The 144179-nt window shown below is 31.6% G+C and overlaps 15 protein-coding genes and 1 non-coding gene across 20 annotated transcripts in view; 7 read left to right on the plus strand and 9 right to left on the minus strand.

Moving 5' to 3' along the window:
• Positions 1–13559: 13559 nt before the first annotated feature.
• On the plus strand, positions 13560–15233 carry LOC123202872 (putative UPF0481 protein At3g02645). The gene has a single exon (XM_044619024.1). The coding sequence runs from the start codon at positions 13560–13562 to the stop codon at positions 15231–15233; it is 1674 nt and encodes a 557-aa protein (XP_044474959.1).
• Positions 15234–17644: 2411 nt separating this feature from the next.
• Positions 17645–21504, plus strand: LOC123202665 (probable protein phosphatase 2C 11). Its single transcript, XM_044618665.1, has 8 exons — positions 17645–17861; positions 19002–19144; positions 19335–19433; positions 19544–19702; positions 20091–20177; positions 20453–20544; positions 20884–20955; positions 21085–21504. Exons 1-8 carry the CDS (start codon positions 17812–17814, stop codon positions 21211–21213), a joined length of 831 nt encoding a protein of 276 aa, XP_044474600.1. The 5' UTR covers positions 17645–17811; the 3' UTR covers positions 21214–21504.
• Positions 21505–23378: 1874 nt separating this feature from the next.
• On the plus strand, positions 23379–29185 carry LOC123203498 (putative DEAD-box ATP-dependent RNA helicase 29). Its single transcript, XM_044619851.1, has 11 exons — positions 23379–23847; positions 24166–25327; positions 25434–25491; positions 25636–25740; positions 26574–26619; positions 27008–27084; positions 27235–27287; positions 27828–27909; positions 27999–28055; positions 28257–28395; positions 28666–29185. The coding sequence occupies exons 1-11, from the start codon at positions 23472–23474 to the stop codon at positions 28878–28880; spliced, it is 2370 nt and encodes a 789-aa protein (XP_044475786.1). The 5' UTR covers positions 23379–23471; the 3' UTR covers positions 28881–29185.
• A 293-nt stretch (positions 29186–29478) lies between these two features.
• Positions 29479–29550, plus strand: TRNAQ-UUG. Its single transcript has one exon. It is a non-coding gene; the product is annotated as a tRNA-Gln (tRNA).
• A 510-nt stretch (positions 29551–30060) lies between these two features.
• LOC123203240 (chaperone protein dnaJ 10) lies at positions 30061–33853 on the plus strand. Its single transcript, XM_044619520.1, has 10 exons — positions 30061–30336; positions 30623–30682; positions 30998–31080; positions 31373–31526; positions 32005–32134; positions 32284–32442; positions 32532–32710; positions 32845–32925; positions 33144–33287; positions 33476–33853. The coding sequence occupies exons 1-10, from the start codon at positions 30250–30252 to the stop codon at positions 33554–33556; spliced, it is 1158 nt and encodes a 385-aa protein (XP_044475455.1). The 5' UTR covers positions 30061–30249; the 3' UTR covers positions 33557–33853.
• Positions 33854–33921: 68 nt separating this feature from the next.
• On the minus strand, positions 33922–37758 carry LOC123203241 (F-box protein SKP2A-like). Its single transcript, XM_044619521.1, has 5 exons — positions 37603–37758; positions 36690–37004; positions 35286–35634; positions 35060–35201; positions 33922–34516 (listed from the first exon to the last, which is right to left on the minus strand). Exons 2-5 carry the CDS (start codon positions 36944–36946, stop codon positions 34143–34145), a joined length of 1122 nt encoding a protein of 373 aa, XP_044475456.1. The 5' UTR covers positions 36947–37004; positions 37603–37758; the 3' UTR covers positions 33922–34142.
• Positions 37759–47210: 9452 nt separating this feature from the next.
• Positions 47211–53364, minus strand: LOC123202766. 4 transcript variants are annotated; one of them, XR_006499055.1, is made up of 8 exons: positions 53208–53364; positions 52996–53060; positions 51130–51218; positions 49625–50374; positions 49404–49544; positions 48571–49329; positions 48142–48487; positions 47211–47774 (listed from the first exon to the last, which is right to left on the minus strand). XR_006499055.1 is itself a non-coding variant. In XM_044618884.1 (8 exons), exons 3-7 carry the CDS (start codon positions 51142–51144, stop codon positions 48398–48400), a joined length of 1755 nt encoding a protein of 584 aa, XP_044474819.1. In that variant the 5' UTR covers positions 51145–51218; positions 52996–53060; positions 53208–53364; the 3' UTR covers positions 47994–48251; positions 48379–48397. The 4 variants fall into 4 exon arrangements, 2 of the variants coding, with proteins under 2 accessions (XP_044474819.1, XP_044474818.1); XR_006499056.1 differs by lacking the exon at positions 47211–47774 and adding an exon at positions 47793–47993; XM_044618884.1 differs by lacking the exon at positions 47211–47774 and having other exon boundaries at positions 47994–48251; positions 48379–48487.
• Positions 53365–75402: 22038 nt separating this feature from the next.
• On the minus strand, positions 75403–78621 carry LOC123203595 (probable serine/threonine-protein kinase PBL18). Its single transcript, XM_044620031.1, has 9 exons — positions 78271–78621; positions 77763–77896; positions 77551–77648; positions 76700–77475; positions 76445–76602; positions 76256–76329; positions 76009–76156; positions 75768–75917; positions 75403–75688 (listed from the first exon to the last, which is right to left on the minus strand). Exons 1-9 carry the CDS (start codon positions 78440–78442, stop codon positions 75611–75613), a joined length of 1788 nt encoding a protein of 595 aa, XP_044475966.1. The 5' UTR covers positions 78443–78621; the 3' UTR covers positions 75403–75610.
• A 1159-nt stretch (positions 78622–79780) lies between these two features.
• LOC123202873 lies at positions 79781–82494 on the minus strand. Its single transcript, XM_044619025.1, has 5 exons — positions 82323–82494; positions 81718–81851; positions 81493–81590; positions 80691–80986; positions 79781–80052 (listed from the first exon to the last, which is right to left on the minus strand). The coding sequence occupies exons 1-5, from the start codon at positions 82492–82494 to the stop codon at positions 79781–79783; spliced, it is 972 nt and encodes a 323-aa protein (XP_044474960.1).
• Positions 82495–83452: 958 nt separating this feature from the next.
• Positions 83453–88482, minus strand: LOC123202602 (2-oxoisovalerate dehydrogenase subunit alpha 1, mitochondrial-like). 2 transcript variants are annotated; one of them, XM_044618557.1, is made up of 9 exons: positions 88142–88482; positions 85976–86113; positions 85717–85899; positions 85480–85637; positions 84620–84719; positions 84427–84538; positions 84180–84319; positions 83837–84022; positions 83453–83742 (listed from the first exon to the last, which is right to left on the minus strand). In XM_044618557.1, exons 1-9 carry the CDS (start codon positions 88415–88417, stop codon positions 83575–83577), a joined length of 1461 nt encoding a protein of 486 aa, XP_044474492.1. In that variant the 5' UTR covers positions 88418–88482; the 3' UTR covers positions 83453–83574. The 2 variants fall into 2 exon arrangements, with proteins under 2 accessions (XP_044474492.1, XP_044474493.1); XM_044618558.1 differs by lacking the exon at positions 88142–88482 and adding an exon at positions 86200–86587.
• Positions 88483–89345: 863 nt separating this feature from the next.
• LOC123202601 (pentatricopeptide repeat-containing protein At1g43980, mitochondrial) lies at positions 89346–92488 on the minus strand. The gene is given in 4 exon segments (XM_044618556.1): positions 89346–89661; positions 90349–91770; positions 91773–92184; positions 92186–92488. Coding segments are annotated over 3 exon segments (1899 nt in total). The 5' UTR covers positions 92381–92488; the 3' UTR covers positions 89346–89661; positions 90349–90478.
• A 1581-nt stretch (positions 92489–94069) lies between these two features.
• LOC123202980 (putative pentatricopeptide repeat-containing protein At1g77010, mitochondrial) lies at positions 94070–98424 on the minus strand. Its single transcript, XM_044619129.1, has 2 exons — positions 96025–98424; positions 94070–95925 (listed from the first exon to the last, which is right to left on the minus strand). The coding sequence occupies exon 1, from the start codon at positions 98337–98339 to the stop codon at positions 96294–96296; it is 2046 nt and encodes a 681-aa protein (XP_044475064.1). The 5' UTR covers positions 98340–98424; the 3' UTR covers positions 94070–95925; positions 96025–96293.
• Positions 98425–100166: 1742 nt separating this feature from the next.
• Positions 100167–103171, minus strand: LOC123202964 (pentatricopeptide repeat-containing protein At3g26540). Its single transcript, XM_044619113.1, has one exon. The coding sequence runs from the start codon at positions 102999–103001 to the stop codon at positions 100923–100925; it is 2079 nt and encodes a 692-aa protein (XP_044475048.1). The 5' UTR covers positions 103002–103171; the 3' UTR covers positions 100167–100922.
• A 7237-nt stretch (positions 103172–110408) lies between these two features.
• Positions 110409–116094, plus strand: LOC123203736 (TOM1-like protein 3). The gene is made up of 10 exons (XM_044620195.1): positions 110409–110558; positions 110895–111033; positions 111955–112033; positions 112308–112406; positions 112506–112619; positions 113088–113230; positions 114154–114235; positions 114434–114519; positions 114600–114782; positions 115389–116094. The coding sequence occupies exons 2-10, from the start codon at positions 110924–110926 to the stop codon at positions 116002–116004; spliced, it is 1512 nt and encodes a 503-aa protein (XP_044476130.1). The 5' UTR covers positions 110409–110558; positions 110895–110923; the 3' UTR covers positions 116005–116094.
• Positions 116095–121490: 5396 nt separating this feature from the next.
• Positions 121491–124458, minus strand: LOC123203048 (magnesium dechelatase SGRL, chloroplastic-like). Its single transcript, XM_044619209.1, has 5 exons — positions 124129–124458; positions 122969–123145; positions 122633–122791; positions 122087–122233; positions 121491–121944 (listed from the first exon to the last, which is right to left on the minus strand). The coding sequence occupies exons 1-5, from the start codon at positions 124381–124383 to the stop codon at positions 121828–121830; spliced, it is 855 nt and encodes a 284-aa protein (XP_044475144.1). The 5' UTR covers positions 124384–124458; the 3' UTR covers positions 121491–121827.
• Positions 124459–142568: 18110 nt separating this feature from the next.
• The window catches only part of LOC123203105 (putative wall-associated receptor kinase-like 16), a 2845-nt gene continuing 1234 nt past the window's right edge, over positions 142569–144179 (plus strand). The window contains exons 1-3 of the mRNA XM_044619283.1: positions 142569–143585; positions 143670–143834; positions 144104–144179. The exon at positions 144104–144179 is cut by the window's right edge and continues 1234 nt beyond it. Of these exons, the coding sequence (XP_044475218.1) occupies positions 142706–143585; positions 143670–143834; positions 144104–144179 (1121 nt within the window). The 5' untranslated portion in view covers positions 142569–142705. The remainder of the gene's footprint in view (positions 143586–143669; positions 143835–144103) is intronic.

Below are 144179 nucleotides of genomic sequence, written 5' to 3' on the forward strand. Positions count from 1 at the left end.
GGTTTATGAACCGACGGTTTACTGTGCTGAACCAAAAAAAGTTTGAATTTTTTTTGAATTTTTTTAATTTTATTTAAACAGCCAACGGTCTTGAACCGTTGGCTTGCTGAAGTTTGAAGAAAAACTGCAGGGGACCGGTCCCCTGCAATTTTTTAAATTATATTTACCCCTATTTTTTAAATTTTTTCAAAAATTTATTTTTTATATATATACTAATTCAAATTTCATTCTCTCAAATTTCAATCGTACTATTACTCTCACTCTCAATCTTTCAAACTCTAATTCTCATTCTTTCAACTCTTAATACTTTCTCAATCTTTTAATTCAATCAAATTCTCTTAAATTTAATTAAATTTTTTCTTAATTTTTTATTAATTTTAATTTCTATTTTTATTATATAATTCATAATTAATTATAAAATTTATTTCTATAATTAATTTTATTTATTATTTTTGTATTATCTTTCCTAATTAATTATATAATTTATTTATATAATTAATTTTATTTACTTTTTTATTATCTTTTATAATTAATCAAATAATTTATTTATATAATTAATTTTATTTATTATCAAAAAATGACAAGTAGTTAAAATTCTTCCAGTAATAAGAGATTTAGTCAATATTTACATATATCAAATGTGAATAAAAATCAACTTATAGACTCTAAGAAGATACGTAAAAAGCTTAATTGAAAATTTAAGTCTAAGTCTTTCTTTTAATTTTCAATTATTGTAATTAATAATTTAAAAATTAAATCAAGATCATGTATTAGAATTGACAGTTCAATATTGGTTTCAAACCGAAACCGTCGGTTCTGAATCAGGGCCATGAACCGGAACCATCGGTTCTGAACCGTGGACGAACCATCTTATTATGGTTTTAGTTCAGGATCCTTATATTTTCGAACCGTGAACCAACGGTTTCAAACCAAAACCGACGATTCACGAACTGTGGCTAGGTCTACACATAACGGTCAGCCTAAATATAAACTCATAAATTTTAAGTTTTAAAAATCCAAATAATCAATTTTCTATTATAATTATCTATTAAGATTAAAGGTAAATAGATTATACAGAAAAAATATATAAAAAAATTAAAATTTTATTTTATCTCAAGCATAACATTTTTCCTCGGTCTCAGTTTTTTTAGTTTTAAAAAATTATATTTTTTTCTTTTAAGGTTTATTTTTCGTTTTTTACTTTTTCAACCACAGTCTTCAGCCCAACCACTCTCATGTGAATCGTTCGACGTTGTTAGAAATGATTATATCTGGAATTAAATCAGCGCTCTTTATTCTTGGATTTTGTTTGATACCAAATGATGATGATTGGAAGATGATGAACCTGAGAGAGAACGAAGCTGGACAACCGAATTTCAAATGACGGACAAATTGGGAATGAGAACAGCTGTTAGCTATCATTCAAGTTGGAAAAATTTTTATTTGCCTTTTGCTATATCAAGGCATGGAACACATGTAATGGTTGAAATCATGAACATTAAGAAACCAACCCAGCCAGCAGGCCACAGCACAGCTTGCATTTATTTACACAATAACATCACTACACAGAGATGTGCATGGAAAGTGGAATAATGCAATAATATTATATCAAAGTCTCCCTCAGCTTTCCAAGTTCATGAAAAGCTTGCAATTTGTGATTCGATAATTAAGCCCAAAATATGTGAGGAATCTGAACCTGGATAATAAGACAATCCCCCTTCTGTCAGAAACTCAGACAATGACAGTTTGTAAAGAAGAACTCCTGTACATATTCTTGGAAATTTCAACCAATCTCCTCTCTCCTTTTTCCACACGGTTGGCAAAACCATTACGTGAAACTTTTTTTATAAAAAAATATATTAGATAAGATCGCATAAAGTGAAGAAATAAAGATAAATGAGATGAGATGCATCAGTCAACAGTGAGGAAAAGGCCATGGCCAGAAGATCAAATCAGTTTTCTTCTGTTGTATATATATAGCTAGCTTACTTTCATGGGGGGATGATTTAGCTAGAGAACAACTTCTGGTTAAGTGTAGATATAACTTCTGGTTAAGTGCTGACAGGAGGGAGAGAGGTTGGCCTAAAGACAGTAGCCAGAGATGGTGGTTGAAAAAGTAAAAAAAAAAAATAATTTTTAAGAGAAAAAATATAGTTTTTCGAAACTGAAAAAATTAAGGCTAAGAAAAATATTAATTTTTTAAAATAAGAGGAAAGAATTAGATAGAATTTTATTTTATTTATATATTTTGTCTAAATAACGTTTTTACCCTTAACTTTAACCGAGAATTTTAATTAAAGAGTGGGTATTTATATTTTCAAAATTTAGTTGGTGTGAGTTTGGGTTTAGACCAAACCTTGGGTGGGAATAAGTCTTTTGGCCATGATTAAATAAACAATAAAACTATATATATTCACTTTTGAGTATACAAATGAGTACATATTTGATATATGTCATTATGTAATTGAGTGTTATATTGTTTGAATATTGTGATATTGGTTAACCCATATTTAAAAAAAAAATTCAAATATTGTTTATTTAAACTCTAAATGAACCCTATGGTAACTGGGTAAATCCATGTTTCGACAAGCTATTGCATGTTCCATTTAAGGTTTTTGGTTTGCTATATTTGACTATTTTGCATGAATATTGTGGTGTCAAATAATATGCATTAAAACAGATGTCAAATATAGTCGGTACAGATAAACCCTAAGTGAAGGATGTTATAGTAGCTCGTTGATCTACTATGGCTTCGTTTAAGGATTCTAGTTTGATAATATTTGACTTTACTTCAATATTATGTTGTGTGAAAGTTGTGTAAATAAATATTAAATATTATGTCTATAAAACTCAAGGGGTGTATGAGTATGAAAATATTCAATAAGTGACCTATCAAGGAAACCACAATATATAATAACAAAATTTATTGTGACATTCCTCTACTATAATTATATTATTAACGTTTCTAATGTTTATTCATGGAAATTTTTTAGTATCTTTTCTGTCTATTTGAATTGAATTATGACGTTTCTTATGTCTTTCGTTAGAGGATACTTTATCATTCTAGATGACAGGTCTTCAGCCTATCAATCGAATACTCAACTCATGATTTGGACATCCCTAATATCTTGTTAAAACATAATTGATTCAACATCCCAAGTGTCTAACTTCTACTAGTGCATAAAAACTTAGTCTTAACCCAATTGTTTTGTATCATATTGGTTTAATGAGTTGTATTTATGATGGTCAAATTGTATATTGTATTGTATATCATGTATTGTGTCATACTATAAAATATGTGTTTTTAAAAATAATATTAAAATTTTTAATTGTCATGTCATCGTCTTTAAAAAATATCACAAATGTCTTTTAAAATTTTTAAATTTGTTTATATACACTTTCACCGTTTTGTGAAATATCATATACATTTTCACTCTATTATATAATTTCAATATATTTTAAAATATGTATTATTTTTTATCTATATCGTATCATATAATATAATATATATGATATATCATAAGATACTAATAATTATGCTCTTAGTGAAATTGTAAGCTCAACTTCAAACCGTAACTATTTTTGTAAAAACATTATGTGCTCAAGCAATTTATTTTGGAAAAATTATTTTATTTGGCTTGAAATCTTCCTGATAGATTATTTTCAGTTAGATTTAAAAAATTGCTTAAGTGAGACCAAAACGGCGGCCCTAGTGTCTGACACTATGAGCGACCATCACCATTTTAACAAATTAAACTAACATTATTCCGCAAAAATATATAATTTTATACCATATAATATGAATAGATTCCGCCACCACCTCCGCCACCATTCATTCATTCAACGGCCAACTTGACAGACTCATCCCCGAACGGGATGCCCCATCATCAGCGCTTATGATTTCGCGTCTGGATCTAGATGCCCTCTTCAGTGGTGGCGGCATGAGGTTTTTTAACTTCTTCTTCTTTTCATTTCCCCTTTTTTTTAGGCTTTTTAAAGTTGTTTACTAAATCTAATGTTGTATGTTGATTTAGATTTGTACCGTTTTGACTTTGTGAGGATTTGATTGATTGATTGATCAGTTATATGGCTGTTAATGAATCAAATCAATGTATTAAGCAGATGTTTAATGTGAAAAATATGCAGTTTTTGGGATGTGAGTATGCCTTTGAAAAAAAAGAAATTCTGCTTTTCGTGTTCTAGCTTCTAAGCTAGCCGCTTTTGGGATGTGAATTGATTGAAGATAAGCAAGACAACAAGAATAACAGAATGGTCTATTGATGATTGAAGATAAGCAAGACAACCAGAATATACCATTCCGTTATTCTGATTGTTGTGCTTATCTTCAATCAATTCATCCCATATGTGGGTATCTCCGGCATACAATTCCCAACATTCCTCGCCCACTGCCCAAACAAACAATATCAATATATCAGGAATCAAAAGAATCAAGAATCTTTGTTGAAATGATGAACTGGCTGGTTGATACAGCGGAGGATGTGAAGAGATTGAAGGAGGCGGGGATAATATTGAATCTACTGAAGAGTGATGAAGAGGTGGCGAATCTTCGGAATGGAATGACTTTGAGCGTGGAGATGACCAAGGTTCCGGTTCTCGACAAGGCAATCAACAGTGTTAAAATTATTTAATTATATAGTGATTATGTGTATGTTCGTTTATGCATTGATTTATTATTTATGATTAAAGTTTTGGCTTAGCTAATTATAAATCATGTTTTTAAGTTGATATTAAATGTTGCATGCATGGACATGATTTTCGTTTCCTTAATGATAATAATTAAATAAATATATATTTTATTTGTATTATTATATGATTAAGTATTATTTTGTTTGAATATTGTGTTATTGGCTAACTCATTTTAAAAATAATTCTAAATATGGTTGGTATAAACCCTAAATCAACCCTATGATAGCTTGCTCAATCCATGCTCCATTTAAGATTTTTGGTTTGCCATATTTGACTATTTGCGTGAATATTGTGGTGTTAAGTAATATTTGTTAAAATAGATATCAAATGTGAACCCTATTTGGTTACTTTACTTCAATGTTGTATTGTGTGAAGTTTGTTAAAATAGATATCAAATGTTGTCTATATAAAACCTAAGGGTGTGCAAGTATGAAAACATTCAATAAGTAATTAATTCATTGGGGAAACCACAATATATATTAATAAAACTCATCTTGACATTCTTATGCTATAATTGTATAATTAATATTTCTAATGTTTATTTACAAATATTGTTCAATATATTTATGTCTATTTGAATTGAACTACGACATTCTTTATGTCTTTTCTTAGAGGATATTATACTATTTTGGATGACTGGCCTTCAGCGTACAATATCAATTGAATGCCCAACTCAATTTGTGATTTGGACATCCCTAATGTCTCGTTCAAGTATAATTAATTCGACATTCTAAGTATTTAACTTCTATTGGTGTATGAAAACTCAGTCCTACCTTGATTTTTTTGTATCATGTTAGTTTAATGAGTCGTGTTAATAGTAGTCAACTTACATATTATATTGTATATCAAAAATATAATATTTTATATCATGTATTGTATATTGTATCATATTATAAGATACATCTTTTGAAAACAAATAATGTTTTTAAAATTGGATCGGCTATCTTCCTAGTTCATGATTATTATCAAGTTATAATAAATTTCTTAAATAATGTCAGTCATCTAACACGTGTTTTAAACACAAACCATATAAAGTTCTTTAAAAGCAAATTTGTACAATTATTAACAACAATAAAGTATATTTGCTTTTTTAATCATAAATTTCAATTCATTGAAACAAAAGAACTCAATGCAATTGAAACTAGTAATTTTTTGGATATATAAATATATATATATATAAGGAGAGAGAGAGAGAGATAGAGCGAGAGAGTTATATTTTTTGTATTATCTTTAACATTCAATAAAATAAATTATTTAGTTTCTATTTCATTTTCACTCATTTTCTTTGCAACCAAACGCGGCTTCAAGTTTTAAGATTTTAAATCTTCGTATTATCTCTTTAGTTTCTCAACAGTTGAATTTTTGACTTTGTCCCAACGACATACATTATAAAATATAAAATTATAATTAACCAATAAATCAAATTAGAATACAACATACAAGTGAAAGAGAAAATTGCAAAAACGGCTACAACTATTTGATTGAATTAAAACTAAAGCTTACCAAGAAAACCCAAGAGAGATTGTGTGAGTTGTGTAAGCTTTTTAGGTGAAAGAGAAAGCTTCAACGCTAGCTATTTTGAGAATAAGGTTTTTAACTTTTAATTTAACCTAGTTAACCCTATTCTTTTAGTTTTCGCCGGTTCATCGGTCTTGATTGGATTTGACCGAGTCAGTAAACAAACCATATTCTAGTATTAACAAGATCACATTTGAAGTTAGTTTTTAGTTCAATTGATTGAAACGGTCGATTTAGTCTCATTGTAAAAACCTTAAAAAATAATAATAAAAATATAAAAAATTGTAATTGTCATGTCATCATCCCTAAAAATATCACAATTGTTTCTTAAAATTTTTAAATTTTTTCATATACACCTTTACGATTTGTGAAATATTGGATACACCTTCATTGTATTGTATAATTTCAATATATTTTGGAATATATATCATTTTTTACCTATATCACATCATATAGTATAATATGTATCATGTATCGTAAAATATTAATAATTATGGTCGTAGTAAAAATTGTCTACTCAACTTCAAACTATAACCACATTGGTAAAAGCATTATTTGCTCAAACACTTTTGTTTGAAAAAATTATTTCATTTGGTTTGAAATTTTCCTGATAGATTCTTTTTGGTGAGATTTAAAAAACTGTCTAAATGAGACCAAAACGAGCTGAAATCAAGCCAAGATATCGAGCTATGCTCGCGAATGCTTAACGAGCCGAGCTTTGCGTCGAGCTTATATGACAAAGGTAACCAACTTTGGATTAGTTTGTTGCAAACACACAATGACCTTATCAACATCTTCACTGATCTCACATAGGGCCACAACAGATAGCAAACACCCACAAAGCCTATCATCCGGTTTAACTCCACATCCCACAGAGATATCAAACACTCTCACCAAATCATCAATCCTTATGCATCTCTTCAAACAAATCCATTGCCTTGTCAACTTTCCTTCCACTCCTATATATGTTCAGCATTGTCGTGTAACTATAACTATCAGACACGATTGCATCATAGGAGCCTGCATGAAGAGGTACTGCAAAAAAATTAAAAACCCCCAATTCAGAAACCCTAATTCCAAAGTTAGGGTTCAATCAATTTAAGGCAAAAATTAAAAAATTGAAAGTGAAAAAATGGAAAAACACAAACCTGAAATATATTTGTGTCGTCCACGTCGCCGCCATCGTCAAACTTCTCGCTGTCAGAAAAACACAAACCCTAACTCTCGATCGTTGGAATTTTCTATTGGCATGCCAGAAAACTTGAACAGAAACGCTTGAGAAACCCCTATCGACGGAACTGGAGAGCAGCTGCAGGCTAAAACTTAAAATTGTGGGGGGTTATACTCTGGTCTGGAATTGGAACTGGAGCTTGGAGTTTGAAGGAGGAGAGTTTTACGCGACTGGATTTGGAAAACATAAACAAGGTTACAAGGGAATGAACTTATTTAATAAAAAACGACACTGTTTTTGGTTAAATAAGAATCGGCTCGTGAGCCAATCAGAGCTGCTCGGCTCGCGAGCCAGAACGAGCTCTGGCTCGTGAGCCAAACGAGTTACTCGACTTCCAGCTCGTATTTAGGCTCGAGCTCAGTTTCTCTAAAACTTGAAACTCGAGCTCGGGATCGGGCTCATTAATACCTGGCTTGTTTCGGGCTCGATCGAGCTGAGCTTGATTTCGAGCTCAAGCTAGCTCGACTCGAATCCACCCCTAACCATTACCCTTTTAACAAATTAAACTAACAGGACCAAAGACTATTTCCCTTCAAAGTTTTAATGCAAAAACAAATGCACACTTATGAGATTTTAAAAATCAAAACATCAACCCATAAACAAACTGCTGTTAAAATTTTTTATTAAGACTAAGGGTAAAATTATCATTTTATCAATAATATTAAAAAACATATAATTTTATCTCATTTCCCCCTAAATTTTGAAAACTCGCTTTTCACCATTAACCTCAACTTTGAAAAGTAACTTTTACCCCCTAAATCTCTAGGGTTTGTTGCAAACTCGGATGATGGCAATATTGATAGCAAATCGATTCTAACATCGATTGGCCTTTTGTGTGTCTCCCTTTGCTGCTGCTAATGATGCCAGAGGAAGCTCTGACGGCGAAGCCCGAAGACAAAAAGGTTTTATTAAATTGACTTTAGACAGTGGGAATCTATCACATATAAGGTCTAGATGAGTGTTGGCAAAGACTCATTCTCTGGCTACAAACATGATGACGAAGCAACCATGAACACATTTGTCATGCATCAGACCTGGATGACACACGATGATCCATCGTGTTTGTGGCCAGAGAACAATGGCAACGTCTTCATCCATGATGCAGGAGGGAGCATCGATAGATAAGAAGTTGACCGAAGAAGGAAGGGAATGAATGAAACCCTAAGAGTGAAAGAGTAGCTTTTTAAAATTTTTGAATGAGAGAAAATGTTAGTTTTTTAAATTAAAAGAGATGAATGAGATAAAATTTTAGTTTTTTTTAATATTATTATGTAATGACAATTTTGCCTTTATAATTAATAATAAGTTTTAATAGAAATTTTATGACGAATGATTATCTGAGTTTTTGAAACCTTATATATGTGAGTTTGTCTTTATACTAACCTTTGGTGGGAATAAGTCTTTTTGTCTAAACTAACATTATTCCATAAAAATGTATAATTTTACATCATATAGTATAAATAGATTCCGCCACCACTCCTCCACCATGTATTCATTCAACGGCCAACCCTGCAAACCCACCATGTTCGAACTTTTAAGCTAGTGGCAATTTTTTTTTTTTTTTCAAAACGCTTTATGTCTTGAGGCGATAGCTGAATTTGATTTGTGAAGATCAAGTTATGACGTGTTATGGAAGCAAAAATAATAAAATTATATCCTATAAAATAATCATTGTAAGACAAACTTAAAATTGTTTTTAAAATTGAGTGTTAAATTTTGATTAGTAAAATTAAAATTTTACCCCCTAAAATGATATTTGTTTTTTACTTTTCATGCTACTCAGTGGCTTTTAATATAAATATCATAACAAAAATTCCACTAAATATTTTTATAGCATTAATTATAATAAATGTCATAATAACCTTTTATTATTTGTAGGCTTCCACAAGTTTTTATTATAAGGGTATTCCAATAATTATAGTGATTGTTGAATGTACAAGAATAGACTGTTAAGTGAATGTATATTCAATACTTTAAGTTACTAATGTTTTCCTCTTAAGGGTAATATTTCTAGAGAAGATGTTATATTGCCAATATAAATAAATAGCTTGTAGTAGACTTCCTATAATTCATATCTCCCTCATAGTTTGTATACACATTACTTACTATAAAGACTAAAGAATTACTTGTACCAAAAACATATCTCATAATTTGTTATACCCTTTAAATATGTGAGAACCCATCTGATTACATGTCAATGTTCCTTATCCATAAACTACTAATTTGTAACATCTATAGGTACGTCATAAGGTTATTTTGGTTATTTCATTATATGTATTGATATTAAGTATTGAGAAATGGCTCAATGTTGAGAAAATGTGATATTTTATCTGTTAAACAATTATGCATGGAGGGTGAATGCTCATTCGTATATATACCATAGGATCAATATGAATATTGTGTCACATTAGAAAATCTAATTAAGTAAACAACGGGTGCACTAGTGTACTATCACATATCAAGCCTTAGACAACACTTAACTTGGTTGTGGTTTTTAACGTTACCTAAAATAACATAAGCTATTATTTTAATAGTGTTGCATAAGAAAATTAACAATAAGTAAAAATTGCAAAAAATTTGTTGCGTTATAGAATATAAAACAATGGTTTTAATAGTGTTGCATTAAAAAATTAATAATAAGCTGCAGTTGCAAAAAAAAAAACCCATAGCTTTATGGGATATAAAGTGGCGAATTTAATAACCATTCTAGTATATCAGAATTTTAGGTACAATTTAATTATATATGAAATGTTATAGTATATCGAATTAAATTATAATGTTTTTTGAAGGCGCTAAACACTTTTTTTTGTTTTTGATCAATTTGTTGCGTCAATTCTGCAAAACATTCAATTTCCTTTTTCACACCAATGCCTAATCAAGTTGACTTAGTCTAAAAAACTAGTTCAATTCAGTTCAACTCGGTTCAACTTGAGAATGATGTTATTTTTTTTAAAAGTTAACGTCATCTATTTTATAGAATAATTATGATAAACTTGTCTGATGATTATTTAGACATTTTAATATAAATTTTTTTCTAATTGCAATTTGACTTATATTTATTAATGGAAAGTTGTAATGTAATTGTTTTTTCTTCAATTTTGTTGGTTATTACAATAAAATTTGACTATGATAGATCATATGTAGGAGTTGTTAGTTCAGATTTAAGGTGGGTGGTAGTTTTTGTGAAATGTGAGTACATGCTGGTTTTTTAATTTATATTTTAATATTTGGTTAAATAATTATTTAATTGACTTTTTTTTTTTTTTATTTAAGGATGGTGACTAATGATGGTAGGAAAAGAGTGGATATTTTATAATGATTGAGGAGGCTTATGGTTTAGGAGTCATTTGAGGATGTCTTTCATCCAAGGACATAAATTTTCCTTTTGGATTATAATGAGATATGTTAAAATTGTTTATATTAACTACTTATTATACAAATTTGGTTTACTTGACTTTAAATTGTAAATTCTTTTATTACAACACATGACTCTATTTTTTATTCTTCTATTTCTTATTTGATTATCTATTTTAACATCTTTAATCCATAAATTTTCTATTTAAAAAAGGGCAAAACAAAATAAAACCGTTACATCATGTACACAAACTGTTGTATTAAATAAAGGGCAAAACAAAAAACAAAACAAAATAAAACCGTTACATCATGTACACAAACTGTTGTATTAAATACATATAACTAATGCAACAACAAATATATAATTGTTGGTTTAACTATTAAAATTGTTGCCTTCACAATATTACGAACCACTACTATAGCTAAATAATCATTGCTTAACAATGACACAATCTGCTACTTAAAATATTTAAAACTGTTATCAAATGTTTTTAATAATCATGGTCTTAGCTAAATGATCGTTGCTTAAAAATGAAATAATTTGTTATTTAAAATAGTTTATAACCGTCGTCTAATGTCTTTGATAATCGTTGTCTTAGCTAAATAAAAATTGCTTTAAAATGACATAATCTGCTGCTTAAAATAACTTATAATCGTTGTCTAAAGTTCCTAACAATTGTTGTCTTTAGTAACCGAAACCGTTATACAAGGGACTAAACAAACCCTTAGCTTTGATCACACTAAAACTATTGCACTTGGGTTACTAATGTTGCAGTTATTTCTACTGTTGACTAATCGAATATAAACTATTGTCTATTACCTAATGCAGCTGAGACATTTGCGGTGGCTATGATTTCATTGCCTAAAGTCTAAAGCTATAGTTTTATGGGCCTTTAGCAGTGAAATTCAAGGTATTGTGTTAAACCTTTGTGACACTTCTATCTGTATATTTCGTGATATCTTGAGTAAGATTAAAACATACAGATTTTATTAAAAGTCATTAGTTTTATTAGAAACAAAATGATTTCTCTTATTTTTTTTTAAATATAAAGGTTAAAGAGAAATCATAAAAATAACTAAGTGATATAATATTGTTTGTGATAACTTGATAGTGTTATTCTTACCATACTCCCAAATAGCTTACCTATGTTAATTTGGTTATTAGCAATTATGTTCATGAATAATCTTATGTTGATTAAAAACATTAGTGATGTCTTGGTTTGTTGTTGAAAATCATATTAATTAGATCGATGATTGTGGTGTTATTTATCTCTTTGAACTATTTTGTGTTTTTTTAAAACAGTAAAATTATGGTTAATCAAACTAAAAAATTGTTTTATTTTCTTAAGAATAAAGTAAAAACATAATTAATATTATCGAAGTGGAAGAATTTTAAAAAATTTTCTTACATGAACTTACATTAATTATAACTTTTGTTTTAGTAAAACCAAATAATTGAAAGTTCAATAGTAGCTTACAAATATACTTAAGTGTTGAATAAGTTTAATATAGCTAAAAGTTATGATTTAAAGAGACATATCAATGTAAATTTTAAAATTTATTAGATTTTTAAAGTGATTCAATAACCTACTGCATATTGGTTAGATTTCCTCTTTGCAACCATGATAAAAAAACTCTACCATTTCAAAATTGTCATTTAAAAGGTTTCAAAAATGAAAAACTAGTCACTCCAATGCAAGTAATTTAGTGAACTCTATGAATTTATATTATATGATGTATTAAGTACCTTTATTACTTTAAATTTTTAATTCAATAGATCTTATCCAATGATCAGCACGCAAAGTAGGATTAATTGAATGAATATATTTTTATTATGTAAAATTAAATCTTTCATGCAACACTCTTGTTGTCACGAAACTAGAACCCAAAACGAACTTGAAAAAACGCAAAAACTATGGATTTATAGAAAACAGAGTCCTGCTGGTTTTGGCTTCTTCAGGACAAAATTATAGTGTCGACAAATCTCAGCATGCTCAGATTGTTTTCATGTCCTATGTTTTTCACATGCTCAGTTGAGGGTCACCTACGCTATGGTCCCATCCAAAATTCAGGATTCTTCCAGGAAAAAGAGTTAAAAAACAATGTTCTCTAAGGTCACTTAACGTTTTGTCTTCCTTGTTATCTTTGAAAACATTTCTTGACTACTCATAGTGCAAATTCTGAAAGCATGTAAAAAATGTGCCCCAAATTGTCTTCTATAGTCAATATTTTTCCGTTGGAATTCTTAACAAAATCAATTTTCTTCCTGTCCATTGTATACAGCATCCGCTGGGGCAGCAACATTTTACTTTTTTTTATAAAGGGGAATATCGTCTGAATCGGTCCTTTTTGTTTAAACGTTTGACTTCACCAAATAGCTAAGACTCTAGTGATATATCAAAAGTTTCATCTTAGTCCGAAACCAACAAATGTAAACCTAAACCCTATCCAGAAATTCCACGTCTTCACCGGCCAAGCTACCCACAGGGTGACATTTTGTTTTGCATTGGGAGAAATTGAATTTTCTGTCATGGAATGACACTTACGGTGTGAAGAGTCTGCCTTGATTTATGATAGAGACAAGGCAACGACAACTTACATGTGTAAAAAATGGTGAGCCGCTAATTTTTACTACTATTCCATCCCTTATCTCCCACACATTAATTATAAAGGGAACTCTTGAGTGGCAGTTCTTGTGCGTTCAAGAACTTAACACATTTTTAGTTCGTACTAAATTGATTCAACTGTGATGGCTTCAGTGCAGAGTCCACGAAAATTCCCACAACATCAGGATTGGGTTATAGACATAATTCGAAGCCTTGAAGAAGAATTCGAGAGTAACGTTGATGAAACTAGCGTTGCTGTGAGCATCTTCAACGTGCCAAAAACCATTGTTTTGTCCAAACCGGAAGCCTACGTTCCCCACATGGTTGCCATCGGTCCTTACCATCACGGCCGCTTAGAGCTTTTCGAGATGGAGCGTTACAAGCTCATATCAGTGAAAAGAACGCAGAAAAAACTCCAGAGCGCCTGCGCCAAGTTCCACGATTTGGTAAACCAATTCGCCGAACAAGACACCATAATCCGTGCTTGTTTTCACAGGTTCTTGGATTTTGACCGCCGAACACTGTCATGGATGTTGGCAATCGATGCCGCGTTTTTATTGGAGTATCTTCAACCTTATGCACGCAGAAAGGGAGGAGGTCCGCAGGTCACTCGAGTGTCATCTTTGACGACTCATTTAATCGATTACACTCGAAGAAAATCGGCGCACCAAGCAATACTTAGGGACATTATTATGATGGAGAACCAGATTCCTCTCTTTTTGATTAAAAAGGTGCATGTCTTCAACAAACATGAAAGTGATGACAGGGATTCTGACGAAGAATTTGTCATGATGTTGATGGGGTTTTGTAAAGATTTATCTCCGTTGAAAATCAGAGATAACCAACGTCTCAGAGACGAATGTTTGAGCCAATCTCACCTTCTGGAGCTTCTCTACATCGCGGTTACGCCGGAGGTAGTTCAAACTGGAGCCGGTATTGAAGAAATTGGTCACCAGAAGGGAAAAGGTGAAAATCATGATGATCTTCACAACGCAAAGAGCTGCTTAATCAAATGTTTTAAGGCAATATTAGCCTTTATGTTTTTGATTTATTCATCCATTATCAACTTTCTAGGACGAATTTCCAAGTCAAAATTATATGACATAATCTGTACCATATTGAAAAGGTTGTTTCATGACAAAACGAATGCCATTCAAGCATTCATGGAATCAACTCAAGACGCCACCGAAGAAGCCGAAAATGTTTCCAGCATAAAAAACGAAACTCCATCGATCGAAGAAATCGAAATTCCAAGTGTCACAGAACTTTCCAAAATCGGTGTCAAGTTTTCTCCATCAGAAGGCGGGTTAGAGAGCATCAAGTTCGACAAAAATAATGGCAAATTCTATCTTCCTGTAGTGGATTTGGACGATAACTCCGACGTCGTTTTAAGGAATCTGGTGGCATACGAGGCATCAGTTGCACCAGAAACAATGATATTTACGCGTTACGTTGAACTGATGAACGGTCTGGTTGATACGGCGGAGGATGTGAAGAGATTGAGGGAGGCAGGGATAATATTGAATCGACTGAAGAGTGATGAAGAGGTGGCGAACCTTTGGAATGGAATGACTTCGAGCGTTACGATGACCAGGGTTCCGGTTATTGATAAGGCAATTGACAGTGTACAAAAATATTATTCAGGATTGTGGAAAGTGAAGATGAAAATGACGATGAAGAAATACGTGTTTAGTTCATTGCCGGTGTTTACTTTTCTTGGAGCTTACCTTCTGGTATTGCTGTCCGCTGTGGAGGTTTTTTGTTCGGTTTATGGCTGTTCCAATTGGATTAATCATTTATCACCACACGTGACATGATAAAGTGTTATTTTATGAATAATTTAATTATATGATGATTATGTGGGTATCTGTATATGCATTGCTTTATTATTTATGATTTATCTTGTAATGTAATTAATATTAAAATTTTAGCTTAGCTAATTATCGGCCCCGTTTTTAAGCTGATATTAAATGTTGCATGCGTGGGTATGGTTTTCCTTTATCCAATGCTAATAATTAAAGGCAAAAAGACTTATTCCCATCCAAGGTTCGACCTAAACCAAATTCACGTCTATTAAATTTTAAAAATTTAAATATCCACTTTTCTGTTAAAATTATCCAATTGAATTAAAAGCAAAAACATGAAAACAAATATATAAATAAATTAACATTTTATTTCATTTTCCTATCTTAGTTTAAAAATCTAATATTTTATTTAAGTTTCAGACTTTTTTAGTTATAAAAAGTTATATTTCCCTTTTAGGGTTTATTTTTCTTTCTTACTTTTTCAACCATTGTCTTCAGCCCAACCGCTCTCCCTCTGGTCGATGCTTTCTCTTAGTCCTAATTCATTTGTTGTTTGAAATCCGTTCATCTCTCATTGTCGATGTTTGGTCGTCTAGTTTCATTCATCAAGAGTAAACCAAATCGTTTGGTTTTGTCTTTCTTTGTTCATGCGAATCGTTTGACGCAATTTGAAATCGTTGTATCTTGAACGAAATCGGCAACAAACGATTGGAAGATGAGAGTGAGTGAGAGAGCGAAACCAGATGAAAGTGAGAGAATGAAGCTAGACGATTGGATTTCAAATGACAAACAAATTGAGAGTGAGAGAGAGTGCCAATGAGAGGGAGAAAGGCTTGAGCTTAAGATGGCGACGAGAGACAATGGATGGAAAAGTAAGAAAAAAATAAATCTTAAAGGAGAAAATATAACTTTTTAAAAATTAGAAAAGTTGAAGTAAAGGGAATAGAATTAGATAAAATTTTATTTTCTTTATATGTTTTTTTCTAAATGGCGTTCTTTCCCTTAACCTAACAGAAAATTTTAATAGAATGATAGATATTTAGATTTTTGAAACTTAACAGGGGTGAGTTTGAGTTTAGACCATACCTTAGGTGGGAATAAGTCTTTTGGCCATAATTAAATAAACAATAAAACAATATATACCTATTTTTGAGTATACAAATAGATACATATTTAATGTATATTATTATATGATTGAGTATTATTTTGTTTGAATATTGTGATATTGGGTAACCCACATTAATGATAGAGTTTTTAACCCAAACCTTCACCTTAGAAATTCTAATATTTAATCAGTTTTATTAACTCTTAAAGTCTCATTTAAGATTTTTAGTATGCTATATTTGACTATTTTGTGTGAATATTGTAGTATCAAATAATGTGTTAAAATAGAAGTCAAATATGGTCGGTATAGATAAACCCTAAATGAAGGACATTATAATAGCTTGTTAATCTACTATAGGCTTCATTTAAAGATTCTAGTTAGATAATATTTTATTACTTTGCTTCAATGTTGTATTGTGTGAAAATTGTTTAAATAAATGTCAAATATTGTGTGTATAAAACCTGAGGAGCTTATGAGTATAAAAACATTCCATAAGCGACGTAGCAAGAAAACCACAATATATAATAACAACATTCATCCTGACGTTCCTCTACTATAATTGCATCATCAACATTTCTAATGTTTATTCATAGATATATTTAGTATTTTTTATATCTATTTAAATTGAACTAGGACATTCTTCATGTTTTTTCTTAGAGGATATTATATCATCCCGGATGACTGGCCGTCAGCCTACAGTGTCAATTGTATACTCAACCCATGATTTGAGCATCCTTAATGTCTCGTTAAAGTATAATTGATTCAACATTTCAAGTGTCTAACTTCTACTAGTGCATAAAAACTTAGTTTTCACCCAATTTTTTTTATATCATATTGGTTTAATGAGTTGTGTTTATGATAGTCGAATTGTGTATTATGTATTGTATCATATAATAGGATACTTGTTTTTAAAAATAATATTAAAAATTTGAATTATCCATCCCTAAAAAAATCATAAATGTCTCTTAAAATTCTTAAATTTTTTTGATACACCTCTACCATTTTGCGAAATATCAAATATACCTCAACTATATTATATAATTTTAATATATTTTAAAATATATATTATTTTTTAATGTATATCATATCATATAATATTATACGTATAATGTATAATAAAATATTAATAATTATGGTCGAATTAAAAAATTATCAGCTCAACTTCAAACTATAACCCTTTTTGTAAAAATATTATGTGCTCAAACACTTTAGTTGGAAAAATTATTTCATTTGTTTTGAAATTTTCTTGATGGATTCTTCTTGGTTAGAATAAAAAAATTGCTTAAATGAGGCCAAAACGGTGGCGCATAGTGTCTGACACTACGAGCCAACATCACCCTTTTAACAAATTAAACTAACATTATTCCACAAAAGTATATAATTTTATATCATATAGATTCCGCCACCGCCTCCTCCACCATTTATTCATTCGACGGCCAACCTGACAGACCCATCCCCGACGGGGATGCCCCATCATCAGCGCTTATGATTTCGCCTCCGGATCCAGATGCCCTCTTCAGTGGTGGCGGCATGAGGTTTTTTTTCACCTTCTTTTTTCTATTTCCCCTTGTTTGGGGTTTTGTTAAGTTGTTTACTAAATCTAATGTTGTATGTTGATTCGGATTTGTTCCGTTTTGACTTTGTGAAGGATTTGATTGATTGATTAGTTATTTGGCTGTTAATGAATCAAATCTATGTATAAAGCAGATGTTTAATGTGAAAAATATGCAGCTTTTGGGATGTGAGTATGCCTACTTTGAAAAAAGTCTACTTTTCGTGTTCTAGCTTCTAAGCTAACAACATTTTTTTTTTTTGGGTCAAAACGCTTTATGTCTAAAGGCAGTAGTTGAATTTGATTTTTGAATATGAAGTTATGACACGTTTTTCAAGCTACATTATAAATTTGGGCATTTGTTGGAGTCTTGCATAAATCCCGTGGAAATAGGTTATGTAAGAGTCAAGTTTTATAGCTGTGCTTGTGTGATTTTTAGAATTACAAGAATCGGTTAATATTCAGTTAAGTGATTTGTGGTTGAAGAATGGATTCCCTACAGTTATAAAGCAGTGTTCCTTCCTCTAATTTGAAGTTGCTGCATGTGGCTCACTGTTTACATTACTTTTATGTTCCTATCTTGCATCATTTACAGCAACTATTTAGTTCATAAATTCTCATAGTTTTTTTTGCAAATAAATTTCTGTTGGAACCCTGATAAAATCTCAAAATTTAACCAATTAATATACATGTCTTTTAGCTTTATGCATAAATAACTTATAAACATCTTTTGTTGAAGTAACAGGAATTATGAAAACTACTAGGTTGGAAAAGCTCATGGGTTATATTTGTTGGATTCATGTCACCTACTGGAGATCTTTAGCAGAACTTAGCGCTATCGGGTTTAGGTTGTATGACTATGTGGTATTCTTGTTGAACCTTGACTTGAAACAAACCTACTGTATTACTTAAAATAGTTTTGGGTTGTTCTGGACTGCTAAACTGAAATTAAAATGAAATTTTGAGATAATGGGATTCATTGCTCTAGCTGGCCATCAAGTTTGCGGAACTCTGTTATGTGAATTGTTCTCTGGCAATTTGTGTACACTTTTCTGACCCTGCTATAGAGAATTGATATATATTACATGGATGAATAATTATCAGTTGCATTATATTTTCTTAGCTTTCTCACTGGAGGGCAATCTGCAAAGTTCAGCTATGGATATTCCAGTTTTAAAGGTAAAAGAGCTTCAATGGAGGATTTCTATGAGACAAGGATATCTGAAGTTGATGGTCAGATGGTTGCCTTTTTTGGAGTTTTTGATGGTATGTCGTTGCCATTTTAGTGATTTCTTTTTTACTTGTTACAGCAAACAACAGTTGACAGTCCTTCATTCCTTTCTGATTTACATGTTATCATTTTTTAAATCAGTGCTTATAACAGTTGTAGTGGTTCTGTGGATTTACTACCTTTCTATTTGGTGGGTTTTACAAAGAATTCCTTTTTCCATTTCAGGTCATGGTGGTGCCAGAACTGCAGAGTATCTAAAAAACAACCTATTCAAGAATTTAAGTAGTCATCCAGATTTTATCAAAGACACAAAGGCAGCTATTGGTATAAATAATTTTCAGTTTTTCTTAATTCAGCATTTGGATAACATATTTTATTTCATTTTGGATATTTTTTGTGTGGATAGTCAAATGGGCATAAATCTTTTATTGCAGTTGAAGTTTTCAGACAGACGGATTTGGATTACCTTAATGAAGAGAATGGCCAGCAAAAAGATGCTGGGTCAACTGCATCAACTGCTATGCTTTTAGGGAATCGGCTGCTTGTTGCAAATGTTGGTGATTCCAGAGTGGTTGCTTCTAAAGCTGGTTCAGGTAGCTGTCTTCTCTACTGTGGACGAAACTTACTGTTCGGTAGTCTGGAATCACATTAATTGGATTAGAAAGTAGTGAACCTGTACATAGCATGCATTAAATTCAAAATAAGCAATCACCATTTCCATCCAATTATAATTTTAGGACAAATAATGGGCTACCAAATTCAGTCTAATTCTGTTGCAAAGTCAACTTGAAAAGAAAATGAAGATGGTCAGCAAAAATCTTCTTTCATATATATTGATAGATGCCTTTTTAACATCAATAAAGTTGTCTCACTAGGACATTTATGAAGGTCTGGTTTTACATGGACTTGTTTTAAAACAACAATGTATAACTAGCAGTTGAAATTTTTAGCTATTGATAAAAAAAATATTTTTTTTTGTAGCGCTTCCACTATCTATTGATCATAAACCTGATAGATCTGATGAACGGCAAAGGATTGAAGAGGCTGGAGGTTTCGTTATTTGGACAGGTAAAATGTTTTTTCTTAGTCTTATATGTATGAATCTTTGTCTGTCTGCTGTCTTGTATTCTGATGTATGCAGATCACAATTGTTTTACTCATACTCTATAATTCATTTTTTTGGGGGGTAAAATTTGGTTTCAATACTAGATGTTTGGGTTTGTAGATTACCTTAAATTTATTCTCTATAGTTTGTCAATTAATTAGTTTGACTAAAGCTTTGGGAGCCTTTTATCTTGATAGCACTGTTTGAAGCTTAAAAAAAAACATTTCTATCATTGCAGGAACATGGCGAGTTGGCGGTGTCCTTGCTGTTTCTCGTGCATTTGGAGACAAACTACTTAAGCAATATGTAGTTGCTGAGCCAGAAGTTCAGGTAATGCAAGGCTCTATATAACTTGACTGCTCTGTTGCATTGAGAATGTGTTGTTTATATCAAAACCATTACAGTAGCAGATTGGATTACTTTGGAATTGCGTTAACAGGTGCAAAATAAATTAAGAATGGAATTTTTATGTAAATTAAATTTATATGGCAACATTTCCCATTAACTTTGCATGTTTTATTTTCTTTTTGACATCTTTCAGAGTACTTCATATACCAATCCATATGTGAAGATACTGTGTATCGAAATTTTTGTTGTATGCTTAATCGTATTTGACATCTTGCACGAGACCTTTCCCTTGTTCCTCATGTTGCTTTGCATAATGCTTAGGAAGAAGAAATCGAGGGTGTGGACTTTATAATCATTGCCAGTGATGGACTTTGGAATGTATTATCGAATCAGGTGAGTCTTGGATACTATAACTAGACTTATTTTACTATTAATATATTGATGTTTTCTTTTATTATGCTATTTGTTCCATAGCAACTTATGGTAGTTCCATCTCTTTTATATCTTGGTGATTGGATTCAGGATGCTGTGGATGTAGTGCAAGAAATAGCAGATGCAGAAGCTGCAGCAAGGAAGCTCATACAAGAAGCTTACGCCCGAGGGAGCTCTGACAACATTACTTGTGTCGTGGTCCGGTTTGAGGTCTCATGACCAGACATATCAAGATCTCGATTTCTGACTACGACCATGCCCATCATACACATTACTGAAATACCTTCTTAGTTAGTGCTTTTTCGCTTGTGACCTTTGAAAAATCAACAAGAATCCTAGTAGGACAATAGAAGAATTTTCCATTGATGCACTTTTTTGTTGCCCCGTTGGAATTTGGATGCACTTCTTGATTAATATGCCAGGCTAACATCTGAAATTGCAAGATGTTGGACCCAAGTGACCTGTTAATGTATGTTTGATTTTTTTATATGTGACAAATTCTTTATGGAATCGGTCGTGCCTATGGTCTTTTGCAGCCTGTTTGTAAGTGTACTGAGAAACTTTTCTTTTCTGCACTTTTAACTGCTGTGATGAAATGCTAAACCAATTCAACAGTAATGAGTTTTGAATGGAATCTAAGACGAATTGGGAAAGATTTATGTGTTTTTCACAACCAATAAAATTTTGTGTACAAACAACGATGTGTTACAGTATGATTGAGTATTATTTATCTTTGATTTTTAATTATTCAATTATATGATAATACGTGATTGTTTTTGTATAAAGTTATACATAAAAATTGTGTATATAACATTACTCAGTTTTTACTATTTGCATTTAGTGAGAGAGTAATTCCAACCTATTTTACTCACTAGTCATAATACTCCCCCTCTTTGGTTCAAGAGTTATTTTAGTCATAAAATTCTCTTGAATTTTAAGTGCAAATGCTTTTAAATTTTAGTCAAGAACGATAAGAATTCTTACAAACTTACTTATACAAACTGATCTATTTTAAAATAATTTAATAATTTGATAATTTTGAATTAGAATTCAATAAAACTATGTATACTTATTTTTGATATACAATTTATGTACATAGATGAGGTGTCATCATTTGATTAGATATTTCTTTATCATATGATGACACATGTTTTAAAATCACTTAATTACATGATGATACATTACTGTGTATATGAATTATGTATCAAAAATAGGTACACATAATATTACTCATTAGAATTAATGTAAACAATAAGATCATCTAATCACATATAATAAAACCAATTTTACTTTATAGCATATAGCATCATATAACTAACGTATTATATTTTTTAAGAGTAATATTATGTATATAATTTTATGTATAAATAATAACGTATTATTATATGATTAAATAATTAAAAAAATATATTTAATTATATAATAATATATTATTATTTATATATAAAATTATCCATAAAAATTAAATATATAGTATTATTGATTTTTCAAAGGTTTGAACTTTACCATGGCACAACTTAATGACTTCAAGAACGTCTAGGGTGGATAAGGGTAATTTTGTATTTATATAGATAATGGGTTATTAGAGTATAATTCTAATTAGTCATCAACAAGTCACATCAGGTTGAATTGTGCCAAATTTGCACGGTAGGTTTGTAAAATTACAGGTCTACAAATTTTCAAAACCCAAGGCACAGCCTACAACGTAGTGGATTTTTTTTTTGACAGACTAACTTATCAAAAATATAATTTTTAATTTTTAATTAATTTTAATTATTTTTATCAATAGTATCATATTGGGTTGTGGTCCTTGGTACGTTCCTAAAATTTGTGGGCTATATGATAATATAATATAATATATAATATATTATATAAAAAATTAGATTTTTGATATATAATTTAACTATTTTAAATATTTTAAACTCATTCATCTTTAAATAAGTATATTATTTAACAAAATTAATTGAATTATAATTTTTTAAAATATAATACAAATATATAAAATAAAGATAAAATATATATATAAAGAAAATAAAATATAAATTATATATTTAATTGTTTATTAAAAAAATTTTATTAAACATAATTTTATATATGTATTTTAAAAAAAAATAGTTTATAGTTTAATTCAATTTAAAAATCGTTCAAATTATAACTCAAACTGAAAAAAACAGTTTAAAAGAATTTTCAACCAAATCAAACCGTTTTACAAATCAAACTATAATTTTTAAATGATCAGTTTGATTTTACTGTTTAAATCAAATTACGCACCCCCCTGATTTTGTTCCCCAGCCCCAGCACAGTATATAATTACAGCTATACCCTTTCGGGCTTATACGTAATGTTTTGAATATAAAAGGGGTGAAGAAAATTAACCTGAAGGGTTTAACCTATTAAGAACATTAAACTTTTTGCTCCAGCCTCTTTCTTTTCTGCCTCCGTTTGTTTCCGGAGAAAATTTCGATAGCCTTAATACGATGTCGTCGCAGGCGCATCGTCTGGTGAGCTCGAAAGCGGAGCTTAAACGCCAAGAGAAGCTGAAGAAGAAATCAAAATCCGGAGGTTTCGAGTCATTGAATTTGAGTCCTAATGTGTTCAGAGGAGTTAAGCGGAAGGGCTACAAAGTCCCCACCCCAATCCAGCGCAAGACCATGCCCTTAATTCTCGCTGGAGTTGATGTCGTAGCCATGGCTCGCACAGGTTCCGGCAAAACGGCGGCGTTTTTGGTTCCCATGCTTCAGAGGCTAAACCAGCACGTGCCTCAGGGTGGAGTCAGAGCTCTCATTTTGTCTCCCACGCGTGACTTGGCTCTACAGACCTTGAAGTTTACCAAAGAGTTGGGCAGATATACTGGTAAAACTTAATTATATGAAAATATTCTTTTAAATGTTTTTTAATTCCAAGCTTTTTATTCTATTATGATGTTATTGCTTGTTATTAGAGGTTAATAAGTATAAATTCTAATTAGCCGTTGTTAACAAAACAAAATCAGTTTAGGGAAGCCCATGGTGCGGCCCTGCACTAATTAGTATATTTGTTAATTGGTAGCTAAAAATAGAGTAGTAATTTTCATTTGCTTTTGATAAAGCTTTTCAGATGGAAGTTATGAAAAAAAATAAGATGATTGATATTGTTTCTGGAAAGTATTGTAATCTTTTGTTTCTGCTGTAGATCTTCGTACTAGTTTACTAGTCGGTGGTGATAGCATGGAAAGTCAGTTTGAAGAATTAGCTCAGAACCCTGATATTATTATTGCAACTCCTGGTAGGCTGATGCACCATTTGTCTGAGGTTGATGATATGTCATTGAAAACAGTGGAGTATGTTGTTTTTGATGAAGCTGATAGTCTATTTGGCATGGGTTTTGCTGAGCAGTTGCATAAGATTCTTTCCCATCTCAGTGAAAACCGTCAGACATTGCTTTTTAGTGCTACATTACCAAGTGCTCTTGCTGAGTTTGCCAAGGCTGGTTTGCGAGATCCTCATCTTGTGCGGCTTGATGTGGACACTAAGATTAGTCCAGACCTGAAGCTTACCTTTTTCACCTTACGGCAGGAAGAAAAATATGCAGCATTGCTGTATTTGATAAGAGAGCAAATTGGTCCTGAGCAGCAGACATTGATATTTGTTTCCACAAAACATCATGTGGAGTTCCTTAATATATTGTTCAAGGAGGACGGCATAGAACCATCTGTATGTTATGGTGATATGGATCAAGATGCTCGTAAGATTCATATATCTAGGTTTAGGAATAGGAAGACTATGTTGTTAATTGTGACGGATGTTGCGGCTAGGGGTATTGACATACCACTGCTTGATAATGTTATCAACTGGGACTTTCCGCCAAAGCCTAAGATCTTTGTCCACCGAGTTGGGCGAGCTGCTAGGGCTGGCCGTACTGGTACCGCATTTTCCTTTATGACAACTGAGGATATGCCATACCTTCTAGACCTTCATCTGTTTCTCTCAAAACCAATTAGGGCTGCACCCACTGAGGAAGAGGTTTTACAGGATATGGATGGTGTTATGTCCAAGATTGATCAAGCAGTTGCAAATGGGGAAACTGTCTATGGGCGTTTTCCCCAGAAAGTCATTGATCTTGTTTCAGATCGTGTTAGAGAAATCATTGATTCATCTGCTGAATTGACGTCTTTGCAGAGAACTTGTACAAATGCTTTCCGTTTGTATTCAAAGACAAAACCCTTGCCGGCAAAGGAATCCATTAGAAGATTGAAGGATTTACCCCCTGCAGGTTTGCATCCAATCTTCAAAAATGTTCTGGAAGGTGGTGAATTAATGGCACTGGCCTTTTCTGAACGCTTGAAAGCTTTTAGGTGAGTGGTAAAGATTTTTCTTGTACATCAACACAATTTTTCTTTTTTGTTTGATAATGCAAACTGCTGTATTTTAGCATTTAAAATGATATTTGTATACTTCTAGACCTAAGAAGACCATTCTGGAAGCAGAAGGTGAAGCTGCCAGATCAAAGCATGTGCAGGTAGCTTTCTTAACTTAATGGTGCTCTGGTTATGAACAGTGACTTGAATTTAATTTTTCCAGTCGCTTTATAGATGTCTTCAACATTTAATTTATTTTCTTCACATATTGGATGATGCTCTTATTTCTCCTGATTCTATTGCAGGGTTCAGCTAGTCAATGGGTTGATGTGATGAAGAAGAAGAGAGCTGTTCATGAGGAGATTATCAATTTGGTACATCAGCAGCGATCTACTAAAAATGTGGAGAAGGTAAACTTTTAATATGAATCTTTAAATGCAGGCTCAATGCTGATATATGATTCATTTCATAGCAAAACTTTTTTTTTTTGGAACTACATCATACTGTTCTTGTATCTCCATATATCATTCACTTTTACTTTCTACTTCTGGTAAGCCAATCATTGGTGAGAAACAGCTTTTAGTGATTAATTTGTGCCATTTCTGGTTTTCTGGGATTCCTACTTTTAATATGCCAGAAGTTCATGTTATATTAAGTTTATATACATATGTCTTTATAACAGTGACTTATCGGGATTTTTCCAATGTATTATTGGTGATCATGAGGTAGAGAAATATTACTAAAATGTTGTGTGATTTTTGATGCTATGATATATTGGAATATATATTTATAAGCGCTGAAATGTTTGAGTGGTACTTTAATATGAGACTAAACAAGGCATGAATGCCTAGAGGAGCTAGAAAATGTGATAAGTTTATTTTGTTTCTTAACCAAAAATAATAATAATGACTACATTTGCCACATGCACATAGAATTTTTTTTTTCCATCTATTCTATGGAGCTTTTTGCCTTGTTAATATCTTATAGTCCAGTTTATCAGTCAAAATAATGTTTTATCTTTCCTATATATATATATATATATATATATATATTTCAGGCCATGCAAGGGTAATAGAGATTAAAAATCAGCAGTATACAGAAAAGGAAAGATAAAACAATATTTTGACTGATAAACTTATATATATATATCTGGAAATCTGATTTCAAGATTTGCTCTCGATTAGTTTTGGGCAGCTTTCTGTGTTCTTTCTATTTAGCTAATGTATCCTTTGACACTTTGCAGGAAGTTGAATCTGAATTGAACTCTTTGAAGGATATGGAGAAAAAAGGTGAGCATCCTTCCCTATTATTAACATTCATATTATTTTTCTCATTAGAAAAGTATTACTTGTTCACATATGTAGTCTGTGAGGAAAGTTTTTGAGGCAAACGAACCCTATATGTGAACCTTTCGTTTGTGAAGCTTTTCTTAAATAATAAGTATTGTCACGTTTTTATAAGTCTTAAGTATGAAATTATTCACTTAATGATGGGGTGCTACCCATAGAGACGTATAATTGGAGATCCATCTCAAATAGAAGCAGAAGAAAATTGAAAGCAATTCGTTTTTTTTTTTTAAATAAAAACTAGGTATCACAAATTAATGGTCCTTCTAGCCACACAAGCATGTTGTTCTGTTTGACATTAATATCTTGATTCTTGTTTTCTGGATGCCAGAAACTTCTGGATCTAAAAGAAAGGCAAAGAGCTTCAAGGATGAGGAATTCTTTATAAGTTCAGTGCCAACAAATCACGTATGTTTCTATCAATCCTTTGATGCCATTTTTTTTAAAATAAAAAATGCTTCTTATAATATTACTACTTGGTTACAATTTTTAAGTTATAGCAGCGTGCAGATTTTTCATTAACTGGCTAAGTATTATGCACATTTATATTGTTTTCAGCATGTGGAAGCAGGACTGTCAGTGAGAGGTGACCAAGGCTTTGGATCAAATAGGTAAACATTGATACTTAATATTGTATTATTCTCATTTGCATACTGTTTTTAATATATCCTAGTGATGAATATGCATTATTCAAACTAAATTAGCTTAGAACTGGTCCACTTCTATAATTCATCTCCATTAAGACAGTTTTTTACTTAGGATATCATATCCCACAAGAAGTCGGATTACCAAGGTTGTAGTGTCCACAAGGAGCCCCTAGCTTAGAACTAAGTGAACATGTGGGGAATTTCTAAGAATTTTTGGGTATTGAAAAAATATATATAAGCAAGAATTTGACATTCATATTTTTACATTGAAAGTTCACTGCATTTGTGTATATGTGTTTATATATGCATGAATGTGGTGAACTGTTGATGTGCAATATAATTTTCAATTTCTTATCTTTTGAAGAATTTAAATTTCATTTCTCACCCAGAATTGAGGACCTCAAATTTTCTAGTGCAGTTTTAGTCTTAAATGCATGCAATTGATGAACTTCTAGCACTGTTTTCTAACCTTTGGTTATTTATGGGTGCTAATCATGGTTGTAGGTTAGAAGCTGCTGTTCTAGATTTGGTTGCAGATGATAGTGAGGGCTTGCAGAAACAGAAATCAGTATATCATTGGGATAAGGTACTTCAAGTTTTTGATTGTTTTCTTTTTTATTTATTATCTTTGTCATATATTTTCATTGTTTTTGCCTAATGACTGTGGGGTGGCAGAGGGGTAAAAAGTTCATCAAGTTAAACAATGGTGAACGAGTTACAGCCAGTGGAAAGGTACTCTCTCTCTCTCTTTTATTAAAACTCTTTTCCTGTTTGACTTCTCTAACCGATGATTGAGTATCATCAATCATTTTCTTTTCTTGGAAAATATATGGAGTTTATTGGTGTATGTAATAATTCTATATTATCCAGAATAAGTAATAGAATAATCCGGGTGTTTTCATTTTTATTTAGTTTTTGTTTCCTGGTACGTAGGTTAAGACAGAGAGTGGTGCTAAAGTAAAAGCTACAAAAACTGGGATATACAAGAAGTGGAAAGAAAGGTCTCACAAGAAAGTATCTCTTAAAGGAACAAATAATGAAGGGAATGCTGAGGAATCCACAAGCTTCTCAGGTAATGCTCCGACAATGGAAGCTCCTTAAAGTTATTTTAGATTTAAAGTATCCTCGTATTGTTAACATCTGCTCAAATGTTTAAAACATTAACTAAATACATAAACATTTGCTACCGACTTGAATATCCTCTCCAGGTATAGAGCCTGTTAATTAGGCTAGGCCTTGAATGGGTTGGAAAATAGTTTGGGCAAGTGATGGATTTTAACTGCCTGCTTTGTAGCTTCCAAAACTAAATACAGGAACCTTATGTAAACATGCTTGTATGCAGGAGATCATCGCTTAAGGGGGGATAAAAGAAATTTTAGAGGCAAGAAGCAGCAGCGTTCAGTGCCTAATGCTCATGTACATTCAGAGATCAAAGATCTTGAACAAGTTAGGAAGGAGAGACAGCAGAAGGCAAATAGAATATCTTATATGAAGAGCAAAGCTCAAAAGGGTAAAAAATTTGGTAAAAATGGAAAAGGAGGAAAGCGCAGGAAGTAAAAGGTTGCCGTATTTGATTGTTTTAGTGAGTTGGCTGTCGAGTGTTTACAGAAAAATTATTGGAATTGAATCATTAGAAAGGGACTCCATGAAATTTTGATCTCAGCTGAGCAAGCTTCTTTACTTTCTGCCAGAAAACAACACACGCAATTTGAAGCTTTTCATTTTGTAGTTTTGAGGAAGCCAATCTTTTGTGTGGAAATTTAGGTCACTACTATATAGACTATGTTTCTGTACCCTGTAATAGAGAATAGATCATTATGTTAAATGATCTTTATTTATTGATTCTCAATTGTTTTTCCTTAGCAGGGGAGATTGACTGATTTTTATGTAAGATTGTATTCCCTGCAGCTGTATGCATTGCTTCTGTTGACTTCAAAATTGGACGGATGTCAGTCCTGGTCGAAGCCGAAAAATCAAAATGTGAAAAAGTCTCCCTAAAATAAAACAATAAAACTATATATATCAATATTATGCACAAATTTGTACACGAATGTGATGAGGTAATTTTAAATTAAAGGAAGCGGTGCTGTGGAGAGCTGAAAGTTTAGTTAGTATTAAAACAAATAAAAATTTATGAAACCGACGTCCGACACCTGGTTCTATGGTGTAGTGGTTAGCACTCTGGACTTTGAATCCAGCGACCTGGGTTCGACTCCCGGTAGGACCTATCTTAGCATTTTAAAAACTTTTTTTTAAAAATACTTCCCCTTTAAGAAGTTGTCCAGATTCAGTAAAGATGCTTTCATTGAGGAGCTCATTTTTGGTGATACATCCCACATGCATATACTTCCCATTGACCCATTTTATGCACAAAAAGCAACCTCTCTTCATTCATTTCATTGTATTTTAACAAACACATACCTGGCAAAATCAACCACATTCCCTTTTTGATGCATCAACTTCTTTCGGGGTATTACAAAAAGGACACCTAGAGAGTAAGTGGCCACCAAATCAAGGCCAATTTACCCCAAATGGATGGGCCCTTCTTCAACAATCACATCTAAATTTTGGATCAAAAGGCCCACACTAGGCCCAAGCTCAGCCCACCCACAGCACTCATCAGTTGCTTGCGAAAATTAAATTAGTCCTTTACTGTACTGTATGATAAGCGCCACAATAGTGACAGTTAAAAAACTGATTTCTCCCGCGAAAAAGAACTTTTTAGGTATTTGTTTATTCCTGTGAAGAACTGGAAAGACAAGTGAAGCTCGTGGGGCTAACAAATGGACATTCTCTCTCTCACACACTTAACTTTTATCTTATTCTCTCTCCTTTTCATCTTTTCACATTCAAAGATTAAGATTTGTGAGTGCTCCTCACAATAGAGGCTTTGTTGGGCTTCCTCATCATCAACACAAGATCAAGAATGGTGGAGGAAACTGAATATTATAATGTTCTCGGTGTGAGTCCATCGGCTTCCGAAGAGGAGATTCGCAAGGCTTATTATCTTAAGGTTTGATATGTCTTTTTGTGTTCGATAAGAGATAGCATCGAATTGAATGGTTTTTGAGGTGGAATTTTTTCTCCTGTCTTTGGGGTGATCACTTCACTGGTTGTTCAATCTGCATAAATAATTTGCTTGCTTAAAGATCATGGGCATAATGTATCAAAGGGTTTTAGGCTTTCTTTTGTTCTGATCTTTCGGTTGCTTTTTTTTTCCCCTGGTTGGGCCCTGTTCATTGCGATATTTAGTTCTCTATATGTTAAAGCTGAAGAAGGGAGATGACATTTTGGTGTAGGCTAAGCAAGTCCATCCAGATAAAAATCCAAATGATCCTCAGGCTGCTGAAAGATTTCAGGTAATTTATCTGCTTCAAATTCTGTTTCTACTGAATCCATCTTCTCATCCATCTTTTTTTCTTTTAAAAATTTTTTTTCCTTTAACTAGTCTTATTACTAGAAGAAATAACAAATGGAGCCTCAGCAACTTGCCTTAATGTTTCAACTTCCTATTATATGCCTGCAAACATGGATGCTGGGGCACACTAGTGCCATATATGTCTATCAATGATGATTGAAGTTTCTTTTATTTATATATTCCTTATTTTGTGGTCACAGTTACTTGTTATCTTGTCTATAAAATTAATGAACCAAGTAACTCTCAATTTATGCAGGTTCTTGGTGAAGCTTATCAAGTTTTAAGTGATCCAGTACAAAGAAATGCATATGACAAAAATGGAAAGCACAGCAAATCAAGGTGTAATCTTTACATCTTATTCAGATTTTCAGGGCTAAGTTTATCTAGATTTTCACAATGTCTTGGATTCTGCTTAGTTGCTAGCTGAATATGGTGCTGTAAGTTGATTCTATTGACTAGCCTATTGCATCACTAAGTGTTAAGAAGATCAGAAAGAGGCTGTGGTTTCATAAATTTACAGTAGAAGTAAAATATTTTTGATTGATGCAAAAGGTTCTGGATAGATAATCTCTATACTGAAAAACATTAGGATATATTTCAACTCTAACAGTTGATGTCTTATTTATCTCAGAGAAACCATGCTTGATCCCACAGCTGTCTTTGCTCTTCTCTTTGGAAGTGAACTGTTCGAGGATTACATTGGACATTTAGCTGTAGCATCTATGGCTTCTTCAGAATTAGCTGGGGAAAGTGACAGTCCTGAAAAACTAAATGAAAAATTGAAGGCAAGTATGTTTAAAAAAAATAATTCAATGATAAAATAAAAATTAAACATGGAAATTATTTTTTTTTTCCAATATGATTCAATTGATTCTTTGGTTTGGTAGACAGCTCAAATATGAAATTTAGTTCATTACATTCACTTATTTTAATAATATGACATCATTACACCGATTCTGAGGTCATTTTTAAATCTTAATTTTTTTAAGTGAACATCATGATTTGAAGGATCTTAATTTATGTCACTTGAGCAGACTATCTAAGTTCTTTGTTCTTTCATCTTTATCCATTTTTGATTGTGTGATCATAACAAATGATCTGCCCTTGCCCATGAAAATTTTTAGTCCAACCTTCAAAACTTGATGAGTATGTCCTGGATAGCTTTAATCTATGCCTAATTAGTTCTGGAACAACCACGTATGGTTAGTTCCATATGGCATTTTTTACCTGAAATTCTAGCCATATGCAACAAATACATTGCAGGGCATCCAGAGAGAAAGAGAAGAAAAGTTGGCCAGTCTGCTTAAAGATTTTCTTTGTCATTATGTTCGAGGTGACAAAGAGGAATTCTTACAGCGTGCAGAATCAGAAGCTAAACGGCTGACTGATGCTGGTAAATTCTGCTCACTGGTTTTCCAGGTTCTGTTTTTCATTCATAGATGACATAAATGTTGATGAATACTAGTTAAACACTTTGCAACGTAAGGCATAACACAGTAAATGATAATGCTAATTACTGATTGCTGTTGCCTGGAGAAACAGCTTTTGGACGGGATATATTGCACACCATTGGCTACATTTACTCAAGACAGGCTGCTCAAGAGCTTGGAAAAAAGGCCATTTATCTTGGGGTGCCATTCATTGCCGAGTGGGTTCGCAATAAAGGACACTTCTGGAAGTCACAGATCACAGCTGCTAAAGGTATCATAATACCATCTTTCAAAAACCTGTATCTTCACTCAGACACAGATTTCTTTGTTCACTTGATCATGTTGAGATAATAAGTCCAGGTGCTTTCCAATTACTGCAACTTCAAGAAGAAATCCACAAGCAATTTAAAATGGATGGCGGTGGCCCTGCAAATGATCTTGAATCACACATCCGCTTAAACAAAGAAACATTGATGAGTTCCTTGTGGAAGTTGAATGTCGTTGATATTGAAGTAACCCTTGTACATGTGTGTCAAATGGTAAATCTCTGATTTTTTTTTTTTTCAGTTCAGTGACATATTTACTCATTATGTCTGTGTCTTCCGGCACTTGATTGTGCCGGAAAATTTTGGCACTAGAGCATCTCATGTTTTCCAATTAAATTTGTCTGCAGGTGTTAAAAGAAAACAATGTTAAAAAGGAGGAACTCAGAGCTCGGGCTCTAGCTTTGAAAATTCTAGGGAATATATTTCAGGTAAAATATTTATCATGGTTTAATGAAGAATCTCATGCTATGATTCCAAGCAAATATGAACTATAAAACTGCATTGCTTATTCTTTACCTTTTCTGATTTTTACAGTTACTGAACAGCAAATGATTTCTTCTTATATTAGAAATGAATGCTCATGGCTTTAAAATGGGAAGCTCAAACCAAAAAAATGACCAAATAACTGGTTCTGCTTTCTAACCAGGAAAAGCAAATGGAGATTGCTGGAACATCGAAGAAGAAAAATGTTGCCAATACTGATGATGATGATGGAAATTCTTCTGACAGCAGCAGTGAAGAAGAATCATCACCAAGAGCCCTTTCCTATCGCACTCCTCTACTCACTCAGGTATATTAAAAAACTTTAACTTATAATTTAATTAGCCAATTAGAAGAAAATAATAACACCTACAAACGTACACAAACACATAATGAATGGTAAGAAAGTTTACCTAATCTATCTTTCCAAGGAAGAACTTTCATCTTGATGAAGCTGAAAGAATGGTTTTTGAGCTTCTCCATTTTATTGTTTTGCAGGGTATTGGAAGACTCTTCAGATGCCTCTGCAACCCAGCATTTGATGTGGACGATGATGAAATCGTGTATAGAAACAAATGATGCAGATGAATGACAGGATTTGTATCGCAAGTTAATAGTTACAATGACTGCCATTTTCCTCCCATAACAGAGCAAAAATGAACATGCCAAAACCCACCTTGTTGAGTTGAAGATTTTGTTTAGTGCAGAAAATGGTAAAAGCCATTACCGTGTTGTAAGATTGTGTTCATAAAAGAACGCACAACTGGAACTCTTTTTTATTTCAAATTGAACATTCATTGTATAAGGGAATATTTTAATAAAATATATAAATTATAATTTTGACCTCAATGTGGAAGTCAAGCTGTTGATGCTAAATTCTTCCCTCGAGTAGTATCGAAGCCTGCAACTTTTCCATATACAAAATCAGAATTTCAACACAATGATTTCGGAATATTTATGTAGCCTGCACTAACACAAGGCTCATATTTCCTCAACATTTAAGCCATAGCCGTCCAACACATAGCTTTGAACAAAACAAGATAAAAGAAAAAGCCAAAGTCCTAATTTTCCACACAACCATATGCACAATACAGGGCGCATTATTCTCCCTCTTAGGCCTCAATCAAGGTGACTTGACATTCCTGGGCCTACCGTGTGCTGCGATTCAATGAGCTGAGTGAGGAATAGAGTTTGTTGCACGATGTGCCTGAACAGCACAGGCACAATGCACAGAAGTTAAATTCAAACACCCACTTATGACAAGGGAATGCCTCCCGGAGCAGGTATGGAGAGCAGGAAATGTATCGCATAATGCCTGAACAGCTGAAGGAGTCAGTGCAGTGCACTGGCTAATGTTGAGACTTTTAAGCCCTTCCTCATCATACCTACTTTTGTTCATGGATTCCCACATGGCAGGTTTGTTCTTCACTCGGCTTTGGGCCAGCGAATACATTGCTCTGTCTGTGATGTTGCGACAATAGTACAAATCAAGGGATCTCAGATGGAGACACCTATTTGCCAATGCAATCACACTGTCATCTGAAATAGGCCAAGATATAGCAAAATCAACTCCAGATAAAAAAAGCAGCCATTGTCACACCACACTTATGAAATCAAAGTTGGTCTATCGATCTCTATATCATCTACAATATTTTGTTTATGATATTGTCTATTGTATAACAATTTACATTAAACCAAACATGAGACAATATTGTGCAATGTCTCCCTTCAAACTATCAATGCAGAGGTCTAAACCAGAGAAAAATCAAAGCATTGTCTGGTGTCTGTTGTCATTGGGCAATCATGCTTTTTCCAACAGGAAAAACAGTTAACAAAAAGTTTCAATGGTAGCAAAATTGACAATGCAGAAAATAAAGGACAAGACCAAAATCAAGTAACTAGCTTAATTCCCTTTCTAGAAGAAAGGAACCATGCACAAGTTGTTCAGTGAAATCTCATGGTAAGGATACCAAAGTTTAATCAAGTCTGACAATGAGATTTAACCAAAATAACCTGACAAATAATCACGATTAACCCAAAACAGTTTCTAAGAAGCCAAATAATCATCAACACATGAAATACCTGTTATGTCAACACAGCCGCACAAGTCAAGGGATCTGAGATCTGGGCATCCATATGCTAAACTCATAACTCCTAAATCCCCAACATTCTCACACCATCCAAGATTTAAAGACTGCAACTGACTACAGTTACGCCCAATAGCCTGCAAATAATTAATTCAAATTTACAGAGCCATTTCACGTCATATTAAGCATATAGAACATTTTAAGTAAAAAAATTATTATACCTGCAATGCATGATCAGTTGCAGCTTTTACACACCCACAGAGATTTAAAATTTTTAGTTTCTGACAATGCTCTGTGAGATATGCAAGAGCATGGTCACTGAAAGCTGTACACCCACTGATATTGAGTTTAATAAGATTAGGACAACCATGACCCAAGGCACCCAAGGAGTGATCACTCAGATTGAAGCTTTTGCTAAGGTCCAGGTCCTGCAAATCATGACAAGAATTTGCAATAGCTTCAACTGCATTATCCTCAAGTTGTGGCTTATCTTGGCGCAACACCAGAGTTTGCAGTTTTGTGAATTTTGGGGCAAGAGACAGAACCAAATTGTTCATGTTTTTCTTGCACCTGAAAATAAGTGATTAGAAAGTGAAATATTCAGAAATTTCTCAGCAGAGGATGCACAAAACATAAAAGATTTTGTTTCTTATTTAAACACACACATATACAATGGAAACATACATAAAGACGTGCATAAAAATCATTTACATAGAATTATATACAAATAACCAATGAGATCAAAATAAGGAAAGAAGACACAGTTAACACAAATTAAATCAAGACTTCACCTAGCCATCAAATCATGATAATTTCTCAAGAATTCATAAAGATGTTGCCAAAAGATTCTGAAGAGAATCTAGCAGCATCTTATTGAATTTGAGTATCCACTCAAGATTGATCCACCTGCAACCAACCCACTGCTGAACCACAAGCAAAATTTTTTCATTTCTGTGAAGGCCAAACTAATGTGTAAAGAGGCTATCAAAGTCCCCTGCAAGTAACATAAACACTATGTAGCAAGGCACTTGTCGAAGGAAATTAAACTAGGGGAACAACAATTTTTGGCAGTCATAAAGATACAACTAGGAATGTGTTATCAAAAACTCAAAAATGAAATGTGCACTGAAGTCAACTGATAGAAACTACTCCAGAATTTAGTATTCTGAGCCTTTCTATTAAGAACTAAAAGAAACCAACTTTGTTATAGGAGCCCTTACAATTTAAGAGCACTTAAAGAGCCTGAAAAGATAAAAAATTATATATGGTCCTGAATTTCAACAGAACAATTAGATTGCCAGACTGCTGTGTAATTTTTCATAGAAACTGTATCCGCAAAGAAACTTCAACAAGAATCAGAAGCAAAACCCAAGTAACGGTTTTAGGTTCTCCAATTAAGTAAAGATCGCTACTAGGAAGTTGAAATCTATATAACAGTGCCAGAACAGTACGTCCTGGAAATGGGAAAATAGTCCTGTAACACAAACAGATGGAGTATTAAGACAATCTCCATAATAATTTCTTAACAGTGGAATTTATTATACATGATTATCAGTCCAGTTTCATTACTTTTCAAAATAAAATTAATATAAGAAAAATCTTGAAGAAGGTAAAAGGGCAAATACCTAGAGAGGGATAGATGGGTAAGGCCCGAACAAATGGCATCTCTCCACCCGCAACAAACCCCAGAAGCCCTGACGACCGTCTGATCATCAACAAGTGACACGATCCTCAACAAGAGCTCCATGGGGATATCTTTCCACTCAGTGATGGCCGAACCGTCCATCTTCACAACCCCACTATTTTTGCCACCAATCATCATCAACTTCTCAAAGCACAGGTTCAGCTCCTCACTCCATAAGTTTGTTGCTTCACCAACCATTTTATTCCTCTCAAGACTTGACACAACACCGCCTTGTTCACAAATATTTGTATTAGCGCTGAAAAAGAGAGAAATTGGATAAGTTCATTACAAATACCAAGACATCAAATAATAATAGAAAAACCTCCAGGTGTCGACAGCATAAATACTTTGCAGAACCAGAAATGTGAGGCGTAGCTAATTAAAACAACTCATCTGATCAAGTCTGGTATTATATAACTCAAAAATTAAAAAAAAAAAAAACGCATAGATTACTGAAACAAACAAAACTAAATAAATTTCTAGACATTAAAAAAATCAAGCATCCACAAAAATTCATGCGTGACAACAAAGATCATACCCATTTAATCGAATTAAAGGAAAAAAAAAAAAACTGCTCAAGTTCGTTCAATTTTGAAAAGATGCTGTAAAAATCTCTTCTTTATGATTAATTGAACAAAAATGATTCTACGATAAAAACAAGCACAAAGAATTTACTTTCGTTCAATATAAACCAAAAACAACGATTCTAGTGAAAGAAACAACGAAGTTATTATTTTTAAAATTCAGAACAAAAAGAACTGAAACCACAACTCTATTAGTAAAAGAAAATACATCGATAACTAAAATTAAGCAAGCTTTGAATTGAAAGAAGATGATGGAGGCTTTGATCATACCTTTTAATTTTAATTGTTGGGCAAAATGAAGAAGATGGATTGCTGAAGCAGAGAGATAGAGAGAGTATAAAATAAACAAGGCAAGGCAAGGAGGGAAGATTAGCAGCGCGTGTGATGCCACGTGTGATTGTGAACAAAGTGATGGCTGATATGCTGATGTGATTTAGAAGGGAAGAAATTCAATGGCTATTTTGCAAAAATTAAAAGAAAATAGGAAAAAAGTTGTGTAGATGGTTCCATTGCATACCATTTGTCTAAAATCGAAACCGCTTTCAATAGTGACTGACTTTTGTAAAGTTTGAGGATATTACTGTCATTTCACAATTTCAAACTGAATCAATTCTTGTTTATAAATAAATAAAAAAGTTATCAATCTGATAATTTAATATATTTATTTTAGAGAAAGAAAAAGTGTGGAATTATTTTTTTATTTGGTTGATTAAAAATTCAAATTTAATATGAAATTTTTTTGTATTTTTGGAGAGAAAAATAATTAACAGAAAATTATTTAATTTATGAAAAGAAAGCAAAATATGGGATAAGAAGGAGCACACAGCATTCTTGATGTTGTCCATTTTGTTTGAGCGCATCATTGGTGGTAGGTCCCATGCAAGCAGTGATGTATGATGATGAGTTCCTAGTGGGCCCAATTGCTCTTGACTCCCACTCTGTCGTCAATATGTCAATTTTACCCCGTGTTTTCCGGAAAACACACATCATTGCCTCCACTCACGGTCAAAGGGTATTATTGCCATTTAATTTTATAGCACATCCGGTAGAGGAGAATATTTGGCTTGCGTTGCTGCATCCTCCATTGTTCCATAATAATGATTTATTTTTATTGTTTTGGAATTGAATTTTTGATTATTCTGTGTGCACATATTTAAATACATATTGAATATATAAATAATAAATAATATATTATTATATAATTAAATAATTTTAAATTAAAAATTAAGTATAGTTAATTCCAATAATTTTAGAAGGTCAAAAGACCATTTTTCACCTAAGTTTTAATCTAATATCAAAAACATACTTATAACAGTTCAAAAATTTAAACATTCATTTATAATTTAACTGTTGTTAAATTTTTCTTTTAGACGAAAAAAAAATCGTCGTTTTATCATTAATATTTAAAAAATATAAAATTAATTTATTTGTCTTCCTAGGTTTTAAAAATTAATAATATCCCCTATTTTAAGTTTTTTAACTTTGAAAAGTAATATTTCTCTTCCAAAATGTAGAGTTTATTTTCAACAACTCTCGTGAAAGATGATTCTAGACAGTGCCTTGCTTTTGAAAGGGACGACGACGGTTTTGCGTTTAAAGAAAAGTCATCAATGGCCAAAGATGATCGTTGGAGAGTTGTTGAAAATAAATCCTAACTTTTGAGAAGGGATATTACTTTTTAAAATTAAAAAACTTTAAATTGGGATAAAATTTTTAGTTTTTTAAATTTACAAAAGAAAATATAATAAGTTTTATATTTTTAATATTAATAATAAAATAACAATTTTATCTTTATCTTTAACAGAAAAATTTAATAATAATTAGATCATAAATAAATATTCAATATTTTAAACTACCATAAATATATTTTAAAAAATAAGGTCAAACTTTAGTTGAAATGACCCTTTTAGCCTTTCTAAAAAGGGCTGATAACTGCTCGGGGGTAGTGTTAATTTCATTGAGGTGACTATTCTCTAATTTGGAATGAGTTACTAATTAACTAAGGGTAAATTTGATAATTCCATTGACCAAATATGGTAAAATCAGACTTGAATAAATTAATAGAGTTGGAAAATGGGGGATAACGTTGAGCCTTTTTGAAATAAAGGGGTTGGGGGAGCGTTGATGCTTGAATTCCTTGCACGTTTTCTACTCTCACTTTGTTTCTTTCTTTTTAATTTTGTCTTGTCAATTTCCCAGTATTTGCTTTTTCCATCATTTGTCTGGATTTACGTCCCTGATAATTACTTTTGTTTGTGACTGACAGAGGTACATGCATTCTTTCTAATTGAAAATTTCAAGTTATATTTATCAAGTTTTGTGATTTTGGGGCCAAAGGAGTATTGCCCTAAGGTCAAGGGAAATTCATTGTGTTTTCTCTTGAAAATTCTTGGCATTGTTCTCATAGGGTTTTCTTATTTTTCTTCCTCCCTTTTTCGACACTGTCACCAGTCAACTTCTCCCTCCTTCTCATTTTTTAGCTTCAGAAACAGGTTGTCTTCATCCAAAGACGAAGACAATCATCTTTCTCTAGTGACAAGGACATTCTTCTTTTAATTTTCAGTGTTGAAAAAGGGGGGAGAGAGAAAAGTCAACCAGCGACGACGCCATGAGGTTATATGAGGTCTTGCTATTGATCTCTATCGACTTTCCTTTTATATTTCCTCTTGCATGTTGTTGAAGTGTTAGTTGGGTGGTCTAGGGCAAGAGATGGGGAGCTAATAAAGTGGATTGCATCATGTAAATGCAAAGGATTTTCACCCTTGATGTTTAACTCGTCGGTTTTGACCATGAGAATATCAGGCTATGTATAGAGTTTCCCAATGAGACGTTTATTAAGGGGATGTTTGGTCATTTTCCCAAAAGAAGCTCGAAAGGTATTCAGGTTGTCACATCTGTCGAACTTAAAAGTTTGGTTACTGGAATTGGTTTGTCTGTTGAGGCCAATTATGGCACCATCCTTTTGATAGGAGGCATGCTTCGTGCATCCATAGGTGTTACCCATTGATTGTTGTTTTGTCCCTCAAACTTGACGACTCAAATTACATTGCTTGTGTATATTCGAGTGGGAAGTTCATACATGGTAGTGGATTGCAGAGATTATTTAATCGAAGGGAAGTTTGTTCCTTCAGTCAAGAGACATTACTTACTAAAGTGTATTTAACCATCTTCAGTCAAGAGCTATTCAACTAGTCATGCACAAGTGGTCTTAAGGATAGGCAATTAGGACTACTTATCCTACCACCAACAATTATTGAACTAATGCTAGGCCTAATAGCATCTTGAGATATGGCTTTAAGCTTAGGGTATTGGGTTTGTTGAGCATGATTTAGTGTCCCATAGTCAAAAGTATTTTGATGTCTTCTTTATCAAGGGGGTCTTTGTTAAGAGTTGACACGTTTGGTATGTGTGGCATGCTAGGGAGGATTAGGAATCCTCTGTTTGATGATACTCTATTGCTTTTGTTGGCAGTGAGAGCAAGTGGTTATTGGGAGTGGTGTAGATGCTTTCTTAGTTTTGTCTCCTTTAGCAAACAAGTCCTTTTAGTGATAAAGATCCAATTAGGGAAAAATTATGTGTCTATTGTTGCATATTTGAATTTAAGATTGGTTGATTGGAATAGTGGAATAAGATGGTCCAAAACTACTATTAGATTTCTTTGATGTGTGGTTATCCGAGCATTTTCTATGCTATCTTCCATGAGCTATTGATCAACTGATTGGGATCTATAATAATAAGATACAAATATGATATTTCTTCTAGTGTCAAATTGTCAATGAGATTTCTCATCACCAACTACTTTACGTATTTAAAGTTTTGTGCGAGTTAGACTACATTAGCGATATTAAAGATCCAATTATAAACCCTAATATCCAGTACAATACAAGATAAATATAAAGTAAAAGAAATATGAGAATTATGAATTTTTAATGTGGTTTGACCCGATATTTAGAAAACACATGTCCACAAAATGTTATTTGTTGGTTTTACATTGAGAAATATTTTGAAAAGATGTGAATGCGAGGATAATAGAGTGTTTCTATATAAACTTGCTTAAATGTTTTTCTCTCCTTTGTATTGGTTCTTTATATTTATAAATAAAGAAGAGAAGTTACATTCAAACATAAATATATTAATATGTCTAATCCAAATATGATTATAACGATTTATTCATTTTCTAATTAAATAAAAATATAATATTTACAATAACAACTTTATCTTGATTGGGAAAGAAGAGATATTTTTCCTTTAATAACACAAATGTGGAGAATAAAAAAATCATCTCGATGATACTAAAGAAATCATCTCATTATTATAGAATAAAATATCTAATCACATTTTTGGATGATTACTAGATCGGAGGTATGCTTACTCACAACTGTGTAGCTATCCATTTATTATGACTGCAAATGCTGACTCGTATAAGAATATACCTAAACAAATGTTTGGGGTGTAAGAAATTACAATGTAACAATCATAATGGGAAAAATCTTTTATGAAAGGGCGGTGTTACTTCATTGTGATTTGAAGACACATACTTTATAGTAAAATATGTTCCATAATGTTTTCAATTCAGAGAGTATGTTGAAGTTCCCAGCTAATTGCAACTAAAGATATTTTTTGTGTTTTTGGTTCTTCTTGAAAAAGCTCTTCTTCCCTGTAAAATAGAAATAATAGACATCTTTCATCTATCTATGACAATGTGAATATACATTACTTAGTTTAGAGGTGGCAATGGATCATGGCGGGTCTAAGACCCGTACAATAAAAAGTCTTACAAGTTAGATCCGTCCATGAAAATATAAAGTCCATGTCTTGATCCTATATGTATGAGACCAAGTTAGACCCTATAGTAATGGTTCGGGTCGAACTCAACAATAACATACTGATCCATTAATTTTAATAAAAAATAAGTTTTTATATTATAATTAATAATTAATTAATTTTTAATTATTATGAAAATAGTAACAAATCGAGTCAAGTTTGTGTCTAAGCCAGACTCGACCCACTACAATAGTGGGTTGGATTCTTTTGAGTCAGACCATTTTCCTGTGTTTCGAGTTGATCAACCCAATTCATTTGACACTTCTAACTTAGACCCTCAAATATAAAAATCAAATCAAATGAAATCAAAATTCAGCGTATACATAATTGAGTTAATTTTTTTATCCCCTGAGGCTTGTTCTTAATTTCAAAAACACCCTACATTTTAGTAACGATCACTAAGTCCTATACAAGTTAAACTATAAACATAACCAATTTCTCTTGAGATCTTAAATTATTTACTATGCTAATCTCCCCCAACAAAGGGGAGATCAATGCAACAGTAATTAGAGGAGAAAAGAGTAAGTTTCCTCCAACTCTAGGGATGTTTAAAAATACACTAAAAACTAGAAGGGCTTACTAGATTTGCCCTTAACAAGACTAAGTCTAATACCTACGGCTGGGGCTTTGATGTTAGTTTTCAAAACTAGTTATAAATGGAGTCTTCAAATGAAATTTTAAGAGGGTGTTTGGATTGAGAAATATTTTATTATTAAAATTAAAAAATTACTTTAAAGATATATTATTTTGAAGATTATTATGTATAAATTATTACTATGTTTGATAAAAATTGATAAATTAGGTAGATATAAATAATTATTGTGTTTGGTTAGAGGTATAATTATTCTAAAATATTTTTTTTATGTTATTTGTTATATTAATTAAAAATGAGATTATTTTTACTCTAAATAAAGATATAATTATAATAAAGTAAAGATTGTCTTGATAATTTTTTAATTCATAAGATAAAGATAGTAATCAGATTACCCCTTATATTATCTGTCACATCATCATTAGTAATAAAATACTACTAAAATATTTTATTATTTATAACTCAAATAAAATAATATAAATAACAAAAGATAAATTACCAAAATAACCTTTAATGCATTATAACCAAATACACCCCAAGGGTGTCAACAGAAATTCACCCACATCGGTGCAAAACGAGTTTTGAGTTGACATAAATAAAAAAGAAATTGAAATTTTTAACTTTATTTTAATCTGTATATACATATGAGCCACTCATTTCAAAACTTAAACAAATATATTACAACAATACTCTACTTTTCCAAAATACCCCTCTTGAAATGACCCATGCAAAGATTCTCTCTTTTTCTCTGCAACTTTTTCTCTCTTCTTCCTTAGCTTTCAAGTGAGGAAGAAATCTCTACAGCATGAAAAAATAAAATATTAATGGAAGAAGACACATGATTGAACAATAAAACCTATGAGAAAACCATTATAAAATATTTAACTTGGACACAAGGGAGGCAAAGGCGAAAATTGCTAAATTTATTAAAAGAATTAACATCTGTTGCAAAGACTTCATAGCAAAATCATCAACATTCAGGTCAATCTTGACTTAAGCCCGTATGTTATATGTTTTCTTTATGAATAATTGAAAATGAAATAAATATGGTAGATTCATATTCATAACTTTATGTAAAATTTAATTTTATTGTGATTTTATGCTGTTAGATTGTTTAATGTTATTATTTCATAGTTCTTCTATTATTTAAAGTTGTTATAATATTGTTTAATGTTGTAGTAATGGTTATAAAATACCAAAATGTAGGACAGGAAAAATTCTAGACGAAGAGTAGGTTGGTGTTAACGCCAACCCCCTAGGCCCTAGTGAATTTTTTTTTGTTTTCTTTCATTACACTCAATTCCTTTATTTTTTATGTTTGTTTATTCCAATTTGGTGCTCATGTGTGTATTGTTTTCCTTGTCTTGGTAGAGAGTTACATAAAAAATTATAAAATTGCCACTGTCATTTTCTTCTGTTTTTTATTGTCTTGCCTTGATCAATTTTTGTACATCACTTGATAATATGATAGTTTAATGTGTTGTAAATACATATGTATGAAGCTTGGTTGCATTGGTATTGTAGTTGAGGCTTAATTTGAAAAAATAGTAAAATAGTGTAATTTGGAGTTTTTATGTTTTTTAGGTTAATTTTTAGTCATGAAGGAAAAAGTTACATTTAAGATTCGCTATGGAGGCCAATGGGTTGAAGGTGATGATAATGTGGCAAGATATGTTGGTGGGAATGAGAGAGGGATGTGTATTGACACAAATATTGATTTTGAAGGATTCATTGTAAGAATCAGTTATCGTCTAAGACTCGATCGAAGTCAGTCAAATGTGTGCAAATTTACACTAAGTGATATGGGTCCGATAGAGATTGTAGACAATATTGATGTGGAGTTTTTGATAGTTGTAGCAAGAAGTTCACAAAGATACACAAAACTTTTTGTTACCGAGAGTCAAATTGATGGAAGAGACAATCAACAAGGCGAAGATATTCATGAGAAAGAAAGGAAAAATCATCTGACAAATGAGTGGGCACATTTACAAAGTTTTCAAGAGTTTGGTGGAAATTATAGTGTTGATGATGATAATGATGACGGCATGGATGAGGATTATGAAGTAAAAGGTAATAAGGAGGAGGAAGATGATGATGATGATGACGACAAAGAATTCTCAGGGTTTGATGAGGGCATGTTTCGAGTCAAGACGTTGGCAGAAGTCAAAGTCATGCTTGTAACGAGGGGGTTGAATGTAGCATAAGATGTCATGACTTTATGAATATTGGAGCAGATCCAAGTCACATTCCTAATTCAAATCCATTTAAATAGGTTCTTGAGCCTGTTGTTGATGTTAAGATTGCAAATATTAGTAATCGGGCAACACAAAGGGGTAACTATTTATAAGTGATAGGTTTTTATAACTCCAAGGTAGAATTGAGAGCATTATTTCGAGCATATGCCTTAGAGATAAGAATTTAATGGAAGGTTGGTCACTCCAATAACATATGGTATGAGCTTAAATGCATACACCCATAATGTAAATGTTGGCACAAGCAACGAGAGAGCAAGACAGAGACTATTATGTCTTACGACATGTGGACAAGACCCACACTTGTTTGCGGGATCAAATATTACCACACTATAGACAAGCTAGTGTAAAATCATTAGGGAACATACTTAAATCAATGTTTATGATTGATTGCATTTATCGATCAAAGGAAATTATTTCAAACATGACAGATAGGTACATAATTGACATATCCTACACACAAGTATGACGTGCTAAAACATATGCAAAAAATGCATTACAAAGATCTCTGGAAGAGTCTTTCAGTATATTACATGAGTATTATCATAATTTGGAGTTTAAGATGACCCAAAAACTGTGACACGTATTGATATCGATCCGAAAAATAGGTTCAAGTTTTTTTTCATGTGTATGAGGTGTTCTATAAAAGGGTTCCAACAATTCTGTTGCCCGATGATATGCATTAATGCTTCACACTTAAAGGAAAAGTATCTTAGATCTTTTTTCATTGTTGTTGTGAAGGATGGTAATAATCAAATTTACCCACTGGCATTCAATATTGGGCACAAAAAGGGAATAGATATATGGATGCCTTTTTTGACATACCTTAACATGTGCATTGGTGATTTGCTAGATTTAACTATTATTTCTAATCACCATCATTCAATAAGTACGTCGGTCGCAAACATAATGTCTCATGCTTGTCATGGGTTTTGTAATTATCATATAAAGGAAAACAAACGTTCGTAATTCAAAAAAACTAAACATATTGAACGATTATTTTGGAAAGCTACTAAGACATATCACCTCACAGATTTTCAAACTGCTATGAGTAGAATTGTCAGAGTAAATCCCACTGCAGTAGCCTATTTGACCAACATTGGATATAAAAGATGGGTGCGTGCCCACTTTGGAGGATAGCGGTACAATATTATGATGACCAATATTGTTGAATCCTTCAATGCTTTGACACGGACTGCTAGCGCTATGCCTATCACCATATTGGTTAAGTTTCTTCGAAGTACAATGCAACATTGGTTTTTCAATAGGCGAAACATGGCTAGTTTGTATAACTAAAATTTTAATGATGTTTTTGTTTTTTCATTGCATTTATTTTAGTTGTTTTTTGTAGGTGAGAGATCTCACTCGTTAACGCCATAAGTTGAGGACAAGTTTGCTCGATATGTGTTCAAATATACTAACATGGTTTTTAAACCAATTAACATGCAATAATATGAAGTTCATGATTCATGGCAACAAGTGTTCATCATGAATCTTCTATATCGAACGTGTGATTGTGGAAAATTTCAACATTCCCAAATTTTGTGTGCACATAATGCAACTATAGCAAGATATAATAATCTGTCACACTGTGTAGGTTGGGTCAGTACATATTACTCTATTAAATATTTATATAGGGTGTACAAAGAAGATATTAATCCACTAAGGGATCAATCAACTTGGGCATCATCAAATATGTCTGCGATTTATCCTCTAGTAAGAGAGCAACGAAGGTCTGATCGTCCTTCCAATCATATAAGAAAACCTTCACAAGGAGAGGAAGTTCGACAACAATACTGCAGCCAATATCATTAACCTAGTCATACTCGTTTGAAATGTCAAAGTTTAGATCTAGTGCTTGTGGTTGACTCGTCCTACACACTAAGTAATCGATGAAGCCGAGGTCGTCGTAGTCACGGTGCAACCCATACGACCGAATAAGTTATCATGGTTAATGTTCTGATTGCGTCTGATATTATAATTTCAATTGTATATTACATGTTTAATTTTATGTAATTTATCTATTGGGTTTTATACCAATTTTAATGTTTTGATTTTTTATGTTCAAACTCTTACTTGTACGCGATGACAATGGATCAACATAGTAGAATGCAATTATCACAATATTTATTTGTTAGCCTATCAATTTATGTATATATTTGATTTTTTGCCTATACCATATATTAATAAAACAATAATAAAATACATAATTCAAACAATAACAAAATGACATACAATCCATATGCATGCCCGCCCACCCATACCTTAATCAAATTCCTCAAAGTCTACATTTTCATAATCTAATTGAATTTAATAAATACAACCAATTAAGTAAAGTCTGCTAACATATAAATAAACTCATAAACACTAAATACTTAGTGAAGGCCCTTCCTTGGAATATGGTTTTAGCCACGCACTTTTTAACCTCCTGAAATGTTTCACTGTGAAATTAAATGGCCGATCTCAGGCAAGATATTCCGCAAACATAAGTAAAAAAACGTAATAGTCTCGGCTTCCTACATCTTGTTTTGGCATATCACGAATACACTTGTATTGTAATGTCAGCGGAATAACTAGCAATTGAATTCTCTTTGATGTATAGAAATTACTCGCCTTCATTAGGTGTGTCAGTGTCCTATATGGGATCATTAACTTCTTCACCCTCTCTAAGCTAGTGGTATATTAGGCAGAGTCGTATACATACAACTTCCAATTGTTGATATCTAATACGCCATACATCTAATGTTGATTGTCAATGTTGAAGGGAATGAATACTTGCCAACCAATGAAGAGAAATAAGTACCAATAATCAAATATATCATAAACAACTTACAATTGTACACCACATTGTCAATACTACTCTATGGCCGAAAGAATTCAGTTGACTGTTGATGTGAGATGCCATTAATTTGATGTAAGAAAAATATAGGTCATTCCATATTTGCATCTAACCGTTTAAACTCATCATAGTACTATGGGAGAAGTCCAACGAACTGGGTTGAAACAGTCATTCAGTTATCATTTGAAAAAGATTTACAAAGTATTCCTATTAAATGTTCGATGTGTTGTGTATACAAATAAATTACATCATAAGTTGAAAGTGATAACTAATATGAACAAATATAAAAGAAGGGTACATACCATGTTTTTTAACCATTTCCCTGGTGTTACAATTTGGGTCCATCATAATTTGTGTATATAGGTAGTCATTCCAGTTGGTCCCCCAAGGAAGATATGTCGAGTGCCATTACCTGATACATGATGATACCATAATAAGAACTCTGAATAGGCCTTAGCCAATCGCAAGTCCAAATAATGGTCCTCAGGTATGGGTTGTTTGTTCTTTTTTGCCTTTGTTGGATCTATGAATAGACTTACCAACTATTTCCCTGAATGCTCACACTTTTTTAGTTCTTGTCAACTTCTGAATAGTGATTGGTTGGTCCTGCACTTGTTGTCGGACATTATTATCCGATAAGTCATCCAACTGAAAAAAGTTCAAAAATTTATGCTTATCATTATTTATAACAGTGTAAGAGGAAATAAAAATTAAGTATGGTGGATAATAACCGGTATTGATCTTGATGCCTGAACATAAGAATCCTCAAGTCTTGCAATTCGATTATTTAATGATGTTTGGAGTTCTTGCATCTCCCCCCGAAGTATCGATGTTTGTTGTTGTCGTTGATCCTGTATCTCCTTATGAAATATCGATGTTTGTTGTTGCCAATGTGATTGCATCTCCTCACGAAACATTGATAACTGTCTCTCCCACTCCGTACGCATCATTACAGCGTGCTGGTCTAATTGTTGTTGTATCTGAGAGCTTATGCCTCTTCCATGTTCTGTTAAGATCTGTTGAAGACGGTCATATGATACATCACTGTACGATGTCCCATGGATCGAGTGTCTTACAAGCTCGTCCATCTGGTGCTCTTGAGGATGAGAGCCACGAGAAGTAAACATTTGTGGAGGGAAAACACGTACATTATCAAAGGCCCTATGTGACTCTCGGGGGTGTCCAGTGCGAGAGGATGACACATGTGAAGGGGATGTCTGTCTAATATGAGACGTCAGAGGAATAACGGGTCTGGCACCTCGTGATAAAGATATTCGTAAGGAAGCGGTGGAAGACTGTGAAGACCCTCTAGGGGCTATCTGAAAAGGAATAGAATGATTCGACTGGATGTCATCATCATTGTCTGAATCTATAGACTCGTCATCTGATGATGTCGATGGTGTATCTTCTCCCATAAACTCTAAAGCTCGAATATACCACTCAGAGTAACGCTCAGTCTCGGTCGGATGTAATGTAGTTGTAATCCCCTCCTGGAACATAAAGGAAATTTATAAAAATTAATGAAATACAAAATGAAATAATAAAATATAAATGAGCAACTTACCGGAGGAGCGTCCCAAAGTATTAATATGTCATCCCATGTAGGTAGTACAATTGTTTTCCATTTCAAGATACGGGGGATTCGATCATTTACTTCCAGACGGATATAAGGCGATAGATTTTGAATCGTCTCATAAATCCAATACTACACAATATATAACATTTATAGTTAGTATTTACAATAGTCGGTATGAATATAAACTTTATCTATTATATGATACTTACTTGAAAAGCAATCGGGTATCCTAAAATACTGTAACTGAGAAGTGGAAGCGGACTTGTGTATGGGGGGTAATGTTCAACACAATACTGATATTTGTTATGGATACCTTTCCGCATTGAGTCAACTGTTTTATTCCATGTCAGTGTTCCCCATGGGTATCGACTAAATGCATCTAAATTATCCACTAAATGCAAAAAATGATCAGGTATTTTGGTTCTGTTGTCTGCCCCTAATAATCCTGTAAATGCATAATATAAGACCGCGAACTTCACTGCGTCGTCATCATTGTCTCCCCAAATTTCATTGTTGAATGCTTGCTCGATCTCCCCATGGGATAACAACCTGTGAATGTTCGGGAAGTATTCCTCTCTCAATCGAGGCGTCTCCGTGCAATTAACGTAATTGGACACATCCATGTCCTCCCCAAAAATCAGACCAGTGACTAGTGCAAACTCAACAGGACTGAATCGAAATTCAACACCATTTATTCTGAACCATATTTCTTTGTCTGGGTTCCCGCGGTTGATCATACGAAATAACATCGCTTGAATAAATATGGCACTGAATCGTGGCTCCGTGAAATCTAATAAGTGTCCAAAACAGGTTGTCCGAAAAATGGCTCTCTGAGTAAATGTTAGTTTATTCCTAATTATAGTCATAATATCCATCTTTGTCCGAAGTGACATGTGCACTCGGAATCTGTATGCATCATGGAATCTATATGCCCCCTCTTGGTAGTTGATTGCAAATGTCTGAAAATATATATTAATTCATTAAATTACATTAATGAAACAAACTAGATTATCATTATTAAATTAACATAATTGACATTAGCTAATGTAACATTAGAATAAAAAAAAATAGATTATCAGTGAATTAATATGCATGACGTCATTTTTCATAAAAAAAAGTAAAAAATTTGAGTGTTCATAATATTTGATGTAAAATTATCATTTTTGATCATTTAAGCTACATTTTAGATTTGAATCACCAGCAGACAATAATCAAATTTCAATTTCCCATAATAAAATCTACTGAACTACAAACAATAATAAAATGCATGTTGTGCTTTCACTCTAATTTTTTAATATTTTTGTTTATCTTGTCATACATTATTCTTTTGGAAAAGTTGGTTCTCTTCATCTTTATTTCTTGTGGAAGTTTTGCTTACTTTCATATTAGTGAAATATTCTGCCTGACAAAGCTTGGCGAAATCGCCAACCATGGTACGCTACTCACCCAATTTCAAATTAATTTGAACAATTTCATATTAATTTTAATTTCAATTTCAAATTAATCCAATTTTTTCAAATTAATTTAAATTGGACCAAATTTCAAATTAATCCAATCAAATTAATTTAAATTCAGACCAAATTTCAAATTAATCCAATCAAATCAAATTAATTTAAATTCGGACTAAATTAAAATTCAATTTACATTGAATTTAGATCAAAATTAAATTTGATATGATATATTTCTACTTTCATTTGATATAACAAAATCTAACCTGTCTTTCTGCCATTACGTTGATAGTATCAGTGATCGATGAAGTTGTTTGTTGAATTTTCTTCGTGAACGAGAAAACAATCCGATGATCTATGCAGAATCAAATACTTTTAGAGAAAATATGGAAATAAGCAACCAAACATTTTTGGCAAAAAAAAAATTTGCCAAAACTTGCACATATATATGGAAGCAAGCAAAACTTTCACATGAAAGGTAAGAAGGAGAGCATGAGGAATATATTCTCCTCTACTTGTTAGTGAATTATTAAAGTAAATACATTATTTATGTCAATGAATTATTCATATATATCATTGTAATATTTCATATTGATGCATTTTTTATTTATATATATTCATTATACTTACTGAAAACATAACAATACATTATTCTATCTTGACGTATTATTTAACATTATGTCAGTATATTATTCCATCTTGAAGCATTTAAAATTTTTTAAAAAATTATTTATAATAGCACAAATTTAAAAAAAGAGACGCCAACCCTTTTAAAATGAGCCAGCCTTTTTTTATTTTAAAAGGGTGGGCGCCTGGCCAACCCTTTAAAAAAAAGCAAGGTTAAAGGGTTTATTTTAAAAAGGTTGGTACGCCAACCCTTTTAGAAAAAGCAAGGTCAAAGGATTTATTTTAAAAGGTTGGCACGCCAACCGTTTTAAAAAAAAGCAAGGTTGCGCCAACCCTTCTAGAAAAAGCAAGGTTGCGCCAACCCTTTTAGAAAAAGCAAGGTTAAAGGGTTTATTTTAAAAGGGTTGGTACGCCAACCCTTTTAAAAAAAAGCAAGGTTAAAGGCTTTATTTGCCAACCCTTTAAAAAAAAGCAAGGTTACGCCAACCCCACGCCAACCCTTTTAAACCTTTTTTTTTTTTTGCAGTAACTTTTTTTTTCAGTAACAATTTTTTTTTTAATTAAACGTTAATCTTTTATTTTTTTTAGTTAAATCTTATTAAATAATTTTTTTTGATTATCCTAATAATTAGGGTCTAATATAAGGTATGAAGTGGATATAATCGAGTTTTGATGGGTTGCTCTTTTTATTTTATATCTTTACTTTGAATAATTCTTAATTTAAAATCTGTTTCACTTTTTAGTTTTTTTCTTCTTTCTTTTATTTTTGAAACACTGACTCCATTTTGGAGTACTTATTCTATTTTTTACAGTACAATTCCAAAGTTGCAAAGAAAAAAAGAGAGGATTTCTTTGCATAGATTCTCATTTGAAAGGAAAAAATTGCAAAGAAAAAAAGAGAATCTTTGTATAAGGCATTTTAAGAGGGTATTTTGAAAAAGTAGATTACTGTTGTGGTATATTTGTCTAAGTTTTGAAAAAAGTGACATATATATATACACGGATTAAAGTAAGACTAAAAATTTCAATTTCTCTAAATAAAATTAGATTCCAACTTTAACAAATATGACCGTACATCACCCGTATCCTTACAGTCCCAGTAATCACCAAAGACAGATACCTTCAGGCATCGCCCGTTTCCATCCACCACCCCTGTACTGTAACAACTCATAGCCTTACAATTATTTGCAGATTGCCTTCTGCAACAATCAAGAAACGCCGCCCCAATTTGCCAAATTAACTCCCACCTATTAAATTTCCTAGCTGTTCCTCACACACATACAGAATTTCCTAGCTGTATTTCCATAACCATTATTTACCACATTCTGCCATGTAAAAACTCCTTTCACTTTTGCTTTTTAATTCTTACTAGGTCATTTCTGCTGGAATATATATATATATATATAGGAGAAGACAATTCAGAGTTGCAGTTGTAACGATTGTGAGAACTGTGTGCTCTTATTATTAGAAATTTAAGAAGATTCGTTTGATGTTTGAGAACTTACCGAGAGAATTGAGACGAAGAATTTGCTTTTACTTATTTCTGTAGGCGACGAAATCTCAAAGAAACCTGATGAAAAACACAAAAGCCAAACACGGATGACCAATTCTCCATCTAAAAAGATGAAGAAGAAAGAACAAATTGGTTTTGAGAAGTGTTAATGGAACAAGTATGAGAATTGAAAGAAAGAAAGAAATGGGAGACACAATTCGTTACCTTCAATTGAGAGTTCCTTTGGAATTCCAACAGAAAGCAAAAACACTTTCGCATTTTCCAACGTAGAGAGAGAGAGAGAGATAGAAAGAGCAAAGAAGCAGAAGGGAGTGGTTTTATAGCTTTTTAACTCTGCTTTAGACGTTGGAAAAGCACTTCAATTTAGATGGGTTGCGTTTTTATTATGTTTTTCCCTAAGGAGAGCCTTTAAAAGATGTATGGCGTGGCGTGGCCGCCTAAACCTTTTAATTATATGATTATTTTTTCATTTAAAAAATAAAATTGTTACTCAATAATGTCAAGGCAAATAGGGGTAGATATAAACTAAAGGAAAATTGAAATTTTTACTCTTATTTTAATCTGTGTATACATAAATGTCATCCATCCTAAAGTTTAAACAAATATACCATAACAATAATCAATTTTCTCAAAATACCTCTCTTTAATCTTTTATGCAGAGATTCTTTCTCTTTTTCTCTATAACTTTTTATCTCTTCTTTCTCATCTTTCAAGTGATAAACGAATAATGTAGAGAGATACTCTCTCTTCTTTCTCATCTTCAAAAATAAAAGAAGTAAGGAAAAAACTGAATTCTTCAGATTAAGAATTATTCAAAGTAAGAATTAAAAAAAAAAAAGCAACCCACAAAAACTCAATCATATCCACTTTATACCTTGAAAGAAATGACGATCGAAAAAGATCATTTAGTAGTATTTAACTAAAAAAAATAAAAAACTGACATTTAAGGATTTAACATAAAAAAGAAAAAAAATCTTGATATTTAACTGAAAAAAAAAAAACAAACGGCGTTAAAGATGAAATAAGGGTCGGTGTCAAAGCCAACCCTTATTTTAACCATTATATATATATATATAATATTTTATAAATAATATATAATATATTATATATTATATAATATATAATTATATTATAATAATAATATATTATAATATATTATAATTATATTATAATATAATATAATATTATAAATATAAGGGTTGGCGTCATCGCCAACCCTTGGCGTTATGTATTATATAATTATAATTATATTATAATATTATATATATAAGGGTTAGCACGCCAACCCTTGGCGTTAGCGCCAAGGGTTGACATTGATGACAACTCTTATTTTAACCATAAAATATATTATATTATATCAATATGGAGCTCAACATTTTCATAATTTGGTCATGAAATTCAATTACTACGACCAACTTCCGAACCATCCTTGGCTTGAGATTTGTACAATCTAAAACAAGGCATCTTGATAATCAAACACTCTCTATATTTATAAGAATTCGATCTCCACTAATCAGATTGAGAAAAGACATTTTCTCTATCTCTAATAATATTATGAGTAACTTTATCTAAGATAAAGTTATTATAATGCTTGCAATAGCCTACATGTCTCGCACTTTGTTGATTTGGGAAAATAGAGAAAAATGTTAACTTTCTTATATTAATTACAATTTTGCGTTCTTCAGCGAGCTGTAATTCATCCACACATTGCCAATAATTCTTGAATTTTTTATCTCAAACAAGATCATAAATTATTGAAGTCTTATAATCTGGTAATGACCTTATTAATCCAGATATCCTCTCATTTTCAGTTAATTTTATGTCCTTGTCTTTTAAATCATAATATCTTTCATACATGACACCAAGATGAGTGAAAAGGTTGTGCACTGAATTCATCTTATAGTTTAGATAGTAGTCCTTAGTCAACATGTTCACCTTATGTATGGCCAACAAATAAATAATAATAATTAATATATGCATAACAATATAAATATTTACTTTAAACAAAATATATATTTTAATTTAAATATAAATAAATTCAGCTAAAATAAAAAATGTATTTTTAAAATATAAATAAATTAAGACAAAATTCAATAATAAGGCGTCGCCAACCCCTTATTTTTTCCAAATCTTTCCAGTCTAAATTAGTTTTCTAACAGTTTTTTCTATTTTAAAATTTAACCAATTGGCTAATCAACAATATTATGAAAATTGCAATATTTAACAATATGTTGATTTACTTAATTGAATTCCGATAGAATTAATTCAAGTGATTTAGAATGAATCCAAATTGATATAATTTTGGTACAATATAATACAGATACATTTATGCTAAGGTTTTTATAAACCTTACCTGTTGTCCTGCCATTATTTTGTCTCTGCAAATCCAACAAGTTTCATCGGCCGATTGCTCAATGAAATTGAGATCTCTCTCTCTTTGTGGTATGTTTAATATAAGTGTGATATATATATAATATAATATTAAGACATGTTTCACGTGAATACTATTGCTAAAATTCATCCCTGCAAGTCAATTTATTCTTTGCAAGATTCTTCTGCAATATTCATTCATGCTTCTACAATAAAATTTAGCAAGGATTTAGGGTGGGCCCACCCTTGTGTAAACCAAAAGGTTGATGGTGTATAAAACGGTTGGCGTTTTATTTTATTTAAGGTTGGTGTCCAACCCTTTTGGTTTTTTATTGCATATCGCCAACCCTTTTTCCCACCCTTTAATTATTCTTTTGAATCTTTACTATTATGCAGAGTTTTTTAAAAAATATTTCCAAATGAAATAATGAATCCTGACATAAAGTTGAATTATTGACATGAATAGTACATAATTTTATTAAGGAATGCATGAACGTGGAGTATCCTAAAAAATATATATGAATAATTCACTGACATGAATAGTCCATTTACTTTAATAATTCACTGGTTGTCATGTCTCAATAATTCACTGGAACGTTTTGCTTGATTGGAAATATATATATGCAAGTGTTTTCATTTTTTTCCCACAAAAGTTTTTAGTCGCTTGCTTCCACATTTCCCACAAAAGTGTTTAGTCGCTTGCTTCAGGTTATTTTCTCGTTCAGAAGAAAATCCAGCAAATAGTTTCATCGAACATTGGTACTATCAACATTATGACAGGAAGATAGGTTAGGTTTCGTTATATCAAATTTGATAATATATATTTTCAAAGGTTTTTTTTTTTTGGGGTTGGATTAATATGATCAAAGATTTTTGTGGGTTAAATTATGTAGTTTAGCATAATTTAGCAATTTTGTCCTTTTTCATTTTTCATTGACAGTAATTTTTGTGGGTTTGGTGCATTAGTTATGTATTTATTAATGGTTTTTTTTTCCTTTTTTAGTGGAATTTTATGAATTTCTATTTTGTTTCGTTGCAAAAGTAAATTAGTTAATGGTTTAAGCTAAGGAAACAATTTTATAATTTGTGTCTATGCTTGAGGAAAATGAAGTGAAGTTGTTGGGGGTTCGAATTTTGCATTTAGTTAGCTTTTATTTTTCTTTTAGAATTAAATTATTCTTTCTCTCTGTATTGAGAATGTAAATTATTTCTTTTTTGACTTTAGTTGTATGAAATTTAAGTTCATTTAGCGTGAATTTTCTAAAGATACATATATTTAATTATGACTAATTTAAAACCTATAATGTGTAGATTTACAGTTATTTTAAAATGTAGAAGAAAGATATAAAAAATTAAATTGATAACAAAATTGATAAATTTGTTGTTTTACAGGAAATTAACTAAAATAACCTTCCCCCTTTTTCCTATGTAAAACATTTTAGCCCATTTTTTAATTGTTATTATTTTTTTGGTTATATCTTTCTATCTATATAGTATGTGCATAACTGATTATTGTAGTGATGTGAAGAAGAAATTGTGTTATGTTAAAGCGGTACAAATTCTAATACATGAATCTCGTGAGTTATTGCTTTTGGAATTTTTAAGACATGTTTGTACAGTTTACGTTGTTTTGCATATATGCTTTTTTAATTTACTAATAATAATCCAATTTTTTTCATTAATGTAATTTAAGGAATTAATATATATTTTCTAGGCATTTGTAATCAACCATCAAGAAGGGGATACAGATTCCACGATGCATACAGATTCCGTGTGCACATGTTGCTTCAGACAAAAATGGACACTGTGACTATAATTAGGAATAAACTAATGTTTACTCAAAGAGCCATTTTTCAGACAACTTGTTTTGGACATTTATTAGATTTGGCGGAGCCACGGTTCAGTACCGTTTTATTCAAGCAATGTTATTACGTATGATCAATCACGGAACCCAGACAAGGCAATGTGGTTCAGAATAAATGGTGTTGAATTCCGATTCAGTCTTGTTGAGTTTGCACTCGTGACTGGTTTGATTTTCGGGGAGGACATGGACATGTCCAATTACGTTAATTGCACAGATACGCCTCGATTGAGAGAGAAATACTTTTCGAACATTCATAGGTTGTTGTCTCATGGGGAGATCGAGCAAGCACTTGACAATGAAGTTTGGGGAGACAATGATGACAACGCAGTAAAGTTTGCGGTATTGTATTACACATTTACAAGATTATTAGGGGCGGATAATAGAACCAAAGTACCTAATCATTTTTTGCATTTAGCGAACAATTTAGATGCATTTAGTCGATACCCATGGGGAACACTGACATGGAATAAAACAGTTGACTCGATACGAAAAGGTATACATAACAAATATCAATATTGTGTTAAACATTACCCGCCATACACAAATCCACTCCCACTTCTCAGTTATAGTATTTTAGGATACTCGATTGCTTTTCAAGTAAGTATCATATATTTGTTAACTTTTTACATTCATATTGAGTATTGCAAATACTAACCATAAATGTTGTACATTGTGTAGTATTGGATTTATGAGACGATTCAAAATCTATCACCTTATATTCGTTTGGAAGCAAATGATCGAATCCCCTATATCCTAAAATAGAAAACAGTTGTTCTACCTACATGGGATGACATATCGATACTTTGGGATGCTTCTCCGATATGTTGCTCATTTATATTTTATTATTCCGTTTTGTATTTCAATCATTTTTATAAATTTCTTTCATGTTCTAGGAGGAGATTACAACTGCATTACATCCGACCAACATTGAGCGTTACTCTGAGTGGTATATTCGAGCCTTGGAGTTTATGAGAGAACATGCACCATCTACACATTCAGACGATGATGATGCCATTCAGTCGAATCGTCTTGTTGCCTTTCAGACAACCTCTAAAGGGTCTTCTTCGTCTTCCATTGCTTCCGTACGAATTTCTTCATCACGAGGTGCCAGACTTATGGTTCCTCAGACATCTCGTATTGGACATATATCCCCTCTACAAGTGTCATCCTCCCGTATAGCATACCCCCAAGAGTCACATAGGGATACACCTAATGTACCTATTTCCCTACCACGGAGGTCTACTTCCCGCGCCTTCCATTCTCGAAAGCACCAGATAAATGAGCTTGCAAGACGCTCGGTCCATAGGACGTCGTACAGTGGTATTTCATACAACCGTCTTTAACAAATATTAATGGAACATGGAAGAGGCATCAGCTCTCAAATGCAGCAGCAATTGGACCAGCACGCTATACTGATGCGGTCAAAGTGGGAGCGACAGTCATCAGCATATCATGAGGAGATGCAATCCTATTGGCAACAACAAACATCGATGTTTCAGGGGGAGATGCAGGACCAACGACAACAACAACAATTGATGTTTTGGGGGTAGTTACAGGACCAACGACAACAACAAACATCGATGTTTTAGGGGGAGATACATGACCAATTGCAACAACAAACATCGATGCTTTGGGGTGAGATGCATGAAAAAATGACATCATTAAATAATCGAATTACAGGACTTGAGGATTCTTATGTTCAGGCATCAAATTCAGTACAAATTTTTATCCACCATACTTAATTTTTATTTTCAATTAGTTTTATTACTTAATTTTTATTTTCAATTGCTTAATTGTAAAATAATGATAAAAATAAATTTGTTAACTTTTTCCAGTTAGACGAATCATCAGACGATGATGTCTGACAACAAGTGTAGGACCAACTAACAACTGTTCAGAAGTCGACGACAACTAAAAAAGTGTCAGCTTTCGGACGTATACTTCGAAAAGGGAAACAGTTGGTAAGTCCATTCACAGATCCTAATAAGGGAAAAAAACATAAACAACCCATAACTGAGGACCATTATCTGGACTCGTGATTGGCTGAATCCTATACAAAGTTCACAATATAGTATCGTCAAGTGTTAGATACTTCTACTCGACGTGTCTTCCTTGGGGGACCAACCAGAACGACCACCTAGATGCCCAAACCATGGTGGACCCAAATTATAATACTAGGGCAATAGTTGAAAAACACGGTATGTACCCTTCCTTTGTATTTGTTTATATTAGTTATCACTTTCAACTTATGATGTGATTTATCTGCGTACACAGCATATCGAAGCTTTTATGGGTATACCCGGTAAATCTTTTCCAGATGATAACTAGACGACTGTTTCGACCCAGTTTGTTAGACTTCTCCCATAGTGTTACAATGAGTTTAAACAGTTGGGTTCAAATATGGAGTGGCCCATATTTTTTGTTGATCAAATCAATGACATCTCCTATCAATAGTCAATTGAATTCTTTCGACCATGGAGTAGCGTTGACAAGGTGGTGTACAACTGTAAGTTGTTTACAATAAAATTGATTATTGGTACTTATTTCTCTTCATTGGTCGATAGATATTTATTTCCTTCAACTTCGACAACCAACATTGGGTGTGTGGTGTATTGGATATCAATGATTGGAAGTTGTATGTATACGACTCTGCCTAATATACCAATAGCTTAGAGAGGGTGAAGAAGTTATTGATGCCATTTAGGACACTAACACACCTAATGAAGGCGAGTAATTTCTATACATTAAAGGGAATTTAACCGCCAAATACTCCACCGACATTACAATATAGATGTGTTCGTGATGTGCCAAAACAGGATGTCAGAAGCGAAAACTATGGCATTTTTTTTACTTATGTTTATGGAATACCTTGCTCAAGATCGACCATTTAATTTCACATCGACACATTCCAAGAGGTTAAGAAAGCGCGTGGCTAAAACTATATTCTAAGGAAGGGCCCTCAGTAAGTATTTAGTGTTTATGAGTTTATTTATATGTCAACAAACTTTGCTAAATTGGTTGTATTTATTAAATTCATTTGGTTTGTGAAAATGCAGGCTTTGAGGAATTTGATTAAAGCATGGATGGACGGGCATGCATATGAATTGGATGTCATTTTATTATTGTTTGAATGGTATATTTTATTATTGTTTGAATGATATCATTTTATTATTATTTGTATGGTGTATTTTATTATTGTTTGAATGATGTCATTTTTATTATTGTTTGTATAGTGTATTTTATTATTGTTTTTATTGATGTATGGTATGGGGAAAAATTCAAATATATACATAAAAATGATAGGCTAACAAATATATGTTGTGATAATTCCATTCAACTATTTTGATCAATTGTCATCACATACATGTAAGAGTTTAAAAAATAATAATAATAAAATGCAATACATTAAAATTTGTACAAAACCTAATAGATAAATTACATAAAATTAAACATGTAATACATTAAAATCCATTGCCATCGCGTACATGTACAAAACCTAATAGATAACCTATTCGGTCATATCGGTTGCACCGTGAGTACGACAACCTTGGGTTTGTGCGTTATTGGGTGTGCAGGACGAGCTAACCACAAGCACTGGAGCTGGACTCAGACATTTCAAATGAGTATGACTAGGTTGATGACATTGACTGCAGTATTGTCGTCGAACTTCCTCTCCTTGTGAAGGTCTTCTTGCATGATTAGAAGGGCGATCAGACCTTCGTTGCTCCATCACTGGAGGATAAATCGTAGACATATTTGATGGTGCCCAAGTTGATTGATCCCCTAATGGATTAATATCTTCTTTGTACACCCTACATAAATATTCAGTAGAGTAGTATGTATTGACCCAGCCTATACAGTCCGATAGGTTATTATACGTTGTTATAGTTGCAACGTGTGCACACAGAATCTAGGAATATTGAAATTTGCCACAATCACATGTTCGATATAGAAGATTCACGAGAAACACTTGTTGTCGTGAATCATGAACTTCGTATTGTTGCATGTTGATTAGTTTAACAACCATGTTGGCAGATTTGAACATATGTCAAACAAGCTTGTCCTCAGCCCATAGTGTTAACAAGTGAGATCTCTCACTTGCAAAAAAAAAAACTAAAATAAATGTGATGAAAAAACAGAAACATCAAAATAAATTTTAGTCATATGAACTAGCCATGTTTCGTTTATTGAAAAACCAATGTTGCATTGTGTTTCGAAGAAACTTTACCAATATAGTGACTGGCAAAGCGCGAATAGTCCGTGCCAGAGCATTAAAGGACTCAGCAATATTGGTCATCATAATATTATATCGTCATCCTCCAAAATGGGCATGTGCCCATCTTTCATACCCAATGTCGGTCAAATAGGGTACTGCAGCAGAATTTACTCTAGTAATTCTACTCATAGCAGCTTGAAAATCTGTGAGACGATATGTCTTAGCAGCTTTTCAAAATAGTCCTTTAATATGTTTAGTTTTTTTGAACTGCGAATGCATGTTATCCTTTATGTGGTAATTACAAAAACCATGACGAGTATGAGGTATTACGTTCGCAACCGACGTAATTATTGAATGATGACGATTAGAAATATTGGCCAAGTCCAGTAAATCACCAATGCATATGTTAAGGTATATCAAAAAGGGTGTTCATGTATCTATTTCCTCTTTATGCCCAATACCGAATACGAGTGGGTAAATTTAATTATTATCATCCTTCACAATAGCAATATTGGCTAAATCTGGTAAATTACCAATGCACATGCTAAGGTATGTCAAAAAAGGCGTCCATGTATCTATTCCCTCTTTATGCCTAATATCGAATGCGAGTGGGTAAATTTGATTATTATCGTCCTTCGCAACAACAAAAAAAAGAGACCGAAGATACTTTCTTTTAAGTGTGAAGCATCAATACATATCATCGGACAATAGAATTGTTGGAACCCTCTTATAGAACACCTCATACACATGAAAAAAAACTTGAACCTATTTTTCGAATCGATATCAATACGTGTCATAGTTCCTAAGTTCTTAAGCTCCAAATTATGACAGTACTTGTGTAATATACCAAAAGACTCTTCTGGAGATTCTCGTAGAGCATTTATTGCATATGTTTGGGCACGTCATGCTTGCGTGTAGGATATGTCAATTTGGTACCTATCTGTCATGTCTGAAATAATTTCCTTTGGTCGATAAATACGATCAACCATGAACATTGACTTAAGTATGTTACCTAACGATTTTGCACTAGCTTGTCTGTGATGTGGTAATAGTTGATCCTGCAGACAAGTGTGGGTTTCATCCATACGTCGTAAGACCCAATAGTCTCCATCTTGCTCTCTCGTCGCTCGTGCCCGCTATTTACATTATGGGTGTACGCACTTAAGCTCATACCGTATGTTATCGGAGTGACCAACCTTTTATTGAATTTTTGTCTCTAAGGCATACATTTGAAATAGTGCTTTTAATTATGCTTTGGAGTTATAAAAACTCATTACTTGTAAATGGTTGCTTCTTTATGTTGCTCGGTTAGTAATACTTGCATTCTCAACATCAACAACAGGCTCAAGAACCTATTGAAATGGATTTAGATTATGGATGTGACTTGGATATGCTCCAATATTCATAAAGCCATGACATCTTGTGCTACATTCAACCCCATCGTAGCAAGCATGACTTTGACTTCTGCTAGCGTCTTGGCTTGGAACACCATATATGTCGTCATCAAACCCCGAGAATTCTTCATCTTCATCATTATCATCATCCTTATTCTTATTACCTTCTACTTTATAATCCTCATTCATGTCATCATCATTATCATCATCAACACCATAATTCCCACCAAACTCTTGAAAACTTTGTGGATGTGCCCACTCATCTGTCAGATGATTTTCCGTTTCTTCCTCATGAACATCTTCGTCTTGTTGATTGGCCCTTCCGTCAATTTGACTCTCAGTAATGGAAAGTTTTGTGAATCCTTGTGAACTTCTTGCTACAACCATCAAAAACTCCACATCATTATGGTTTATAATCTTCATTGGACCCATATCACCTAGTGTAAATACGTACACATTTGATTGACTTCGATTGAGTCTTAGACGATAGCTAATTCTTGCAATGAATCTTTCAAAATTAATATTTGTGTCAATACAAATCCCTCTCTTATTCCCACCAACATATCTTGCAACATTATCATCACCTTCAACCCATTGGCCTCCATATCGAATCTTAAATGCAACTTTTTCCATCCTAACTGAAAATAAACCTAAAACACATAAAAACTCCAAATTACACTACTTTACCATTTTTTTCAAATTAAACCCCAAATGCAATACCAATGCAATCAAACTTTATATATACGTATTTAACTATCATATCATCAACTGATGTACAAAAATTTATTAAGGCAAGACAATAAAAAACATGAAAAAAATGACAGTGGTAATTTCATAATATATTATTTAACTCTCTGTCAAGACAAGGAAAACAATACACACACAAGCTCCATATTGGAATAAACAAGCATAAAAAATAAAAAAAAATTGCGTGCAATAGAAAAAAACAGGAAAAAAATAAAAATATTCACTAGGGCACGGGGGGTTGGCGTTAACGCCAACCTGTTCATCATCTGGAATTTTTTTTGCTCTGTATTTTGGTTTTTTATAACCATCACAACAACATTAAACAATAATAACAACTTTAAACAATAGAAACAACAAGAAATAATAGCATTAAACAATCTAACAACATGAAATCATAATAAAGTTAAATTTTATATGAAGTTATTATGAACATGAATATACCATACTTATTTCATTTTCAATTATTTATAAAGAAAACACATAACATACGGGGTTAAGTCAATACTTACCTGAACGTAAATGATTTTCCTATGAAGTCTTTGCAGCAGATGTTAATTCTCTTAATAAATTTAGCAATTTTTGTCTCTCCCTCCCTTATATCCAATTTGAATATTTTATAATGGATTCTCACGGGTTTTATTGTTCAATCACATGTCTTATTCCTTCCATTAATACCAATATTTTTATTGTCATGCTGCTAGGATTCCTTCCTCAGTTGAGGAAGAAGAGAGAAAATGTTACAGAGAAAAACAGAGATTCTTTGCATGAGTGATTTCAAGAGGAGTATTTTGGAGAAGTAGATTACTGTTGGGGTCAACTATTTAATTATAATTATACTATAATATAATTATAATTATAATTATAATATTATAATTAAAAATATAATATAATTATAATAATATATTATTATATTATATTATATTATATAATATATATTATATTATAATATAATTATATTATATATTATATAATATATTATAATATATAATATAGTTGTAATTATATAATTATATATTATAATATATTATATAATATATAATACAGTTATAATTATATAATTATATATTATATTATATCATATATTATAATATATAATATTATATATTATATATTATATATATATAATGGTTAAAATAAGGGTTGGTGTTAGCGTTAACGCCACGCCAACCCTTATATATATAATATTATAATATAATTATATATTATATAATATATAATATATAATTGGTGAAATAAGGGTTGGCGTAATGCCATTTGTTTTTTTTTTTCAGTTAAATGTCAAGATTTTTTTTATGTTAAATCCTTAAATGTCAATTTTTTATTTTTTTTCAGTTAAATACTATTTAATAATCTTCTTCGATCGTCATTTCTTCCAAGGTATAAAGTGGATGTTGTTGAGTTTTTGTGGGTTGCTCTTTTTTTTTAAATCCTTACTTTGAAGAATTCTTAATCTGGAGAATTCAGTTTTTTCCTTCCTTCTTTTGTTTTTGAAGATGAGGAAGAAGAGAGAGGATCTCTCTACATGATTCTTTTATCACTTGAAAGATGAGAAAGAAGAGAGAAAAAATTACAGAGAAAAAGAGAGAGAATCTCTGCATAAAAGATTAAAGAGGGGTATTTTGGAAAAGTTGATTACTATTATGGTATATTTGTTTAAGCTTTAGGATGAGTGACATTTATATATACACGAATTAAAATAAGGGTAAAAAATTCAATTTCCCTAAACCAAATCTAGTTTGAATACTTTTTAGTTTTAGTTTGATTTAAATTTATCGAGTCAATATTAATAGTAGTTCGAGTTCGATTCAAATAAAAATGGCTTAGTTGATGTTTTGATCAAATTAATGGCTCAGATATGTGACTCAAATTCATGGTTTGAATTTGTGGTTTATTGACAAAACGACATCGTTTAATAATTATTTAATATAATTCGATTCGAATCACGAGTCAAGTTTAAATCGAATAGACTCATCTATTTAACTAATAAGTCAAACCGAACTGAATCTCTTAACTCAAATTCAGTTCATATTTAAAATAAACAAATTTGAATTGAATCCAACTGAGCAAAGCTAACTTTTCGAATCTAAGTAAACTCGGTTCAAGTTTAACCCTAATGACAACCAACACATGAATCCACACCCTTTAGTTTTGAAGTCTAGGATTTAAATCAATCCATTCAAAAGATAGATCTTATAGGGTGGTGTAAGTGATTAAAAAAATAAGTTTAAATATGAGAGTCTAAGTGATGAATGATATTAAGATATTATTTTATTTACATTTTTAATAAATTATTAGGTATAATTATTCTAAATTATTATTTGTGATATTTGATATATTAATTACAAATAAAAATATTTTTGTTCTTAAAAATTATTTAATAAGGATAATAAAGGTGAACCTCTTCTGTTTGTTATCAACATTATTGATAATATATAATTATCAAATTTTTTTATTATTTAATAAATTAAATAATAAAATATTAATAATAAATAATAAATAATATAATATTTGATTTGATGATTTTAAACTAAACATCCTCTACAACATTAATGAATTATTGTAATGTACAATTATCAACAAAATGATGAACTTACCCTTGTCAAATCAAGTGTTTGGCGTATTTAATTTTGTTTAAAAAAAGCCCTAAAAATAAGCCAAAGCACGCACTTTAAAACTTATTTGTAGAACGTTTCAATTTTATAATTTAATAAAATTATATGTATATATTTATAATATATAATTTGAATATATAAATAATATATTATTATATAATTAAATAATTTTGATTTTAAAATAAAATAAAATTTAATCATATAATGATATATTATTTATTATTTAAATTATATATAAAAAATATATATGTATAACATTACTTCTGTTTTTCATATTTTTATTAAAAAATCGACATAAATACTTTTATTCTTATATGCTAAATAGAGAGGTAAAGTGTGAAAAATCTATTACTACTAAACTTTCTTAATATTATAGTAAAATTATATATATTTATTTTAAATATATATATATATATATATATATATATATATATTTAGAATGAGTATTACTCTCAATATTATTACATATGAATAAAATATTTGATGTTAATTATAGGAACCAAGAGAAATGGAATCCAATTCTTTCCAACTTGGTGACTCATTAAAGCAGACGGTCAATGGATTTTAATTCAATCTATATTTTGCCTTTTTCTTATCGGAGAATCGGGATCACATGCGTCCAACTTAATTAGACCACTTATAAGAAAAAATAACTAAATCTTTAATTTTTATTTTCTATTTAGATAAAAATGTGCTTATATATAAATTGAAATTTCCCTTATTTTTTTCACTATTTTAAAAAATCAGTCTCCACCATTTTGATTTGAATTCATATCAAAATCCTGCCTTTTTTAATTTCATATTAAAAAGTATGAACTTTTAAATGTAAAGTTTATATAGTTTTAAACTTTCTAATTTTAATAACTAGTATTTAAATTGTGATTATCTCAAAATTTATATTATTTGATATCACAGCTGCTATCATGTCTCTGACTCTCTCAACTGCAATTGTGTAGTGCAGTTGATGATATCGACATTATAGTATTCATTTGGAACTCTCTGGATTCTCTAATTTCCCAATTTTAATAATTAACTTTTAAAATATGACCATATTAATAGCTAGTTTTTAAATTGTGATTATCTCAAAGTTCATATTATTTGATATTAGAGTTACTATAATGTCTCTTACATCTCTCAATTATAATCATGTAGTACAGTTGATTATGTCAACATTACAATGTTTATTCAGAACTTTCTAGATTCTTTGATTTCCTAATTTTAATAATTAACTTTTTAAAATGTGATTTATATAAATTTTATAGTAATTATATGGATAAATGTTCCAGTTTGTTCATAATTTAATGAGTTGAAAAGTAGAAAGTTCAACATATGACAACCAAACAATTGGTTATGAAGTTTCCGACTTCTCATCACTTTATGATTCCAAAATACTAGATTACAATTATTTTATCAATAAAATTATATATATATATTATACATAATTTAAATATATACATAATATATCATCATGTAATTAAATAATTTTAAATTAAAGATAAAATAAAATTTAATTATATAATAATATATTATTTATATATCTAAATTATATATATATATATATATATATATATATATATATAGATAGAAAACCACTTAGAATTGTGTTTTCTACTTACACCCAACTTGTTTGTTAAATATTTATTACTTGATAATAGAATAAATTTTAACGGTGTGATTTTCATTTTATTTGTTTATTTTATGAATCCACGTCTTTAACCCTACTAATTACATTAATCCTCTAACATCTTTTAAGTTTCATGTATTAAAATATATGGTAGAAGGGCAATTCAGTAATATTCAAATTCAATTATGAACAACAAAAATATTTTTTTTTATTTTAAACAATATTATGATATTACAAATAAAACATCTTTGTGGATGTTGCCATTGTAACATGAAATGCACTCAAATAATTTTTGCCTTATAAAAAAAGAAATATATACAATAAAGAAAAAAAAAACAAACAATTTCTCCTTTTAGACTCTTTTTTTTATAATGGCATTTTTGTAGATTTTTTTAATCATTTTTTAAAGGTTATGTTAGATAAGTATTGCATATGGTGGCAATAATAATAATAATAGGCATCATTATATATTATTATTTTTTCCAATAATTTCTGCATACATAATGTCAATTAAACTTGCTTTCATTTTTTCTTCGTTTGGAAGCCAACTTTTGTTTGTATTATTTAGTCTTCGTATGGAAGAATAAAGTGTGATTGATTAGCAACATTTTAAATTATAATTCTATTTAAATTGAGATCCATTATTTGTAATGGAATGTTATGAAGATAGGTGTTATTAGTATTATCTATTACGAATAAAACAATTGATTAAAATGTGAAATCTTACACATAGAATCAGAAGATTAAGTTTGACTCTATACTTCTGTAAAGAAATTTGAGTGCATACAGTAATATCATATGATATATCTGTATTGAAATGAAAGGTTTTTGTGATGGGTTATTGGACTAATCTTCTCGTAGTTTATTAGCTTAGTGGTGGGGCTCTACCCTAAAAATGTTTCTCATCACTAGGGGTGGATTTAAGTTGAATCAAATTGTGCTCAACTTTTAATTTTGTTTTTCCAAAATTTCTATAAATACTTTCACAAATCGCTTTACTTATTATAAATAAGTTTAACCTAATTTTAAAAGCCTCTTATAGAAGAAAATAAAAAAACTTTAACAACTTTTTTCACCCAATATAAATAGTTTACTCACTCCCTTTCTTAAATTTAATTTCTCTCTAATGATTTTCATTTATTAAAGAAACTAAATTATAGAATTTTTTTTTAAAAGTTGCCTTTCTCATTTAGGCCCAATAATTTCTTATATTTAAACTTGACTTCAAGGTATAACTACTTATTTTGAGCTTAACTCGAGACAGTTAAACTTAAATCTAATCGTTTTATTAACAAAAAGCATTTGAATTGGGATAAGGGTTAAATATTATAGTTTTAACACGTTTAATAACAGTTTTAAAAGTGAATCAGCATTGATTAGAAATTGAAAGAAGTCAAGGCCTCTGGCAGCAAAATCAAAGTGTTTTCTATGTTGCATGTCTAGCTTGAGAAAGAAGAAGATGATGATGAGTTAAAGACATGGATTAATGTAATTAGTAGAGTCAAAACTTTTCGTCTGGACCATTGTCATCATCATCCAGACGAAGTCAATTTCATTTAGATGACGAAGATCCAGACGAAGAGTTTCGACTCTTCATCTGGATTTCATCTCGATGTTATAAAATTTAGATGTTGTCGATCCGATATTGAGCACTGGAGGGAGAGACGACATCGGGAGGGAGAGAGATCAGCCATCATTGGTAAAAAAATTGTTGGTGAAATAGGTAGGGGAAAATGTTATTTTTTAAAACTTAATTTTAGGTAAAATTATTAGTTTTTCAAATTAATGGGGTAAAATAATATAAACTTTAAATATTATTGTTAAATGACGATTTTGCTATTAATCCTAACTTAATTTTGAAAGAAAATTGTTAGTTTTCTAAATTATAGTTAGATGTTTCAGTTTTAAAAAATTAGAGGATGGAAGTTTGAGATTGCATCATACCTTGGGTGGGAATAAGTCTTTTCGCCTTACATTTAAAAACTAAAACTACTACATAATTGACCATCATACAAACATATGATACAAGTGGGATTTTCCAACTCTTCCATATTTGGTCAAATAACAATACATATGTTATTGGGAAATTGAAATTTTTAACCTTATCTTAATCCGTGTATACATATATGTTACTCATTTTAAAACTTAAACAAATATATCACAACAGTAATCTACTTTTCCAAAATACCCCTCCTTAAATGATTCATACAAAGATCCTTTTTTTTTCCCTAGAAATTTTCTTTCTCTTCTTCTTCAGCTTTTAAGCGAAGAGTTATACAAAGAGATTCTTTCTTTTTTCCTCTACAACTTTAAAACTGTACTGTGATGAGTTAAAAAAAGGAAAAAGGACTATTTCCCACCTATTTCTTAGGCTTATCTCAAACTGATACCCACGGGAGATGAAAAACCCTTTCTCCCACCCATGACCAAACTACAGTTCAATTTCTCAGTTAGAGACAGAAGTAAAATTGATATTTTACTGTTTATATTAAAAAGTTATAAAATTTATTACTTTTCACCCCTCTTAGGTTTTAGAAACTAATATTTCATCTTTAACCAAAGTTTTTAAACTTTGAAAACTAATATTTTCACCCCCAAACCTAGGGTTTCCATATTTTTTAAAACGCAGTTGTCCCCCATAACTTTCAAAAATAGCAGTTTTACCCTTATTCTTTAACTTCATCTTCTAACGTTGTCTCCGACGTTGTCACCGACCTCCTCTTTCTCCTGGTGCGACGGCGGTAGTGCGATGAAGAGATTTTCATCTCCTCGTCGCACGATGCAACGAAGAGACAGAGATCTCTTCGTCGCACCATGCGACGAAGAAGTCTCTCTTCGTCGCTCCACCCAAACAATTAAGGACGATGCTTTATTATCCTTCGTTGCTCGTCGTATCGTCCAGACATGACGACGAAGCGTTGTCCTTCGTCTGTTCTTCCAGATCTGAACGACGCTTTGTCATCCAAATCTAGGCGATGAAGGGTCGTCCTTTGTCATTCTTTATAGTCGGAGATGCAAGATCGATGGAATGCGTCAGTCGTCGATGGTGGCTGAAGAAGGAAGCAAACCCTAGGGGTGAAATCTAAACTTTTTAAACTTTGAGGATGGGTTGAGTTGTTAGTTTTTAAAACCTAGAAGAGGGGAATTGTGAAATTTTAAAGTTTTAAGGTTTTAAACAGTAAAATATCGATTTTGCCTTTGTCCCTAATTGAGAAATTGGATGTCAGTTTGGTCATGGGTGGGAAAAAGTGTTTTTTATCTCTTGTGGATATCAGTTTGAGATAGACTTAAAAAATGGATAGAAAATAGTCATTTTTTCCTAAAAAAAAATTATTTAATAATATTTAACTAAAAAAAATGAAAGATTAACGTTTAACTAAATAAAAAATAGCTACTCAAAATTAAAAAAAAAAAAAAGGTTAGAAAAGTTAACATTGAATTAATAAAGGGTTGGCGTTGGACCACCAACCCTTTTAATATTTATTTTATAAAACGGTTGGCCAACACCAACCCTTTCATTAAAAAAGGGTTGGCATGGGCCCAACCCTTTTATAATAAAAGGGTTGGCTTTGTAAAACTAAAAAGGGTTAGCGATGCTAACCGTTAGCATCAATTTTTTTATTTTTTTATTATAAATTTTTGGATTTTTTTATGTGGTGAGATCATATAAGTTAACATATTATTTTTATGAAAGAGAATTTAAAAATTTTCAAATATAGTAGGTCCCACTACATGAAAGAGAATCCAAAAATCTTCAAATTTAATGGAGCCCACTGTATGGATGTTGACGTAAACTGAATTTTTTATGCAGTGAATTGAATTTTAAAAAAACATAAACCAGTGGGTGTTAGCATCACCAACCCCTTGGGCGTTGCCACCAAAGATTGGCGTTAACGCCAATATAAGCCAGTGGGTGTTGGTGTCGCCCACCCTTTGGCGTTACCGCCAAAGGTTGGCGTTAACGCCAACATAAGCCAGTGGGTGTTGACGACGCCAACCTGTTCTTCGTCTGAAAACTTTTCAGATTTAAAATTTTGTATTTTATAACCATTAAAATAATATTATAACAACTTTAAATAATAAAAACAACATGAAATAACAGTATTAAATAATCTAACAACATAAAATCACAACAAAATTAAATTTCATATGAACTCATAAACATGAATATATCATATATTATTTGATTTTCAATTGTTCATAAAGAAAACAAATAACATATAAGTTTTATTGTTTAATCACATGTTTTTTTGTTGAAGAATTTTTTTTCCACACTGCAAAGATTTCTTTCTCATTAGAAGGCTGAAAAAAAAAAAAAGAGATGATATCCTCTCTTTCTATATGAGTTACATCAATAAGGGTATTTTAGAAAAATATTATATTATTATGGTAGTTTTGTTTAAACTTTAGAATGAGTGGTATATGTGTATATACGGTAAAAAAAATGGATAAAAATTTTAATTTCCCTTTGGGCATTTGCTTTCATAAATGTGTATATACGGCAAAATAATTATTAAATTTCCTACAACTTATAGATTAACCGAAACTTTCTTATCTATATAATCAATTTCATATTATTATGACATGAAATAAAAAAATAAAGAAATAAACCATGCCATTGATGATATGTGTAACAATAATAAATAAACGGAGGATTCATATACATATACCTAACAAACTCTTTTCATTGTCTTTTAGAGATTCTAGTAAAAGGCATCCAATTGGGGATATTAAAAAATTACTTTGATAATTTATTTCTTTATTATTGATATTAATTTATTTAATCTTTTTAGTAATAAATTATTTTAATAATATTTTATTATCAATAATAATATGATAAATAATATAAAAGTAATTTGATTACTATTTTTATTTTAAATATTAAAAAATTATCAAAATAATTTTAATTTTGTTTCAATTTTATCTATATTTTTCATAAAAATACTCTTATTTTTAATTAATATAACAAATAAAACAAAAAATATTTTAAAATAATTATATAAAAGATTTTTAAATAAAATAATATATTAATATTTTTATAATATTTAATCATACATAATAATTATTTAAATATATTAATTATAATAATAATTTATAGTAAATAATTTTTTTATAATATTTTTTTATTTATTTGCGTTGGTTTAGAGTGTAAATACAGCCGTGAAAATCATTTTGCTTGATTGTTGGGCTCTCCTTTACGTGCATCTTAGCCAATGGTGGGGATTCCTTTTCAAAGTTGCTATCATCCATGCATTTACAAATCGGCCAAAGGTGTTGTCGACATATAAAGTATTCTATTATTTTAAAGTTCCTATCATTAATTTAAAAAATCATGTCTACCTACTTATGAATGATTAAAATTAATAGAACTCTAATCCTTTAAAATTTTATTTTTTTCTCCCCTAACCCCTAAAAACTAACTATTTCCTCTTAGATCAAGTTTTAAAAAATAGCATTTCTCTCCTATGGTTTATTTTCAATCCCCATTGTCAAATCCAACTTCATTACTGACGATGAAGTTTTAAAAAATAGCATTTTCCCTCAGGGTTTATTTTCAATCCCCGATGCCAAATTTGACTACATTGCTGACGATGAAGTTTTCGTGATGCATCACCATACTCTAGTGGTCTCTCTTCCCCTTTTTGGAATGTTGGTTGATTGAGATCTGGGCTGGAAAGTTGAAACGACAAAGCTCTTCGACTTTCTAGGCTAGATCTTGACTGACCGGTATTCTAGAGGAGGGAAGAGAGACCGCTAGAGCATGGTGATGCCTCTGGAAAGTTCGTCATTGGTGATGGCATTGGATTTAGCGCCGGGGATTGAAAATAAACCCTCAAGGGAAAATGCTATTTTTTAAAACTTTGCTTAGAGAGAAATAGTTAGTTTTTATGGGTTAGGAGAGAAAAGAGATTAAATTTTAATTTATTTTTAATATTATAGATAAAATGATGATTTTGTCCTTTAAACTATTAATTTTAATAGCTCATGCATGGGTAAATAAGATTTTTTAAGTTAACAAATGGAAACTTGAGATAACAACATTATTTGGGTGGGAAATAGTCCTTTGGCCTTTACAAAACACATAAACCCCAGTCAAAATAAAATATGTGGATGAATTGCCTCTCACTTTTTCTTCGGGAAAACAGGCGTTGCTCAACTTTTGTTACTGAGAGTTCAATTTGTAAGAGGGCATAGAGGTAAAGAGCACACTTTATGTAAATGGCTACAGGAATGGATCCGGCCAAAATTTAAGTCCAAATTATTGTAGAATCTCATCCTTTTGCTGGGTGAAGGGACCCAAAACCCTAGTGATTATATTCTACAGTTTATGGTATTCTTTCTTCGCCACAGCTTGTGCTACCTACTATTCCTCAGTCTACGCAATAGCTCTTTTGTGTTAGAGCTTTAGTGCTTCAAAATTTGATCAATATATCATTTTCACTGTGGTGGATGTGGATCTGCCAAGATTTGGTTAGGTGGAGAACAATTTCTGTAAAGCCATGCTTGCAATGCATTGCTTATTAGAAGTTTGTTCATAAGAAAGCATTATTCAACCAATTTTCATTATCATAATTAGATTATATACTTATAATTAAACTATACGTATATACTTTTGATATACAAATATATACAACATAAATATATCATGATGTGATTAAATTATTTTAAATTAATAATAAAGTAAAATTCAATCACATGATGATATATCCATATATGTATATATTTGAATACAAAAAATATATATACGTAATATTACTCTATATATTTAATAGTCGTTTGAGCCTTATCACATCAACCTCATACTCTTCATATATCGCTTCATGCACAAAATCTTAATATGATTAAACGAATTCTTAATTTGAATTTTCACTGTTTGGTGATGCCATATTTTATAGTTATAATCACTCTGTATAGCAAAAAATCGATCACTTATTTATCAATTACAACAATAAAATTATATGTATAGTTTTTTTATATAATTTAGGTATATAGAAAATATATCATTATATAATTAAATGAATTTGAATTAAAGATAAAATAATTTTCAATCATATTATGATATATTATTATCTTTGTATTCAAATTATATATTAAAAATATATAAACATAATATTATTCTAATTAATGTCAAGCCTGTTTTTTGTTAAAAAAAATAAAGTTCTAGACCATAAAAACAATACTGCCCAACATAAATTGAGGAAAGATTGGACTTTTGTTTTTTTAACATCATAAAATCTGATATTAAATTTAACACAAAAGGAGAAAATCTTTTACAATTTTCAGATTGTAAATCACTTATCAAACATGTATAATAGAAATATTATAGAGATATTAAGAATATAATTATCTCCATCTATACATTTTAATATACTAAGAAAATAAATTTGATGTTGAGTAGAGATGCAATTAAAGCAATTGAATTGCATGAAATATATATAAACATGAGTAATATTATGCATAGATTTTTTTTATACATAATTTGAGTATACAAATGATATATTATTATGTGATTAGATGTTACTTTATCTTTAATTCAAAATTATTCAATTTTATGATCATATATCACTTACGTATCCAAAATATGTCCGTATAATTTTGTTATATAAACATATAAGGGAAACAGCTTAATATATATGTGTCACAACTCAGCGTTGAGAAGAAAATTAAGCTTACGGTTCACCTAACCAGTTCTTGCTATATTGAATATGCACAGCAATGGAAAAACTTGTTATACTATTACAAAAAGGGAAACTACAGAAGTAGTATATCATCCACATGATTACTTTGTATGTCTAGACAAAAAATTTTCCCCCATGTGGTGAAAACGATTGTTTTCCCCCTCAAGAAAGCGCACCACCTGTACGTATGCCATAGATGAATTAATAAGGATTTTACAAAGTTTTAAGAATTATGGAAACAAGTGTGAGTTCAATCACCTCTCCCATGGATGGCCGCATTTCGGGGTTCCTTTGCAAACAACGGTTAGCTATTTTGGCCATTAGATATAGCTCGTATGTATCGTATGAATCTTCGATACGAGAATCAATGAGTTCATGTAAAGCAAGCTTCTCAATCAATGGTTCAGCCTAAAATTGCCAAGAAAATGATTACGACCCAGGAGATAGTTGTTGTTCTTGAAAGTGATTTGAATTGCTTTTAGAAAAATGTATTACATACCCACTGTCTCAGAGATAAATGTTCTTCGCCGCTTGTTGTATCAGACACCTTGCGTCCTGATATTAATTGTATCAAAACAATGCCAAATGCATAGACATCCGTCCTCACTGAAACTATGCCATTCTCTGCATATTCTGGAGCAACATACCTAAAACAAACCAAACTACTTAATAAATACTTAATTCAATACATTTGGCTATAAACAACAATAAGTTAAAGTAGTGGGAAGCTAACAGAGTTCATATACCCGAAAGTGCCGAGGACTTTGGTCTCCACTGGATCCTCAGTAGACTTCCATCTGGCAAGGCCAAAGTCACCTAGCTGAGTATAGAAGACACCATTTTGTTAACTGCAATGTCCTGGACACTGATCTTGTTTTCAGTTTGATGAAAAGGAAAAATGAACAGAATGAAAACATATGGGCAAGAGAACTTGCCATAGGAACAAAGTCATGCGTGAGAAGTATATTGCCTGGTCGCACATCGCGATGAATTATAGGAGCTCCTCTGCATTCTTCATGTAGAAAACGCAATCCTTTTGCAGTTCCAATGGCAATGGCATGCCTTTGGTGCCACTCAAGGACAGGTGTATTTTCTAAAAAGAAATAGGAATTTAATTTTAGAACGTGAAACTTTAGTAGAACAACTAGCATGAACTGCAAAGGCTTAGATTTTTACCAATAATTACTCACCGAATAGATGCCAATGTAGAGACTTGTTGCAGATATACTCATACACCAAAATGTTAAGGTTCTCCTTGCAACAATAACCCAAAAGCATCACAATGTTCTTGTGGTGTGCAAAGCTAAGGACATATATCTCTGACTGAAATTCTGCAAACCCTTGAGTACTTGCTTCTTTCCGAACCTTTGCTGCAATCATTTGTCCATCTTTAAGCTGACCTTTATATACATGACCGAATCCACCCTCTCCAAGTAAATTATCCTTGGATAAATCATTTGTTGCTTGCTGAATTTCGGGAAAGCTGAATTTCATGGAATCCTTGATATACAGCTCAGTTCTCAGCCCACAAGCAGCACAAAGAATAGGAGCTCCTGAGGATCTCTTCTGCAAGAGACTCTTACGCTGTGGAATTTTTATCCACTGAGAAGGTGAGTAAAGTTGCTGGCCTGATTTTTCTTGCTTAAAGTGAGCCCTAGAATCAGATGAGAAATAATGATCCCGTGAGCCATAACTGGAAAATGACATCAAATCGTTATCCATTGAGCTTTGGATTTGAGGATGACTTTTGCTGTTGGAGATAGACTGCTGATCAACATTTTCACCAGGTTGAGTGTTGGGTTGGGGAACTGATTTCGTCATGGAGAAAGGCAGCTTGTGCTCTATATGGCCATCTGTTTCGTTTGTTGTATGGGGTCTCAAAATTTCCACAGCCAAGCTATCTTGAATCAATGCAACCTTTGATGGTATTTGTTTCAGATAAAAGCTCAGATCCTTTCTCAGATGCCTGCAGGATTTGCAAGCTAAGAGAGAAAACAGAGCCCCTAGTGGAACAAGAATCAAATAAAGAGAGAAGAAGTACCTATCAAATATAACCCAAGCTGGTTTACACGCATATACCTCTTGCAAAATAACCTTCTTAAGAGGCGATGCAGCAGCAACTTTAACTTCAATGCTAACCTAAAAAAGAGAAATATATTGAAATTACAAACAATATTCAAGAATAACCACGGAAAACAACAGAACTACAGGTTCTTCTTGACTACTATTCAAACCATCTATAAGAAATATTACCCCTTCCTTTTCACAATCATCAGAACTTGGGAGAAGCATATTTTTATATGCATCTGTTTTCTGTGTAACTTCTTCCTCCATTGCACGAACACTTGTTCCGAAATTATCAGCACATGCTTTGACTTGGTAACCCACTACCAACACAAAACAATTATATAAATGAATAAACATAGTATAGTTACTTGTTACATTATTCTCAGTCTTAGCCATAAGACCATAAAATCATCTTACTGCAGTTCATATGATGCCTTATTCACAATTGCATAAAACTGTACATTTAGGGTTTAATTAAAAGCACTCCTCTTTAAAACTTTCATGTAATCATACGCGAATTAAAGATTTGGGAAAACAACATTTATTCTTCCCGAATTTTCGTAGGTTAGAAAGGGAACATCAAAGGATAAAACACAAATGTAATTGAAACATACAAATATTACTATATATATATGTAAGTAGCTATTTTGACAAAGCCTTGATGTAATTATGAAGCAATCTATTAAAGACTTACAAGGGTGAGTGATCCAATGCAAAACGCCAAGCACACGAAGGGTATCGCCTCCACGAAGAATGTCACCTCTCATTCTGATCTCATTCACAGTGACCTTAAGCTCATCTTTACCACGTTCTTTAGTTGCATCATATGCAATCACAACATAGGATGGTTTATTAGCAGTCTCCATTTATATTCAAAAAGAGTGTACACCGAATAATCAACTGCCTAGCTAAGTCTATAGTAGCAACGAATACGGGGTTTTAAAGAGCTGGTCTCGTAAAGCTTGACAAAATTGTGTTAATGATTGGATTGGCAACCCAATCATACGAATTTCGATAGAATTATCAAGTTTTGTTTATTTGTTTAAACGTTTCTCTCTTTCTGATTGCCATGGGTGAGAGTACATCCTGAGGATATTATTTGAGATATTCTTTTGGATATTCGAATCACATTTTACATATACCAAAAAATGTTGCCAAATGCTTGCCGTCCAAACCAAAGACAAGGAGAAGATTGCGAGGCGCTTCATGACAGAAAACTGCATTGTCTTTGCGTTAAGATTGCTTGTTTTTTTTTTTTCACTTATTTCTTCTTCAATTTAGGCTGAGTTACTGAATTTATCTCACAAAATGCGACACTGATCGTCCACTGCTAGATGCCCATGCCTTAACTGGTCTTAATGAGACTACCAACTTGGGTTCGAAGAGAATAACAGTAATAAAGGTCATGCCAGTGTGAACAACTAAATTAAATTGTTTTCGGAGAATATATATATATATATATATATATATATGTAAAAAGTCTTTTTTTTCATCTATATGTTAAAGTCATATATTAATTTTAACCATCAAAAGGTGATTTTATTATTTTGTACAATATAAAATATGATTAATATTATTTGCATCTTTAATAGTATAAACAAAATACATTCTGTTCCTTATCTACTTTATGTTTTATTTTTTTACCTCTATATCTTCCTTTTTTTGTTTTTTGTTTTTATTTTTTATTTTTTCTTTCTTCTATTTCTCATGTATTGGCGGCTAGAAAACGCCCCTGGTCATGTGATGAACCAATCAATCTGGTGTCCTTTTCGTTTGCTCCCAAAGAGCTTAACTCGACCCAATTTTCTTCACCTTCAATGATCTGTGTCTTCCTAAACATCTCTGATCATCTTCGCCAATATAGTATCAATCTTACTCTAACTCAAGGGTTTTCCTTCTCTCTTTTTGTTAGATTTGAAGAAGAGATTGGAAGCCACAGTAATTGAGACATTATGTGTTCTTTCTTTTTATCGACGCAGTGATTTATGAAAATTTTACCTTACATAACCAAATCATTCTTAAAGGGAAAGTTTAACAAACAAATGCTAATATGACAAAAATCACATATAATTCAACTGCATAACTGCTGCTTTATTAACATCAAAATGTATACTAACGGAAGCTTCAAAACTTTGCAGCTTTTGTTATTGGATTTTGACTAGTATTCATAATTTCTTCACATTGCATCTGTCCATACTGAAACATCAGTGGCGTATTCTTGTGGGTTTCGATACACCATATCTACCACCCTTTCCACTCAAATCATATTCCTCCTCTGATAAATCATTTGTTGAAAGATGAATTTCGGGAAAACTGTATTTCATAGAATCCTTGATATACAACTCAGTCCTCTGCCCACATGCAGCACAAAGAACAGGTGCTCCTGAGTATCTCTTTCGCAAGAGATTCTTATTCTGTGAAATTTTTATCCTCTGAGAAGGTGAGGAAAGTTTCTGCTCTTCTTTATTATTCAATCCTGGAATACAAAAAAACATATACATGACTTAGGCGGAGGTGACAAAACATATAAATGAAATCACAAAACAGAAGCGTGCATAGGATGGTTCAAATCATAAAAGTGGATCTAACAGTTTAAACATTACGGTTTGATGTATTAAAAGTTTAGTATGGATTGATAAATTTTTAAAAATAGTTTTCAGTTTAACTTGAAGTTTGAATATTTGCAAACTGATCAACTAAATCATAAACCGTATTTTTTTAAAATATATATATACGAAACTATATTTGACAAAATTTTTCAATTAATAATTAGGTATACAACATATTTTTTCATATTTATTTTATCATTTTCTTTCTATAAATATTATATATATATTCTATATTTATTTTACATGCATGCATTATGTTCATGGAAACTATAATTGAATTAATTTTATTAAATAATATATATCGGATGATTTAAATAAGTTTAAACAATAATCCAAACTAAACTAAATCATATTTTTTTAGTTTAGTTTAGTTTGATTTGAAACTTAAAATTATTTGCCTTGTAAAATATTTAATTTTATTTGAAAAAACTCTCAAACCCCACCAAACTACATCATGTGCACCCCTACAAAGCAGTGTATAATATTATATGAAAGTCTTACTGACCGGATTTTTCTTGCTTAGAGTAATGCTCCGGTAAACCATAAATGGATGGAGACATGGAATCGCCATCCACGGAGCTGTGGATTTGAGGATAGCTGTTGCAAGAGATAGACTGCTGATCGATATTTTGACGACGGGGAATTGCTTTAGAGAAGGAGTAAAGGAAGTTGTCCTCTACAAGCGCAGCTCTTCCATTTGTTGCATGAACCCTCAGAATTTCCAAACCCAAGCTATCGTTAATTATTGCAAGCTTTGAAGGTATTTGTGTAAGATAATACCTCAGATCCCTCTTAAGGTGCCTGCAGGAATTGCAAGTTAATTATACTAATGGAAGTTTAATATTTATTAGCAATAAAAATGCTGAGCACCCTATAATCAAATTGTGTATCATATCATATATTAAAAATTTAATTTTATATATTGTATATTGTATATCATATCATATGGAATGATATGTTTTCTAAAAAATAAATTAATAAAATATTCTAATTAATATATCAAAATTTTATAATTTCTTATATATACTTCTACTACATTATCATTTTTTTTTAAATATATATCAATTCATATCAATAATATGTATTATATCGTATGATATATTCATTGTATCGTATTAATTCGATATATATAAGATATATATCATTTTTTACCAGCAGTATATCATATTATAAGATACGTATCGTATATGTTAGGATTTTGATAACCAAATTCGCTGAAAATAGAAAAAAAAAATCATCAAGGGATAGCCTTCTTGACTCAGAACACAGGAATAAAATAGTTGAATGAGGAGAAACTGAAGAAGTACCTATCAAGTATAACCCAAGTTGTTTTACACGCCAAAACCTCTTGCGATATGACCTTCTTCAGGGGGGTCCCGGCAGTGATTTTAACTTCAATGCTTACCTAACCATGAAAAGTATATGGAAATTACAAGCAAAATTCAACAGAAACTACTTACCAAAAAAAAAAAGAATTCAACAGAAACTATCTCGTATTGATATTCAAACAATGTATAGCATATAATATTTACCCCTTCATCTTCAAACTCTATTGCACCAAGAAGAAGCATTTTAGCGTATTCATCAGATTTCTTTTTAACCTCTTCTTCCATTGCACGAACACTCGATCCAAAATTTTCAACACATGCCTTGACTTGGTAACCCACTATATACCAACCCAAAAAAAATAAATTAACATTGTGAATTACTATTATACTTTATTCTTATCAGTTAAAAGAAAAGAAACCATCTTATTGACATAGTGTATTTCAGTTTAGGGGTTAATTATAGGCACACCCATATATATAATTGATACAAATCATTCTTCTATGATGAATTTTTATTTGAAAATATACACTTTAAAACTAATTAAGTGGAGAAATTACCCTTAAATTAATCGGTTAAGTACTTGTTTCAATAAACTTTATGATTCATTTTGTGATTTTTTTCAAAGTTTAAAGTTGTTAACCCTATATTTAAGTTTTGCACTTATTGAACATAGTTTCATGCAACATCTAATGCAAACAACTCAAAGATCTCTTAACACCCAGTTGAGAACATCTAAGCAGGATAATATATGTAAGTATATACTAGTCTTGATAAAGTTATATATTGATGCAATCTTTCAAAGACTTACTTGGGTGAGTGACTTTATGCAAGACCCCAAGCACAAGAAGGTTAACACCATCACGAAGAATGTCACCTCTCTTTCTGATCCCATCCATAGTAAGCCTAAGCTCATATTGATCACGTTCCTTAGTTGCGTCATATGCAATCACAACATGGGATGGTGAAGGTGGAGTCTCCATAACTACTAACTAAAGACGCAACTAATCGAAAGCTAAGGGAAGATTTTTTTTTTATTGACGATAATTGTAGAAGTGAATGCGAGGTTTTAAAGAAGTCAAAGAGCTCAAAGGGTTTCGTAGAAATTGGAAAAAGTGGTCAAGGATTGGATAGGCTATCAAATCATCTGAATTTCCATTGAATTTCCAAGTTTTGTTTGTTTGTTTCAACGTTTCTGTCTTCCTGTTTGAAATTGGCAAGACCATTCTGAGAAAATGATGCATAGAATATGCTTTTGGATATTCGAACATTTATACAACCAAGAGAAGGAAAAGATTGCAAAGCGATTCTAGACAGAAAACTGCATTGTGTTTGTTTTAATATGTTTTTTCTTCTAATTGTAGACGGAGTTACTGACAGTATCTCACAAGATGCTCGTTATAAGCCTCGACTGATCCGACACTAGGCACTTATGCCTGTAATTTTGCTTACAAATGTCAGTGTCAGTGAGAAAACTCGATTTTCAAGGATGATGCGAATATACTGATTGAGTTCCTTATTTATTTTTGTTGACTTTTGATTGGCATCTTCGATATAGAGTTTATTTATATTTTTTTCTATCTTGTTTACCAAGACTTTACTTTGATAGCATCAAGATAGACTTTTGAATAAGTGCACAATTTTTATGTATAATTTTATGTATAAATAATAATATTTTATTTTTATCATGTGCACAGTTTATCAAACATTGGGTGGGAAATAATCATTTGGCCTTAACTAAAATACATGATAGACGCTTTGATCAATCACAGATCCACTGTAGATATTAACTTGGCATCATCAAGTATTTGAAGAATCTCAAGTAATGGAAGCCACTCCAGGCGACACATAAGTGGAAATTTGCCTTACAAAACCAACTGAGTCGGCAAAGTTTAAGAAAAAAGTAAAAGAAAAAGCTGAAATGTTAAAAATCATATAGAATTGAACTGAATAAATGCTGCTTTCTTGATATTAAGATGAACACAAAACGGTAGCTTCAACATTTTACCGCTTCAGTTATTAATTAGATTTAACTAGTCATAATTTCTTGGCACTTCATCTGTCTATACAGGAACATCAGAGGGGTAGTCTTGTGGGTATTTTTTGATGGTTTCTCTGAGTTGTTTCTCCTGCTCGCGAAGGTTTTTTGGTGGAACATCATAAACATCAGTGAACAAGTCTGCAACTGCTGATTTTTCTGTTTTCTCTGCAGCTTGAATTGCTTGCAGCAGCTGCAGAAAGTATATATCTATTTTAGTATGTAAACAATAAAAAAATGTTTTGGCAATGTTACAGAAATTATAAATGACGCTTAAACAATTTCACCTGCTTCTTCAGGCTGCTTCGAAGTTCAGCTTCTTCAGTGTCACTCCACCAGCCGTTGCTTTCAATCCAATTTCTAAATCTATTCACAGGATTCCTCGCTGATTTCCAATATTCAATTTCATCAACTGGCCTATACTTGGTGGAGTCATCTGATGTGGAGTGGTGTCCTACTCTGTACGTAAGGGCCTGAAAGTTGGAAATTGCTGCATCAATAAACAACTAAACAAGTACAAATTGAGAGGTAGAGACAAGTTTTGAATTCCAAAGAAAGCACTTTTTTAGCAATTTAATCAGCCAGCAGCAGTTGTGCAACAAAGGAGCTATAATAGAGGTTCAATCTGACCTCCACTAATACAGGTCTCTTCTCAGTAATAGCCACTTTGCGAGCGCTGTGAATTGCACTATAAACTGCAAGTGCATCGTTTCCATCTACCCGAATGCTTTGAATTCCATAAGCTTGACCCTTTAACACAACACCGTCACCTGCCAGAAAAATGTGTCATGTAATTATGTGACACTACAGGTGATCCTGGAATTAAGTTACTGTAAAATGAGATAATTGTTCATAGATCAATGAAAATATATAGTACTTCGAAATTGCTCTGATACATTGGTACTAATTGCCCAGCCATTGTTGCGACAGATGAAAATAACAGGGGAGTCTGTAACTGCTGCAAAGTTCAAAGCTGCATGAAAATCTCCCTGAAGAAATAGTAGTTAACAATTAGAAATTTATGGACAGGTGAAGCCTCCGTTAACAATCAAAGAAAGGACTGCAGGTACCTCACTGGTGCCGCCATCTCCAGTATATGTGACTGCACATGCATCCTTTTTATCCATTTTAAGGGAGTAAGCAACACCGACAGCTTGAGGAAGTTGTGTACTGAAACATATAATTTGCAATGTATACGTAGTTGTCAGAAGCTTCCTATTGCCTGTGTTAAAAAGGCGAGATAAAGGCATCGCTTTTACCTTAAATCCTAAGCCCTATAAAGCTATTAAAAATTTCCATTAAATTTTTTTTTTTCATTTCCATTAAATTCTATTTTATTTTTTTAATACACTAACAACACAAATTTGATTGGCAGCTCAAGCATATTGACATGTTATCATGTCTAGACCTTTTTGACAACTATGTAAGAGATTGGCAACAATCAACTTATCCGATAACCTTAAATCTCTTTAACAATCTCTTTAATAACATTAAAATTTATTAACAACTTCTTCGAAAACTTTAGAATTCACTATCAACCTCTCAACAATCTTAAAACTTATTTGTGACCTCTTCAATGGCCCTAAACCTTATCAAAGATTTCTAAAATTGTCAATAACCCTCATAACTAGCTGAAAATTATCCAAAACCTGTCAAAAAGCCTAAGACTATGCCTAAAATTGTCCGTAAACTCAAATTTAGTCTAAGATAGCCCCGATGATAATAAAGATTGTTTTTCCTACGCCAGAAGCTTCTCCAAATGCGTTAAAAAAGCGTTAAAGTTTCCTTGGCCATACTCAAGGCGATGACAATATTGCCTTGAGTAAAGCATGACATAAGAGCGCCTTAAGCATGCCTTTGATAACTATGAATGAACATAATCAAAACTGACAGTAAATTAAAGTGTGCTACTATGATCTAATAGTCTTACGCGATAGGTGATGAAATGGTGATGTAGTTGTGCTTGTTAGAGCCATAATGAATCGGCATCTGCCGGCCTTTCCCATAATCAGCCTTATTTCCAAACAATTGGTTGGCAAATTCTTGTATTGTGAAACCTCGCCACAAAAGAACTCCAGGCTCGCGATACTGTCATATAATCATATTGCCATCAAACTAAGTTAAGGCAGCATTGCATTGTAAGAAGGAGGCTTATAGTTACAGTTACCTGGGGCAATATACAATCATCAGAACTAAGTGCAGCTGCAGAAGCTATGCTGATGGCTTCTTCCCCCATTGAAGTGAGATAGAAGGAAATTCTTCCTTGCCTCTGTGCTTCATAGAAAATGGAGTCCATCATTTGAAGTGTCACCATGGCATTGTACATCTTCAAAGCAACTTCCTTGCTTACCTGGTGAACCCAAAACACCAAAGATTGATAATATAAAATGTTTATCTTGTTGCTTGTGGAAGACAAAAGTAAGTACCTCTTCAAAATCGCTGCCATTGATAACCTCTCCGTTGTCATCAAGAACTCGATAACAGGGAATTCTTTTTTCCAGAGACTCTGAAATGAATCTCATTTCAGAAGTGTAAGAAACCTTTCCACCAGGGAAATCCAAGGCCTGCCACAATATTAGAGATTCATAATGTAATACTGAAATTCCTCTCAAGATCAAGAACTATTCATTGAAAGATTACAAAGAATTACATTAATTTCAACATGAAGCAAATGTTGTTGTACAAGAGCAAGAGAAGAGCAAAGTGTTCTTCCATAACCAAATCCTCCCATTGAATTAATTTTACCAATTTCTCCAACTAAACTAGTAATGTGGTTACGGTTGCTTAAGCCTTGTTTCATAATTAATCCTAAAAAGCACTGGTTTCTTGTAAAATGATGGGAAAATTTTCTTGGGAAGGCCAAGCAGAAAGCCATAGCAGAAAGCCATGAAAATCAAAGTAATCAAACTGAAGAAAATTATGAAACCAGTCGGTCTGGAGAAGAAGAAAAGAATTTAGTTATAGGTTTTTGGTTTTGATCAAAGCAACAAAAATAGGAAAAGCAGTTTTGTCATGGACGGCATTGTTAACACTTCAAGTCTGTCACGTCTGCTTTCTGGATGAGCGACTCTGTCTGCGCATTCAATTTTGTTTATAAAATAAATGTAACGCTTCCCATTATAATTAAGGATTGTTAATTTGATTATATTGAATAATTAATTAAGTTACTAATTTAAGCAGTTTTGCCTGATGATAATTCTTTTCTTAAAAGTCCAAATATGACAAATTTTATCGCATTTCCTTGAAAATTCCCCTTCAAATTTAATTCTAGTACAATATTTAAGTAATTTTATTTATTTAATTTTAAATCTTAATTATAATTTTAAAAAATAAAATAAAAAATACTTTTTATTCATTCCCTCTGTCTTCCTTTCTTTCTTCCTCACACCCCCGCCACTATCCTCCATAATTGGTACCCTACACTCATTGCTATAATTTCTTATTGAATGTTCTTGTTGAGATATATTATAGAAGGATAATTTTATTATTTTAATATTATTATAAGAATATTTTATCTTTTCAAAGTTTTTACTATAAAATTTAATGAGATTTATTAACAAAATCTTATGATAGATGGTAATTTGTGGCTTTTCAAACTTAAAGATAGAATCCTCTTTTAGCGGAAAAAAAAAAGAAGGGATGATATAAAATTAATATGTATTTGAATTTAATAATAGAAAAAATTTATTTTTTCAAAGTTTATTACTAGCAAATATTTTGCCTATACATGATTATAATTTTCAAGTTGTTACCTCATTATTTTATATTTAATAAAATTATACGTATTTATATGTATTATCATATAATTGAATTATTTTTAATTAAAAATAAAATAATATTTAATTATATAATAATATATATTTAAAATATATACATATAATATTATTTTTTTATATTTAACATATGCAGTTATGATGATTAATAAAAATTTCCTACAAGAATATGAATGGAATTGTCCTGTCCAAGTGTGAAATCTAACTAAACAAGCTTTATGGGTCAGCCTAATCCACGTGTGCGGGTCTTCCTTTCTTTTCCTTACTACGCATTTTACATGCTTTTTGGTGGTGGTGGTCAGAAAATAACCAACGTGGGTAAGGATCAACAAATAAGAGGGCCTAGTAGTGAAGGTGGTGGAAGGTTTATCCTCTTTCGACTGTTACCAATCACTCACGCCATACCAGTAATTGAAAACAATTTTCATTATACATTATTTCTATTATTATGTAATTAGGTTGATAATTCCGTAATTAAATAATTGAAATATAAATAATGTTATATATACATAATTTTAAATTTATAATTAAATATATAAATAATTTGTTATAACATAATTAATATTATTTTATTTTTAATTTAAAATTATAATATCACTTTATATAGCACATAATTTACATTCTTTTTGTGTTCTTTTTGGAAAGTGCTGACAATTCCAAAGTTTGGCAACATGTCATGCGAAAATGCAGCATGTTTCACGTGTTTATCTAATTCATGATTAACGGAAATCATCAAATCAATTAACTGATTCATCTTCAGTAATCTACCGATGGATTTTGTTAGATTATATCATTTGCTTCAAATTCAATCAAAATTACCTGTTCATTGTCGCTGTGATTGCCAAACGCCGTCGAATCCAAGTGTTTCAGAGCAACTGTTGATTTGAGGAGCTTATCGGAGACATTAATGGCGGTTGAGTATTTGCATGGAGAAGAAAGTAAATGCCGATCATAATTTGTTGAAGAAGAAGAAGAAGAAGCATGTAAATGTTGAGAGGAGGAATTACAGCTCTGGAAGCCGATGACTCCGAGCAGCAAACCATATTTGTACTTTGGAGTTTGGGCTATGGTTCTTGATCTTCTCAACCAAATCATCGCATAAATGATTCAAGAAATTAAGAAGCAGAAGCCAAAGAGGGTGGCTTTGTCTGATGAGTTGAGGGCTAATTTACAAGATATATATCAATGACGGGAAATTGCATTCCTTTTTGGATATGCCAGCTCACTCCTCCCAATCCGAGTATGGCCATACTTTCTATTAAAAAATGAAAAAATCAAGGGAGATAGAGCTCTTGTCGGATCATATAAGAGTAGAAATCTCCTCTGATATTTAATGAAATATAGAATATAATTTGCTTTTATTAGAACTTAATTTACTTTTCCATACCTACAACGCCAATATACATTATCTTGGTTTATGCTCAAGGGGGCTTGAGCGATAAAGGCAGAAGAAAATTACCCTTATCATATGAAAATAAAATATTTTAATAAGAAATTTACTAGAATTAAACCGATCTTTTAGACCAAACATATAAAACTTTAGGTCCAATTACTAATCCCACAATCGACACTAGATAAGTTAAGGATCAGATTTTGATATAATATTACTGAATCTCAAATTCATGCCCTACTAATTAGCACAATACATAAATTATTATTATATATACATTATGGCTAAATTTAAATCGAACTCACTTTAATAGAGTCAAACTTAAGTTTGCTTCAAAGGTGTTCAAACTCAACTCATTTAAGAGAAGCCAAACTCAAGCTCGAATCGAGTTTTAAGCTCGACTTAATATTAAATTAACATTATTTTAATATGTATTGGTTAAAACAACATCATTTTAGTTGATTTATATCGAATTTTTCAAACTCATGAACTTTACAAACCGAAACCCCTAAAGTTTGAATTCAAAAATATTAAACTCTTGAACTCGAACTCGCTCTCGCTTGAACCCACTTATTTCAGACTCATTCGAGCTAAGCTCGAACTAGAGCTTGAACATGTTTGGTTTGAATCCAATTCTTACAAACTACATTTTAATAATACGCCCAATGCTCAAATTATAATCAGTGAAGCATTCTACATAACTATCAAATACAACACAACTCTATTTCATGTAATTAAATAATTCAGGCAACAAAGAGGTGCCAGACCTCCCAGGCAATTAGAGGTGCCCTTCCTCCCAAGGTGGAAGCCTCCCTCAAATATTCTCACAGCTATGCCCCATTTCCTTGGCTTTTTTTTAAGCTTTCCACATGTCTCTTTCATAGATAGCTCCACCTCACCACAAGTTAAGATTCTCCTGCTTGACCCCTTTTGTTTCTTCTCCTGCACCCTAAATCCCAACAAAATGCTTTCAAGATTAAAGATGCTTGTTATGTTGCTGGAGAGTAACATTACTCCAGCACTGCAATAGACCCTCAAGAGAAACAATAGAGGTGGATCAAAGTACATCCTAAAGCTAATTGCTACAAGTCTCTCTGTATTACTAACATTTAAGATTCATTACAAGGGACATTTAAATGATACAAGATCAAAATAAAGATTCTAAAACTGAAAGCTACTCCACATGGAACAAACACAACATGTTACTGGAATCTTTTGTGTCTGTATATTGAAACGATTATGAACTACTTGATTTTGATGTTTGTTTGGCTTTCAATTAGCAGTTTCTCTCCACAAACAATAGTGCAATCTTGAGGGCTTCAACAATGATATCACAAAGAATCTAATTTCCCTCTACAAACATATGAAGTAAACAAATTTTAGGTGCAATTGCCATTTTTTCTCATCAATATCCACCGTTCTGTATCAAAATAACTACCGGCAAAAGTTAACATGAGTACAATAGCCTGTATGCCATCATAACAGTCAACTATAAGTTACTATGGTTTGGTATAATCAACTAAAAGAAAACACTATATTCAGGATTAATATCACCGAGCAGTTAGATTGAAAATTTTACCCATATTATGGACACCCCTGCTTTTCTAACACTATCAGTAGATACTAATATTCTAACCTGTCAATCTGTCATCACATAATTTATGGCTTTACTGGAGGAAGTATCCACGAAACCACTACATTTGAACATGAAGAATTTCCATTTCTGTAGTTGCACCATGATCTTAATCCCCATAGCACTTAATTTATCATGCTGTAAATATAAAAAAGCCTTCATCCTCCATCTCCCATATCAGTAGTCTCAATAATAAATAGATTTCTTTGCCGCCATGAAGCTGTAATTGTTCTGCATTAAAAGTATATACATGGTTTCTTATTCCAATCCAACTGCATCCAGTTACCTTCTTCACCACACCTCTCTGTCTCATGGCCTTCTTCACTTTGACTAAGCCCTCCCATTTCCCCCTTGTCTCATATGCCTGAACCAACAGCAAATAAGGTAGAAGTGATTCTGGTTGCAAGTCCATAATCCTCTCAGCTACATATTCAATGAGTTTCAGGTCTCCGTAAATTGCACAAGCAGAGAGTAATAATTCCCAAATTAAATGACTGGGTTCATACGGCATTGATTTTATCACATCTATTGCTTTTCTCAACTTACCAGCTCGACACAATAGGTCAATAATGCAAACATAATGTTCATCACCAGGTATCACACCATATACCTCTTTCATTGATGAAAATATGAACATTCCCTCATTAACAAAACCACCGTACTTGCAAGCTAATAAAACACCAGCGAGTGTTATTTGATCTGGACATAGACCATTCTTAAGTAGTTCGTTAAACATATCCAGTGTTTGAGCCAATCTACCATTGTGAGACAAGCCCATTATGATGGTGTTCCAGGATATTAAATCTCTTATCTCCATGTTAACAAAAATTTTCATTGCAGAATCAACTGCACCAAATTTACTGTACATTTCAACAAGTGAGCTAGCAACAACTGCATCAGACTGAAAACCTAATTTGATGGCCAAGGAATGCACTTGACTTCCACACTCTACTGGAAGAACTGTAGTAGAACTTAGAACACTACTTAGAGTGAACTCAGTGGGCCTAAAATCCTCCCTCAAGCTGAGCACAAAAAGTCGCATAGCATCCTCCCCAAAACCATGCCTTCCATAGCTTGAAATCATAGAATTGCAAATTGCAGAATCACATCGATCTAGCTCTCCAAATAGCATAACTGAATCTTCCAATCTGTTGCATTTGGCAAACAAGTCAATAGCAGCACTCAGAAGAATGGAATTACAAAGAAATCCCACCTTGACACACAAAGCAAAAATTTGCTTACCCTTTCCCACATTTCGCAAATTAGAACAGGCAGTTATTACAGTAGATACTGTAAACTCATCAGGTGAATACCCTGAGGATCTCATTAAACAAAACTGATTTAATGCAAGTTCTGCATAGCCTGATTTCAAACACCCTGATATCAATGAATTCCAAGAGATAATATCCAACTCCTCCATAGTAAAAACACGCCAAATGCATAGTCCAGATAATCAAGCTTGCCATACAAATCAATTAAACAATTCCCAACCGCCACATTGGATAAACTCCCACCTTGCCGAATTATAGCACCATGTATTTGCTTACCGTAACAAGCACTTGACACAGACGATAAAATAATCGAGAAAGTGAACGCACTAGGTCTAACACCATCATTCTGCATTTTATAAAACAGTTCTAACGCATAATCGAAATACCCACATGAGATGTAACCCGAAATCATAGAATTCCAACTAACAACATCTCGTTCAGGCATTTCATCAAACATCTTACGCGCATTGCTGAGCTGATTGCCTTTCAGCAAACTCTTCAAACAAATATTCCACGATATGCAATTCTTCTCTGGAATTTCGTCAAACACCTCCAAAACATCATCAAAAATTACCAAACCGAGAATATAAATCGAGGCAGCGGTTGCCCAGGTAAGTATGGCCATTGAACCCGACTTTAATCAACTGGGCATGGATGCTTTTTGTAAATTCTAATGACTTCAGGGATAAACAGTGGTCTATTAATTGAGAGTAATAAGAGAAAGAGGCTTTGTTAAAATGAAGCTTCTTCAGATAAGGGTACATAAAAATTTCGGTGCCACTACAAATTTTTGAGGATGAATTTGTATGATACCGTTTCAAATACCATGGTTTTCGCTTTAAAATTGGACGAGGACAAATTCTGTTCAATTGTTTCCCTTTAACTAATATTTAAGTAATTTGATTACATAATTAAGTATTAAAATTTTTAAAGGGAAGGTTTAAGATCAAATTTTTATCATGTTTATTAAAAAAATTATAAATATTTAAATAATTTTATTTATTTATAAAAATAATCAATGAAAATAATTAAAATTAAGAGAAATTGTATGATTAAAGGTTATATCAATATAAGTTAATCAAAACTTTTAAATTAATTCCAAAATATCCTCATTTTTATAATATATAAATGCTAATGTTTTAGACAAAACATTACAAACAAATCTTACAAACCTACAACATTAAACATAAATTTCACATATTTTTTCTTTTTTAAATATAAAATAAAATCAAATTCATCCTAAAATAAAAGAATTTTTTATATTAAAAATAAATTTAAAAATATAAGTATTAAATAATTTGTTATAAATATTTATTTTATATTTAATACTAAAATTTTTTTAATTTATAAAAATATTTTTATAATTTAAAGTGAATTTTCATTCCTCTACAAAATACTAATGGACTTGAAGAGAAAAATATTAAAAATTGAGAGAATAATACATTGAAATAATAAAAATAAAAGAAAAATAATGAAAAAATAATATTAACAAGTAATCAATGGATTGACCATACCTGTCAGACTAGATACAGGTTTTAAAAATTATTACCCATTTAACTTTATCCATTTTTTATTTGTATCTGTTTTACCCACACTCACATTAATCTAATTTGTATATTTAATTATAAAATTTTTCATTACTTTAGTGTGTTTGTGTGTTGTAAATTAATATTTTTTAATATTTAAGGATTGTACTTGTACATTTAGTTATAAAATTTCTAGTTACTTTAATTACAAAATAGTACATAGAAAATATTGGTATGGTTTTAAAATTAATATTTGACATTGTGGAGTGTAAATTGATATTTTATCGTGTAGAGGTGGTGTTAAATTGATACCCTAAAACCTACATTGTTAATATTTTAATTCAGATAGAGAGGATACTTTATTCAAGGGTGAATTACTATTTAATCATGTAGAAAGGGATAATGATATTTCACCAGAAGAGTAAATTGATTTTTTTAAGATTATATATGTATAATTAATTATGAAATTTCTAAATTTAATTTCAAAATATTATATTTTCTTATCGGATTAATCAAAATGACAAGTTTTGTTATTGTTATGAGTTGGTATATGAGAGAATGGATACAAAAAGATAATAGAATAGAATATGTTGAAGGTGAATAGAAAATGATAAAAATCCTTGCAACTATGATGTTTGAGGGATTTGTTCGATTGATGAGTAAGTAAACACCTTCATATTGACCATAAGTGGAACAACATTAACTTAAACATGAAACCAAGAAATTTCAATAAGAAAAACCCTATCAAAGTCGTAGATGATAAATATGTTGATTGTCTTATTGGTCTTTCTTATCAATTGAGAGAATATATTCCAGTATATGTGACAAATACCCCTAAATCTAGAAATGCATATTGGAAAACCACAAACCATGATGTTCAACAATCACATAATAACGTAAAAGATGACGATGGTCTCCAAAAGGTAGAATCAGATAATTATGTACAAGATAATGATGGTTTACAAGGGGTTCAGTATGTCGAGATAGATCTCAAACAAAAAGTTGATGATGACAACATGGTGAATGACATCGAATGTCAATAACGACATTGATCTTGACCACTTGGAACAAAAACAAATAAAAAAAATCGTAAAAACTAAACATCATAAACAAGTTTAAAGAAACACAATGAAAATTGTTAAAATCACTATTGACACAACATGCAACTATTAACTCCTCTTACGAGAGAATATTGACAAAGACATCCAACCTGGAATCTTGAAACAATAACAAATAAATAATCATTTAAAGTATTTGTATATAAAGACAACCCTGAACTAACAAACAATATTGTACTTATATTACCTGTCAGAGAACATGTCGATGTGGAACCCTTCAAAAATGGTCGCCCATCGACCTCAACATCTTGTAATAAATTCAACATATTTTATTGAATCCACAAATTCTTTTATAAGTGATTTCGTAAAGGAAAATATATTATATCAGGCCAACCAACTATCTTTGTCAAAGATATGAGCCTTTATGTCTCTATATGACTAGGCCTTTTATATGACAAAGTCACTCCTCCATCTCACTCTCCATTTGAGCTATGACTATGTCAACATAGCTTTTTTGTATACCATCCTCCAAACCATGATCATATGCAACGGGATCAAGTGATGGAGAATCAAGAGCTGAGGACTCAGGTGTTGGGTGCTTAGGTGATGGATACTCTACCTCACAAGTGGGTGTGAAATCATCTAGCCCTGATGGAACAACTATACTATCCCTTTTCAGAAATATTGTCCTCAATAGAGAAATACTACTTTCACTTGACTATATATGCAAGAGAAGGTAATTTATTTAAAACTAATGTGCATAAAATATCCAAATCCAATCATAAAATAACATCAACACATACTAAAACAAAAAAGCATCATCATTAACAAATAGTCCTTTCATGCCTCGATTTGAGCTGATCGTCGCCATACAATAGCTAAATCATCTCTCACTTGTAAAATTCCGTTTTTTTTTTTTTGTTTTTGTTTCTATAAGAGAATTATGCAATCAATCTATTTATTTCCCTTTCTTCAATTTCAATCTCAAATTCCTAAATTGATTCTCTTTCATCATCTAGAGTTTATCTCTCGACCCTAACTCAGATAAAATGAAATGCAATGCATATTAAAATACTTATCAGAATATGTGGAGAAAATATTTATTTAAAAATAAATCTTTTCAAAATCATCTTTTGTGTCGATCAAACTAGGCTAAAGCAAACATTCAACACCTTGACAACGTGACTCAATCTCTTAGGTAATCGTAGTTCACAATATATATAAACTTGTCCTAGTTTGTCTCTATGGATATCAATTAATGGATTCTCTCATAACACCTTTCTATGGTGCATACCTCTCTCTATTAGTGCATACGGTGAACGACATGTATTTATAGATACAATATCTCTCTATAGATGCATAACCTATATCTCTCTATCTCGGAAATTCTATGTCTTACACATGCACTCTAAGGATATTTGGGTCCCACTTGTGCTCTACAGGATCTTTATCTCCCAGGTCATCACTCGAACTCTAAGAAAACATATAGATTGCAACACTAGCAAAAGTTGAAACATTGCTAAATGGCATTGCACTCTGCATATGAATTACCTACCTCAGATGATTATGCACCCTTAAACTGTGGCCACCCAGGGTAAAATAATCTTTTCAAAATAAGTGAGTGCACATGGTTGAACTGGTGAATGTGACACCAAGTCAAGCTTCAAGAACCTTTTTTCTCCTAACAAAGATGAAAGCCTCACCATTATATCTTTTGTTCAATGACTGCACAACAGAAGTCAACATGATCACTGAATTTTCGAAAACTGCCCCGATCAACAGAGAAGCCAGCTGCACAATTATGATATCAGTAAACGTAATCACCTCCATAAAGCAGTTGCTTGTTCTCCAGCCATATGGCATCTTCTATCTGCTTCACAACTTTTGAGAAGTGACTGTATTCTGTTGCATTTTATGATAACTTCAACCTGCAGCACTGCTTAAATAATATAAGCATTTCGAAATAGATACCAAACTAATCTGTTTGGGCTCACTGGTATAAATCTTGGTCAAATTGAGTCATGCATGCATAACATGCTTTCTCCTTAAGAAGTCTCATAGACTAATTGAATTTCCCCGTGAAAATGTCTTGTTCAACTGTCAGCCCAGCTGTAACCAGGATTCTTTTTCACTTGCCTCTGCCTCATTAACTTTCTGACTAGAGATGATCTTTCCCACTCACCAGTTGTGGCAAATATGCTTGAAAGCTGTACATAAGCACCTGAATTCTCAGGATCAAGTTCAATGATTTTTTCTGCCACCTTCTTCCCAAGATTTGTGTCTCCATGAGCCACACAACCTCTTAAGACTGATGACCACATGCTTGCATCTGCCTCAAAGGGCATACGTTCTATTAAATTCACTGCTTCCTCAAGGCAACCAGCACGTGCAAAAAGATCAACCATGCAAGAATGGTGCTCAATCTGTGGATCGATATTATATTCCTGTTTCATTGCATTAAACCATTTCCTTCCATCTTCTACCAGTCCGCAATGATCACAGGCAGACAGAACCCCAGTAAATGTGCTACCAGTTGGTGTTATACCAGCATTTCTCATCTCCTCAAACAGAGCCAAGGCTTCATATCCTTGACCATTTGTAGCATAACCCACCAACATTGAATTCCAAGAGATTTCGTCAAATTTCACCATTACATTGAATATTTTTTGTCCGTTTTCAACAAAACCACACTTGCAATAGAAATCAACAAGGGAGGTAGAGATGATCTGATCAGATTCAAGCCCAATGATGGTAACTCGAGCAAATACCTGTTCACCTTGTTCAAGTGAGGAAATACTAGCAGCAGCACTGATCACACTAGCCAGACTAAACTTGTCCATGCTCAAGTTCAGTCTATTCATCTCGCAGAAAAGATTTAATGCTTCAATTGGACAACCATTTTGACTAAGCCCCACTATCATTGCATTCCATGATATCAAGCTTCTATCTGGCATCGTCTTAAAGATCTGTTTTGCATCTTCAACTCTTCCACAACTTGAATATATAGTGATCATGGTATTAAACAAGATTGTATCACAGAATTTGAGTTCACTGAATAATTTGCAAGCATCACTAGGTCTCCCACACTTGGAATATGTGTCAAGCAAAGAACTAGCAACAACGACATCATCAATTACTCCAAATTTAGAAGCATGACTATGTATTTGTTTACCAAGTTCAAGACTTCCTAATGCACTACAAGCACTCAAAAGAGTAGTAAAAGTGGAGGAGTCTTCCCGAACTCCATCTTGTCGCATCTTATGGAAGAGAACTAAAGCTTCACTTTCCTCATTATTAGAAACATAACCCGAAATCATTGAATTCCACAACACAACACACGGATCATCTTTCCTATCAAAAATCCTTCTCGCATCATTAATTCTACCACAATTTGCATAACCCGAAACCAAAGCTGATAATGAGAAATCATCTGGTGCCTTCATCGTACTCAGAACATGATTCGCACTATCCAAATCACCACATTTTCCATATAAATTAACCAGCGAACTCCCCAACACCGCGTCAACATCCAATCCATCAATCACAATACGAGAATGAATTTGCTTTCCACATTGTAGAGCGGCCAAATCGGCACAGGCCCCAATTATCGTGGCCAAAACAAACGTATCACCTCGCAATCTCTCAAATGTTTCCGAATTCATATTCTTGAACATCTTCACAGCTTCTCCTGCACGACCATTTCTAACATAAGAATGAATCGTCGAATTCCAAGCTACCCCATTTGTTCTCGGCATGTCATTTAACAAACTCCTAGCAGTATCTAGTTCGCCGGATTTCGCAAACCCCGAAATAACCAGAGTCCATGAAAAATCGTTCTTTTGCGGCATTAAATTAAAGAATTCAAGTGATTTTTGTTTGTTTCCGGAGTTCATGAAGCCTTCGATCATTGTGTTCCAAGAGAAAGAGTTTCTGTCGGGCATTTCATCGAATAACAGTATCGCGTCGCTTGTGTGGCCACAACGCATGTACATTTGAAGAATACGGTTCGCTATTGAAAGAGTGGAGTTTATGATACCCTTTTTGAAGAAGAGGAGGTGGAGCTGTTTCCCTTGGCGAACGGACTGGTGGGAATTGCAGGATTGGAGTCGGCAAGCCAGAGAATGTAGCCTAAAATCCATGGTGGAAGTTATCTACGACTGATTTTGAATATATAGGCCTTGAAAGGCTTGGATACTCGGACGAAGGAATTATATTTTCTCAATAGGTTTGATTTTGACCTTAAAACAATACAATTCTAAATTGTTTATATAACATTTTATCCCTCAAAATAAATATAAATAATATTTTTTAAATCTAAAAATAAATAACTAATATTATTAAAAATAAAATTATCATTTTATTTATATTATTTTATTTTTTAAAATTGTCATAAAATCATAAATTAATAAAAATTAAAAATAATATTTTTAATATCAAAATTATATAACAAGCCTTTTATTTAATTTTTTTTTCATTCACAACTAATCTTCTAATTTTTCTATAGAAAAAACTATTTTTACCGTGTAATTATATATAGGAGAGTAAACTATAAATTTTGAATATATTGGAAGTCTTTTTGGCAATTTTTAAGGGATTATTGGAAATTCGAAAAAAGTTTAATGGTTTTTTAGAATATTTTAAAATATAAATCTTCCCTCAATAGTTTAAAAAATAACAGTTATACTTTAAAAGAATTGAACAAAATGTAATAAATTATGGATATAAATATCGTATTATAACTATTAAGGGTTTATAGTAATTTTAAAATATGTGAGAATTTGAAAAGATTTTAAAGATTGATTTATGGATTTTAAACTTTTTTATAAGTTATATTGGATTTAGGTTCACCCATGACATATCGATTAAATCCAATTTACTTAACTGTTAAAGGACAGTTGTTAAAAGTTATTGAATGATAGTTAAACTGTTATTTAAATGTCTAAAAATTGTCATCCCAAGAAAAGAACGCAAAATAATAACAACAGTCTATCCTCTTCTTCTCCCAAGGATACTAAAAACAGATAAATAAATGTCTTTCAAAAGGAATACAGTACATGAGCAAATGGGCTCGTACAAATGATTCACGTTAGCACCTCGTACAATATTCAAATAAGCTTCAGCTTAAACTTGAAGGCGAGTACACTAAATTGTGTTTATTGTAATTTACATAATTTGATTTGACATGTTTATTATTTCCAATAAATTAAATTGCTGTGTTTAAAATATTTGGATCTAATAAATAAAATATAACTAAATCATATATACAATCAAATCATCTAATTACTACTAACACCTAAATTGGTATAAATTAGTTAGTATGATCTAGTTAGACACATAATTTTATTCTTGAGACACTCAATGCTTCGCCACATTGTGATCAAATATCTAACATAAAATGATTCAAATCTTCTATTCTCGTTAGAAACTTGACAATTTATGTTGAATGAAAGTGAGCATGATAATTACATCTAGGGAAGTTGACCTTTGGTAATAAATAATAATTTTGAGAAAAATAAGATGAAAATGATATGATGTTGAGCTTCCGGTCTATTGTCTCCTAAAAATTAGATGGGGTCATCCTATAAAATAATGTTGGGACTAAGACTGAACTTGAATCGAGTCTATAAAAGCTCGATTGAACTCAAGCTACTCGTCAAATTTTTCAATTAAAAATTTTAATACAAAACGACATCGTTTTGATTAATATATATTAAAACAACGTCATTTTAATAACGAAATAGTTAAAAATTTTAGCTCGAAACGAATCAAACCGAGTTCGAGCTTAGCTTTTATGAGCTCAACAAGCTCGAGCTTGAACTTGAGTTCTGTTATGTATAAACCGAATCGAGTTCGAGCTCGATTTGGCTAGAATCCAGCCCTACCAGGGACAGTGAAACCCAGAGTTTGATTCAGTACGAAAAGTTCAGGGTAATAGTAGGATGAGCTACTGCTATATGAAAAGTTTGTTTTCATCAACTAAAGTTTATCCTTGTAATAAAAAAAGGGTAGTGGTGAATGACAAAATCTGTGTTACATTTATCAAGATTGATGAATACAACTCACTTCCATTATCCGAGTATTAAAAATTTTTCTCAAGAAAAAAAATCAGTACTATACATTTTTGCATCTGTATGCTAATTGTTCCCTTCCCTTATCAAAAGCACCTATATGATCAAATAACCAAGGTCTTTTTCTGCAAATTCCGCTCGCTTCTGCTTTAGCAGATTATTCTTCTACCACTTCCATCAAACATGTTCCCATGCAAAATTTTCTAATAAATGTACAAGTTTATCCTGCATACATGACTGTGCCGATTTGACGAGCTCACTAATCACTTCACATCTGGTATATCCAATAGCTCCAGTAGATAGAGTGAATCCTCATACAACATTTTGCATAGAACTCTTGGCTTCAGTATGAATATGATTACTTCCTATACAATCATAAACTGGTTGACATTCACTCTCAAGGTTTTAAGAGAATGCATCCTGAAAATGTTTAGACATGCTTGGACATCCTCCCAGAAACTGACATAATGACAATTCATCCTGTTGTAGTTGGTGAAGAAAATGTTACCTCCATACTGTTGATTTTCATTGCAAGTGCAATATCAGGGGAATGTGAAGTACCCTGTATAAGGTGGTTTTGCTATGAAGCTTCGTGTCCCACACCTACTCTTGCCTGCTGCAGGAAGTTCCAACTTGGGGAAATTGGTACTTAGATTAAATTGAAGAAGGATTCAATTCAAGACGTTTTGCAGCCCATTCTCCCAACTTCATATATCCATGTTTTCTGCACATATCATAGACTTTCTCCAACATTGAAACAGTGGGATCGAATGGCATCTTCTTCAGAAAATTCTCAAGTTCCTTCATGTATCCATGCCATCCATAGAGTTCAATCATGCTCTCATAGTGCTCCAATCGAGGTATGATAAAGTATTTATTGCTCATTGAATCAAAATACTCTGAACCCAACCTAACAAGACCTTCATTTATACAAGCTAGCAGAATTCCATGAAAGGTAATATGGTCTGGCTTGATTCCTTCCTTCTCCATCAAATTAAACAATTCAATTACGTCTCTGCCCCTTCCATTGTGACAACATCCAAAAAATATAGAGTTCCAAAGGATCACATCTTTTGCAGATCCCTCTTTAAAAACCCGTAGTGCATACTCTAGACAATGACATTTAGAATACATGTCAACCAGACCACCTCTGACCACAATATCTATATCATAACCATTTCGAATCATGAAACCATGAATTTGTTTGCCCTGATCAAGGGAAAAGATGTTTGCACATGCTGCCAGAAGGGTGCCAAATGTAAATTTACTGGGTTTTGCCTCCCATTGCATTTCTGAGAAAAATGTCATTGCATGTTCACTCTGACCACGCCTAGCATAGCTAGTCAACAATGCATTCCAAGAAACCCTGTCACGCCGAAAACTCATTTGGTAAAACCAAACTTGGGCACTTCTCATGTTCCCACATTTGCAGTACATGTCAAGAAGAGCATTGCTGACAAATACATTAGTTGAGAATCCATGTCGGTAGATAAAACCATGCACCTGTTTCCCTGTCTCAACATCCAAAAGACCAGCACAAACGTTTAGAAGCAACCCAATGGTGACATAGTCAATGTCTTTAGTTGTTTTTAGCATAAGATAAATAAAATCCAACGCCTCTTCCCATTGAAGGGCACGAGTATACCCTGCCAACATTGCATTCCAAGAGATCACACTCCGTTCCGGCATCGCATTAAAAAGTTCCCTTGCCTCTTGAATTCTCCCACTTGTTGCATATCCTGACATAATAGAAGTCCAAGAGATCAAATCTCTCTCTCCCGGATGGTAAAATATCCTATGAGCATCCTCTAATTTCCCACACTTAACATACATATCAATAAGGGAACCCAAAACCACCTCATCCGCTTCAAAATCACTCTTAATAACAACTGCATGAATCTGCATCCCCTCCTTTAACTTGGATGAAACCGAACAAGCAACTATAGCATTGGCAAAAGTGAAATTCAAGGGCCTAACATCTTCCCTAAACATTTTAAAAAACATAAAAACAGCCTCAGTCTCATCCCCTGCCTCCAGATACCTTCTAACAATCACATTCCAAGAAACAGCATTCTTTGTTTCAATCCCATCAAATATTCGCCTCGCGTCACTCATAACCATACACTTCCCATACACATCGACAAGCGAGCTTTCCAGAATCACATTCCCACAAAACCCACGTTTCAAAATCATTCCATGAACCTGCCTCGCAAGACCAAGCTCCAATTCCCCACCACAGGACCCCAAAACGCTAGCAAGACTAATCTCATTCGCTAAGATCCCCGTCTTATTCATAATTACAAACAATTCCAACGCTTTATCCGCAAAACCATTCTGTGTATACGCGCTAAGTATTGCATTCCAAGAGCCACCGTCTCTCTGAGGCATTTCATCGAACAACTCTCGCGCATCGTTCACACACCCGCACTTGCCGTAACATTCAATAGCTCGGTTCAAGAGAAACGTGGGTGGCGTGGGCGACATCGTAACCAAGTGGGATTCGACTTTCCGGGCCTCGACAATGGCGTGTTGGGAACAGCAAAGGTGGAAGAGGTGCGCATAAAGAGAGTAAGGGACGGGCTCCGGGGAGGCGAAGAGAATTGAAACGGCTTTGCGAAGATGGTTGGCTCTTAAAAGGGTTAGGATAGTGTTGGTTAGCGTTTTGTTGGGAGTGGATTGGGTTGGAGATTTGTGAAGAAGATGCTTCAGTATAGCGGCGGCATTCCCCGCCATGCAGACACCCGCTGCAAAGCTGAAGTTGTCGTCGATACTGTCTTTCTGTGCTCTCCATGTTTTTTATTTTTTATTTTTTTGTCTTTGTTTGTAAATTAATGGGTTTTAAATTATGGAAATGATGTAAATGAGAGTTTATAATTTTTTTGATTTTGCTGCGTTTCAATGGAAACCAAATTATTAGACAGTTTGAAGAGAAAATTAAATATTTATAATTTTATATATTGATATAGCTAGTACAATGATGAAAACATGATCGATCACGTGTTAGGGGAACATGGTAAATAATGCATCATGTTAAATAATTTAAGTGATGATCGATTGTTTGTTAAGAGTAAATGATTACTCTACCAATTATCTTATTCAAATTTATATAAAAAAAAGCACAAATTGGCATGTTCTTATCTATTTGTACATATGATAAAACTCTAAAAAAAAAAAAAACCTAATATTGTGTATTTTCGGCCATTAGAGGAAGATTCTGGTAATCGAAAGAAATATTTTAGTATCAAATTATTCAACAAAATTAAGTAAGGATTTATTTCTTGTTAAGATTTTGGTTGATTGTTCATGAATGATTGATTCTAAAATTTATAATATAGAAGATTGTAGGCTGTTAATGATCGAGAATATGAGATATGTGATTAAATGAGGATAATTGCCGAATTCTAGGAGGAAAATGGTTATGAATGATTATTTGATGTTATAATATTGAATGAAAGATTTGGTTTTGTTGAGATAAATTTGATGGTTATGTTGATGTTTTATGTCAAATTCTGAATTTCAGCATGTTTCTGAACAAAATAAAATTGTTGGTTTAGAGAGATTCAACCAAAATAGCTAGAATCTAATGTTTTCATATACGTATGAACGATCATTTTTATGACAGAAACAATTATTCATTGATTATGATAGACACAAATATCAATTCTAAACAAATAGTTGAACAAAGGACATGTGTGATCACATGTGCTACATAGGATAAGATATGAGGAATACCTATGTAGAATAATACACGATCGTTCATATTGGTGAAAAGACAAAATTACCCCTAGGGTTACATGCAATTGTGAAGGAGAGGTAGGAGAATTGTTCATGACGTAAGGTTAAATGACCGTTCAAGGATATAAACAATTGTATATGATGATTAGGATATGAATGATTGTGAAGGAAAGATAGTTAACATTCATGTTGAGTAAAAATGATTATTCATTCACCGATGATGAACAATTGTACAAGAGAATGAAAATGAATGCACATTCATTGTAGATGAACAATCATTCATAAAGTTGTCTTATGAAAGTTTAAAGAATAAGAGGTACATTAAAGTATCGAGATTTGTCTGAGAGAGAATAAGATAGGGCATGAGTATCATGAGCATATACATGATAGGTTAAAACTAGAATGAGCCTAAGATGAGATTTGCATGGACTTGAGATCATGATTTTAGAAAACAATCTTTGATTTGATGACTTTGAAAAATAGATAGATCTTGACACGTTTTCTGAATATTAGATTGATGGGTTCGGATACAAAAATTCTATAGAACATATATGGGATACCCAGTAATCATAAAGTTCCCATAGATAGAAAGATTTTAAGTCATCTATGAAGACATGTTTCTCTCACTATAATTTTTATAAGATATGTTGTTTAGAAAGTTATTGTAAAGGATACTTGTGACATAGACTACTCACTTACATAAAGGTGTTGTACTCATGAAGAGAATGCATCATTCACTGTATGCACCCATAAGTACACCAATGTTATGAGAAGTTAGTCTATAGATTAACAGCTACAAAGTGGTGTTAGGATAGTTTCATACATTATGAAACTATGTTAGCATGAGAGGTTGAGTTATGTAACAAAAGTGTCGAATCTTTTCTTTAACCTAGTGTGATCGATATATAGGATTTAATGATTTAATGATTAGATTTTGAAAAATGTTTTGACCAATGATTCTAAAAAAGATATGTTTACATGTATTTATATTTCATGTCATTTGAGCCTAGGTCTAAATAAGTATCTTAGATCACGAGAGAAAAATGATTAGAATTGTGAGATCAGATATGTGGAAAGCAACAAAAGAATAGGATGCATGACTATATACTCTTACTTACTAAATGATTTTAGTCATTCATTTTCATTTATATTTACAGTTAATAGACGATTTGATGGTTGTATGGTCGTGTATCAGCTAACATCAAGACATGGGAGGGACAAATTTATGAGTGATGATATTATTATTCAGAATGATAGACATATTTAAGTTATTTACTTAGATATTTATTTGGCATTTATCGATGTATGAGACTACTATTTGTCGACACAAATTTAGTTTTTATGTTATGACATCTTTTAACATTTTCGTTATTTTTAATTTAAATGAAAGATATATTTGATATTTTACTAACTTGGACATATTTGAATTTATAAGTTTCTTTATCATGCTAAAGTAATCACGTAAAAGTAGCACTTCTCTCTGGAGGGTATAACATCTAGAGAGGAGTGTTGCATTTCTAAAAATTAATTAATATTTGTTTTAGGATCAAGTTCATGTGTTACAACTAAAATATATGACATGGGTATCACATTCCAGTCTACATGGACTTGTGAAAACCCAATATCAAGATAATAAAATCACAAAAATATATCAGGTCTCTTAACTATTTTGTCTTAATGTTCCATTATTTAACTGTTGAAAAACTCTAACAACAACCAAGTATGAATGGTAAATCATCAAATTTATATAAACTAATTACCATTTAATCATGAACTAATTAAAAAAAGGGGTTAAAATTTGAATTTAATATAGATAATGTGATGTATACAAAATGTAACTTTACATCTCATTTTATAAATATAAAAGATTTAGTGAAGGTAATGAACTTAGAATCACTCTTACATAATAACAACGATACTTTGTCCAACTCTTTCTAAAGACATAACTAACATAACGATGAATATAGATTTATGATTTGTGAGTGAAACCATGTTATAAATATAATTGTGTTCAACTCTTTCATACACAATTATACACTAACTATCATCACCGCTACTTATTACCTTAGTGAATGTGAAATTATTTCACTAATTACAATCTTCATTGTCTTGTTTATGAACAAAATAGTGTTTTGAAAATTGAACCAAATGAATTGGTTCAATTTGTCCACCCTAAAACCAGTATGTAATCTTATTCAATTTTCATGTAATTGTTGACCAATTGAAAAATCAATCAAATCTAATTAAAATCGATATGAAAACTTCAATTTATAAGAATTTTTGTACATATTTGACTCTAAATATAAAAAGGTTTGTGCAAATAAAATTTGGAGCCAAGAACTAATGATGAATCATATGTGAATTATTTGTACTTTAATACTGTGTATTGTGTTATTAGTATAAATAAATAGATTCAAAGTTGTACTCGTTCTTTATAGTGGTAAATTTAGAAATGTTAGAGAAAGGACACTCACATTAATCAATTGAATAATTGTATATTATTATAAAGTGTAAATTCAACCTTTCATAATTGTTTATTCAATTATAGAAACTTAGATTGAAATTGACTAATTGAATCAGTCGAACTATGAATCAGGGAGATGATCGATTCAACTAGATATGTTAATGGGCTAGGTCAAATTGCTTGGCTCGACCCATAACGCTCATGGGTTAGGCCGAGCCCTAGCTAGCATAGTAATAGGTCTTCGGGCTGGGTCGACCACGGATTTTTTGAAGGCCCAACCCTATCTATAGGATCAGGTCAAGTCGAACCTTAATCGGGGCAACCCACCGGTTGGCCCATTTAAACAATTTTTTTTTAAATTTTAATTAAAATTTTTAAACACAAATGAATTTTCAATTATTAAAACCAAGAACAGTACCTTAAACATTTTATTTATAATTTCTCACTTGTAGCCGAAAAATATCGTGGTTACCTAATAAAAAATATTATAAATTATAATATAATACAAATAAATTAATTTACATATTGTATAACTACAAGTATAAATAAAATATATATACCATACAATTTATCTACTCGTCTTCAACGTCTAAATTTCTAAATTCATTTGATATTGAATCCATTTATAATATTTTACAATGATAAAATTGAAATAAAAATGAAATTATAAACAAAAAAAATTGTTATATGTAAATTTAAATAGTTTTTGAAAAAAATTGATGAGAGAAAATGAGATTGAGAATATAATAAAAGAATTAAAATTGAAAGATTTGTAAATAAAATTAGAAATAAAAAAATTAAATTAGTTTAGATAGAGAAAATTAAAAATTAAAAAAATAAAATAAATCAAAAGAAAGTTTTTGCTTGTGATAAAAGCAACCGAAGGTTTCAGCACAAAAGCCTTGCTTTTGTTATTTTCTTTTTTAATTTTTAAACAGTATTGGTTACGTCGATCAATCCATAGATCTAATATTAAAATTCACAACCTAGTTTGAAAGGCCCAAGGGTTGAGTCTGACACACTATAATGCTGAATTGAACTCTTTTGGATTGATTTTAAAATTTAATGTTTAGATTAAACTTTTGTTTAACGTAACTCAATTAATATGTTTATATTAAACTATTAATCTAGTTTTAAAAACATTAATATAAATCCCAACCTAACATTATTTACGTTGGTAAACAAAAAATCGCATCAACATATCTCTTTCGTTAGAACTTCACCCTCATTCATCTAAGTAGAGCCATTTCACTCCCACTTTCTTGTGTAAAAGGTGGCGTGAACACTTTGAACACCAGTCAAAGTCAAACCATTAACAAAATGAATCATATAATTCTTACAATCATAAAATTATATACCACGCGTCAACTCCTCGTCCAATTCTATTCATACAAAGAAAATTGAACTATGACTTCCACTGAATTGCAAATCTCCTCACAAATTATCATGCTGAATAACAGATTTTTTTTTAATAAAGTGTAAATTTTTTAATTCCTTAAATTAAATTCGAAAAGCCTAATAAAGGAATAAATTACAATTTTAAATTCTCTAGGGGTTAATTAAAAAATAGAAAGAAATTGCATTCAATCGTAAAATAAATTGTCGTTAGATGGAAATTTCCCCAAGTGATGACCGTGTACTTGGACCGGCAGCCAATTTTCCAGCTTGGACTGAGTCAACCAAAGTGGAGTTTGTGGTCCCACATAAACTCATTGACTTTTTAGAATTTCAGAAATCAGACAAACTCTAGCCGTTCACACACATCAGTGGGTCGGTTGGCTCTACAACAAAACGCGTTAACGGCTGAGATCAGTTTTCCTTTCTATGAAAAGTCAAAATTAGAAACATCCTGATATATATATATATATATATATATATATATATATATATATATATATATATATATATATATATATATATATATATATATATATATATAACTTTATATAAATAAATACAAGGAATTGTTTAAGTATATGGCTAAATACAAAATTCCACCCAAAGTTTGATAAAACAACAATTTTCTATTTCAAATTTGAAAAGTTCAATTTCTCACCCTTTAGTAATTTCGTTTAGTTTCAATATAAATTATTGATTTATTTTTTAGTGACATAATAACACAAATGCTTTCATCATTTAATACGAATTTCAATTGTCAATGTTTTTAATTTTATTAAAATTAAAAAAATAGTCCTTTAACAAATAAAATTTAATATTTAATTTACCAATTTATTTTCTAATAATTATAATTATAATTTATTAACATTCTTTATATAAAAAATAAGTTTTTTTTTCATTTTTTTGGTTTTTATTCTTTTTCCTCCCATTATCTTCAATTCTTCACCACCAATATCTATTTATCCTCTCTTCATTTTTATTAGTAACATCATTATTGACTATTTTTTATCCTTTCATCATCTTTAACATCGATCATCATTCTTCTCTTGTCATCTTTACTACAATTATTTTATTTTTTAATTTTTTAGAAAAATCTCCCAGTAACCTTAAATTTATATTTATTTGAATTGAAAAGAAATCGGTGAAAAAAAGAAAAGACAGATATAAACTACTACTTATCAAAAAAAAAAACAAGTGAAAGAAAAAAAGGAAATAGATTAATATATACTAAAAGAAAAAAGTGAGAAACATAAGATAAAAGGATGAATTGAGGATTACTCATAGAGTGAAAAAGGGGGAAGGGACAATAATGGGAAAATGAGTGGACTAATGAAGAGGAAGAAAAAGTTTGACATAAACCAGTGAGAAAAGAAAATAGAAAAATAATAATATCAGATGAGAAAATGAAGAATGATATATATGTAGATATTGTGAGTAAAAAAAACAAAATTATATTTTAATTTTTCTTTAAGTATTGTTTTCAGTTTGCGTTACTAGGATTTTTTTACCCTTTCATATGATAAGATTTAATGACACACGTGGATGATGGGTAAAAAATCAGACTTTTCAAATTTTAATATGCGAATTTGTGATTTAACTAAACCTTCGGTAGGACAAGTTATATGGCCTAGGGAAAATAAATGTGAGGCCATGATGTCGGTCACTTGTTCCTCGTCACCAACCAATAAAAACCTATTCACGTGCTTAACTTTATTATACATTTTTTATATACCGAGTATGATAAGTTATTTAAAAGGGTGAATGTCCATTTTTAACCCAAGTTTTAGCTTATTTTTTAAAATATATTTATAATATTTTAAAATTTTAAATATTTATTTATAAATTATTAGATTTATTTAAAATTATAAGTTCAAAAAATATAATTATTATTTTATCAACAATATTAAAATAAATAAAATTATATTATATTTTATTATTTTAGGTTAAAAACTAATAATTTTTACTAATGATTAAGTTTTAAAAAATTATTTTTCCTCCTAAGATTTGGAAAACAACTTTGACCAACTATCCGATGGATGACAACCTTCCTCTCCGACGTTTCTCTCTCAACGACATTTCTCTCCCTCATTGACAACCTCTTTCATTGTTCAAATGATGACATTATCTTTCATGGTGATGAGTAGTCATTCTCTATAATTGGATCTAGAAAATATATGAAAAATGTTAACTGTTAATTAGAATAGTGGTGATTGAAGAAGGGAAACAAATTTTAAGAACGAAATATTAATTTTTCAAACTTTGAAAATGAGGATAAAGTGTTATTTTTTAAAGTCTGAGGAGAAAAATAATATTAATTTTTAAAATTTAATGATAAAATAACGATTTTATCTTTATTTATAATTAAAAATTCTAACAAAAATTAGTTTATAAATAAATATTTGAATTTTTAAAATACTGTAAATATATTTTTGAAAATAAATTAAAACTTAGATGAAAAAGACTCTGTTGACCTATTTAAAATGATATATTATAAACGATTATAAATAAATTTATTATCGAAGAAGAGTATTGGTCGTCTGTTATTAAACATCTATCACAGACAGTTACGTGGAGTCCGTGGAACCGTTTTAAGCAACCTATAAATTCTTTCTTCTTTGATCACATTTTTTGTCATAAATTATTATTCAATTTCGTTTTCTCATTTTCTACTTGTTTCTGGGTTTTTCAAACCGGTAAGCTCCTCTGAATATCCTAACCGACTTTGACGTCTCTTATCCTTTTCATCAACTGTGGTTTTAATTTTGTCTACTAATAAGATCATTTTCATTGCAAAATTTCAAATTTCCGTTTATGGGTCTAAGTTATGGTGGATTGTTTATTGGTTTTTGATTGAATTTTGTATTGGGTTTATGAAGATAAGTTTAGAGCTAAGCTAGTGGCAACTGGGTGCTTAGTTTGTTCTAATCTTTTTTTTTTTTTTTGTAGGAGGAAAGATGATAGTTTCATTACAATTTTTTGTTTTGGATTTAGTTTTGAGATTGATTATTGTGTGACGAATTGTGTTTTAGGATTGTAAGTGATTGGGGAATTTTAAACAATGGCTAATAATGCGGCGGCGTGTGCTGAGAGGGCAACTAGTGACATGTTAATTGCTCCCGACTGGGCGTTAAACATCGAGCTTTGCGATATCATCAACATGGATCCTGGGTATGATTCTTTTGATTTGTTTTTTTACATCTTTTGTCCATATGTTTATATACGCTGTCAATTCTGAATATTGCGACGTGGGGATCTAATGAAATTGTGAAAGTTAAGAGTTCAATTGAGTGATAGCTTAAATTGAATTTTGCATTTGTTGATGCTAATGATTCTGAAGCCAGTTCCATGTAGAGATTTTCCATCTCCTTTTTCTCTTTCATTTGTTCACTTTGTGCATGTTTATGTGATAAGGAGAATAAATTTAGCTGAATGATTTTTTTTATCTGCTCATGCTTCTTAGTTTTATGGACGTTCTCTAATTCCTTTCCTGAAATGGGCTTTGGGTTTAAAAACATAGTTAGTTTTGGAATATGGTTCTGTTTGGTCTACTTAATCTTCTTGAATGAAGCTGTAGACAGTGTCTATGTGAGAAAACTTTTGAATCCTGGTACATTATTGATATCAAAAGGCTAGTTGAGGTGAAAAATTGGTTGGTTGAGCGTTTTAGGTAATCTTATGTTGGTTGTGAAGAGAAGCTCTAGTGTATCTTGGAACTAATAAGTATTTGGTTGCATCTGCTTATGTTGTGGAGAAAACCAAAAATCTGAAAAGTTTAAATTAAATTAATTGGAAACATGGGCAGAACTCTTTCACACCTGTCTAACTGTTTCAAGTATGATTGATTATTGTAGTCAGAATGTGAAGAGGTCTGTACCTTTACCACTTAGGAAAATCACAACCGCGTTGTTAAAGTTCTGCTCTGTTAGCTGGAAATTTTCTGCCACTGCCCAGTGTTTGATTGCATTCTGACCTTTCAATAACTTTGAACACCAGTTTGCATACTGTAATCTGAGGTGGATTGATGACTTCCCCAAAATTTGGTTGCATAATTTATTCTTGAGTTTGTTGTCATCCTTGATTGTGTTGCAGGCAAGCTAAAGATGCATTGAAGGTACTGAAGAAGCGGCTGGGCAGTAAAAATCCTAAAATGCAACTTCTGGCTCTTTTTGTAAGTAATGTTTATCAAATTTCCAAACTTCCTAGACATGGCATCTTTATTTGTTTAATTTGAAGTCATAATTTTGTTTTCTTCATCATGTAAATTATGAAATACTTTCTTTTGAAATCTCTTCTCATTTGCTTTTCACCAAAAGTCTAAAAAGTGGGTGTTAATTGGTTTCCATGTAGTCAGTAAGGTGATATGCATGTCTTGCTACATGCACGATGAAATAGAAACAATGACTTGACAATTTAGATTTTTATTATTGTAATTTTTTACCTAGGTTCTTGAGACTCTCAGCAAGAATTGTGGCGATAGTGTATTTCAGCAGATTGTTGAGCGTGATATCTTACATGAAATGGTTAAAATAGTGAAAAAGAAGGTACTTGCATTCCCTTTTGATCTATCAAAAATTTTTCTTCTTTGGTTCGAATTGGTTCTGATTCATTGTATATTGTATCTTTCTGATTTGATTCTTCAGCCAGATTTGAATGTGAGGGAAAAGATACTTATTTTAATTGATACGTGGCAAGAAGCTTTTGGGGGATCGAGGGGAAGGTATCCCCAATATCATGCTGCATATAATGAACTGAGGGTAATTACTTAGTTTGACTTTCAATTGCACTTTGTTGTACATATTTATCTTTTCTTTGCAAACATCAATTCCTTAGACATATATGGATTAACAGTTACAGAGTAAGTTTATGCCTTACGTCTAGAGCTTCATTCTTTCTGCATAGATCAACGCATGCAAGAGCCTGTTTCTAATTTAGTTTTAGTATGTGGATATAGAGGCCAAAATGATTGTATACTCTCTCTCCTAACTAATAATAATGTGATACCGACTATATATATTTAGATATTGTATATTTATATCCACACCGACACAACTGTATTTCAGTCATCAAATCTTTTTTTTTTAAATTAGAACTTCAGCTATTAAAATTGTGCTCATATCATGGTTGTTGTAATGGTGACACAAGAAGGGGAATAATTGTGGCTGTTATTTGTGCCAGTAGTCTTCATATGTCATTAAAAATGGATCTTATTTGATAACTGACAGTCTGCTGGAGTTGAATTCCCTCCCCGGGCTGAGAATAGCGTACCATTTTTCACTCCACCACAAACCCAGCCAGTTGTTAACTCTCTTTCATATGATGATGCTGCTATACAAGCCTCTTTACAGTCAGATGCTTCTGGCCTCAGGTATCACTTGAAAAATATTTTGTGTCCAATTTCTTCAAAGTTTGTGTGTGAACCAATAAGTTCATCAAATGACAGGAATTGCTGGGAAAATCCCTTGCATAATTTAAGTATGTATGAAATACTAGTAAATTCTCTAGAAGCCTAATTTATTTCAGGATATCATTAATTTAAATGCAAGTATTTGAGCATGATGGAGTTTCTTGCACTGTATTTGCTACCTGGATATGTTTAATTTTTGGTTTTGTCCTCTATGCGTATGTGTTCTTGATTTATGAGTGTATGGGCATCATTGAGTTTCTTGTTCTGCATTTGCCTCAAGAAATTTGCTTTTATCTTTTTTGGTTTTGTTTAATGATCTATTCTCTTGCTTGTATGTGTTTAGACAAATCATTTTTTTCACTTTAGATATTAAAATATGTGTGCATCCAAAAATGTGTGTTACAGTTCCATGAACTTTCTATTTACTTTGTACTCTTATTTACCTAGTCCTTGAGCTGCTCTGAAGTGTTCATCTAAAAGCCTTAATCATTATGATTTGCCATTGGTTGGTTTTTCATTATAAGATCAAACATGTGGCTGCATCCGAAAATGTGTGTTACAGTTCCATGAACTTGCTATTTACTTTGTACTCTCACTTACCTGGTCCTTTCTGCTCTGAAGTGTTCTTCTAAAAGCCTTCGTCATTATAACTTGCCATCTGTTGGTTTTTCATTGTAAGATCAAGCAGCTGTCTGATTTCATCAAAATCTTGGGGTAGTTAACTCTTTGGAAGAAAGTTGAATAAAGCAGTTCATTTATATCATTATTTGACAAGTCTTATACATCGTGATTTTTAATGCATCAGATGTGTTGTGATTTGAAATATTCAGAGATTTTCAGACCATGTTTTTCTTCTCCCAATAATATGTTTTTTCCATTTTCAGCTTGGCAGAGATTCAAAGTGCCCAGGGAATAGCAGATGTACTAATGGAAATGCTAAGTGCCTTGGATCCAAAGAAACCTGGGGTAGAATTTTTCTTTCCAGCTCTATTTTATTCTATTTCATTTTTTTTGTTGCATACGTGGGAGAGAGGGAGAGCGATTTGCTTTGATGTCAAATAGCTTCTATATAACATAAGCTTCTCTCTTGATATTATGGCCATTAAAAGTCCTGCCTATTAACCAATCATCATCGGATTCCTCTGATTCTGGGTATTTTGATAGGGTGTGAAGCAGGAAGTAATTGTTGACCTTGTTGATCAGTGTCATTCATACCAAAAACGTGTCTTGGTTCTTGTGAATAATACAGCGTAAGAATTTGATCTATATTGTCATCTTTTCCTTCATTTATCATTTGTGGTGCTAATAATTACAGTTGTTTTTCTTTCAGGGATGAGGAACTTTTATGTCAGGGATTGGCATTGAATGATACCTTGCAGCGTGTACTTCGTCGGCATGATGATATTGAGAAAGGAACTCCTGCAGGAGTAACAGAGACTCCGGTTGTGCCACTTGTTAATGTCACCCACGACGATGATGAGCCAGAGGACGATTTTGCCCAGTTGTCTCACAGGTGACTTTTTTAACCGGATATACTTTAGTAGGTGTTCTTTTTTTCTTTTTTCTTTTTTTATTCATTTTCTGTCATTTCCATTCATATAGCTCATTAGCCTGTGAGGTATGAATGACCTCTGCTTATTGTGTGCTTGTTCTTTGCTTGAAGTGCAATGCAATTCAATATTGGTAGCTGGCTAACAGCATGCAAGTTATCTTACTTTTTTACCTTTTTCTTTGAGAGAATACGTGGGGAACGGTAGCTGTGAAATTGCGCTAGAACCCATGAGGGTTTTGCCGGATGGTCAGGCCTGTGGTTTGCTCCCATAGGGCTTGGGTTCGAGCCCCTCATGGGCATTTGCATGACCTAAGGCTGTTATTTTCCATTTCCCCAACATTGCAGGGTTTATAAATGAAAATGTAGATATTTATTTGGCAATCTGTGTCTCATGATAGGATTGGTTACCGAATGAAAATTTCATCTACGTTTCAGTTGTGGACGGAATACACTGATCTTTAAAATTTTAAAATTACATCTTGTAAGATAAATATATGCATATGATTTTACAATTATATGTACATATAAATTTTCATTGTCACAAGTTTGCATTTTATTTCACCGTAGGAGACCAGCCAGTACTAGGAGTGAACCAACACGAGTCAGCCCACTTCTCCCTCCTCCACCATCATCAAAAAAGCCAGTCTTTACGGATGTTGGCAAAATTGATTATCTCAGTGGCGATGTGTACAAGTCTGAAGCATATAACGAAACACCTGAACGTACACCTTTTGCAGCTCCAACTCATCCGTATACTAATCCCTCCGCACCATTGACCCCAGTACGGTCCTTGTCACCCCCTTCCAATGCCGGCAACTCAAACTCATCACCCCTTTATTCTTCACAGCCCATGTATGATGAACCAACTCCCTCAAGCAAATCTCCTGAGAAGCTACCCTCTGCCCCTTGGGACATTCAGCCAGGTGGAAACCTCCCACCGCCTCCCTCGAAGTACAATCAAAGACAGCAATTCTTCGAGCAGCAACATGGTTATCCTGCTCATTCAGGCAGTGGGTCTGGTTACTCTTACAACAGTTTGGTGGGACAAACTCAGTCTCTCTCTCTGAATTCATCTACCCCTAAGAAAGAAGAAAAACCTGAAGATGCTCTCTTCAAGGATCTTGTTGATTTTGCCAAATCCAAGTCATCCAGTTCACAGAAACCCAATAATAGATCACTTTGAGTTTTGGTATTTGTGATTGTGGTACAGGTTTGGAGTATATTATTAGTTGATTAGGCTTTGCACCAGATAAATAAACATGGGTTTATGTCTTGGGCTTCTGTTTTGACATGCTGTTTATCCTTTTAATCGATCGACGCCTTATCGAGAGAGTAATATTACGTTTATCCTTTTTAAATATATAAATAAATATATATTTATATATATTATCACGTGATTGGATGTTATTTTATTTTTAATATAAAATTATTAAATCACGTGATGATATATATAAGTGTGTATTTATTTGTATATTTAAAATGAATATATATATAGTTTTATTGTATGGGTTATTACTTTGGTGTATATCAATGTATTAAATGATTCTATTTGTTTCTCTACTGTTTTCTCTTAAATAAATTATTATTCTTTTATTATTATAATTATTATTTTGACATTGGATCCATCTGATGATATTATATGACACCTGAATATGATATGGTTTAAACAAGGGTGTATGTTGAATATTAAATGACACCAGCACAGCCTCTTGGTTAATTGTCAGGAAGATAGATGTTCTATATTAATAAATTTCTGTATATAATTTTGAATATAAATAATGATTTATCTTTTATTGTTGGATGTTAATTTATTTTTTAAGATAAAAATATTTTAATTTTTATTAATATAAAATAATATAAAAATATTTTAAAATAATTATATCTAATGATATTTAAATAAATCATAATTTAATATTTTTTTATTAATTTTTATTAAATATAATAATTATTTATATTTATTAATTTTTATTAAATATATAATAATAATTTATATATGATAATTTTTTAATTAATTTATTTTTATGATAATTTTTTAATAAAATATTACGAAACCAGAAGCATTGGAAGGTATAAAATTGTTTTTTTAGTGTCATAAATTGAAATTTAGGTATATTATATTACATAAAAATTGGGAAAAAATCGCAAATTTCGGTGTAGGCTCTTGCTTCAAGGAATGCTCGGTTAATGCAAGCTTTCAGTTAATAAACAAGAACAAACTTAACTGAGTCTATAACATTAAACCCTTCTTATGGAAGAAAATGGCTGTTTGATTTAAGTTAATAAAGATTATTTTAGTAATTTATTTTTTATTAATTATATATATATTTTTATTAATAATAAAATATATTTAATATTTTTTTATAAATAATGATATGACATAAAATATAAATGATAAATAATTTCATTTTTAATTAATATAATAAGTAATATAAAAAATATTTTAGAATAATTATATCAAAGACATTTAAATAAATTAATTTATTAGTATTATTTTATTATCTTTAATTAAACATAATAATTATTTTTATCTATTTATTTTTATCAAATTTTATCAAACATAATAATAATTTATATCAAATAATTTTTTAAATAATTTATTTTCTAGATAATTTTTCGATATTGATAATAAAATATTATCCAAACTAAATTAAACGACTCTTTGAATTATGTTTTATTCTTTTTTATATTGCAAAAAGATGTCGTAATAAGTTAAATACAGCAATTCCATATATATATATATATATATATATATATATATATATATATATATATGTAGCAACCTCATCATCTAACTTGGTAACAGAAGATGCATGCATGGCGGCGTCATGAAAGAACTGATTAGATGGAAACGATAACAACGTAACATTTTAAGCATTTTCCAACAACATTTTACACATATTGCAGTAGAACTGCATGCTGTGAAGAGAGATAAAGATTACATACAGTAAATTAGCCAGAAACATATTAACAGAACTGCTTTGAGATTTGAGAAGGCTTGAACTCAGTTTCAAAGATCCCAAAGCAGTCTTTATTTTGTATATAAACTGTGGCACTCCTCTTTAATATAGAATATAATAACGAACGACATGTTGGGTAGCCAGCTTCACTTTTCTATAAACAAGGATGAAAATCCTGCGCTTGATGTGTCCCCTCACAGGACGCCTCTTGTTCCTCCTCCTGCCATTCTTTCCCTCACCCATCTTATTCTTATCCATTTGAGATAGAATAATTATTATATGTATATATAATATATACATATATGTTGCATGAGAAAGAGAAAAAGGCTTTGATGAGTTTATATAAATGTTTGAATTTTGTAAGTTTGTACAGAGTGCCTGCAGGAACCTTCGTGCCACTTTCATGTACTTCATGTAACTTCATGTAACTTCAATATAAAGGCAAATAATACGCACAAACACAACATAACTTGTAGTATTGAACTTAGAGAAACTAGGGTTTTTTTCTTTTTTTGTCTGCTCAAGACTCCAACCAAAATTTCGTATGATTCTATATATATATATACACACACATACACACATGATTGGAAGATCATTGTTGGGTTTTTATATTTTAGTTTCAAGAGTGGTTTATACACTTTCTATATGGTACACAGAGCAGCAGGAGCACTTTTGGTTGACATATAAATTAAGTGAATAGTTAATCTTGCTATGATTTGTCAATAAGATTTGAGAAATTAATCTAAGTTTTTCAATTAATCAGAAAATACTTAACCTATTTTTTAACGGGGCTAAACGATATTCACCAACTCTATAAAAATTATATAGATACAATCAAGAAAATATGTTTTGCCAAATACCCCACGTACATATATTGGTTTGACCTTTGTTGACTTATTTCACAGCGCCTATCACTTTTACCATGCTAATCCTGCTCGGAATATTAAAAGGTTGTTTTTTTATTAATCTATTTATCGATATGTTGAGTGAAACCAATGATTTGAAAATCGGATTAGATCAATCAATTTAACTGACTGTGCCTACCGACTAGGGCTGGATTCGAGCCGAGCCGAGCTCGGGCTCGGCTCGGCTTTTTAATGGCCGGCTCGAGTTCGGCTCGAGCTCGATTGGAGTCGAATTCGGCTCGGCTCGAATTCAGCTTGTTTTCAGCTCGACTAGTTTTTTATATCAAAATGACACCGTTTTGTATATATATATGGATCAAAACGACGCCATTTTGTATAAAAAAATTTTTAAAAAAATATACCGAGCCAACTCGGGCTCGATTCGAGCTCGATCGAGCCGAGCTAAGCCCGGCTCGTTTCGGGCTCGAACCGAGCCGAGCCGAGCTGAGCCCGGCTCGTTTCGGGCTCGAACCGAACCGAGCCGAGTCGAGCTCGAGCTCGAGCTGGCTCGGCTCGAATCCAGCCCTACTACCGACTATTCACTGCTTCAGTCACTGTTTATGGAAAAATGGGGGGCCGATAGGCAGGGAAAAAAAAAACACTGATATTTGCCAACATACTCAATTACTGTTCATTGTTCAATGAGCCTACATGCTAGGTTTGTCGCTTAACTTGGGGAAGGGGAACATTTTCCACCCCATGTGGCCCAACTACTGTCCATTGTTTAATAAAATGAAGGAGCTAACCGTTGGGTGCTGGACATAACATCAGATAAGATGAGCTAGGGTTTTATAACTTTATAAAAGTGATAAAAATTTAAATTTAAATTGTATTTTTATAAATTTTAATATTTTATAAATTGTATTTTTTATTTTTGTTTATTTTTTTGGTTTCTCAACTTATTAACTAATTTAATTTTTTTTGAAGATATCCAATTAATTTCAAAGAAGGCAAATATAGATGTAATGAAGCACACCAATTTATGGTACAATCAGATTCGGGCAAAGTAACAGTGACAATTATTCGAAGCGACATGTCTTAAAGGAGTATAGATATAATGTTGCACTAAAAAAAAAAATTTAACAAGGAAAAAAATTATTGATAAAAATAAATTTTATATTGTTAAAAAGTTTTGATGATGGAAAATTCATATCGTGACTTATCCTTAACGCTTTTACTTTTAAAAATATTAACGATAAAAAAAAATTTCATTGTTAATATAAATAATGAGAGATATAAATTCTGTAATTAAAAAATGGTAATAATAACAAATATTTTTATCATTATACAAATGTTTATGGTTGATGAAAATAATTACAATAATGAATATTCCGATTGTCATAACAATATTTACTACTTCCTAAATATAATATTAAGAATAAACATTATTATTATTATAATTATATTTACCAAACATAAAAAAATTAGCAATATTGAATATTTTTATTGTTATAACAATATTTATTAATTACTGAATATCTCATCTTTAGAATTCATTTATTGGTCAATAAACATAATATCAATGATAAATATTATCGCTATTATAGTTATATTTTCTTGTTATTAAAATAAAATTAGAAGTTTCATCGATATAGTAAGATAGAAATTAATAATAAAAATTTTATTCTCAATTAAAATAGTAAAAACAAGATATATGAAAAATATAAGTATTGACATTGATTATGTACTAATTATAGTCATGGGCATTCATATGATCCACACCCCTAGAAAATGAAGAAAATATTATAGATTTCATAGTATCCTAATCTCTCCTTATGATTATAATTAAAAAAATTGTTACAAATATAACAAGAATCCATGTATTTGTGACAACCAATATCTGAGTATTCTTTACTTATATTTTCAATGACCTATAAATTGTGAAGAAAGATGATCATATTAAAATGTGCATCACATTTATATTGTCACAGACTGAATTTTCTCAACCTGTCTATGTGGCATCCTCAATGTGTTGTTTCGAGGATCAGTCTTGCATACATCTACATTTTAGCTCAAGGTCATTAATTTTGCCTTATTTTGGACTCATCAAAAGAGCGGCTTCAACTTTTGACTAGTTTGTGCAAGGTTAGCTTAGTCTCCTTTTCAATGCGCCACCATAACAACATTACGTATGTTATGTAGCTAGAACACCTCTAACTACAAATATTGCATTTACAAACTTGATGACTATGCATCCTCACTCTTAAACACCCCATCACTCGTAGTTGTCTAAAACTTTGTCATAACTCCTAACCTGAGCCAATGACAATATACATTCAAACATGTCTGTTTTATTTTTTTAAATTAACCACTAAAGAAAAGCAAACTGCAATAGACCAAACCAATTGTAATGTCAATCTAACAACCAAATGAAAATATATATTATTTTGAAGGATATATATTGTGGCACCTCATTGTATCGACACCTAATTTTGTAATTTGGATAGTAATAAATTTGTTCAACCATCAACAAATAATTTTACTAAATGGAAAAAATATAAACTTTCAATCGTCATTGATGGTTGGAGGACAAATTGATAAATTAAATATTATTAAGAAACTAAATCTTTATTTTTTATAAGAATATTTTTATAATTTCAATCAAAGTAAGGACATATTTATGATTGATATATGCCTTAAACGGTGAAAACATCTCTGTCACTGTATAATAATGGATAAAACAATAATTTATAATGAATTCAAACTTAATTTATTAACAAAAGTAAATGATAGGTGAATAAATAGATTTTTCAAACTAAAAAAGTGAAAACCTGCCGTTTGATCATAACTTGGGTGAAAAATACTCATTTGACATTTTAAAAGGAATGTCGTTTGATCAATAAAACTTTAGCATTGCAAGTTTGAGTTACAAAGCAACAGAAGACACAAGACATTGATTGAAGAATGAGCAAATGGGCTCAGTCGCAAAACAATGGCAAACAATGTTTTACAATTGAACAAATTCATTAGTTGCGAAAGAATTAAAGCAATTAATCTCAACTTTGATGCAATTTGGGCCTTGAGTTTGGAATTCCAGAATGAGCTTTGTTGTGAAAAAACTGAGTCTGAAGTTGGTGCTAGTCTGAGCTATTGCACTTGAAGCATGTAGTCAGCCCCTGAAATTGTGTTGTCTACGCAGTTTATTCACAGAAGAAAGGCAAACAGAGCTTGGAAAATGGATTTTGGCCTTCGCTGCTTTTTGACAGAATGAGAACCTTCGTTTGTAGTCAACAAGCCTTGGATACGTCCTTCTAATATTCCCTGATAAATAGATAAAGAAAACATTTGACCTGTTGTAAATATAGGGTTTAATAGCTAACTTTCTTGATAAAACAATTGAAGAAAGCAGAAGAATTATTTGGGAAGTAAATAATGTAATTCATATTTATGCAGTTGATCATACCTCTGCAGCATCCTTGAGTGGCCCCCAATATTCTATTCGATTATAATTTTTTGAGCTTGAATGGAAGTAAACCCGGACTAAAGCATCCATCAGCTCAGGATGTTCCCTGAAAAGCATTGAATCTCCTTGTAGTACAGCTTTAAGTACCTGTGTAATATTTACCGAATATTCTAGTCATTTGGTATTTATTATGCCATTATAAAATTCCTGTCAGGGAAAGACTATGATGAGAAAGGACATTCATTCAAGAAATGTCTATAGCAATTGAAGAGGAGTACCGATGCACTTGTTCGCTGTCCTGAAACAGGAAGCAGAAACCTGCATTACAGTCTTTGTGGACAATGGGATCTAGAATCACAAAGATTTGATGATTATATGAATTATGTAACGTTTACGCAGTGGCCGATAGCCCCATAGCATCAACATGGCTCTTTGATCATGATGCACAATGCCAGGACAAACAATTGATAGACCGGTCCTAATTATTCCGAGGACTTTATCAAAACTGAGAGAATGTAATTGATCACTATAGTAAAGAAACTTTACCAAAGGCATTTCCTTGGAGAATATGTGGTAACGAAACTCAGCTGCCAGTTCTTGCAAAAGACTGGGGCCATTCACATAGCAGTGAACATGCAGACACAGATCACCTTCCACTTTCTTCCACTCGGCTACCACATCATCCTTGATGTACCACCCTCTCAACTATCATAAACATATAAGAAAAGGACAACATTAATAAAAGATTTTGATACGTATATGATATATATACCCAACTATAAACATAGAACTTTTATGATGATCTTAACGTGAACAGATCATCAGTTCCAAGTGCACTTAAGAAGTTCAAATGAAAAATTATTAAATATAAACTCTGCATACCTGTTCGAGGTTGATAACATTGGAGATACTCAAGGTTAGGTTAGCTGTAAAGTCACAATGTGATAGGATGTATGTCCTTGGAAGGATTCTAGAGTAGTCATTCATGCTTTCTCCCATGAAAACAACTTTCAGCTTTGAAACTTCAAAACTTGATGGAGGTCCCAAGAGCCTAACGGCCTAGAAATTAAAATATGTTAATAAGCTATCCATTTAGATAACAATTGAACAGAGTTAAAAATAAAGCAACAAGCATATAAGCATCAGAACATCTTTTCTTTCTTTCTGGTAGACTCATAACTTCTGCAACAAGTAATCATGGATTCAGGATTATGATTACACCTAAAAAAGTGAGAAACTACAAAACAAGTTGTCCCTTTAAACTAGCTAAAACACTCAAGTGAAAAGGGAAATTATATGTAGTTCAATTAAATTACGTACAGTTTTTGTACCAAAATATAGTATGAAATATGGGCTACACAAAGATGCACCATTTAGTTGCTTGATGAAAACATAGGGGAAATTGAAAGTTTCCAATATTACATTTAGTTGATGTAAAATTAGAAATCGGCTAAAACAGACAGACCAACATTTTCGCAATAAGATTTCAGGGTAACAAACCATACGGAGACTTGTTTGTTGTGTCAGTAAAGGGTAGCCGTGATTAAAAGTTGAAATTCAAATTTAACATTTGAATTGAATCCTTCCTGTAATGTTTGGGGGCTAAACAAAAATTGAATAGAGCTCTGAAATATATACTAATACCCAAAATGGCTAGCAATGACAGAGGCATATTTGTACCAAAATTTTCAAACATTACATCCAAATTCAACAAACCCACAATCTCATTGTCAACATTTTATTACTCATTCAAACAATGCACAAAGTGAAAACCAGTTCAACATGCAACCAACAATCCTCAGCAAAAGTAGAAAGACATTGAATGAAAAAGTGAGGCACACAATGTATTTCTCAATTTGGTCTTACAATGATTGATCAAATTCAGTAATTGCTCACTGAAATCATATTTTTTCTAAGAATCCAACTAAAATAAGTTATCTACACAACCCATACTCTACAATGAAAAAACATAACAATGCATACCAATGCCATTATATAAACAACATAAACTCATCAAGTATGGAGGCAAGAGAAAGCAAAACCTCTGAAACAAGAGTATTATAAGAAGTTCTACGGCTGGTAATGGAAGAGAGCTGAATAGGTTTACAAATATATCTTCTTGAAGAATTGAAGTAGGCAGAAAAATCCCTCATTGGTGACGATGAAAAGGCAGAATAGTAAGCAGAATGACAGGCCATAGAAGAAACATATAACCCCCCGTAGTCTTTCTCTTCTTCTTCATCGTTCAAAACCCACCATTGTCTTTCACTTTGGAGAGAGAAAGAGGGATTGAACATGCGGAGAATTGGAGTCCATAGCTGTGGTCATCTGGACTGTGATACGCTAACTTCACCGTCCCCACTACGACAAAATGTCAAAATCTCTGTGAGGCCTTTGCCTCCACACGTTCATTTGTTCGGTTTTTTTAAATATTTATTTAGAGAATTTTGTATTGTTTTGAGTAGTCCTGATTGGCTGTTGAGTTCAAAGTTGTGACACGTCATATATAGTTGTTGATAATGCGATGACGTGTCTTCTCTTGAAAATTGAGTGTAGATAAAGCTGTGCCCCATTTTATAACCCGAAATGAGGAAGAGTTCAATACGTATTTGTGTAAAATTGGCCTGGGTAGGCCGAGTTCAGTAGATTTGATGTTCCCGGCCCAACAATTTTACTATGAAATTCATATGTAGGAATCAAAAGTGAGCCTTTGGACTCCTCACAAGCCTATAATAAAAAGTTGATTGATGTATTGAAAATTTTAGGGCGTTTGTATTAAAGAATATATATATATATATATATATATGTATGTATGTATGTATGTATCAACACAAATAATATCAAAGAAAACTGATTAAATTAAATCATATTTTAAGGGATCAATATAAATAAAATAAAATCATGTATACTTATAATAAATATTAATTTATATATCAATAATGATATATTATAATATGTGTAATAACCTTAGGTTTGCAACAAGGTTAGTTATTTCTTTTTTAATTTTGAATTAATAATGTTATAAGTTGACGTGTAACAAGGGTAAGTTGTAAAGAATATGAAAAAAAAGCTTACGAATGATCTTGTATGAATGAAAATGCCCGTATATAACGTGTCAATGGGAGAATCAGAGTACATATCACGTCAGATAAAATTTAAGTGACAAACAACTAGAACTGGATTTGAGCCGAGCCGAGCTCAAATTTCACTGAGCTTGAGCTCAGCTCGATAAATGATTAAACGAGCTCAAGCACAAGCCTAAGCTCGGCGAGGCGAACTAATAATGGCTCAAACTCAAGCTTGCGAGCTATCGAGCTACTCGTGAGCTTAGCTTGGATAACCTTAACGAGCTCTAACCGAACCGAGCTTAATAAGCTTCAAGCATACTGTTCAAAGCTCTTGTGAGTTTTTTCCTTTTTTTCAATAATCTGGAATAAAATTGAGTTATGATAACTCATCTAATAAACTAAAAATAAATAAATATAATTATTTCAATCAAAATTCATCAAAATAACTAAAAAAAATATATAACTAGGAGAATATTAGCTGCCAAAATGTGATATAATTATACATGAGATACATACTGTGAACAATTTGCTGTAATATTCTCCTATTGTGAGCATACTGGTCCAAGCAACAAGACAACCTAACCCAAGGATCCAGCAAATTACCATTGTTTTACATTTTCCCTAGTTAGTGCAAAAATTACTTTAATCAATACCATATTTTGACTTCATCTAAATGAAAACAATCTAAATAAAAAGACCCTACAAAAGAAAGCCTACAATCTAGACTGGAATTCTCCCCTTATATCTAAAAAAGTTTCATAAACCTATGATTTCTTTGGAGAGTCTTAAGACCTTCGTGGAAATATGTCTCAAGAACTTCGTGGACATATGTTTCATTTTTTCAGAATTATATAATCTTCCTCGTGATTGCATATTCTTGCTGAGAATCCACTTTTTTATGACCAACAGCTGTACCGTTGGTAAATCATCTCCTTGTTACCTTTGTTTTTATATTAGTTTGATTTCTTGGTTTTCTTTCCACTTAGTTTCATGTGTAGTTACAACACTGGTTACTTATTCATTTATTCACATTTAACTTGCAGGAGGTATATGAGCAATAAAAAGAAATTATTTTACTTGAGTGAACTTATAAAATGTAAACATTTCCATAGTATTCTCTAATAAAAATGATCTCCAAACTTGAACATGAATGCCTTATAATAAAATTAAGATTTACTCAATTCTACCAATTAATAAACAAATTCAAGTAAACAGAATAACAAACAAAGGAACAAACCTGTTAATTATTATGTCCGTGTTGTTATCCAAGAACGATTGAAGTTATCGTCGTCAAATTTGAAAGCTGAAAGTAGAGATGATTCGTGACTGGAGAACTAATGAAGTGTTTGACCTTGCAAGCTAGATAGAGTCGATTGGATTGTGAAGTCGACGGTTTGATGGAGATGTAGATTGATGAGGCTTTGTGAAGCTCAAAGAAGACAAAATTCCAGAAGCTCTAGAAGAAGAAGAAGACGGGTGCTTGATTGAAGTTGAAAGAGACTAACAAAGTTTTGAGATATTTTTACTGCTGGCTGCCTACTAACTTTGACTAAATTTATTGATAAAAAATTATTAAAAGCAGTTTCATTTCTTCCTCAGCAAATAATTTGATAGAATGTTTTAACAAAGCCAAGAAACGTCACCGTTTTTGTGCATGATGGCCAACTCCTTCTCAGACACGCCTCCAGAAGTCCCTAAACTATTTCGGCTCGTGAGCTTCTCCGAGCTGCTTGGTTTTGGGCTCGAGCTCATTTATTTGTCACCGAGCAGCTCGAATTCGAGCTTGAGCTCGTTCATCGGTGGTAAGTTTCGAGCTCGTTCGAGCCGAACTCAAGCTCGAACAAACTCAACTCAAATCCAGGTCTACAAACAACAATTTACTAAGGCCAACACCTGTTCCAATAGAGACATGTACTACATGACTATCACATTTTACATATCTCAAACTATTTTTATCCATTGTTCTTCACATTTATGATGTTTAAAAGACAACTTTTGACCCAAAAAAAAGAGAATTTCGACATCAAACTCAACGACAAAGCAAAAAAATAAGTAGGAGATATAATCATAATATATGTGATTTTTATCATAACATATGTGAATTGGGGGGATAATATTGAATATAATTAGAGATCATGTTAGGTTTTTATTTGAAATGCTATATTTGATAAGATATTGTATTAATTTATTTTGATGAATTAGATGTATTTGCCTTGGCTTAGAAAAATGTTAGAACTACTTAATGATAAATTGTTATGGTTGTTATTGAGGAATCCGATGAAATCAATCAATTTTATTGCTCCAAACATGATGAAACAATCTTTTCAAGGATAAGAATAATCGTATCCAAGGACAAGATTTACAAAAACGTTAATACAAAATTTATGTCCTACACCTAAGAAGGAGCTATTCAAATAAAAAAAATTGCAACCGTTCAATATATACAATTGATCAAACTTGCGTTGTAGAGTTTTGAATGCTTGTTCTTCCTTTGTGAGTGCCCATTCTTTTAGTTTCATGCTTGTTGCATTCTTGAACAACCTCCCTCATTATTGAGTTAATCTTCAATATTTGGAAAGATAACTATAGGAAAACGTGTTCCTTTAGAGAGTTTTTGTCTTTAATCAACTTTTGTTATTATCAATCTAATTTCTGGGTGAAATTCTTGTTTTTGTCTCAATTTTACACTATTTCTATGAATACATACATAACCGAATTTAGAATAATAATAAGATTCTAACAAATCAAAAATCATTTAAAATGAAATCATTGGAATATAATGAATAATATAAATATGAATTATCTATACACCTCTAATAACATGTCAAATCATGAAGGTTTTAGATGTAATATCGATATCTATCACACAATAACTAGATACTGTTTGAGATACAATTCTCACCATCGATCTTTGACCAATGATCTTTGAAAATGGTTTGTTTAGATTATATCATGATTGTTGTGAATTATTCAATACCTAGGTTAGAACATCTCTTCTCAATTATCAAAAAGAGGCATTTCTTGTTACATTTATTACTTCAATCTTAAAATGAGCAAATCTCAGAGTCATAATTCTCACCTAGAAGGTAAGGTCTGATGATTGCTCTATTTTAATGTGGTTTTCTCACAGTTATTAAATCCAATTTTGTTACAAGCTTTTATCATCCCTGGATCTGCATGCACTTCAACAATATTGATAAACTTGTAATGTCTTCCTGAGTTCGTTAGATCTTATTCTGATCTTCTCAATGCATGCTCTCAGAAAAAGGAATTTCAATCCACCCGATAACACCGTCTATTTCTTTTTAATCCCAAGTTCTATTTTGTCAGAAATATAACTTAAAAACTTTCAGTTTAATGAGAAAGCTTCTCCAGGAGACTTGCCCATACTATAGTGCGACCCATTAGAATAGATAAAGTAATCAACTCAATCCCATTGCATGATTATGATGTATGAACCTGCTTGAAAAGCAGTCAACATTTAAAACCTCCAAGGAAGATTCATGCAATCTTATTTTTGGGAAGAGAAATATCTTTTGAAATTGTCCTGAAGCACAACTCTAACACAAATCAGCCGCATGTCCCCAGCACTTGGAATTGCTACTGAAACTCCAAATCCTGGATTCAGGAATATCCAATGGCAGATTCAAGTCCTTTATTTTAAAAATTTTTCATTTTACATTGTTCACCTTTATGAACAACACATAAGCGTTTTTCATCTGAAATACATATATTTGGTTGAGAGAATCAATAGGCTTGTCTAAACTCATCTTTTGAGAGATGATGCTTTCATCTAATAAACAGTTTAACTTCTGAAGGAATGTTTTCAGGAAGCTGTCCATGAAAGTCTGGATATGACAGGTTTGAAAAAGTATCTAATATGACAGGCTAGATATGCAAAGTTACTCAACCCATATTGAAATGTATAATTTTCATAGAAAAAAAGCATTTGATTAAACAAAATGTCAATAAGACAGAGACACATACCACAATGAGTAAAAGTAAGAACAGAATGACCCTACCACTTAAAAGGGAGTGGCGGAATGTCCACATTCTTCCACCACCTCTTGTTTCATATAAACCTGAACAAACATAAGATTCATGTTTCATCACATTCTTTCAACTTAAACATTTTTTTTTTTAAATTTCTTTAAGGGATCCTATCTTCTAATGTAATCACCACTTGCTTGCCTATCAATGGCCTTGACAAATTAACCAAGAATATAGGCTCCACCATTTCAAGTTAGTTCCGGTTAAAATACAACATTTTCATGCTAAAAGTAAATCAAAGGATCTCAAAGAAAAATCTTATAATACTTGATGAATTTCTCAGGAAAAATCATTTCGTAGCCTTTAATTGAATAGTCATGTTTGTGGTTGGCTCCCTTAACTGAATAGCCATGTTTGTGGTTTGTTCCGAAAAGTGTAAGTCATTTTTTCCCAATTTTTCGAAGATTGTAGGGTTTGGCAGAACTCAACATGAAAAAGAAATTTTAGAGGGGTAAATATCAGTTTCAGTAATTTTCTTCGATTGAATCTTGAGGATTACGACTTTCAAGACATGAGGTGCTTTAGGTATTAGGAGTTCATATGAACAGATGGATATTTGTTGAGAATGAAATATGACTGACATGGTGTGGGCAGTTGTGCAACAATGCAAATGGTGTTAGGTTGGATGTACAAGTGTTGTGTAGTTGAAGAAGAAAACCAAGGGGTACTTATGTTTATGGTTAAATTAAGAGCAATACTATGTGTACCCACTTTAGATACACAAATATATACACACTCATATGTGTCATCATATGATTGGTTATTGTTTTATTCTTAATTCAAAATCATTCAATCACATGATAACACATATAAATGTGTATATATTTGTATACCCAAAGTGGGTGCACATAGTTTTATTGTTAAATTAATAAGAGTAGGTTAAAAGGTTTGTTTTAATAAATGGAGAAGATCCGACCGTCAACGTTTATTGTTTTTGTGTTTCTTGAAGTTGAAAGGTGGTGATTGATTATCACACGGATTGCCACATCAACTACTGTTTTAGTATATATTCAGTTGTAAAAATTGTAATGCCCTATTGGCAGTCGCCCCTTTCCCTTCTCTTGTCTTTCCCACCAACACATTCTCACTACGTACTAGCAACAACCACTAGATCTCCAACAATGTTTTTAAACTTAATCTTGTCATTGATTGTTTTCCTAGAATCAAAATTTGTAGAAATTTCCCAAAATTTAGGACTTATTGAATCAAAGAATTTAAGGACCATTATTTCGCCATTCCAAAAGATTGTAGTGTTTGATTGGGGCTTAGTCCCAAACCCAGGGTTCAAAAACCAAGTTTGAAAGAATCATGCCTTATAAAAAATTGCTAAAAACATCTCTATCTTGTAGGGGAGAGGTAGTGGAATTTGGAATAAAACGATATATACAGATAATAACATGTTATTATATGATTTAGTATTTTTTAATTTCTAATTTAAAATTATCTAATCACTTGTTGACATATTATTGTTTATATATAAAGTTGTATACATTATTTATTCACATAACTGGAGCATTCGAAAAGAAAGGAATGCATTGAGATTGGTTAATCACAAGTCAGCCACCGGTCACACTTTCGCTTGCAGTGCAACGTACACTGAAAATTCTACCAAACATATTCATGAACAAAAACATCGATGATCAACACTTTGGTGATGTAAATGAGGACACAAGGCGCCTCTCAAAGTAGTCAGAAGAGGTTAAAACTCAGTATTCTCTACACAAAAACAAAATGATGAATGTCTATTTTCAGTCGTGTATTGGTGGTTCAATATTCTCCAACGAATGATGAGATCGTTTTGCAAACCCTTATTTTCTTGTAGTTGTGGGTTGTGTTTGAATGAGAATTTTATTGTGTCATCTTTTACATTCTTCGATGGACGGATGGTGGTTCCCGTAAATGGAAGAAAAAAGGGGCATGGAGAGGGGTTTACTAAAGAAAAACATTAAAGGCATCCCAAAGAAGTGACCGAAAGCGCTTGGAGAAAAGCAGATTTGTTGTGGTGGTAGTGCTTGTTGGGATTTATGTGGAGTCTCAGTCATTTCTTTGTTGTGATATTTAGATTGATTTTGTTGCTTGCATATAAAAGATAAAGAAGCGAGAATACCATGCAAGGTCATTTCTTATAGTGATTTTCGATGACCCTTTTACCCAACATCTTTGAATTAATCAGCAAAATTATCCTTGTACCATTTTATATAATGAAATTTACTAATAAATATAGTTGACGATGGTGTAAACAGATTTTTCAAATTAAAAAAATCAGAATTTATCGTTTCATCAGACTTTGGGTGGGAAATAGTCATTTGGCCTAGTTATAATGATTACCATCATCTGACTTGATCAAATTTCTGTCATCAAGAGTCTCTGAAATGTTAACCAATATTAACATCCATAGTGATGCCTATTTGATATATGTTAATAGCAGTAATTTAAAAGTAATTAAGAAGTAGCATTACTAATTATATCACTCTGAAGCCTTAAACATGTCTGACAGGAAAGATTTATTACCAAGAGTGTTAAGATTAAACAAGTATAAATATTATATTAGCACAAGGATAAACAAGACTAAAGGGTGGTCCAACTAGAATAAAACATGTCCTCAAATTCCTCAAACCCTCACGCTGAGATTCTATTTCTATTAACGAATGAAAGAAACAACATGAGCTACTCAACAAGTTTAGAATTATCAAATACCCCATTGTCTGCCAGTGACACATCTTTCCTCAAACAAACAAGTTGGCAGTGTCCATACATTACTCAACATGTCTCCTGCAACAAATTCTCCAATGATGAAGCACCTATCTTTCAAACTTAAAGAAGGGTTCTGTGCATCGTATTCTGTTCATTATTGATCAAAATGTTCGGCGTTTGGAGGCACAAATGCTTGCTCTTCAGTCTCCTAACTCTCATTCTTCTTTCGGAAGCATCGAGGTTATCTAAAGGCAGTTGGGAACAAATGCTTCCCAAAAAGCTTCCTACTCCTTCCTCAGCTCCTTCTAAAGGCACAAATTCTGTTTCAACATCTTCTTCTATGGCCGTAAAAGCTGATACAACTCTCCCTTCGTCGGACGACAAAGTCTAGCTAGCTGATCGGAATATTATTTAACTGTAGAATATGGAATATTCCTGAGATTGCACCAGTCAGAGGTAGATATATATTTATCGCTTACCCAGTTGAGTTGATTGGAGGCTAATCTCGAGGCGGACGGTATATTCCAGAGGCAAAGATTGACAAGTGACCTCCAAGCACATGTAATTAGCAGATTAATAACCTTTTCCGGTGATAATCATAGTAAATTCTTCATGTAGAATCTCTTCTATAGCTAATTTGTATTTCCCCTTTCAATAACTTATGAAACTCAATATGTTATATAGTCTGCATTTTCTTTTTATAGCTGCCCCTATATGACTAGAATAGCGATCAAATTTTGTAAAGCTTGTCAAAACATCACTGGCCAAATTTTTTGAACTACTACTTAATTATGGATTAAATGAATATATATATACTATTAACTGCATAGTTTGACAAATTAGAACATGAAACTTTGATATAATATAACTGCATAAAGGAAATGCATTGGAAGCCTATATCAATATTAATATGTATGCGGTTGATATTAATATTACATTACTATCATCCTAAATAAACAAGATTAAAACAGTAAAAGAAAGAAAACTCCCAAGGGATCTGTGGTAAATTTCTGAGTGGCAAATATCTATTTTACCCCACAATTTTAGATTTGACTTTTTCACCCGTTAAACTAGGGTTCCCATGTTTTTCTCATTATTGTTGCCTCCGCGCGCTTTTGAAAATTTACAATTTCACCTCATGACAAAGCAACCATTTTTTCGGCACACTATCTTTCTGACCCTCTCTCTGACACTGTCCTCTCTCTCTTTCCAATGTTGTCCTCTATCATTTTTGGCCATGAACTTGTGATAAAGCCTTTACTCTTTCTTGTTTATCTTCGTTTATGACTCTATCCCATCCTCAGTTGTCTTTTTCCTTTATTAGCAAAGTCACAACATGTTGTTGCTCTCTCTATTTCTTTGGAGACATATTGTTCTCTCTCTTTCTTGCCACAAATGAGTGATAAGGTCACTACTCTCACTTGTTTTTCTTTGCCAGCAACCCTTTTCTCATCTACCAATTGTTTATTGTTTCTTCCTCTAAGATTTTCAACAACAACAAAATCTTTCTCCCTTTTGACTCCACCATCCTCCTATCCTAATGTCACTACTATTTTTATCGTTGTTGGTTCATTTTTCTAGTAACCAACGTTGATTTTATATTCCACCATATTGTTGTGATCACTTCCTACAATAACAAATATTGGAAGTCATTTTCTTTTTTTCATGGTGTAAGATGTGTGTCATGCATGGAAATCTTAATTTCTTAACATCCTCACCATTAATGATTTACAACATCTGGTTGTCAATGATGCACATCCTCCAATGTTGTTCCTTTTTTATGATACTTCTAATCTTGCTCACTCTCGTCGATTTTGAGTCAACAAATTAGTATTGACTTGGATCAAATATATGGTTTCACCTACCATTGTTTAGTCTTTGCTACCACTTTACAACAACATTGTTGAAATGTGGTCTTTCGTTGACCGATGTCTAAATCTGATCCATAAGAATTATCTTCGATCCATTATTGTAAGTTGCACAATCTTTAGAAAGCCTCCAATCAAATTATGTCAAACTATCTTATCTACACCAAGTTTGTATTTGACTCACTTGCTACAGTTGGATTTCATATTTTAAATTCAAACTTTGTAGATTATGTCGTTGAATTTGGGCCCTAAGTACCAGTGATTCATCGCCTCCTTGCATCTTTTCACTTTTACAACCTTCAATGAGTTGTTTAATCTTGTCATTCTAGAGGAGCAGCTCTAGAAAAAACACTTTCATTTGCCTAATCCAATTTTCATTCTGGTTGTAATTTGTTTCTTGCCACATCATCTAGTTCATCTAACTCTTTGGCAAGTGCAACTCATGTTCCCATGGTTTTCATAACCATAAACATGGTCGTGGCAATCAACCTACACCTTAACAATTGACATAACCCTTACACCAACCTTCTATACTTCCTACTCTAGTTGGTATTCCTCGTTAAAACATTTGTCAAATTTGTGACAAACATGGACATTCCACTCACATGTGTCCACAATGCGGTAACTTTGGATATAAAGTGGATAGAGTGACCATGCCCTTTATTGCTATGTATGTATGTGATCCATCTAACTATGATTAGGTTCTTGACTCTAATACAACACACCACATGACAACCAATGCCTTTGTCTTATACACTTTTAATCTCATTCTAGTATATTTTTAGTTGTTGGTCAGAATAGTCAGTCACTTGATTTCACCTTGATGTCGATATATATGGTTTTTTTCTCTATATTTAAGAAATTTGATATTACTGTTTTTTTAAATAAGTTTAAATTAATGCTAGAAAATTTCTTTCATGTGATATTCAAATTGTAAATTCTAATGATGGTGGTGAATTTGATATTAAATTATTTCATAATCTTCTTGAGTCATAAGGTATTACATTGTTTTGTCTTTACACTACTATCCAAAATGCTGTCGTTGAGAGAAAACAATGTGGTATACTGAAAAAAGAACATTATTTTTTGTTGCATGATAACCTAGTCAATTGAGCCCATTAAACCGAGTTTGACATGTTCAAGCTTGTGCCCAAACTTTTTGTAGTCCTTTCAAGCCTCAAGTTTTTTTTTTTTTTCATTCAGGCTTGGTTAATTAATGTTTTTTGGGCTTTAGGCTTATTTTGGGCTTATTTGGTACGCTCAACAATTTTAGAACTTTACAAAAGTACTCCCATAATCCCCTACAAGTTTGAATTTTGATAAATACATCCTGCCCACAATCAAATGAAACAAATTCATGGCTGGATGGAATGAATAATAAAATATCTAATTTTTAAAAAGAATGAAAGTAAAACTGACCATATCATTTCAAATTTTTGGGTTGATTATGAGTAGCCAATGTTTTTCATCGGAGAATAAAGACGGGAGCAATTAGTTATCAAGTTATGAGCCCGTTAACATCCTCATTTGTGAACCCATTTTACACACTGATTTAACATATGAACAGGAAACGGAGCCCTTAAATACATAACCATTAATGTTCTTATTTCAGCTTGGACTGCTTATTCTACTTTATCATCACTCCAGTTCACAAACTCAGATTGAAATATTTTTGGGTCCGATCAGGTTAATTCTAGGGTCGAATTCAAGCAGCTTGATACTAGCCAAGCCATGATTTGCTTGCAAGTGTCTCAGCTCAATTTACACCTACAAATTTGATACACTCTAAAATTTATCACTTTAATTCTATGAAGTTAGTATTTGACATTTTAACATATAAATGTTAGTATATCATAAAATTTGTTATATTATAATAATTTTTTTTGAGTTTTTAAAATCAATGAATTTTTAATTAATTTTTTTTATGTAATTTACGTGTATCCAATATTACCTTCTTCATATGATAATTTATTAAAAATTTTATTTGCAATATTCAAGAAATAACATAGATTTTGAATTTAGTTTAGAAATTTAAATTAGTGGTGTACTAGTAAATTCAGTTAAATTATTATAAATATTAGACATTTTTAGACAAATAACAAAACTTTTAGATTATTTGTTAAACAGTCACAATTGTATTATGAGTAATTATAATTCAATAATCATAAATAATATCAAATATGCAATAATTAATTTTCACATTATCAATTATTCTTATAACGCAATAATCACAAGTTGTGCTACACAAACGCATAATTAATTTAAAAGTATTTTTCAGATTTTAAATAACTATGAAATTGATTTATTGAATTTCATTCCTACAAGAGAGTGGTGAATATATTTAGCCACTTATTTATTTTCGAGATGGTGAGAGTCAATTGACAAAAAAAAAAAAATAATGGAAATATAAAATTAATGAGAAGATATATTTGACTTAAGATAAGTTTTTGAAAAGTTCAAAAAGAATAAACTTCGAGCTTTCTTCTATTTATAAAATAGTTATTTTCACAACTTCATAAACTCTGAACCAAAAAGAATATTAAAAGTGTTTATAGGATTAAAAAACTCTTTTTTATAGAAAAAGAAAGTAAATTTGATCTTCTACATCAAAGAAAATTTTATTTTGATATTATCAAATTAAATTCAAAATAAAAATTGACATAAACATGATATAGACCGTAATTGCAACACAAACCCATCAATATTAAGCTTATAAATATCCCAAATAATAAGTCAAGTTGATTCCCTCCAAATACGGTAGTTTGGGGGTAGCAATCTTGCGGTCAATGTGTGATGGGATTGATTTAGACCTTTTGTTATCAAAACAAATTTATTAGAATTCCAATTTGTGAAACAATCGACGGATCAAAAAAGTACCGTCGATTGTTTCATCCGTCTCTATTGACTTAAAATGAAATGAAAGTTTAATTCTTAATTGAGAAATTTTATATGTGTATATTTTTAAATATATGATTATTTAATTATGTGTAATTTTAACATTCTTTTAAAAAAAGTTAATTATATCAGAACATATTACATTTTATTATTCATAATTTTTGTAAATGTGGCATCGAAATTATTTAGTTGTTATTGATACAAGAACAAAACGATTGACCTCCAACAAGCAAGAAACCCTTCCAATATGCAAGTGAAATAACGGTACAACCTAATAATTATTTTCCATCTAAGATTTGATGAAATGACAAATTCTTATCTATTAAATTTGAAAAAATCAAATTTTATTTATGTCATTTTCAAATATTATAATAAATATGTATTGTGAAGTGTTAATATTATTTTATAAAAAATTAATTAAAAAATGTATATTTTCTTTACTTTGATTAAAAAATTATCATATTCATATTATATATCTTAAAAATATAATATAACCTTAATAATTTATAATATGACATTTACATTTATTATTTATTGTATATTTTTGGAGTGTCACTATTAATTTTGAAACTATTGAATAACATATTACAAATTTTAAAAATACTTCAAACTTTTTTCAAATTTCAAAACCCTCCTAAATAACTTTTTAACACCATTAATATTTTCAAATTTTATATTTACCTCCAAACATAAAATTATACATAATTGATAACCCCTATCTGTATTTATATTAATAATTTTTTATCATTTTTAATTTAAATTAATATTAATTAGGATATAAAATTATTTAACCAATTTTTAAAAATAAAGTGTTATTTAGTTTGAGAGGGAAATAGTAATAATAAAGTCCATGTCAATCTAATTTTGCCTTTTTCCATTTGGTTGTATGCCTAAAATGGATACATTGCCGAGAGATTCATGTACAGAGGGAATTGGACGTCATACGCGTAAGCCCCACGTACATTAATGGGACCCTTGAGCATGGACATTAAGCTTGGTTGAGATTTGGACACATATAATTATCTTATTCAGATTTTAATTTTTAAAACAGCAAAAGCTTTTATTAGAGGATATATATATATAACCATACAAAATCAGAAGTATTTATGACCGTACAAAATTTCAGTTTCCCAACTAGGCAGAAGAATCCTTGTAGTATTACAATTTATCATTCTTTAGCCTCATTACTTGATACTGTTATCAGAAATTAGTTCAAAATTATTTCGAATACCCTCTGCAAAACGAGAATTGGCCTTTCATTGAAGGGCGCAGGCCAACCCGGTCTCCAAGCAAAGGTTCCACGACACCTTTCCTACTGTTTACATCACGCGGGGTGGAAAAAAAAGGCGTAGACTACCAAACCTTTGAGCCTTTACTATTCTCAGTGTTTGTCGCATCAATAAATTTATGCTTTATAGTATATATACTAAAATTATACAGAAAGAAAATTGGCATCACACACACACACATATATATATATATAGAGAGAGAGAGAGAAATTTTGACAAAGGCCCATTATACTAGACTTAATGGTATCTTTATTTTAAGTGTTTGTCTTCAGATTTTAAATTCTGGCTTGAATCCTACATAAACTAATGTGCTCTATGTTGGGATAGACAGGCAAAGCTGACAAAAGGATACGTCAGACTGAGTATAGATAAAATATAGCTAAAACACTAATTGAGTCATATGGGTGATGAGTTTTAAATTTACATCCGATCCAACAGATATAAATTGACCCATAGGTTATCCAGTAATATTAATTTTTCATTATTTTTTTTGTTTTTATTATTTTAATATATATTTTTTTAATTTTTAATATTTTTCATTTCAAATGTATAGGTATTTTATGGAGAAACAAAAATTTATCTCAAATTATACAAATATTTTTTTTATAAATTTGAAGAATTTTATCATTAAACATATAATGAATATTTATAATAATATGTTTAATGCTCATATTTTTCAAATTTATTTTTAACATAATAAATTTGTTAATTTTAAGATAAATTTAAGTTCATTTTATGTCAAAAAAGAGAAAATATATCAAATTTGTATTGAATGTATTATAAATTTAATGTTAAAATGAAAATATGTAAATGGCAATCTCGACAACGTGAATAGCAATATCAGGTCGTTTATATCTTAGGAAATTGAAATTTTTACCCTTATTTTAATCCGTATATATATAAATACCACTCATTCTAAAACTTAAACAAATATACCACAACAGTAATCAACTTTTCTAAAATACCCCTCTTTAATCTTTCATGCAGAAATTCTCTCTCTTTCCTCTCTTTTTCTCTGTAATTTTTTCTCTCTTCTTCCTCATCTTTCAAGTGATGAAATCATGTAGAAAGATCTTCTCTCTTCTTCCTCGTCTTAAAAAACAAAAGAAGGAATGAAAAAACTGAATTCTTCATATTAAAAATTCTTCATATTAAAAATTCTTCAAAATAAGGATATAAAAAAAAAAGAGCAACCTACAAAAACTCAACCACATCTATTTTATAACCTGGAGGAAATAATGATTGAAGAAGCCCATTTAGTAGGATTTAATTGAAAAAAATAAAAAATTAGCATTTAAGGATTTAACTAAAAAAAAAAAGTGTTGGCGTAAGTTAATTGGGGAATAAGGGTTGACGTCAACACCAACTCTGGGCGCCTTGTTCCATATTATTATATATTATAATATTATAATATATTATATATTATATTAAAATATAATTATGCTAGGATATTATTTCATCTGAAAATACTTTTTAAAAAAATTCTACATAATACTGTAACCTTTAAAAATTAAAATTAAAGGGATGACGTTGATACCAACCCTTTTTAATTTTATAAAGGGTTGATGTCTGGCCAACCCTTTTCGCAAGGCCAACCCTTTATTTTATTTTATTTTATAAAGGGGTGGTGGGCTATGTCAATCCTTGCATTTTTATTTTATAAAGGGATGAGGGTCATGCGTGTAAAAAAGACTGCAGTTTTTTATTTTAATTATAATATATTATAATATTATAATATATGATATATAATATAATATTATATATTATAATATATAATAATATGAAGCAAGGGTTGGCGTCGGTTAACTTACGTTAATTTTTTTTCAGTTAAATCTTTAAATATCAATTTTTTATTTTTTTTAGTTAAATTCTACTAAATAGTCTTCTTCGATCGTCATTTTTTTCAAGTTATAAAGTGGATGTGATTGAGTTTTTGTTTTACTTTTTTTTATCCTTACTTTAAAGAATTCTTAATCTGAAAAATTCAGTTTTTTTCTTTCTTCTTTTGTTTTTTAAGATGAGAAAGAAGAAAGAGGATCTCTCTATATGATTTTATCACTTAAAAGATGAAGAAAAAAAGAGAAAAAGTTACAAAGAAAAAGAGAGAAAAAAGAGAGAATCTCTGTATGAAAGATTAAAGAGGGGTATTTTGAAAAAATTAATTACTGTTATGATATATTTATTTAAACTTTAAAATAAATGATTTTTATACTTACACAAATTAAAATAAAAGTAAAAATTTTAATTTCCCATATATCTTTATCCGGATTCATTGTCTCGAACACTGGAAACAAGTTCACAGTCACTGGCTGTGACAGTTATGGTTACATTAATGGTTCTATGGGTGACCAAATTTACACAACTGTGTGCATATCCTTCTGTGATGACGAAAACTCAGTGTACAGCGGACAGTGCACTGGAAATGGATGTTGCCAGATAGATAATCCTAAAGGCCTAACAGAAATCAATGTGTCAGCACATAGCTTTATCCAAAAAGAACTAATGGAAAAAGCTGAAATTTTGAGCTTTCTCCTGTCCATAAAATAGTTATTTTCACAACTTTATAAACACTTTTGGAATTCAATCAAATATCCTAAAAGAATTTTAAAAGTGTTTGTAGGATTAAAAAAGCTCCTTCTTAGAGGAAAGGAAAGTAAATTTTATTATTTTTTTATAAAGCTAAAATTTTATAAATATGATGGAGATTTAAATTTAAATTTAAATTTTTATTTTAAAATTTTTAAAATTTTATCAATTTTATTAGTAAATCATACATTTTATTCCAATAAAAATTTTATATTAATATTATCAAATAAAATTGGTACGAAATTTGACATAAACATGATATAGGCTGTGATTGCAACACAAACCCATCAATATTAAACTTATAAATATCCCTCCATTCAAAGTCAATGTGATGGGATTGATTTAGACCTCTTGATCTATTTGAACAGATTCCATGAATTTCATTTGTTACAAATTACAAACAGTAATAACATCGACGCAAATTTCTTGGAATTTCAATTTGCCATACACCCTTTTCACGTTTTTGCAAATTCTAGCGTACGTATTGATTTTGGGATCAGCATCATAACTTTCTTGATCCGTATATTGTTTTATCCTTCTCTGTTGGCTTAACATGAGATAATATTATGTGTATATATTTTTTATTATATAAATAAATATTTATAAAAATATTAATATTTAATTATATATTATTTTAATATTTATTCAAAATTTTATTATTTGTATTTTTTGTAACTATGCCACCCAGATTATTTAATACTTATTGATATACAATAAACAAGTTGACTAACCTAAAACAAGTAAGAAATACTTTTCAACATGCGAGTGGAATTATAGTAAGGCCAAATGACCATTTCCCACCTAACACTTGATGAAATGAAAGATTTCTATATGTTAAATTTGAATTAAAAAAAATTCATTAATATATCAAAGTCAATAATTGATTTTAACAATGAAAGATATTTATATCATTTTTCAAATATTATAATTGTGGTGTATTATAGAGTGCCAATATTATTTTATAAAAAATTATTAATAAAAACAATTTAATAAAAAGATGAAAAATTAACCTTTTCAAACTTTGCAAGTAGGGATTTCTGATTTTACCAAACCTTGAATAAGACATAGTCATTCGGCCTAATAGTAAAGTCCATGCCCATATTAATGAACCGTTTCCTTTTCACCATTTTGATTTTATGTTTAACAGTGATATATTGTCGTGAGATTCACATATGGTGGGAATTTGGATGCCGTGTCTTAAAGTAATTTATGCACACACTACAATGGGACCCTTGAGTTTGGATATTTAAGCTAGAAGATCTGGAATATGTATTATTGGATGGGACTTGTATTATATCAGTTCTAATTTTAAATTAAAAATTTTAATTTGATATAAATTAGAATTATATCAAAATTTCTCGATTCTAACTTAATTTAAGCCATGTTCAGGTTAATTTAACAGTCTAAATTAATTTGAAATCGTTTATTATTTTTACTTCCTTTATTATTTTTAGTGTAATCAATTTTTTTTTCTCAAATTACCCCTGTTTGTTATTATCAAAACATATAACATATTATAAATGGCTTTAAATAATTATATATCAAAACAATTTAAAACACGTAAAAAATCTTACTAATCAAATCTTATTATGGAATATATAATATTGAATTATATAAATGATGTCAGATCTTATGGTCTAATATTTAATAATCTGATTAAAATATACTGATCATAGTGTGTATTTTAACTTTATTTTAAAGGGAAGATTAAATCATCTCACGTAATTTTGTAAATTTTTTATTTTCTTTGAATAAATCTGCAAGACTTGGAGAATTTCAATTCGTGAGATAATTTCTCATGTGAAGGAAATTTCTCTTGTTTTACTATATCATTCAAAGTCCAACTTATCAATTACATGGAATCTTCTCCAGATGTACATTCCAATTACATGAATGGTCCCAGCTTCAATTTTAGACATGGCAAAGGCCGGCTTGAACTTGTCATAGCTTTTATCCGTTTTATTCCACCTTCAATCTAAGATTGGACTTATCAATATTTTATATTTGAAAAAAAAAAATATTTTAATGCTTAATTTGTTGATTCTGGTTAACTTCGGAAGCGCCATGCTTGAGTTAGTCCAGTTGGTGGGTAGAGTAGTTATTATTACAAAAGCAGTAGCCAGCTGCATATTGATCTGCACAAGAGAAATATAATTCATTACAGCAGCTATGGCTTTGCACTCAACTCCTTCCCAACTCATATCCCTGGTGGAGATACTACTGATAGTTGCTACTGCAGCAACAGCAGTATCGGCTATAGCCAAACCTGGCTGTAACGATACCTGTGGAGACGTCAAAATCCCATATCCATTTGGGACAACGTCTGATTGTTACTTCAATGAAGATTTTTTCATCAACTGCAGCTACCTTTTCAATCCTCCCAAGCCATTCTTGTGGCACTCAAATATCGATGTTTCAAGCATAGGCACGAACGGCAGTTTGGAGGTTCTGTTTGATGTAACAAGTGACTGCTACGATGTAAAAGGCAAACCCGACTACGTGAAAAGCATTACCTGGTCGTATTTATATATCTCCAAATTCAATGTCTCCAACACCGAAAACAAGTTCACAGTCATTGGCTGCGACAGTTATGGTTACATCAAAGGTTCTATTGGTGACCAAATTTACATAACTGGGTGCATGTCCTTTTGTGAGAATGAAACCTCTGTGTACAGCGGATCCTGCACTGGAAATGGATGTTGCCAGATAGATATTCCTAAAGGCCTAACACAAATCAATGTGTCAGCATATAGCTTCAACAATCACCTTTCAGTATGGGAGTTTAATCCATGCACGTATGCCTTTGCTGCTAAGAAAAACCAATTCACTTTCTCCAGAGGTAACCTTCGCAATTTAACACAAAATCAATTTCCTCTGGTGCTAGATTGGACAATACCTATCAATGAAACCTGTGAAGAAGCGAACAACACATCATGTTACGCTTGTAAGGAAAACTCAGAGCATTATGAACGTGAGGATTACACAGGGTATCTTTGCAGATGCAACAACGGTTACGAAGGGAACCCGTACCTCTCCAATGGTTGCCAAGGTACTTTTCTGTTATTTCAATTGTATTCCAGCGTATTTATAATATAATAAAAAGGCGACTCACTTTCTTTCAATTGATTTGAAGATATCGATGAATGCTTGAATTCAAACAACTGTACACATACATGCATCAACACAGAAGGGAGTTATACATGCAAGTGCGACGAGGGCTTCCACGGCGATGGAAGAAAAGACGGAGATGGCTGCATCCCTGATACCAATCAATTTCCACTCATCAAGGTTGCTCTGGGTAAGTTTATTTACCGTACTCAATGAACTAGTGTAGTCCCTTAGTACTAGAACAGTAAAACTCATTTGGTAAAATTTCTAAATGAACTTGACCGCTGTTATGTTCTCAGAAAATACTAATTCCTTCCAATATTTGGAACAAGTGAGAAGAAAACGAAACTATTATTAAGCCAAGTATATGTTGAAAAATTATAGCCACTTCAATCCTAGTTGTTTCCCGTCTATCATCTCAACTATATATGTTAACAGTTTCAAGTGCTTTGAATGTAGGTGTTGGCATATCCCTTGTGGTTCTGCTTTTGAGTAGCGCTTGGCTCTACTTGGTTTTGAAGAAGAGAAAGCTCAT

This window comes from Mangifera indica, chromosome 19, assembly GCF_011075055.1.
Source record: "Mangifera indica cultivar Alphonso chromosome 19, CATAS_Mindica_2.1, whole genome shotgun sequence".
NCBI classification, from domain to species: Eukaryota; Viridiplantae; Streptophyta; class Magnoliopsida; order Sapindales; family Anacardiaceae; genus Mangifera; species Mangifera indica.

Excerpts from the sequence above, each read along its gene's own strand:
- LOC123202665 (XM_044618665.1), top strand. The coding sequence starts at position 17,812 with ATGATTTCGCCTCCGGATCCAGATGCCCTCTTCAGTGGTGGCGGCATG. Across the intron at positions 19,434-19,543 it reads AGACACAAAGGCAGCTATTG|TTGAAGTTTTCAGACAGACG; the intron begins GTATAAATAATT and ends CTTTTATTGCAG. Across the intron at positions 20,545-20,883 it reads TTGCTGAGCCAGAAGTTCAG|GAAGAAGAAATCGAGGGTGT; the intron begins GTAATGCAAGGC and ends CATAATGCTTAG.
- LOC123203240 (XM_044619520.1), top strand. The coding sequence starts at position 30,250 with ATGGTGGAGGAAACTGAATATTATAATGTTCTCGGTGTGAGTCCATCG. Across the intron at positions 31,081-31,372 it reads GGAAAGCACAGCAAATCAAG|AGAAACCATGCTTGATCCCA; the intron begins GTGTAATCTTTA and ends TATTTATCTCAG. Across the intron at positions 32,135-32,283 it reads TAAACGGCTGACTGATGCTG|CTTTTGGACGGGATATATTG; the intron begins GTAAATTCTGCT and ends CTGGAGAAACAG.
- LOC123202602 (XM_044618557.1), bottom strand. The coding sequence starts at position 88,417 with ATGATTTGGTTGAGAAGATCAAGAACCATAGCCCAAACTCCAAAGTAC. Across the intron at positions 85,900-85,975 it reads ATGGCAGCGATTTTGAAGAG|GTAAGCAAGGAAGTTGCTTT; the intron begins GTACTTACTTTT and ends TGGGTTCACCAG. Across the intron at positions 84,320-84,426 it reads TGTATCAGAGCAATTTCGAA|GTGACGGTGTTGTGTTAAAG; the intron begins GTACTATATATT and ends TTTTTCTGGCAG.
- LOC123202980 (XM_044619129.1), bottom strand. The coding sequence starts at position 98,339 with ATGGATTTTAGGCTACATTCTCTGGCTTGCCGACTCCAATCCTGCAAT.
- LOC123202766 (XM_044618884.1), bottom strand. Across the intron at positions 49,545-49,624 it reads GATACCCGATTGCTTTTCAA|TATTGGATTTATGAGACGAT; the intron begins GTAAGTATCATA and ends TATATTGTGTAG. Across the intron at positions 49,330-49,403 it reads TACTTTGGGACGCTCCTCCG|GAGGGGATTACAACTACATT; the intron begins GTAAGTTGCTCA and ends TTTATGTTCCAG.
- LOC123203498 (XM_044619851.1), top strand. The coding sequence starts at position 23,472 with ATGTCGTCGCAGGCGCATCGTCTGGTGAGCTCGAAAGCGGAGCTTAAA. Across the intron at positions 25,492-25,635 it reads CCAGATCAAAGCATGTGCAG|GGTTCAGCTAGTCAATGGGT; the intron begins GTAGCTTTCTTA and ends ATTCTATTGCAG. Across the intron at positions 27,910-27,998 it reads CAGTATATCATTGGGATAAG|AGGGGTAAAAAGTTCATCAA; the intron begins GTACTTCAAGTT and ends GTGGGGTGGCAG.
- LOC123203048 (XM_044619209.1), bottom strand. The coding sequence starts at position 124,383 with ATGTTCAATCCCTCTTTCTCTCTCCAAAGTGAAAGACAATGGTGGGTT. Across the intron at positions 123,146-124,128 it reads ATAATACTCTTGTTTCAGAG|GCCGTTAGGCTCTTGGGACC; the intron begins GTTTTGCTTTCT and ends TTTAATTTCTAG. Across the intron at positions 121,945-122,086 it reads CACTCAAGGATGCTGCAGAG|GGAATATTAGAAGGACGTAT; the intron begins GTATGATCAACT and ends TCTATTTATCAG.
- LOC123203736 (XM_044620195.1), top strand. The coding sequence starts at position 110,924 with ATGGCTAATAATGCGGCGGCGTGTGCTGAGAGGGCAACTAGTGACATG. Across the intron at positions 114,520-114,599 it reads GTTCTTGTGAATAATACAGC|GGATGAGGAACTTTTATGTC; the intron begins GTAAGAATTTGA and ends TTTTTCTTTCAG. Across the intron at positions 114,783-115,388 it reads TTTGCCCAGTTGTCTCACAG|GAGACCAGCCAGTACTAGGA; the intron begins GTGACTTTTTTA and ends ATTTCACCGTAG.
- LOC123203595 (XM_044620031.1), bottom strand. The coding sequence starts at position 78,442 with ATGGAGACTGCTAATAAACCATCCTATGTTGTGATTGCATATGATGCA. Across the intron at positions 77,649-77,762 it reads ATGATTGTGAAAAGGAAGGG|GTTAGCATTGAAGTTAAAGT; the intron begins GTAATATTTCTT and ends TCTCTTTTTTAG. Across the intron at positions 76,330-76,444 it reads CGCATGACTTTGTTCCTATG|CTAGGTGACTTTGGCCTTGC; the intron begins GCAAGTTCTCTT and ends TTCTATACTCAG.
- LOC123202964 (XM_044619113.1), bottom strand. The coding sequence starts at position 103,001 with ATGGCGGGGAATGCCGCCGCTATACTGAAGCATCTTCTTCACAAATCT.
- LOC123202873 (XM_044619025.1), bottom strand. The coding sequence starts at position 82,494 with ATGGAGACTCCACCTTCACCATCCCATGTTGTGATTGCATATGACGCA. Across the intron at positions 81,591-81,717 it reads TAGAGTTTGAAGATGAAGGG|GTAAGCATTGAAGTTAAAAT; the intron begins GTAAATATTATA and ends TTTCATGGTTAG. Across the intron at positions 80,987-81,492 it reads ACTTGGGTTATACTTGATAG|GCACCTTAAGAGGGATCTGA; the intron begins GTACTTCTTCAG and ends CAATTCCTGCAG.
- LOC123202872 (XM_044619024.1), top strand. The coding sequence starts at position 13,560 with ATGGCTTCAGTGCAGAGTCCACGAAAATTCCCACAACATCAGGATTGG.
- LOC123203241 (XM_044619521.1), bottom strand. The coding sequence starts at position 36,946 with ATGGTTGGTGAAGCAACAAACTTATGGAGTGAGGAGCTGAACCTGTGC. Across the intron at positions 35,202-35,285 it reads CAACTGATCATGCATTGCAG|GCTATTGGGCGTAACTGTAG; the intron begins GTATAATAATTT and ends AATTATTTGCAG. Across the intron at positions 34,517-35,059 it reads CGGCTGTGTTGACATAACAG|ATGACAGTGTGATTGCATTG; the intron begins GTATTTCATGTG and ends GGCCTATTTCAG.